This window comes from Pristiophorus japonicus, chromosome 1, assembly GCF_044704955.1.
Source record: "Pristiophorus japonicus isolate sPriJap1 chromosome 1, sPriJap1.hap1, whole genome shotgun sequence".
NCBI classification, from domain to species: Eukaryota; Metazoa; Chordata; class Chondrichthyes; family Pristiophoridae; genus Pristiophorus; species Pristiophorus japonicus.
Genome location: NC_091977.1, coordinates 409202482 through 409346660, shown reverse-complemented (window position 1 = coordinate 409346660; position 144179 = coordinate 409202482).

Here is a 144179-nt window from a genome sequence, read left to right as displayed (position 1 = left end):
CGGGGCGAAGGAGCGGCGAGGTCGGGGCGAGGTCGGGGCGAAGGAGCGGTGAGGTCGGGGCGAAGGAGCAGAGAGGTCGGGGAGAAGGAGCGGTGAGGTCGGGGCGAAGGAGCGGTGAGGTCGGGGAGAAGGAGCAGAGAGGTTGGGGAGAAGGAGCGGTGAGGTCGGGGAGAAGGAGCGGTGAGGTCGGGGCGAAGGAGCAGAGAGGTCGGGGAGAAGGAGCGGTGAGGTTGGGCGACGGAGCGGCGATGTCGGGGCGAGGTCGGGGCGAAGGACCGGCGAGGTCGGGGCGAAGGAGCGGTGAGGTCGGAGCGAGGTTGGGGCGAAGGAACGGCGATGTCGGGGCGAAGGAGCGGTGAGGTCGGAGCGAGGTCGGGGCGAAGGAGCAGCGAGGTCGGGGCGAGGTCGGGGCGAAGGAACGGCGATGTCGGGGCGAAGGAGCGGTGAGGTCGGAGCGAGGTCGGGGCGAAGGAGCGGCGAGGTCGGGGCGAGGTCGGGGCGAAGGAACGGCGAGGTCGGGGCGAAGGACCGGCGAGGTCGGGGCGAAGGAGCAGAGAGGTCGGGAAGAAGGAGCGGTGAGGTCGGGGCGAAGGACCGGCGAGGTCGGGGCGAAGGAGCGGTGAGGTCGGGGCGATGTCGGGGCGAAGGAGCGGTGAGGTCGGGGCGAAGGAGCGGTGAGGTCGGAGCGAGGTCGGGGCGAAGGAGCGGCGAGGTCGGGGCGAGGTCGGGGCGAAGGAACGGCGAGGTCGGGGCGAAGGACCGGCGAGGTCGGGGCGAAGGAGCAGAGAGGTCGGGAAGAAGGAGCGGTGAGGTCGGGGCGAAGGACCGGCGAGGTCGGGGCGAAGGAGCGGTGAGGTCGGGGCGATGTCGGGGCGAAGGAGCGGTGAGGTCGGAGCGAGGTCGGGGCGAAGGAGCGGCGAGGTCGGGGCGAAGGAGCGGTGAGGTCGGGGCGAGGTCGGGGCGAAGGAGCGGTGAGGTCGGAGCGAGGTCGGGGCAAAGGAGCGGTGAGGTCGGGGCGAGGTCGGGGCGAAGGAGCGGTGAGGTCGGAGCGAGGTCGGGGCGAAGGAGCGGCGAGGTCGGGGCGAGGTCGGGGCGAAGGAACGGCGAGGTCGGGGCGAAGGAGCAGAGAGGTCGGGGAGAAGGAGCAGAGAGGTCGGGAAGAAGGAGCGGTGAGGTCGGGCGAAGGAGCGGCGAGGTCGGGGTGAGGTCGGGGCGAAGGAACGGCGAGGTCGGGGCGAAGGAGCAGAGAGGTCGGGGAGAAGGAGCAGAGAGGTCGGGAAGAAGGAGCGGTGAGGTCGGGCGAAGGAGCGGCGAGGTCGGGGTGAGGTCGGGGCGAAGGAGCGGCGAGATCCGGGCGAAGGAGCGGTGAGGTCGGAGCGAGGTCGGGGCGAAGGATTGGCGAGGTCGGGGCGAGGTCGGGGCGAAGGAGCGGCGAGATCCGGGCGAAGGAGCGGTGAGGTCGGAGCGAGGTCGGGGCGAAGGAACGGCGAGGTCGGGGTGAGTTCGGGGCGAAGGAGCGGCGAGATCCGGGCGAAGGAGCGGCGAGAGATTGTAGAACGATGCGATCGGGGCTCAGGATAGGTGTGAGTTCATGGCCCAGAATAGGCGAGGGCCCAGGGGCAGCACGGGCTAGCTCACACTGCGATATGTGTGTGCACTAGATCCGTGCAGCAGAGCTGGTCTCCAGTCGTCTTGGTTAATCCTTGCCACTGGACCAAGACCTAGCTCTGTCAAGCCCGTGTGCAACGGCCATCACACGTTAAAAAAGTTCATGCACAGGCATCTTCCACCCTTCAATATGTAGTTCAGGATCTGGAATATTAGGTCCTCATTGAAACACCTGTGAACTTTTTGGCATGGAAGCAAGTTGTTATGTATGAATAAAGAGTCTGACGAGATACTGTGAGCTCAAAGTAAAGTCTGACAGTCTTTTATTGCAGGTCTCCTGAGTGCCTCTCCAGCCTATGAGGCCTCCTTAAGTACATGTGCTCCCAAGGGATTGAGGAATCCCTTGGGACTCCATGGGATGAGCCCTCTGGTGGCTACACAAGATATTTACAGGTTTACATACATAACAACACCACCCCCCCCACCCCAAGTCAACAGTGTAACTATTTACAAGGTGAGTCGATCTGGGGCCTTTCTTTCCCTGGTTGATCGTCTCGGTGCAAATGCCGCTTTTGGTGAATTGTTTTTTGGGCCCTCGCTGGGCTGCTGTGCAGCTGGCCTTTCTGGGCTGCTTGGTGTGGCAAGTCCTGCTGGGCTGCTGGTGATGAGTTCTGTTTCGTGGTCAACCACGGTGTCGGTTGCCACTGGTGTGTATGTTGGGGGATCAAAAAAGGTAGGGTCCAATGTGAGTTGCTCTGGATAGTCTGTGAATCTGAGTTTGATTTGGTCCAAGTGTTTCCAGTGAATGAGACCATTTGAAAATTTGACCCGAAACACCCTGCTCTCCTCTTTGGCCACAACAGAGCCGGGAAGCCACTTGGGACCTTGTCCATAGATCAATACAAATACAGGATCATTGATGTCAATTTCATGTGACACATTTGCTCTATCATGATATAACATAAGAATATAAGAATTAGGAACAGGAGTAGGTCATCTAGCCCCCCGAGCCTGCTCCGCATTTCAACAAGATTATGGTTGATCTGGCCGTGGACTCAGCTCCACTTACCCACCCGCTCCCCGTAACCCTTAATTCCCTTATTGGTTAAAAATCTATCGATCTGTGACTTGAATATATTCAATGAGCTAGCCTCAACTGCTTCCTTGGGCAGAGAATTCCACAGATTCACAACGCTCTGGGAGAAGAAATTACTTCTCAACTCGGTTTTAAATTGGCTCCCCCGTATTTTGAGGCTGTGCCCCCTAGTTCTAGTCTCCCCTACCAGTGGAAACAACCTCTCTGCCTCCATCTTGTCTATCCCTTTCATTATTTTAAATGTTTCTATAAGATCACCCTTCAGCCTTCTGAACTCCAACGAGTAAAGACCCAGTCTACTCAATCTATCATCATAAGGTAACCCCCTCATCTCCGGAATCAGCCGAGTGAATCGTCTCTGTACCCTCTCCAAAGCCAGTATATCCTTCCTTAAGTAAGGTGACCAAAACTGCACGCAGTACTCCAGGTGCGGCCTCACCAATACCCTATACAGTTGCAGCAGGACCTCCCTGCTTTTGTACCCCATCCCTCTCGCAATGTAGGGCAACATTCCATTCGCCTTCCTGATTACCTGCTGCACCTGCAAACTAACTTTTTGGGATTCATGCACAAGGACCCCCAGGTCCCTCTGCACCGCAGCATGTTGTAATTTCTCCCCATTCAAATAATATTCCCTTTTACTGTTTTTTTTCCCAAGGTGGATGACCTCATACTTTCCGACATTGTATTCCATCTGCCAAACCTTAGCCCATTCGCTTAACCTATCCAAATCTCTTTGCAGCCTCTCTGTGTCCTCTACACAACCCGCTTTCCCACTAATCTTTGTGTCATCTGCAAATTTTGTTACACTACACTCTGTCCCCTCTTCCAGGTCATCTATGTATATTGTAAACAGTTGTGATCCCAGCACCGATCCCTGTGGCACACCACTAACCACTGATTTCTAACTGGAAAAGGACCCATTTATCCCGACTCTCTGCTTTCTGTTCGCCAGCCAATTCTCTATCCATGCTAATACATTTCCTCTGACTCCGCGTACCTTTATCTTCTGCAGTTACCTTTTGTGTGACACCTTATCGAATGCCTTTTGGAAATCTAAATACACCACATCCATCGGTACACCTCTATCCACCATGCTCGTTATATCCTCAAAGAATTCCAGTAAATTAATTAAACATGATTTCCCCTTCATGAATCCATGCTGCGTCTGCTTTATTGCACTATTCTTATCTAGATGTCCCGCTATTTCTTCCTTAATGATAGTTTTAAGCATTTTCCCCACTACAGATGTTAAACTAACCGGCCTATAGTTACCTGCCTTTTGTCTGCCCCCTTTTTTAAACAGAGGCGTTAAATTAGCTGCTTTCCAATCCACTGGTACCTCCCCAGAGTCCAGAGAATTTTGGTAGATTATAACGAATGCATCTGCTATAACTTCCGCCATCTCTTTTAATACCCTGGGATGCATTTCATCAGGACCAGGGGACTTGTCTACCTTGAGTCCCATTAGCCTGTCCAGCACTACCTCGCTAGTGATAGTGATTGTCTCATGGTCCTCCCTTCCCACATTCCCGTGACCAGCAAATTTTGGACTCACGCCTCAGCGACCAACAACTGGCTGTTCACCCTCCCTTTTCAGAATGTCCTGCACCCGCTCCGAGACATCCTTGACCCTTGCATCAGGGAGGCAACATACCATCCTGGAGTCTCGGTTGCGGCCGCAGAAACACCTATCTATTCCCCTTACAATCGAATCCCCTATCACTATCGCTCTCCCACTCTTTTTCCTGCCCTCCTGTGCAGCAGAGCCAGCCACGGTGCCATAAACTTGGCTGCTGCTGCCCTCCCTTGATGAGTCATCCCCCTCAACAGTACTCAAAGCAGTGTATCTGTTTTGCAGGGGGATGACCGCAGGGGACTCCCGCACTACCTTCCTTGCACTGCTCTTCCTGCTGGTCTTCCATTCCCTAACTGGCTGTGGAACCTTCACCTGCGGTAAGGCCAACTTGCTACACGTGCTACTCACGCCATTCTCAGCATCGTGGATGCTCCAGAGTGAATCCACCCTCAGCTCCAATTCCGCAACGCGGACCGTCAGGAGCTGGAGACGGATACACTTCCCGCACACGTAGTCGTCAGGGACACCGGAAGTGTCCCTGAGTTCCCACATGGTACAGCAGGAGCATATCACGTGCCCGAGCTCTCCTGCCATGACTTAACCCTTAGATACACTTAAATTGGCAACAACAATGTTAACAGGTTAGTCACTGTTATAGAAGAGAAAAAAGAAAAACTACTCACCAATCACCAGCCAATCACTTACCCCCTTGGCTGTGACGTCACCTTCCTATTTCTTTCTACTTCTTTTTTGCCTTCTCCCTGTAGCTGCACAAGCTACCCGTCTCGCCGATCCCCAGACTCACGCCTCAGCGAACACGAACTCCCGCTGCCTCTTGCGGCCTTTTGTAGGCTTCTCGCCGATCCCCGGACTCACGCCTCAGCGACCACGAACTCCCGCCGCCTCTGTACTTTGTTGAAGTCGCCTGCTCTCTACCTGTTCATGTAGATCAGGGTGAACCAACGAGAGCCTTGTCTGAAGTGCCCTTTTCATGAGCAGTTCAGCGGGTGGAATCCCAGTGAGCGAGTGGTATCTCATGCGGTAGCTAAGCAGGACTCGGGATAGGTGCATCTGCAGTGAGCCTTCAGTTACCCTCTTCAAGCTCTGCTTGATGGTTTGCACTGCTCCGTCTTTGAATTGGTGGGCCTGATGCCGTCCGCCGCGATTCTTCTCCCCAAGAACTCCACTTCAGGCGCCAGGAAAACGCACTTCCAGTGTTTTAACCTGAGCCCCACGCGGTTGAGTTGACTCAATACCTCATCCCCAGGTTCTGCAGATGTTCGACTGTGTCCCGACCTGTAACCAAGATGTCGTCCTGGAAGACCACCGTGCGTGGGACTGACTTCAGTAAGCTTTTCATGTTTCTCTGGAATATCGCTGCGGCTGATTGAATCTCAAATGGGCATCTGTTGTAAATGAAGAGACCTTTGTGCGTGTTGATGCAGGTGAGGCCCTTCGATGATTCCTCTAGCTCCTGCGTCATGTAGGCCGAGGTCAAGTCCAGCTTCGTGAATGTCTTTCCTCCCGCCAGCATCGCAAAATGTTCGTCTGCCTTTGGTAGTGGCTATTGATCCTGCAGGGAGAAATGATTGATCGTTACTTTGTAATCACCACAGATTCTGACGGTGCTGTCTCCCTTGAGGAATGGGACAATCGGACTGGCCCACTCGTTGAATTCGATCGGCGAAATGATGCCCTCTCGTTGCAGCCGGTCTAGCTCGATCTCCACCCTTTTTCTCATCATGTACGGTACTGCTCTCGCCTTGTGATGGATGGGTCGCGCCCCCGGAATCAAATGGATCTGCGCCTTTGCTCCTTGGAACTTTCTGATGCCTGGTTCAAACTTGTTTAAGACCTGGGCACACGAAGTGTCGTCAATGGACCAGTGCGCTTGGACATCGTCCCAGTTCCAGCGTATCTTTCCCAGCCAGCTCCTGCCGAGCAGCATGGGTCCATCGTCCGGTACCACCCAGAGTGGTAGCTTGTGCACCGCTCCATTGTCGGAGACCTTTACAGTAGCACTGCCGATTACGGGAATCAGTTCCTTTGTGTAAGTTATCAGTTTAGTGCGAATGGGAGTCAGGGCTAGTCTTGAGGCCTTGCTGCACCACAATTTATTGAAAGTCTTTTTGCTCATAATGGACTTTCTCGCACCCATGCCCAGCTCCACTGACACCAGGAGTCCATTGAATTCAACCTTCAGTATTATCGGGGGACGCTTTGGGGTAAATGTGTGCACCCCATATACCTCTGCCTCCTTGGTCTTAGGCTCTGGTTTGTCGTAATCCGCCGTGGATCTGTCCTCCTCTGCAACATGGTCATTTGCAGAATTAACAGGGTTTGCAGCTTGCCTGCACATACATTAGAGGTGTCCCATTGTTCCACAGCCCTTGTAAACGTACCCTTTGAAGCGGCATGAATGGAAACGATGATCACCTCCGTTGCGCCAACAAGGTTAATGGCCTTGCATTCATCACCCTTGATGGTGGTCTCTGAGACATCTGCGGACGTGCAGCTGCAGGTATGTGGGGCCTGCCCTGTACGTTGCAAGTCAAAAATAACATCATTTTGTTCACAGTACTTTTAGCAGCCCTCGTGTGCTGAGAGATTTGCTTAGTATTGCCACTGGTGGCAATGAAAACCTGGGCTATCACTATGGCTTGACTCAAGTTTGGGGACTCTACAGTCATGACCAATGCCAAGTACGAAGAAGTCCCTGAGCATGTGCTCCAAATGTCCTTCAAATTCGCAATGTCCTGCAAAGCATCTCAGCTCGGCGACATAGCTTGCCACTTCCTGGCCTTCAGACCTTTTGTAGGTGTAGAACTGGTACATTGCCATCAGAACGCTTTCCTTTGGTTTCAAATGCTCCTGGACCAGTGTGCACAAATCATCGTACGATTTCTCTTTGGGTTTCGCTGGATCAAGCAGATTTTTCATGAGGCCATACGTTGGTGCCCCACACACGGTGAGGAGAATCACCCTTCGTTTGGCAGCATTTGCTTCTCCGTCCAGCTCGTTAGCCACGAAGTATTAGTTGAGTCGCACCACGAAGGTTTCCCAATCATCTCCCTCCGAAAATTTCTCCAGGATGCCCACTCGTCATCTGTATCTCGTCGCCAGTTGTTATATATGAATAAAGAGTCTAACTAGATACTGTGAGCTCAAAGTAAAGTGTGACCTCAGTATTTTATTGCAGGTCTTTAGAGTGCCTCTCCAGCCTGTGAGGCCTCCTTAAGTACAGGTGCTCCCAAGGGATTGTGGGATGCCTTAGGACTCTGGTGGCTACACAAGATATTTACAAGATATTTACAAGATATTTACAGGTTTACATATATAACACAAGTCATCCTCGATTCGAGGGACTGCCTATGATGATGATGATGCTTTCCTCTGGTGTGTGACTGTATTCTGGATAAAATTGTCCAAAAATTACTCACCCTCATTTATGTGTCGGAGTGTCTCCAACTCATACTTCAGCTCAATGACTCTGAGCCGGAGAGATTTGAAATAGAGACATCTCCTGCAGGCATGTTTGCTTAGGACAGTCTCGCTATCCACAAACTCCCATATACTGCAGTCCAGACGCCTAACTTGCTCTGACATATCTTAGTCTGCCTTATTTTATTTATTTAATTAGTTAATGTCTTTATTCAATGATTTTTTGAAATTATATTAAATTATTTTAACTAGTTAAGCTGCAAGTTTAATGCAGTACTTTATAGTTTCCTGTACCTTGTTTAAACCACCGTCTTCGGTTAGTGAGAAAAGAGGAAAAAAATCCTTAATACTCAACGACCAATCACCTACCTGCTGTCCTTGTTTTTTTTGTAAATCATCGAAGGTTCAGCCGTCATTGATCTCTCCTCCAATTAGGTCCTTCCCACTCTTCCAAGAATTCCCACTCTTTTGAAATTTTCAAATAAACCACTCTGTTTAAGTCTACTCAGTAAAGACACTCTGGGGCCGAAATTGCCCCTTTCTATAAGGCCCTGAAAGTGGCAGCCATGGGTCGGTGTGGAATGGTTGCAGAGTCTTCGCAGAGGGGGCCGCCATTTTAGAAATTGTCCTTCCTCTGTTTTGGAGTGGTGTAGGGGACCGCTCCGCCCGTTTTCCCGCTGCGGTGTGCATGCGCCGAACCTTAACCCACCGGCGGTGACCCCTTGCCAAAATTGCCCCGTGGTAAATGCCCCTTTTGAAAGTTGCCCTGCGGGAGCGGCACCGCCACTGGTCAGTGCCCCCGACAGCTTTTGCTTTCGGGAATCTTTTTGTGGCTTGGCGGCACAGCCATCCTTAAAGGGGAGGTGGCACTGCTGGCAACTCCATGTTTTTTTTTTGACGGCCGACTGCCAGATCATGCCGACAATTATGGCCGCGGGTTTGGCCGGGCCACCAACAGGCAGCCTGGCAGCCCCTCTTGGATGTCAGGCCGCTTGTTTGGCTGAAACCCTCCCTGGTGGCCAGTGTTTGCCACTAAAGTGGCTGCAGAGTTCGCAGCGGCCTTCCCCTTTAACTGATGGGGAGTGACGTTATGACGTGCCAGCGCGATGATGTCATCTGCCTAGCGCTGACGACTTGCAGCGTTGGCCACTCCGCCCCACTCCTACTTCCGCCCCGATGATGAGGCCACTTCCGCCCTGCTTCAAAAAAAAGCACAAAGTGCTGAATGTCTCCAGTTCGGCCGCCCCATGCATTGGGGCAACTGGAACACTTCCAGAGCGGTAGGTGCGACTCGTTTCAGGTGGTGGGCAATTTCGGCCCTCTGTGCTTCTGCTATTTACTATTAGCAGCCTCATCCAAGTTACAAGTGATGACTCAGCTTCCCTTCTCCTGGTGAGAAGCACCTATTCAGGACAAACACTTACAGCTGACTGACAGTTAACTGCGACCGGCAGGCAGCTTCTGTTAACTACAGTTTTAAAGTTCGAGGTTTAAATCAAAATGTTGAACTAAATTTCACTACCAGAAATTCCCACTCCTTACAAATTCCCAATTGAAAAGGACCAATGGGGCTGTGCATTGTTTACAGGATTGCTTAAGTTAATGGGATTTGGGCATGGGGGTGTGGCTGGTGCGGGGGCGGTGGGGGGGTTGTGCGGTGGTAGGGGAGTGTTCATTGGATGTGTTTGTTATATCAGTCCAGTGGTGGTGACTAATTGAACCTTACAGCTATAATGGAGTACCTGGCATTCCGGGCAACAACGTGAGTGGCAGATGCTACATTGAGGTCGCCATTTTCCACCTCCTCAGATTGATCTGCAGACGATACGCGTCCAGCACTTTATTCTTGCTGTGATTGCAATCCTCACTGCTGCACAATGTTGTGCAGAGTGCAGCACACCACAGTCATTCTTGAGAGCCTTGATGGTGAGTACTGAAGGGAACCTCCAGATTCGTCCAGGCACCTGAGGCTCATCTTGAGTATGCCGATAGCTTGCTCAGTGACACATCCGGTAATGCATGGCTACAAGGTCCAGAAGGGACCAGGTCTACTTCTAGAAGGCTTCAGATGTCTGCCACCACCTGATGTGACAATCTGAGTCTCGGAAGCACTGCTTAAGCAATACCACAATTTAAAAATTATCATCCTTGTTTTCAAATCATGGCCTCACCCCTTCCTACCTCTGTAATCTCCTCCAGCCCTCAATTACCAGAGATCTCTGCCCTTTGCCAATTCTGGCCTCTTGAACATTCCCATTTTTAATTGCTCCATCATTGGCGGCTGTGCCTTGAGCTGCCTAAGTCCTAAGTTCTGGAATTCCCTTCCTAAATCTCTCCGCCTCTCTACTTGTCCTTCCTACTTGAAAAGGCTCCTTAAAACCTACCTCTTTAACCAAGCTTTTGGCCATCTGCCTAGCAGCTCCTTATATGGCTCAGTGTCAAAATTTTGCTTTTTTGATAGCGCCTTAGGATGTTTTATTACGATAAAGGCGCTATAAAATGTACGTTGTTGTGCTCTTCCGAGAAGTCAAGGAAGCTGATCTTAAGAACCATTGGTTAGGCCGTGGTACACCAGGGAAAAATGAGCAGAGCACACTCACCCAGTGGCAGCAGGGTATTAAATAGGCATTAGGCCCCTGATTAACATATTTAACAGAGTCTAACGCCAGTTTCAGGCAGGCGCCCCGGACACTCGGAAAGTACCATCTGTCAATTCGGCAGCTGATGTACCTCCGGAGTGAATTGGGCACAAGCAAACATCCCTGGAAATTTGCACCATTACATGCATTTTGCACCCAAAAATAGGTGCGACAGGGACCAATTTCTCTTTGCTTGACATTGGATGGCAGATCATAGACAGGAGGTGTTGGCCAGTGGCGTTACATATAGAAAGGTTGATGCTAGTCTGTAATGTTCAATAAAAACCTCACTGTATTGGACAGGGGTGAAGAAATTAGATAGTGTTAGTAAGGAAGTGACACCAGGTAATTCATAGAGCACGAGAGAGCTGGAGGATTGGGGAATGGTGAGGACGTGTCACCCAGAAGTTATGGGTACTCACCTGAAAAGAAGTCTGTTCAAGAAAGATCTTACGTACCTACTTCAAGGAGAAGCTAAGAAAGGAGAATCATAGCACCATACAGCACAGAAGGAGGACATTTGCATATCATGCCTGTGCCAGCTCTTTGAAAGAGCGATCCAATTAGCCCGACTCCGTTCCTCATAGCCCTGTGAATTTTTTCCCTTCATTGTTCATTGTTTTCCTTTTCTTTCTCCTCCTCATCATCTTCCTCCTGTAACAAGCTTAAGTAAATCAGCATCGTTAAAAAACAGATTATCTAGTCATTATCACATTGCTGTGTCTAGGAGCTTGGTTTGCACAAATTGGATGCCGCGTTTGCTACCTTAAACAGTGAGTACACTTCAAAGTACTTCATTGGCTGTAAAGCACTTTGGGATGTCACCATCATCATCATAGGCAGTCCCTCGGAATCGAGGAAGACTTGCTTCCGCTCTTAAAATGAGTCTTTAGGTTGCTGAACAGTCCAATAAGAGAACCACAGTCCCTGTCACGTCACAGGTGGGACAGATAGTCGTTGAGGGTAAGGGAGGGTGAGACAGATTTGCCGCATGCTCCTTCCGCTGCCTGCGTTTGATTTCTACATGCTCTCGGCGATGACACTCAAGGTGCTCAGCGCCCTCCTGGATGCACTTCCTCCACTTTGGGCAGTCTTTGACCAGGGACTCCCAGGTGTCGGTGAGGATGTTGCACTTTATCAGGGAGGCTTTGAGGGTGTCCTTGTAATGTTTCCTCTGCCCACCTTTGGCTCGTTTGCCATGAAGGAGTTCCAAGTAGAGCGCTTGCTTTGAGAGTCTCGTGTCTGGCATGCGGAGCTGATCAAGTGTGGTCAATGCTTCAATGCTGGGGATGTTGGCCTGGTCGAGGACGCTAATGTTGGTGCACCTGTCCTCCCAGGGGATTTGTAGGATCTTGTGGAGACATCGTTGGTGGTATTTCTCCAGCGACTTGAGGTGTCTACTGTACATGGTCCAGAGGTTGTGAAAGGGATTATATAAATACTTTGTCCAAGTATTTATCTAATTGCCTTCTAAAAGTTACTATTGAATCTGCTTTTACTATGCTTTCAGGCAGTATATTCCTGATCATAACAATTCGCTGCATAAAAACATATTTCCTCATTTCCTTATATCAAAAAAAGCAGTGGTCCTAATACCGATTATTGGGAAACACCACTGTATACTTCCCTCCCATCTGAAAAATTGACCATTCATCACTACTCTCTGCTTTCTGTTCCTTAGCCAATTTTGTATCCATGTTGCCACTGTCCCCTCAATCCCATTGGCTTTAATTTTGCTGATATGTCTAATGGCCCAGAAATCCCGGCCTCCCCAGGTCCGTACGAAGTTGCTACGGACCCGGGAAGGCATCGCAAAAGCCAGTTTTCAGCGCACAATGCGCATGCGCTGAAAACCGGCTTTTCTGATCTGTCAAGCTGGAGCTTGACAGATCCTTCACATCTCGGGAGCGAGGACATTTGCATGGGAAAAATTGCGATATTTACCCAAATCTTGCCCAGCAAATGTCCTCAAACCTCTTGCCCCTGATAAAAGCAGGAACATAGCCCACTTTTACAGGCGTAAGTATTTTAAAACACACAAAAATATTGTAAAATAAAATTTAAAAAACACATGTTGTTAAAAACTCTCCCCACTATGTTAAGTTTATTTTAAACCATAATTAAAAAAACTTTTTAAAAAATTGGAAAAATATATATTTTTTAAATACATAGATTACTTAAATTTAAATTACTAAAAATATGTTGTGCATTTTTTCTGTCTTTTATATTGTGTGTGTTTTGGGGGCTGTTTCTCATTCATAATAATGGGAACTCCAACTTACGGAGTTCCCATTATTATGAATGAGAATATACTATACCTGATTGGCTGCCCAGAGCCAAGTGACTCCAGCTTCAGGCCAGTGCACATCCCAGCGTGCACGCGCTGCGACACGCAGTCAAGAGAGGCCTCCAGACCTGGATCTCGCGTGGCCGCAGCAGCTTCAGGTCGGTGCGCTTCTTTTTTCTGGAATCCAGTCGGATCCCCACGCGAAGGAGAAACTGGGATTTCTGGGCCATTATGTGGTACTTTACCAAATGCCTTTTGAAAGTTCATTTACACAACATCAACCCTCTCCGTTACTTTGCAGTCAAATTATAGAAAGATGCAAGTACTATAGAGTAGTGATAATGGGGGACTTCAATTATCCTAATATAGACTGGGATACTAACAGTGTCAAGGGCAAACATAAAAAATAGGAGCAGGTGTAGGCCATTTGGCACCTCAAGCCTGCTCTGTCATTCAATGAGATCATGGCTGATCTGATCTTGGCCTCAACTCCACTTCCCTGCCCGCTCCCCATAACCCTTAACTCCCTAATCATTCAAAAATGTGTCTATCTTCACTTTAAATATATTCAAAAATACAGCCTCCAAAACTCTCTGGGATAGAGAATTCCAAAGATTCACAACTCTCAGAGAAGAAATTCCTCCTCATTTCCGTTTTAAATGGGTGACCCCTTATTCTGAAACTATACCCTCTAGTTCTAGATTCCCCCAAGAGGGGAAACATCCTCTCTGCATCTACCCTGTCAAGCTCCCTCAGAATCTTGTATGTTTCAATAAGATCACCTCTCATTCTTCTAAACTACAATGAGTATAGGCCCAACCTGCTCATCATAAGTCAGCCCATTCATCTCAGGAATCAACCTCGTGAACCTTCTCTGAACTGCCTCCAATGCAAGTATATTCTTCCTTAAACAAGGGCAATTGGACATGCCCGAGCATGTAGTCGAACCCAAAGGGGGAATTCAACAGAGACAACGGCTAGCTGAACGGCGATTCATGCCATCGCAAGGGACAATGTGGCCAGTAATGGGACCATCAACACCTGTCAATGGTGCGTTTAAGGACAGTTACAGAGACAGTCAGAGACGATTGACTGGTAATGGACCTTTTGTTTCCAACAACGGCTCATGTTGGAGGTATGGAGGCAAACACACAGCCAGAGCTTGCAGGTATCAGCAATATACCTGCAGAAATTGCAACGTCAGCGGTCACTTGGCGCGTATGTACAGGAAGCCTGCAGCCAGGTTGATGTACGAGGAGGACGGGCCCGATGTAAGCCCTACGAGGCCAAATGGACACTGGGGGAAATCGCTGGAAGCTGAAGTTCAGCGAGTTCATGTGGAGCACATATACAGTTTATACACCAGGACGCCACCGATAATGATGAAAGTGCTCCTCAATGGCATCCCAGTATCAATGGAGCTAGACACGGGGGCCAGCCAGTCACTGATGAGTATCAAACAGTTCGACAAGTTGTGGGCGTCCAAGGCCAGGAGGCCAAAATTATTGCCGATTGACGCACAGCTACGGACATATACAAAGGAGATCATTCCGGTGCTAGGCAGCGCCACGGTAGTCATGACCCACAAAGATTCGGAGAACAGGTTACCACTCTGGATTGTCCCGGGGGAAGGTCCTGCACTGCTGGGGAGGAGTTGGCTTGCTGTCATGAACTGGAAATGGGGCGATGTCAATGCAATTTCTTCTGTGGAGCGAATATCATGCTCACAGGTCCTGGACAAATTTGACTCACTATTTCAACCTGGCATTGGCACTTTCATGGGGACCAAGGTAGTGATTCACATAAACCCGGATGCCAGGCCAGTACACCACAAGGCCAGAGCGGTGCCGTACGTGATGCGAGAAAAGATAGAAGGCGAATTGGACCGCCTGCTGAGGGAAGGCATCATCTCGCCAGTCGAATTCAGTGACTGGGCGAGCCCGATTGTGCCGGTGCTCAAGGCGGATGGGTCGGTCAGGATATGTGGTGATTACAAGGCCACCATCAATTGGGTGTCACTCCAAGACCAGTACTCGCTACCGAGAGCGGAGGACCTCTTTGCGACGCTATCCGGTGGCAAATCTTTTTCAAAATTGGACCTGACCTCAGCTTACATGACCCAGGAGCTGGCGAGTGAGTCGAAGAAGCTGATCACCATCATGACACACAAGGGGTTGTTTGAGTATAACAGATGTCCGTTCGGGATTCACTCGGCCGCCGCGATCTTTCAACGAAACATGGAAAGTCTGCTCAAGTCGATTCCAAGGACGGTGGTTTTTCAAGACGACATCCTCATCACGGGTTGCGATACTGAAGAACACCTCCACAACCTGGAGGAGGTGCGACTCAGATTGGACCGGGTAGGTCTGCGACTGAAAAAGGCGAAGTGCGTCTTCCCAGCTCCAGAGGTAGAATTCCTGGGGAGGAGGGTAGCAGCAGACGGGATCAGACCTACTGCGTCCAAAATGGAAGCGATCCAGAGAGCACACAGACCCCGTAACACGATGGAGCTGCGTTCGTTCCTGGGGCTCCTGAACTATTTTGGTAACTTTTTTCCCAAATTGAGCACGCTGTTAGAGACGCTACACGTGCTCCTATGCAAAGGTCGCGAATGGGTCTGGGGGGACAGCCAGGAAAGGGCTTTTGATAGAGCACGTAATTTGTTATGCTCCAACAATCTGTTAACGCTATATGACCCATGTAAGAAACTTGTTTTAAAGTGTGCTGCGTCATCCTATGGGGTCGGCTGTGTGTTGCAGCATGTTAATGCCAAGGGTCAGTTACAGCCGGTAGCTTATGCCTCTAGAAGTCTGTCCCAGGCAGAAAGGGGCTACGGGATGGTAGAAAAGGAAGCGCTTGCATGTGTATATGCAGTAAAAAAAATGCACCAGTACCTGTTTGGCAGGAAATTTGAGCTGGAGACAGATCACAAATCCCTTACGTGCCTTTTGGCCGACAACAAGGCCATAAATGCAAATGCGTTGGCCCACATACAGAGGTGGGCACTCACGTTAGCCGCCTATGACTATACAATTCGGCATAGACTGGGCACTGAAAACTGCGCCGATGCACTCAGCAGGCTCCCACTAGTCACCACCGAGGGGGCAACCGAGCATGCTGCTGAGATGATCATGGCTGTTGAAGCTTCTGAAAGCGAAGGCTCACCCGTGACAGCCCGTCGGATCAAAGTCTGAACTAATAGAGACCCGCTACTGTCTTTAGTCAAGAAATGTGTCCTGAATGGGGACTGGGCAGCCACGTACGGGGCATGCCCTGAGTAATTTAAACCATTTCACAGGTGCAAGGATAAACTCTCGATTCAGGCCGATTGCCCACTATGGAGGAACCGAATAGTCATGCCCCAGATGGGCAGAGAGGTGTTCATCCGAGAACTCCACAAGGAACACCCGGGCATTGTTATGATGAAGGCAATTGCCAGGTCACACATTTGGTGGCCAGGGATAAATGCAGACCTGGAACTTTGTGTTCGCAGGTGCAACATGTGTGCCCAGCTGGGCAATGCGCCCAGGGAAGCCCCCCTTATCCCCTGGTCCTGGCCTGCCAAGCCATGGTCACGCATCCATGTGGACTACGCAGGTCCCTTCATGGGAAAAATGTTTTGGTTGTAGTAGACGCCTACTCCAAATGGATCGAGTGTGACATTCTCAATTCAAGCACATCCTCTGCCACGGTAGAAAGTTACGGGCAACGTTCGCCGCCCATGGTCTACCGGACGTCTTGGTCAGCGACAATGGCCCGTGCTTTACAAGCATTGAGTTCCAAGACTTCATGGCAGGAAATGGTTTCAACCATGTCAGAACGGCACCATTCAAGCCGGTCTCAAACGGCCAGGCGGAACGAGCGGTGCAGATAATCAAACAGGGGATGCTCAGAATCCAAGGGGGTTCCCTACAAAGCCGCTTATCACACCTCCTGTTGGCCAATAGATCCCAACCACACTCGCTCACAGGAGTTCCACCCGCAGAGCTGCTAATGAAAAGGACGCTCAAAACCAGGTTATCCCTCATACACCCCACCATGAAAGAAATTGTTGAGAGCAGGCGCCGGTCACAATGTGACTACCATGACGGGAATGCGAGGGCGCGATGTATTGATGTCAATGACCCTGTCTTTGTTCTCAACTATGCCGCAGGGCCCAAATGGCTCACAGGCATTGTGATTGCCAAAGAGGGGAATAGGATTCTGGTAGTTAAACTTACCAATGGACAAATCTGCCGCAAACACGTGGATTAAACAAAAAGGAGGTTCAGCAACACCATAGAAGAAGCAGAGGAAGAACACGATGTAGAGTTCACTCCACCACAGGTGACCGAACACCAGAACCAAGTGGAGGAGAGCCCAGTCACTGTGGGCAGTCCGGACAGGCCTGAGGCACCGCAAACAGCAGACACTCAGGCCAGCGCCCAACAACCGGAGCCCCAACTCAGGCGCTCTACAAGGGAGCGTAAACCACCAGAGAGACTTAACCTGTGATCCCAGTAAGACTTTGGGGGGGAGGTGATGTCATGTATTCAACTGTCATTGTAATCTATGTATAAACTGACCGAAGTTGTACACCGTGAGAACACTGACCACTAGGTGGTGAACTTGTGGGAGACACTCCTAACCTGGACTTTCAGGTATAAAAGGGGAAGCTCCACCCACCTTCATCACTTCAGTGCTGACTAATAAAGGTTACTGGTCACAGAGTGACCTTCTCTCAAGTATGGGCCTCGTGTGCATTTGTACTGTATAGTAAGGACATATCAATCGTGAATGGTTTAAGTTCCCCCCTCCCAATAGCCCCTTGATTATCTATTATTGGGATGCTTTTGGTGTGTTCTACTGTGAAGATCGATACAAAATATTTGTTCAAAGTCTCTGCCATTTCCTTGTTTCCCATTATTAATTCCCAAGTCTCAACCTCTAAGGGACCAAAGTTTACTTTATCTACTCTCTTCCTTTTTATATGCCTGTAGAAGCTCTTACTCTCTGTCTTTGTATTTCTTGCTAGTTTACTCTCATAAACTATCTTCTCTCTCTTTATATTTTTTAGTCGTACTTTGCTGGTTTCTAAAAATGTCCCAATTCGGCCTTCCGCTGTTCTTCGCAACATTGTATGCCTTTGTTTACAATTTGATACCATCCTTTACTTTCTCAGTTAGCCACGGATCACTCATCCTTCTCTTAGAGTCTTTCTTTCTCACTGGAATATATCTTTGCTGAGAGTTATGAAATATCTCATAGAAACATCGAAAATAGAAGCAGTAATTGACCATTTGGCACTTCGAGCCTGCACTGCCATTCAATATGATCATGACTGATCCTCTTTCTCAACACCATATTCCTGCTTTCTCCCCATACCCCTTAATGCTTTTTGTGTCTAGAAATCTCTCTATCTCCTTCTTAAATATATTCAGTGACTTGGCCTCCACAGCCTTCTGTGGTAGAGAATTCCACAGGTTCACCACCCTCTGAGAGAAGAAGTTTCTCCTCATCTCAGTCCTAAATTTCTTACCCCGTATCCTGAGACTGTGACCCCGTGTTCTAGACTCCCTGCATCCATTCTGTCCAGCCCCAACAGAATTTTATGTTTCTATGAGATCCCCTCTCATTCTTATAAACTCTAGTGAATTCAGGCCTAGTTGACCCAATCTCTCCTTATACGTCAGTCCTGCCATCCCAGGAATCAGTCTAGTGAACCTTCATTGCACTCCTTCTTTGGCAAGTATATTCTTTCTTAGGTAAGGAGACCAAAACTGCACATAATACTCCAGGTGTGGTCTCACCAAGGCTCTGTATAACTATAGTAAGACATCCTTGCTCCTGTACTCAAATCCTCTTGCAATGAAGGCCAGCATACCATTTGCCTTCCGAACTGCTTGCTGCACCTGCATGTTTGCTTTCAATGACTGGTGTACAAGGACAACCAGGTCCCTCTGCACATCGACATTTCCCCAGCCATCACCATTTAAATAATACTTTGTCTTTATGTTTTTCTGACCAAAGTGGATAACTTCAGATTTATCCACGTTATACCGCATCTGCCATGTGTTTACTCACTCACTCAACCGATCTAAATCGCCTTGCAGCATCCTTGATTCCTCCTCACAACTCACAATCCCAGTTACATTTGTGTCGTCAGCAAACTTGGAAATATGACATTTGGTTCCCTCATCCAAACCATTTATATATATTTTGAATAGCTGATCCCTGTGGTACCCCACTAGTCACTACCCACCACCCCGAAAAACACCTGTTCATTCCAAATTTCTGTTTCCTGTCAATTAACCAATTTTCAATCCATGCCAGTATATTATCCCCAATCCTATGTGCTTTAATTTTAACACTGACCTCTTATGTGGGACTTTATCAAAGGCTTTCTGAAAATCCAAATACACTACATCCACTGGTTTCCCCTTATCTATTCTATCAGTTACATCCTCAAAAACCTCATGTAGGTTTGTAAAACATGATTTTCCTTTCATAAATCCATGTTGACTTTGATATTTTCCAAGTGTTCTGGTATCACATCCTTTATAATAGATGCTAGCATTTTTCCTATTACTGATGTCAGGCTAACCGGTCTGTAGTTCCCTGTTTTCTCTCTCCCTCTTTTTTTAAATAGTGGGGTTACATCTGTCACCCTCCAATCTGCAGGAACTGTTCCATAATCTACAGAATTTTGTTAGATGACAATCATTGCATCCACTATTTCCATGGCTACCTCTTTTTGTACTCTGGGATGCAGGTTATCAAGCCTTGGGGATTTATCGGCTTTCAGTCCCATTAGTTTCTCCAGCACTATTTTCTTACTAATCATTTCCTTTAATTCCTCTTGCTCACTAGACCCTTGGTTCCCTCGCATTTCTGGGACATTATTTGTGTCCTCTTCCATGAAGACAGAACCAAAGTATTTATTTAATTGTTCTGCTATTTCCTTGTTCCCCATTATAAATTCTCCCGTTTCTGACAGTAAAGGACCTACATATGTCTTCACTAATCTTTTTCTTTTTACATACTTGTGGAAATTTTTGCAGTCGGTATTTATGTTCCTTGCAACTTTACTCTCATGCTCTATTTTTCCCCTCTTAATCAATCTCTTGGTCCTTTTTTGCTGAATTCTAAACTGCTCTCAATCTTCAGATTTGCTATTTTTTCTGGCAACTTTGTATGACTCCTCTTTGGATCTAATACTATCCTAAATTATTTTATTAGCCATGGTGGGGCCACTTTTCCTTGTGTGTTTTTGTACCAGAATGGAATGTACCCCTGTTGCAATTCATGCATTCGTTCCTTAAATGTTAGCCATTGCCTATCCACTGTCCTGCCTTTTAATGAACTTTCCAATCTACTGTAGCCAATTCATTCCTCATACCTTCGTAGTTTCCTTTGTTTAGATTTAGGACCCTAATTTTGGATTGGACTACTTCACTTTCCAACTTAATGAAGAATTCAATCATGTTATGGTCACTCTTCCCTAAAGGGCCCCGCACAACAAGACTATTAATTAACCCCTTCTTATTGCACAATACCCAATTTAGGATAGCCTGTTCCCAAGTAGGCTCCTCAACGTATTGGTCTAAAAAACCATCTCGTACACACCCCAGGAATTCATCTTCCACAGTATTATTACTAATTTGATTTGGCCAGTCTATATATAGATTAAAATCACCTACGATTACTGTAGTACCCTTGTTACATGCCTCTCTAATTTCCTGTTTGATGCCATCCCCGACACTACCACTACTGTTCGGAGGCCTATAGACAACTTCCATCAATGTTTTCTGCTCCTTACCTTCACCCAGACTGATTCTGCATCTTGATTTTCTGAGCCAATATCCTTTCTCACTATTGCTCGGATTTCATCCTTTACTAACAATGCAACACCACCCCCTCTTCCTTTTTGCCTGTCCTTCCTAAATATCGAATATTCAGTTTCCAACCTTGGTCACCCTGCAACCATGTCTCCATAATTGCAACTATATCGTATCCGTTTACATGTATTTGTGCTGTAATTCGTCTCCCTTATTACGAATGCTTCGTGCATTCAGATACAGTGCTTTTAGATTTGTCTTTTTAACATTTTTAGACATCTTAACATTTTTTTGTACTATAGCCCTATTTGTCTTCGCTATTTTTTCTTACCTGGACTCTATTTGTTCGTGCACTCTTTTGTTTGTATGCTCTGTCCCTTCCTGACATAATCTGGTTATCCTTACCACAGTCACTTTCCTGCATTGGTTCCTTTTCTTTTCTCTTTAGCATTCTAGATTTCTCTGCACTGGGACCACCCCCCCCCCCACACCCCCACCCCCCCGTTGCCCACACCCCCGCCCTCCTTATTTAGTTTAAAGCCCTGTCTCCCTCCCTAGTTATTTGATTCGCTAGAACTCTGGTCCCAACATAGTTCAAGTGTAATCCGTCCCCACGGAACAGCTCTCTCCTGATTATTGGTGCCAGTGCCCCTTGAATTGAAACCCACTTCTCCCACACCAATCTTTGAGCCACGCATTCATCTCCCTGATTCTATTGACCCTATGCCAATTTGCTCGTGGCTTAGGTAATAATGCAGAGATGATTACCTTTGTGGTCCTGCTTTTCAATTTAGTCCCTAGCTGCTCAAACTCTTTCAGCAGACCTCTTTCTTAGTCCTACCTATGCCATTGGTACCTACGTGTACCATGATAACTGGATCCTCCCCCTCCCATTCCAAGTTCTTCTCCAGCCCGGAGGAGATGTCCTTTGCCCTTGCACTGGGTAGGCAATACAGCCATCGGGGTCCACGCTCTCGGCTGCAGAGAACCTTATCTATCCCCCTAACTATACTGTCCCCTACTACAACCACCTGCCTCTTTACTGCACCCACTTGAATGGCTTTCTGCGCCATGGTGCCTTGGTCAGTCTGCTCGTCCACCCCACAGTCTGCACATTTGTCCTCAAGGGTTGCGAGAACCTCAAATCTATTGGAAAATTGCAGGGACTGAGGCTCCTATAATACTACCTCCTGGATCCCCATACCTGCAGTGGCATAACTAGAGGATGTGGGCCCCAATGCTATAATTAAATGCAAAATAAAATAACTTTATTTAGATATAATTTAAATACAGATGTTTGAAATTATATTCTTATAAAAAAGATATACAGCATAGACTTTTATTAATTAACAACTGTTGCATTAAATATTCCATCTGAAAGAAAATAGATAAAACATTTTTTTACAAAAAAAATATTATCGGGTTTTCTGTCCTATTTCGCTTTTGTTTGGTTCAATTTTGCTGAAATATTACCTTATCTTAAAAACTAATTATTTAATTAAAAAAATTGTTTCAATTTTGTTTTTGTTCGGTTCAATTTCACTTATTCTAAAAATGAACACTGAAACAAATCAACATTCAACTCCAACAACTCGTCAAAATTACGCAAAAATAACTAATGAATGATGAGAAACAATAATAAAAAATCATAACGATGGAAAGAAAGTTTCTGAAATTGCAGCATACGAGTACAGTGAGAAGTATTATAAAAAGATACTTAACAACGGGAATAGTGGAAAAATCATCAAAGGGTACATGATAGCGAAGAGCCCCTCTTAACCAGGATGGAAGAAGGCCTTAGTGCTATAACATCAGGGGATTGTGGTGGATATTACTGCAACATGAAAAGATATATTAGGATGTCTTTAAACACATTAATTAAAATGTTACTTATTATATATCATATTGCCATTCGAATTATATAGTTATTTAAAATTTTAGCAAAATTGAATTGAAAACAATGATTAAATAATTCATTTTTAGAGGTTAGGGAATTTTTGCGGTTAAATTGAACTGAACAGAAGCGAAATAGGACAGAAAACCCTGTAAAATGAAAAGTTGAAAAAAAGAAATCCTCAGTTCAAGGGCCCCCTTCAGGCGAGGGCCCCAACACCACTGCATTGGCATAGTTATGCCACTGCGTACCTGCCTCGCTCACAGTCACATCCTCTTGTCCCTGACAATTCTAAAGTATTTAATCTAGAAGGTGTGGCTGCCTCCTGGAGCAAAAGGTCCAGGTAACTTTCTCCCTCCCTGATGTCTCGCAATGCCTCCAACTCCTCAACTTTGGAGCCGAAGATCGTCGAGCCGTAAACACTTACCGCAGATGTAGTCGCCCTGGACCAAAACATCCAGAAGCTCCCATATATTGCAGCAGCAACATATCTCCTGTTCTCCCATTCTTTTATTTAATTAATTAGTTTAGTGTTAATCAAAGTATTTACCTTATATAGTTTATTAAATTAGTTAAATAAATAAAGGTTAGTTTTTAGAATTTAATTATATGCTATATGTTAACTTAACAGTCACCACCAATCACTTACCTGCCTTACCTGTGATGTCACATTGCAGAGTTCTCCTCACCTGGAGCCGTGCGATCGCCTGGGAGAGGCAAAAAAACAAATAAAAACCCAGGCCAATTGGAGAAAAAAATCTGGGAAAATTCCTCTCCGACCCAATCAGGTGATCAAAACTAGTCCAGGAGATCACACTGGCCATAGTAGATTCCTTGAAGTTGCAGGTCTGCTGTGGCTTTTATCCCCACTCTCGGGCCTCGGTCGGCTCCCGCTCAGGTACACCGCCGCTCTGTGGAAGAAGTTAGGAAAAATAAGGCAAAGCAACGCCCCCACTTCACTGAACTCTCCCACTTACCAAACTCTCAAGTTTACCACTCTTTGCTACTGCAAAGAGGGTCATCATCAAGGCCCAGATCAGTGATTGGAGCGTGGACAGGTACACCAGGAGCGGTGAGGTCGGGGCGAAGGAGCGGCGAGAGAATGTAGAGGGATGTGATCGGGACCCGGGAGAGGCGTGGGTTCGAGGCCAGAAGAGGCGAGGGCCCAGGGGCAACACGGCCCAGCCCACATTGCGATATGTGTGTGCACTAGGCCTGTGCAGCAGAGCAGGTCTCCAGTCATCGTGGGTAATCCTTGCCACTGGACCAAGACCTAGCTCTGTCAGCCTGTGTGGTGGCTAGTGTGCAACGGCCACCACACGTTAAAAAAAATCCAAACACAGGCATCTTCCACCCTTCAAGATGTAGTTCAGGATCTGGAATATTAGGTCCTTCATTTGAAACACCTGTGAACTCAATCCTTTTTGGCGTGGAAGCAAGTCATCCTCGATGCGAGGGACTGCCTATGATGATGATGACTTTGTGCTCATAGCAGTCAGCCTCCCTCTTTTTTTATAAACTGCTTGTGGCTCAGATGTGAAAATAACCTCCCCCCCAGAAAAACAAGGGGGCACTTGAAACGTTTTTGGAGTGTGCCCCCCCTCTCCCCCTTTAATCAGGGGCACTTGATTAAAGTGCACAACTCAAAATAGTTGTGGCTCAGATGCGTCCCCGCTGGTCCGCTGTTTAAAGAACCAGTTTTAACTAGTTTTAACTAACTGGCTAATTAGCTAACTACTGGAGAGCTAGCTTGTTTATCTCTGCTTCAGCCAGAAAGAATCCTAAATATTTAACTGTTAATCTTACTTAGAAGCTACCAGCAAATGCCACTAGCAATTAACACCAGCCTGCAAATGGTTTAAAAGAGATTAATCCTTAAAACTCTCCCACTTATCAACCTCTTAAGTTTCCCACTCTGTGCTGCTGCACTTCTCCTTAAATGTTTGCCACTGCATATCTACTGTCCTACCCGATAATCTATTTTCCCAGTCCACTTGAGCCAACTCTGCTTTCATACCTTTGTAATTGCCTTTATTTAAGTTCAGGACACTAGTTTGAGACCTAGCTTTCTGACCCTCAAACTGAATTTCAAATTCTACCATGCAATTCCCAAGAGGATCCTTTACTATGAGATCAATAATTAATCCAGTCTCATTACACATTATCAGATCTAAAATAGTCTGCTCCCTGGTTGGTTCCACAACGTATTGTTCTAAGAAACCATCCCAAATACACTCTATGAACTCTTCCTCAAGATTACCTTTGCCAATTTGATTTGTCCAATCAATATGAAGATTAAAATTACCCATGATTATTGCCGTACCTTTCTTACAAGCCTCCATTATTTCTTACTTTATGCTCTGCCCTACTGTAGCTAATGTTCGCACCAATGACTTCTTTCCCTTATTATTTCTTAACACCATCTAAACTGATTCTACATCTTGATCTTCTGAGCCAATATCATTTTTCATTACTGCACTGATCTCATTCTTTATTAACAGAGCTACCCCACCTCCTTTTCCTTTTTGCCTATCCTTTCAAAATGGCAAATAACCCTGAATATTCAGTTCCCTGCCTTGGTCATCTTGCAACCACATCTCTGTAATGGCTATCAGATCATACCCATTTACTTCTATTTGTGCCGTCAACTCATCTATCTTGTTATGAATGCTGCGTACATTCAAATAAAGAGCTTTTAATTTTGTCTTTTAACAATTTTCCCTACTCTGACCCCACTTTCTGATGCACTCTTATGTTTATACACTTTGTCCCTTCCTGTCACGCTCTGGTTATCATTACCCCTATCGCTATCCTGCACTTTTACTTTCTCCTTTCTCTTTTACTTTTTAGCTTTCTGCTCACCTGATCCCTCTCCCCCAATATTTAAGGGGGTGTTAGAAATAAGGGATGCCTAAAAATGTATATGGTTATGCGATTAAAACTGTGACAGGAAAAAGCTGTGTTTAAATGGTTGTGTTCGAATTGCAGACGGAAAGTCTCTTTGGATCGGAGAAATGCTTCAAAATGCTAATGTGTTGGTTTCCTGTGTAGGGTATAGTTCTTTGTACTATATACAATGACCCTATTGCTAAGCGATTACCTGTTGTTTTCAAGTTAAGACTTCAGCTTTGTTTATGTATCTTTAAAACAATTTATTATAGAAAGACTTAGAATGGATGGAATTTGAAAGAGTTAACATAAACATTTGCTATGTTGTAAAGGATAAAATGCCTCGAAAACAAGCAGTTTTGTGGTTTGGCCTCATGGCATCAAAGGAGAGAACAGGGACAAGAGATAAGATACGAATTTCAAAGAATGAACTTTGGGAAAGTAAACAGAGAAAGACATGTAGCCAAGAAAATCAGGAGACATCTTTAGGGCAGGATCTTGAAACAAGAATCGGGACAAAGAACACGATAGCGTGCAAGTTTTTAGGGAAACCTCGATAGGTCTAAAGGTCTTGTTAATATCCCAGTTCAGGCCCACCCCTAAAAAGAGAATAAAAGTAGCCTAATCAAGATTGTACTCACAAACGGTGTGAGGAGAGAGTGAAACAGAAGTTGAGCTGGTCAAACACTCTTCAAGTGATCCCATGCTTTACCGAAGGAAGCTTTCGACAAATAGAAAGAGACTGCAAGCCAGAGCACTGCTCATGTGGATCAGCCGTTTGTCCGATTGGAATCGGTAGCAACTATCTGTTATGGTCATATGTTTTTGCGTATAATCAATGTGTTATGTTCCATCTTGAACTCTGATTAAACACAATATATCCACCCATTTGGTTTCAGTTGATCCTGATTATTAAAGTGACCATAGATAACCTTAAACTTGGTTATTTCCAACAGGGGAGAATTTCTTGAAATAGGTACGAGAACTTTGTGGATCAGTATGCTTTGAGCCCAATAGAGAAGGAAGCAATGCTGGATTTAGTTCTGGGGAATGAAGTGGGGCAAGTGGAGCATATTTCAGTTGGAAGCATTTGGGGAACAGTGATCATAATATCACTAGCTTTAGAATAGTTATGGAAAAGGACAAGGAACAATCATAAAAATAGTTAACTGGAGGAGGAATAATTTTAGCCAGTTAAACAGGTGGATTGGAATCAAAAATTGGTATTCAAAACAGTAATTGAACAATGGGAGGCCATTAAAGTGGAAATAGTTTGTATATAGAGTAGAGACGTTACCTTGAGGGGGAAAGGAAGGGCATTCAAAGATAGAGACTCCTGGATCACTAAAGATAAACGGGGCTATTTTCACCGCTGTAGATTAGGTGGTAAAGAGTCTCCAAGTTTGGCCAAGCTTTGGTCAAGCTGCAACTGGTTAGCCCGCCTTTAGTCTTTAGCGCAAGACGCCATCTTGGTAAAGGAATTTAATTGCGCATTAAGAATGGCTGCCTTGAGGATGATTAAGCCTCTGATGAACATTAGTAGCCCATTTAAATGGTTATGAAAGAGACTACACGCCAATTTTCTGGAAGGCAGTGCAATTACCAACTTCCCCTAACAGCGACCAGCTGAACAAGAATAAAGAGGTAGATGGTAAAGATTGTGAGCACTACTTAATGCCATTTTCATCTTTCACTGTTCGTTTGCTGATTGAGATCGACTGACTACACTGTGTATGAAGAGGACTTTTGATACAAATCGGGAGACTTGCTGAGACAATTTTGTAAGACTTCACCAATACTATCAACATTTGTTCTGGAAATTATCTGAGGACTTCACCTGAAGAGAGTGAATGCTGTACTATTGTACCCATTGGAGACCTTATAGGAGTCACCAGGAGAAAGGCAGTGGATGGTAATGGGGATAATATTAGGGGTTCCTCTAAGGAGGAGGAGGAGATAAGGCCAGGCAGAGCAGCACCAGCTGCTGGTGGAGAGAGGGAGAGCAGGGCAACAAGGGCTCCAGATTCATGGTGACTTGCCCCATGTGCCACAATCTGGCAATCATGAGACACCAGCAATTGTGCCAGAAGGTCAAGCTCAGGGGCCACAAGAGGAGAAGGCAGTTGAGGAGGAGGAACATATCATAAGAACATAAGAAATAGGAGCAGGAGTAGGCCACCTGGCCCCTCGAGCCTGCTCCGTCAATCAATAAGACCATGGCTGACCTGATCATGGACTCAGCTCCACTTCCCTGCCCGCTTCCCATAACCCTTATCACTCAAAAACCTGTCTATCTCACTGACCCAGCCTCCACAGCTCTGTGGGGAAAACAATTCCATAGATTTACAACCCTAGTTTTAGTTTCCCCTATGAGTGGAAATATCCTCTCTGCATCCACCTTGTCGAGCCCCCTCATTATCTTATATGTTTCAATAAGATCACCTCTCATTCTTCTGAGCTCCAATGAGTATAGGCCCAACCTACTCAACCTATCTTCTTCACAAGTCAATCCCCTCATCTCCGGAATCAACTTAGTGAACCTTCGCTGAACAGCCTCCATCACAAGTATATCCTTCATTAAATACGGAGACCAAAACTGTATGCAGTACTCCAGATGTGGCCTCACCAATACCCTGTACAGTTGTAGCAGGACTTCTCTGCTTTTATACTCAATCCTCCTTTCAATAAAGGCCAACATTCCATTTGCCTTCCTGATTACTTGCTGTACCTGCATACTAACTTTTTGTGTTTCATGCACAAGGACTCCCAGGTCCCTCTGTACTGAAGCACTTTGTAATTTTTCTCCATTTAAATTATAATTTGCTTTTATATTTTTTCTGCCAAAGTGGATAACCTCACATTTTCCCACATTATACTCCATCTGCCAAATTTTTGTCCACTCACTTAGCCGGTCTATAACCCTTTGCAGATTTTGTGTGTCCTCCTCACAATTTGCTTTCCCATACATCTTTGTATCATCAGCAAACTTGGCTACATTACACTTGATCCCTTCATCCAAGTCATTAATATAGATTGTAAATAGTTGAGGACCCAGCACTGATCCTTGCAGCACCCCACTAATCATTGTTTGCCAACCGGAAAATGACCCCTTTATTCCGACTCTCTGTTTTCTGTTAGTTAGCCAATCCTCTATCCATGCTAATATATTACCCCCAATCCCGTGAGCTTTTATCTTGTGCAGTAACCTTTTATGTGGCACCTTATCGAATGCCTTCTGGAAATCCAAATACACCACATCCACTGTTCTCCTTTATCCACCCTACTCATTACATCCTCAAAAAACTCCAGCAAATTTGTCAAACTTGATTTTCCTTCCATAAAACCTTGCTGACTCTGCTTGATTGAAACATGCTTTTCCAAATGTCCCGCTACTGCTTCCTTAATAATGGACTCCAGCATTTTCCCAATGACAGATGTTAGGCTAATTGGTCTATAGTTTCCTGTTTTTAGTCTGCCTCCTTTTTTAAATAGGGGCGTTACATTTACGATTTTCCAATCTGCTGGGACTGCTCCAGAATTCAGGGAATTTTGGTAGGTTACAACCAATGCATCCACTTTCTCTATAGCCACCTCTCTCAAGGAAGGAGTTAATGGGGACCAGGGGGAGCACTAGAGAATTCCAAGTAGACAGCCCGCACCTTGGGGATGCTCGCCGCCATCTAATTGATGACCAATTTTGAGAGACGACATTCACCATCAGACTTTGGAGCACTGTTGCCACATATCTTACCTTCTATGACTGAGGATCCATTAAGAAGTCCATCATCTGCACTCAATCCTTTCAACCCCTTCCACCTGAAGAACTCAATACAAAAGCCCACCAATTCCACCATGACACAATTACTATAATCATTTTTTATCAAGAGCAAAAACAATGAAAACATGACACAACCAACAGCACTTACAAATATAGAACTATTCACCCTGGTGCTTACCCTTCGTGGCTATCCTATAAATGCTCGTGTCTACTTTGATACTGCTACGAATTGCTACCTGAGCAAACGCAATATGCAAGGTGGTTGGCTGCTGAGGATCTGAAAAGGAAAGTTCAGATGTCCTCGAGAGGCGATAGGCAGTGAGAGCCCGGCCTCTGATTGCACCATCTCAACATGGGCTTGAGCAGTCTGGGCCGCCTAGCTGATAAGCAAGTGCAAAGGCAATGTTGGAGTGGAGGGGGAGGGAGCAGAAATGCTGCCACCAGGAGATATGCCAGTACGTTCTTGCACCATGATTGCCATGCCACTGCCTTGGACCCTCTGTTCCACCAGCCCACTGATCTGCTGGAAGACAGATCTTTGGGCAGCTGAACACTGCAAGCCCCTTTTAACCGAGGAGCTCAGAGCCACCAAGGAAACTACTTGACCTTCCATTGTAACACTTCGCCACTCCGTGGAAGCTGTTTGGCATTCAATAGAAGCTGCTATGATGCTATGATTGCATTGGAAGTTACGACTTCAGTCATCAGATGCTGCATGACCTTGGCCTCCATAGGTTGCTGGGTGGGATTGCCCAGCATCTCCTCGCTGGTGAGGATGGGGTCCAGGCTCTGTGTCAAACCATATGCCAAGCTGGAGGTGGACATCTCCATCACCCTAGCCACAACCTGTAAACTTTCAGGCAGGCTATCCTTTTTAACCAAGCATTTGGTTTGTCAAACCCATCAGCCTTCTTCTGAAGCTTGACCCTGCGAGGTCCTCATCTGATTCCTCGACAGCAGAATTAGTATGCGATGGAATGGTGCTACCTTGAGTTTCCCTACCAACTGGCATGGCTGCTGCCCACTAGTGCCTGTGCATGTAACTGTGAGGATCCCTGCTCGATCCTTGCCTCTAAGTTATATGGGTGCCGGTCTCGAAGCTGGTGCCTGGGACAGTGGTAGCGATTGATTTTGTGCTTTTCTCCTCCTCCTCATCTTCTCCTGGTGGCGAGTTGGCTCTTCCTCCTTTTTCAGTATGTCCAGGGAACAAGGTGGATATAAGGAAGCTGGAGTGGCCACCAATGTTCCCTCTAATTTTTATTTGAACTGAGCTGGTCACAAAGCAGGACATTTTAGCACATGGGCAAATTTTACAACAACAACTTTCATTCACCTGAACCAAATGAAATGATTCTGCACTGATAGAAACATAGAAACATACAAAATAGGTGCAGGAATAGGCCTTCGAGCCTGCACCACCATTCAATAAGATCATGGCTGATCATTCACCTCAGTACCCCTTTCCTGCTTTCTTCCATACCCCTTGATTCCTTTAGCCGTAAGGGCCATATCCAACTCCCTCTTGAATATATCCAACGAACTGGCATCAACAACTCTCTGCGGTAGAGAATTCCACAGGTTAACAACTCTCTGAGCGAAGAAGTTTCTCCTCATCTCAGTCCTAAATCGCTTACCCCTTATCCTTAGACTGTGTCCCCTGGTTCTGGACTTCCCCAACATCGGGAACATTATTCCTGCATCTATCCTGTCCGGTCCTGTCAGAATTTTATATGTTTCTATGAGATCCCTCTCATCCTTCTAAACTCCAGTGAATTCAGGCCCAGTCGATCTTGTCTCTTCTCATATGTCAGTCCTGCCATCCCGGGAATCAGTCTGGTGAACCTTCGCTGCACTCCCTCGATAGCAAGAATGTCCTTCTTCAGATTAGGAGAGCAAAATTGAACACAATATTCCAGGTGAGGCCTCACCAAGGCCCTGTACAACTGCAGTAAGACCTCCCTGCTCCTATACTCAAATCCCCCAGCTATGAAGGCCAACATACCATTTGCCTTCTTCACTGCCTACTGTACCTGCATGCCAACCTTCAATGACTGATGTACCATGACACCCAGGTCTCGTTGCACCTCCCCTTTTCCTAATCTGCCGCCATTCAGATAATATTCTGCCTTCGTGTTTTTGCCACCAAAGTGGATAACCTCACATTTATCCACATTATAATGCATCTGCCATGCATTTTCCCACTCACCTAACCTGTCCAAGTCACCCTGCAGCCTCTTTGCATCCTCCTCACAGCTCACACCGTCATCCAGCTTAGTGTCATTTGCAAACTTGGAGATATTACACTCAATTCCTTCATCTAAATCGTTGGTGTATATTGTAAATAGCTGGGGTCCCAGCACTGAGCCCTGCGACACCCCATTAGTCACTGCCTGCCATTCTGAAAAGGACCCGTTTATCCCGACTCTCTACTTCCTGTCTGCCAACAGTTCTCTATCCACATCAGTACATTACCCCCAATACCATGTGCTTTAATTTTGCACTCCAATCTCTTGTGTGAGACCTTGTCAAAAGCCTTTTGAAAGTCCAAATACACCACATCCACTGGTTCTCCCTTGTCCACCCTACTAGTTACATCCTCAAAAATTTCGAGATTTGTCAAGCATGATTTCCCTTTCATAAATCCTTGCTGACTTGGACCGATCCTGTCACTGCTTTCCAAATGCGCTGCTATTTCATCTTTAATAATTGATTCCAACATTTTCCCCACTACTGATATCAGGCTAATCGATCTATAATTCCCCTTTTTCTCTCTCCCTTCTTTTTTCAAAAGTGGTGTTACATTAGCTACCCTCCAGTCCATAGGAACTGATCCAGAGTTGATAGACTGTTGGAAAATGATCAACAATGCATCCATTATTTCTAGGGCCACTTTCTTAAATACTCTGGGATGCAGGCTATCAGGCCCCGGGGATTTATCGGCCTTCAATCCCATCAATTTCCCTAACACAATTTCCTGACTAATAAGGATTTCCTTCAGTTCCTCCTTCTCACTAGACCCTTGGTCCACTAGTATTTCCGGAATGTTATTTCTGTCTTCCTTCGTGAAGACAGAACCAAAGTATTTGTTCAACTGGTCTGCCAGTTCCCCATTTCTTTGTTCCCCATTATAAATTCACCTGGATCTGACTGCAAGAGACCTCCGTTCGTCTTCACTAATCTTTTACTCTTCACATATCTATCGACGCTTTTGCAGTCAGTTTTTATGTTCCCAGCAAGCTTCCTCTCATACTCTATTTCCCCCTCCTAATTTATACACTGGAGTTTAGAAGGATGAGAGGGGATCTCGTAGAAACTTATAAGATTCTGATGGGACTGGACAGGTTAGATGCGGGAAGAATGTTCCTGATGATGGGGAAGTCCAGAACGGGGGACACAGTCTTAGGATAAGGGGTAGGCCATTTAGGACTGAGATGGGGAGAAACCTCTTCACTCAGAGAGTTGTTAACCTGTGGAATTCCCGACCGCAGAGAGTTGTTGATGCCATTTCATTGGATATATTCAAGAAGGAGTTAGATATGGCCCTTATGGCTAAAGGGATCAAGGGGTATGGAAGAAAGCAGGAAAGGGGTACTGAGGTGAATGATCAGCCATGATCTTATTGAATGGTGGTGCAGGCTTGAAGGCCTACTCCTGCACCTATTTTGTATGTTTCTATAATCTCTTAAAGATTGGTTCTATTATACACATAATGTGTCTCCCTCATTAAAAACCAGTTGATTCTAATTTGCTGAAGTCAAAATTGGCACAAATCTCTTACACCTTTAGCCGCACATATGCTTTCCTTGCTGTTAGCTGCATTAACAGAAAGGAGATAGCAAAAACCCATTTTTCTCAACAATCAAGGTCGCTGCGAAGCGATCAGCAGCTCTACTTGTTAAGAAAGGACAGCAGGAATGGAATACCATACAGTTCTTCAAGTCAGACTCAAGTTTAGTAACTGTAATGTATTTGCTTCATGGGTTCTTTGGTTAAGAATTCATAGCAACACATTGTTCTTAAGAACCAGTTGGTTTATTCACAAAGGTTTAACAATCACACTACGGATTACCAGTTCATCCAACAGACTGGGGTTTTATTGAGTCTTGTGAACATCATGTGACTGGCTAAGCCACTCCCAATTCAACAGCTCTACCACTATTTTGTTGTGATCAATTAATTCAAATGCCCCCTGATTAAAGGGGTAGGGGGGAGACACCAAACACTTTCAAACAAGTGCTTCCTTGTTTTTTATTTTTTTTGCGGCGTCTTGGGGTGGGGTTTGAGGGCATTAAAAACATAAATTATACGTGCCCCCTGGCTAAAAGGGGGGGGGGGGGCACTAAAATCGACACAATAAACAAACTAACTTTTGGCAGTAAACTTAATTAAAATCAAAATTCAGCTGCCGGGAGTGATGATGCACTCTAGTCCCTCCGGCACCCACCTCTCGCAGAAGGCCGTGATTCCAGGTCGAGCACCTCCTTCTCCAGGCGCCCCACCCTGGCCTCCCGCCTCTTGGTCGACCCCTTTGTGTACTTTTGACAGAAGAGATGGACAGGAGTCTTGCCCACGTCCCACCATAACCTCAAGGAGGGGAAGCCCTCCTGCTTCCTTCTCTAGTCGGATCAGAACTGACGGAACGAATCCTGGAACCGCTCATCCTCCAGCAGCAGGTTGTTAAAATGCCAGTACGTGGACCCCACCTGTGCGCGGAGTGAAGCAAGCTCCGCCCATACCAGGTGGTGGTCCGAGCACCGCGCAGGCCGCATGGATGCCACCGGAAACCAGGAGATTAATGCCCACGGCAGGTAAAGGCAGTCGATTCTGGACTATCCTCTTCCAGGCCTCAACCAAGTAAAGGTGCTGGAGTCGGGATGGAGATTTCACCAGACGTCCACAAGTCGAAGGACCCGACCAGGCCCCTCAACTTCTCCATTGACGCCATGCTCTGCGGGACACCAGAGTGGTCCCTCGCCTCGAGAGTGCAGTTAAAATCCCCCCCGAGGACAATGCAGTCGCCGACATCGACAGAGCGTAGAAGAGTGGACACTTCTTCGAAGAAGCGCACTTGCTGCGGGCCGGGCTGGGGGGCGTACCCGTTCACTAAATGGAGCGGCATGTCCCCCAGGCGAACCGTGACATGGAGCAAGTGGCCTGGCACAGGCTCCTCGACTCCCAAGATCTCCGGCTGAAAATGTGGGGCCAGCAAGATAGCCACCCCACAAGAAGTGGCAGTGAGGTAGCTCATTCGGACCACTCCTTGGCATTCCAGGAGCCACATGGCCTCGTCTTCAGGAACGATGTGGGTTTCTTGCAGGAAGCACACCGCATATTTCCCCTCCCGTAGGAGTGAAAAATTGTTAAGTCTATGGCATGCCTCTCTGCCGCCATTGATGTTGATGCTGGTTATGGTTATCTTCATGACAAGAGCATAGTGCAACCTCTAACTTAAACTACTGTGCGGGGGGGGGGGGTGGGGGGAGCGGAGTCGTTTGATGGCGTCCACACCCTCAGCAACCCAGAGAGCAACGTTTTGAGCCGGTGCAGCTCAAAGTTTCCTTGTTTTGATAAGACCCCGCCCGCGTCCATGGTTTTGACGGCGGCACGGATGGACCTGATGAGCAGCGCCGGCTTGGACCATTTATCCAGGGCTAGATGGGCTCTATTGCGGCGACCCTGGCATTCCGCCAAAAAGTCCCGAGGTTCCTTGGCAGGAATGAGGGGGGACTCAGCGGCGGGCATGAGGAGATCCATCGCCTCACTGGCGATGGACATTAAATCCTCTCCCGCGCTTACCACCGAATCCCCGTCCTCTTCTGGGAGGTCGCCATTAGCGGCCGGTGTGTCGACCGCACGGGGTACGGTGAATGGCCCGGCCGCACCATCCGGCCCGACCTCTGCCCCGATCCCACCTCCAGGATTGGCGGCAGAGGAATCCCCCCTGGGCTCCTCCAAGGATGCCGGGTCGGGAAGCAGCAGCGGGCGGGGGGTCCCCCTTGGCTTCAGGCACCAGGGAGCATGGAGAAACCGGGCCGAAAAACTGCTCCAGGTCCTCCAATTCCCCGGCTCCAACATTAGGGACAAAGATTGGGGTTCCTCACCCTCCGCGCCACCAACCCCCGACCCAGCTGGTGGGGGTTCTTGAAAAACATGTTCTTTCCCTTTTTCTTTTTCTGCCAGGTGGAGCAGATCCCTGGGGATGTCAAAGGTTGATTGGGTGGGCTTGGACTTGGCCTCTTCGGCCCCGCTCGCTTCAGTCCCCGGGACGTTCGACCCGGCGGCGATACATTCAATTTGCAGCCCCCCCCGCCCCCAGCAACAGGCAGTTCTTCATCTCCATCCCCAGGAGGCTCAATCTGGGCAGCCTTGGCTGTCTCACTCTCCCAAGGGACAGACCCCCCCCCCGGCCTTAGGCGTGCACTTGGAGCGCTGGTGGGGGACGCGGGACACCAGCCGGGCACCAACTCCTCCACGGAGAGACCTTGGTCATTCTCCGCTTCCCTGGAGCGGTGCCTCCTTTCTTGTCTGGAGGGACACGGAGTCAGGGAGACTCCCATGTCTGCCGCGGCTCCTGCCTTTGCTCCCTCCTTCCGGTTATCTTGCCCGTGTCCGAGCCCGACCGCGGGTGTCAAACTCTCCACGGAAAGAGTTGTGGTCAAGGGCTCAGGATGCACCGCGCTCACCGGAGATAGTAAGTGGACGAGCGCATTGATTGGGCAGTTCTTGCGGAAGTGTCCCAGCAACTTTCAGGCATGGCACCGCATGCTGTCCGACGTCCAGAAGACGCGGTAGGCTGTCCCCTCGTGGACCACGCTGAATACTCCGTCCGTTACCTCCTCCAGCGCCAGCTGGATGAAAAGCTGGCGGCGGAAGGAGAACACATGTCGGAGGCTGGCCTCCCTGAAGCCGAGCGGTATGGGGTTTATCCCTGACGTTACCTGGGGGGCCTGGAGGCTCTGTGCCTCGGTGCGGGGAGTGTTCAGAGTGGGGTGGATGGGTTGACTGTGCAGATGGCGGTTGGTGGATGTGGTGTGGTTGGCGTCGCGGGGGCGTGGCTCCGGGTTGGCCGGGGCTGGGGGCTCGACATCCGGGGGTGTTCGGCATTTGGGAAGGATTCTGACGGGACGGGTCGGGTTGGGTGCGGGGGGAGAGTGTTCCCGGTGTTGGGTGGGTCCGGAGCCGGGGGGGGGGGGGGGCGCGGGGGCATGCTCTTGGGATAGGGGATGGGCTGTTTGGGGCTGGGTTGGGAGAGACTTCTTCACTCGGGGAGTTGTTGGCCTGTGGGGTTCCCTGCCGCGGAGAGTTGTTGATGCCAGTTCATTGGATGTGTTCGGGAGGGAGTTGGATGTGGTTCTTGTGGCTGGGGGGGTCGGGGGGTGTGGATGGGGCGTGGGTGGGGAGGTGCTGGGGTGGGTGATCAGCCATGATCTTGTTGAATGGCGGTGCAGGCTCGAAGAGCCGAATGGCCTACTGCTGCACCTATTTTCTATGTTTCTATGTTTCTATGTTTCTATCTCCCCCGTTTGACGTAGATGGGGGAGGAGGAGTTCACCGGTAATAAAGGTGGCAGGACAGCAGGAGCAGCAGGAGCCGCCATGGCCGTGGATACCACGCGTGCATAAGCTTGCGCTGGCCCTGCCACTGGCGAAGATGGATTCGCCATGTCAGGGTCCCTTTAAGAGGGAGAGAGAAAGAGAGAGACTGTGAGATCAAGTCAACCCTCGCAGCGTTGGGTGGGTGCTTGCATGCTGCACTCCCCGGATGGCAAACAAACATAGAAACATAGAAAACAGGTGCAGGAGTAGGCCATTCGGCCCTTTGAGCCAGCACCACCATTCAATAAGATCATGGCTGATTATTCCCTCAGTACCCCTTTCCTGCTTTCTCTCCATAGCCCCCTTAGCCGTAAGGGCCATATCTAACTCCCTCTTGAATATATCCAATAAACTGGCATCAACAACTTTCTGCGGTAGGGAATTCCACAGGTTAACAACTCTCTGAGTGAAGAAGTTTCTCCTCATCTCAGTCCTAAATGGCTTACTCCTTATCCTCAGTCTCTGTCACCTGGTTCAGGACTTCCCCAACATCGGGAACATTCTTCCTGCATCTAACCTGTCCAGTCCCGTCAGAATTTTATATGTTTCTATGAGATCCCCTCTCATCCTTCTAAACTCCAGTGAATACAGGCCCAGTCGATCCAGTCTCTCCTCATATGTCAGTCCTGCCATCCCGGGAATCAATCTGGTGAACCTTCGTTGCACTCCCTCAATAACAAGAACATCTTTCCTCAGATTAGGAGACCAAAACTGAACACAATATTCCAGGTAAGGCCTCATTAAGGCCCTGTACAACTGCATTTAGACTTCCCTGCTCCTATACTCAAATCCCCTAGCTATGAAGGCCAACATATCATTTGCCTTCATCACCACCTGCTGAACCTGCATGCCAACTTTCAATGACTGATATACCATGACACCCAGGTCTCGCTGCACCTCCCCTTTTCCTAATCTGCCGCCATACAGATAATATTCTGCCTTCGTGTTTTTGCCACCAAAGTGAATAACCTCACATTTATCCACATTATATTGCATCTGCCACGCGTATGGCCACTCACCTAACCTGTCCAAGTCACCCTGCAGCCTCTTGGAGTCCTCCTCATAGCTCACACTGCCACACAGCTTAGTGTCATCTGCAAACTTGGAGAGATTACATTCATTTCCCTCATCCAAATCATGAATATATATTGTAAATAGCTGGGATCCCAGCACCTAGCGCTGCAGCACTCCACTAGTCACTGCCTGCCATTCTGAAAAGGACCCGTTTATCCCGACTCTCTGCTTCCTGTCTGCCAACCAGTTCTCTATCCATGTCAGTACATTAACCCCAATACCATGTGCTTTAATTTTGCACACCAATCTCTTGTGTGGGACCTTGTCAAAAGCCTTTTGAAAGTCCAAATACACCACATCCACTGGTTCATCCCGGTCCACTCCATCAGTTACATCATCAAAAAATTCCAGAAGATTTGTCAAGCAGGATTTCCCTTTCATAAATCCATGCTGACTTGGACCAATTCCGTCACTGCTTTCCAAATGTGCTGCTATTTCATCTTTAATAATTGATTCCAACATTTTCCTCACTACTGATGTCAGGCTAATCGGTCTATAATTATCCGTTTTCTCTCTCCCTCCTTTCTTAAAAAGTGGTGTTACATTAGCTACCCTCCAGTCCATAGGAACCGATCCAGAGTCGATAGACTGTTGGAAAATGATCATCAATGCATCCACTATTTCTGGGGCCACTTCCTTAAATCCTCTGGGATGCAGACTATCAGGCATCAGGGATTTATCAGCCTTCAATCCCATCAATTTCTCGAACACAATTTCCTGCCTAATAAGGATTTCCTTCAGTTCCTCCTTCTCAATAGACCCTCGGTCTCCTAGTATTTCTGGAAGGTTATTTGTGTCTTCCTTCGTGAAGACAGAACCAAAGTATTTGTTCAATTGGTCTGCCATTTCTTGTTCCCCATTATAAATTCACCTGAATCTGACTGCAAGTTCTTTTCACTAATCTTTTTCTCTTCACATATCTATAGAAGCTTTTGCAGTCAGTTTTTATGTTCCCAGCAAGCTTCCTCTCATACTCTATTTTCCTCCTCCTAATTAAACCCTTTGTCCTCCTCTGCTGTAATACAAAATTCTCCCAGTCCTCAGGTTTGCTGCTTTTTCTGGCCAATTTATATGCCTCTTCCTTGGATTTAATACTATCCTTAATTTCCCTTGTTAGTCACGGATGAGCCGCCTTCCCCGTTTTATTTTTACTCCAGACAGGGATGTACAATTGTTGAAATTCATCCATGTGATCTTTAAATGTTTGCCATTGCCTATCCACCATCAACCCTTTAAATATCACTCGCCAGTCTATTCTAGCCAATTCACGTCTCACACCATCGAAGTTACCTTTCCTTAAGTTCAGGACCCTAGTCTCTGAATTAACTGTGTCACTGTCCATCTTAATAAAGAATTCTACTATATTATGGTCACTCTTCCCCAAGTGGCCTCGCACAACAAGATTGCTAATTAGTCCTTTCTCATTACACATCACCCAGTCTAAATGGCCAGCCCTCTAGTTGGTTCCTCGACATATTGGTCTAGAAAATCATCCCTAATACACTTCAGGAAATCCTTCTCCACTATATTGCTACCAGTTTGGTTAGCCCAATCTATATGTAGATTAAAGTCGCCCATGATAACTGCTGTACCTTTATTGCACGCATCCCTAATTTCTTGTTTGATGCTGTCCCCAACCTCACTACTACTGTTTGGTGGTCTGTACACAACTCCCACTAGCGTTTTCTGCCCTTTGGTATTCTGTAACTCCACCCATACAGATTCCACATCATCCAAGCTAATGTCCTTCCTTACTATTGCATTAATTTCCTCTTTAACCAGCAACGCCATCCCCACCTCCTCTTCCTTTCTGTCTATCCTTCCTGAATGTTGAATACCCCTGGATGTTGAGTTCCTAGCCTTGGTCACCATGGAGCCATGTCTCCGTGATGCCAATTACATCATATCCAAAGTCTTGTAACGGTGGTTTTCTGGTGGGGGGAGCTGTACCAGGCCAGGCAATGGGGGAGGGGTGCTTTTAATTGTGTGTGGGGCCTAATTGGTGGCAAGAACCCCACACACACTTAGACACACACACACACACACCCCACGATATTCCGGCCTGCTCTAATCTTCTTTCCTCTCCCCACTGATAAAACAAAGTCTTTTTGCAGGGTGCACCAATACACCCATCTGTAGATAGTTGTAAATAGCTGTTCCTCTTTACACACGGATGATGTTATTTTTTCAGGTTGATGTTGATTTTTTTTCCTGTTCCCCTCTCTCCAACTCCTTGGCAACAGTGGTGTTAAAGCTCTTGCTCTGCGCCTCTCCCTTGAAGTGTTGATTCAGTTGGCCTCTTCCTCCTCTCCTGCATTTTCAGGTTGGCTGCAGGCTTACAGAGAGAGTTGCAGGAGCTGCTTCCTCCACACTCACAGCTCCCAAGTGAATAGGCCACTCCCACAACAGCTCTACAACTATTTTTAGTTGCAAACAATTAAATAAAGTGCCCCCTGCTTAAAGGGGGCTGGGGGGGGGGGGGTTGGGGGGACGACACACACCAAACACTTTCAAACAAGTGCCCCCTTGTTTTTTTGGTTGTTGTTTTTTTGGGGCTTTTTTGAGGGCATTAAAACACAAATTATACAAGTGCCCCCTGGCTAAAAGTGGGTGGCGGGGGGGAGTGGGGTGGCACTAAAACTGGCACAATAAACAAATTAAACTTCAGACATTTAAAATCAAATGAAAATTTTGTTGCCGGAGGTGATGATGCACTCCAGTCCCTCCGGCGCCCACCTCTTGCGGAAGGCCGCGAGCGTACCGGTGAACACCGCGTGCTCCATCTCCAGGGACACCCTGGCTCGGATGTAACCACGGAAGAGAGGCAGGCAGTCGGGCTGAACAACCCACTCGACCGCCCGCTGCCTGAGTCGGCTGATGGCCTCTTTGGCCATGCCCAGGAGCAGTCCTATGAGGAGGCCTTCCGACCTGCCCGCTCCCCTCTGCACAGGGTGCCTAAAGATCAGGAGTGTGGGACTGAAGTCCAACCAGAATTTGAGGAGCAGCCCCTTCAAATAATGGAACAGGGGCTGCAACCTCGCACATTCCATAAAAACATGGAACACACACTCCTCCAGACCGCAGAAATTGTTGTAATCCGTGCTGAGGAGGGAGACCAAATGGCAGTTCTTTAATAGGCAGAGATCGCCCTTCTTCACGACAATGACTGCCCTGCGCCAAGAGAGGGGCATCTCCCCGGTCGTCAGACTTTCCCCCAGGGCCCGTGCGTAGTCGCCTCCCAAGACGTCCCAGAACGCCCTGTGGAATTCCACCGTCAGCCCGTCAAAGCTCTGGGGACTTTCCCCTCTAGAGCTGGTCGAGGGCACCGATCAGCTCCGCGAGGCTTAGCGGAGCATCCATATTTTCGGTGCCCTCCGAGCCGACCTTTGGCAGGTCCTCCCACAAAACTCTACGCGCTTCCTCGCTGGATGGATCCGGAGAGAACAGAGCCATGTAATAGTCTCGGGCCCTGTTGCTGATACCCTCCAGATCCGAGACCAGAGATCCATTGTCGGCCAGCAGCGTCAAGAGCTACTTACGGACCCAGCGGAAGCAGTTGTGGTCAAGGGCTCGGGATGCACCGCGCTCACCGGCGATAGTAAGGGGTTGAGCACATTGATTAGGCAGTTATTAAGGACATGCCCCACCTCCTTACAGGCATGGCACCGCATGCTGTCCGACATCCAGAAGACGCGGTAGGCTATCTCCTCGTAGACCACGCTGAATGCTTCTTCCGTTACCTTCTCCTGCGTCAGCTGGATGAAAAGCTGGCGGCGGAAGGAGAACACATGACAGAGGCTGGCCTCCCTGAAGCCGAGCGGTATGGGGTTTATCCCTGACCTTACCTCCCCCAGTTGACGTAGGTGGGGGAGGAGGAGCTCACCGATAACAAAGGTGGCAGGGCAGCAAGAGCCATCAGGGCCGTGGGCACTACGCACGCATAAGTTGTGCTGGCCCTGCCCCGGTGAAGATGGACTCGCCATGTCAGGGTCCCTTTGAGAGAGAGAGAGAGAGAGGGACTGTGAAAGAGAGAGAGGGAGAGAGAGAGACTGTGAGATCGGGGCAACCCTCACAGCATTAGGTGGGTGCTTGCAGGGGTGCACTCCCCAGATGGCAAACAAAGTCTTATAACGGTGGTCTTCTGGTGGGGGGAGCTGTCCCGGGCCAGGCAATGGGAGAGGGGTGCTTTTAATGGTGTGTGGGGCCTAGTTGGTGGCAAGAACCCGACACACACTTAGGCACACACACACTCCCCACGATATTCCGGTCTTCTGTAATCTTCTTTCCTCCCCCCACTGATAAAAACAAAATCTTTTTGTAGAATTCACCCAATACACTCACCTGTAGATAGTTGTAAATGGCTCTCCCTCTTTCCACACGGATGATGTTATTTTTTCAGTTTGATGTTTTTTTTTCCTTTTCCCCTCTCTCCAACTCCTTGGCAGCAGTGGTGTTAAAGCTCATGCTCTCCTCCTCTCACTTGAAGTGTTGATTCAGTAGGCCTCTTCCTCCTCTCCTGGGTACACAGGTTGGCTGCAGGCTTACAGAGAGAGTTGCAGGAGCTGCTTCCTTCACACTCACAGCTCCCAAGTGAATAGGCCACTCCCACAACAGCTCTACAAACCTGTGAGCATACTCACAGTTGCATACATTGCATTGCTTCCCCTTTTTTTAGAAGCAAGGTATTTATACAATATTTCAAAAGATTACTTAACATGATTACTGTTATGTCTGTAATGTACTTCTGAATGACTCCATGAGGCAATGTGATGTACTCAAACTGTAGTGACCTTGGTTCTTTATTCGCACCTCCAGAGTGAGCCAGCCGCATGGTGGCTCCCCTTTTATACCGCCCCTGCCACCAGGGCAGGAAACCCCGGTCTCCACCAGTTGCACCCTCTAGTGGTGCCAGCATGGTATATACTCAACATAAACCTTATTGAAAGTACATCAGGTAAACAAGTCTCTGTCTTATGCAACTATACAGTGATTACACAGAGAGTATATCTATAGTCTACATATATAACAATTACAATTTTACAAATTTGACTGCTGAGCCTGAGTATCTTGTTGTAAGCTTTTAGTTTCCTCCTGCTCCGACCTCCATTTCTTTGCAGTTGGCTGGCTATACCCATTTTCTATATTCTTATTTGACTCAGGAGACCGTCTTGGGGAATTTCTGTTTTCAGGGTGTGTAGCCCACGACTCCTGGCCTCTAGCTTCCTGTGTCCTCTTGGGTTTCCTTGGAACCCTTACATCTGACCTAGTGTTAGCTTTCTTCCTACGATCTTGATATTCCCAGTTATCAATATCTTATCTAGTTGGTTTGCGTTTCCTCATTGATCTTCTCAACTGAACCCCAACTCCACCTCCCCCCTCGAAAGATACAGAGTGTCTGCGAGATTGTCCCATACCTGCAGAACCACCTTCAGTCGGCTTCAACTGAGTTGGTGGGGATATGGACGTTGTGACCATTGTGTCTGTTGAAGCACTTGGACCTGCCAACTCACTCTGATCATCATCCAAGTCAGGCTCGTAATCATCTACTCGTGGTATCGAAGGTGCATCACTCGTTGGATTGTCAGATTGCTTATCAAACGGTCTCTAAATTATCAGACTGCTTGTGCGACATCCAGTTCTGGATGAGCAGAAATTTTCTCCAGTTGAACATTGGGAAGACTGAAGCCATTGTTTTCAGTCTCCACCACAAACTCCATTTCCTAGCCATTGACTCCATCCCTCTCCCCAACTCCTGTCTGAGGCTGAACCACACTGTTCGCAACCTTGGTGTCATATTTGATCCTGAAATGAACTTTCGACCACATATCTGCAGCGTAATTAAGACCACCTATTTCCATCTCTGTCTCCACCCTTGCCTCATCTCATTCGCATGAAGCTCTCATCCATGCCTTTGTTAGCTCTAGACTTGACTATTCCAATTGGCAGACCTCCCACATTCTACCCTACGTAAACTAGAGGTGATCCAAAACTCAGCTGCCCATGTCCTAACTTGCACCAAGTTCCGCTCACCCATCACCCCTGTGCTCGCTGACCTACATTGGTTTCCTGTTAAACAATGCCTCGATTTCAAAATTCTCATCCGTATTTTCAAATCCCTCCATGGCCTCACCCCTCCCTATCTCTGTAATCTCCTCCAGCCCCACAACCCCCCCGAGATGTCTGCGCTCCTCTAATTCTGCCCTCCTGAGCAACCCTGATTGTAATTGCTCAACATTTGGTGGCCGTGCCTTCTGTTGCCTAGGTCCTGGAACTCCCTGCCTAAACCTCTCCGCCTCTCTACCTCTCTTTCCTCCTTCAAGGTGCTCTTTAAAACATACCTCTTTGACCAAGCTTTTGGTCACCTGCGCTAATTTCTATTTAAGCGGTTCGGTGTCAAATCTTTATCGCATAATACTCCTGTGAAGCGCCTTGGGACGTTTCACTATATTAAGGGCGCTATATAAATACAAGTTGTTGTTGTTGTAGAAACATTTGATCCACATGAATCTTCCTGATATATTCACCAATTTTTGACCAAGTACTGCTTGGTGCCACATATTCGAATAATTGTACCAATGTTCAATTTGCGTGGCCTTACCCTTTTTGACAGGTTGAGAACTCTGACCTGATCACCCTTTGAAAAGCACCACTATTTAATACCAGAATGATAATGATGTTTCTGCACTGATTGTGCCTTCTCTATCTTATCAAACAAGTTCAGTTGCAATAAACTGAGAGGCGTCCTCAGCCTACGTGTCATCAATAATTCAGCAGGTGTGTACCCTGCTGTAGAATGTGGCGTAGTTCTATATTTGAAAAGAAAATTTGTTAACCTATGCTTTATGCTCACCGATGATCCAGTCTGTAGAACTTGTTTCCATAAAGCCTCTTTGACTATCCTGACCGACCTTTCAGGTGCACCATTCAAAACAGGATGATATGGTGCTACCAACTTGTGTTTGATACCATTGTATCTGGCAAAATTCGCAAATTGCGTAGACCGAAATTGCATCCCATTATCTGACACCATTTCTTCGGACAGGCCGTGGCACGCAAAAATGTCCTGTAATTCATCCAATGTATGCTCTGTAGTCGTAGATGACACCCATATGGCGTATCTCCAGCCATTTCAAATGGTTATCGATTAGAACCAAAAAATTATCACTGCCCCTCTTGCAAAAATCAATTTGTCTTCGTTGGCCAAGTCCATGTTTGCAGCGGCGTTTTAGCTGGCATGGCCCTGCAGTCTTGACAGATAATTCACTTGCTTACTAATACTTTTAAATGACTTTCCACAAGCTCGTTTTGTCAGTTCAACATTGTTTAGTACTCACCCCCAAAAAATGGTACTACCAGACTCCCATTCGGGAATCAAACTGCTGGTATATCTTCTTGCTGTGCTCCACTTGCATTTGCCTTCTCATAAAAGGAAATTCCATCAAAACTTCCATCATGTAGAAAATCCCATCCTCACTGCCATTTTGTAATTTATTTGCTTCATGGGTTCTTTGCTTAAGAATTCATAGCAACACATTGCTCTTAAGAACTAGTTGGTTTATTAGCAAAGGTTTAACAATCATACTATACATTACCAGTTCATCCACCAGGCTTACAACCACCTGCCTCATCGTGGATCCCCTGAATCCAACTGGCTGGGGTTTTATTGAGTCTTGTGAACATTAGGTGACTGGCTAAGCTACTCCAAACTCAGCAGTTCTACAAATCTGTGAGCATACTCAAAAGGTGCATACATTAGAGTAACAATTTTTGAGATTCATGAGAAAGCTTGCTTCTTGGTTTCAGGGTGGGTTTAGGATGCATTCTGTGCAATAGGTATGTGCAAATTAATTTTACTATTTTAAAAATGTGTTTCCCCAGAAGATTTGGCACACACTCAGTTTTTAAATGTACAATGTCATTTTATTTACCGTGTTTGGATTCTATGCAAATCATTTCAACTCCCCCATTTCTTTTTTTGACCAAAAAAGGAAATAGATTCAAGGTATTCAAGGAGGAGATCCTGAGGGTACAGAGCAAGTATCTACCCTTAAAAAAAAGGGTGAGGCTAACAAATCTAGAGCCCCCTGGATGTCAAGGGACATACAGGGCAAGATAAAGAAAAAAAGGGAGGCTTATGACAGAAACCGAGAACTCAATACTGCGGAAACTCTAGCAGAGTATAAGAAGTGCAGGGGTGCAATTAAAAACGATATCAGGAAAGAAAAGAGAGAGCATGAAGGAATGTTGGCAGGAAAAATCAGGGAAAACCCAAAGATGTTTTATAAATACATTAAGAGCAAGAGGATAATTAGAAAAAGAGTGAGGCCTATTAGGGACCATAAAGGAAATCTGTGTGTGGAGGCAGAAGATGTGAATATGATTCTTAATGAATACTTTGCATCTGTTTTCACAAAAGAGAGGGGTGATGCAGACTTTGCAATGAGGGAGGAGGAGTGTGAAATATTAGACGAGATAAACATAGTGAGAGAGGACGTATTAAGGGGTTTAACAGCTTTGAAAGTGGATAAATCCCCAGGCCCAGATGAAATGTATCCCAGGCTGATAAGAGAAGCAAAAGAGGAAATGGCAGAGGTTCTGACCATCATTTTCCAATCCTCTCTGGCTACAGGTTTGGTGCCAGAGGACTGGAGGACTGTAATGTTATACCTTTGTTTAAAAAGGGAGAAAGGGATAGACTGAATAATTACAGGCTAGTCAGCCTAATCTCAGTAATGGGAAAATTATTGGAAAAAATCCTGAGGGACAGGATAAATCTTCATTTGGAAAGACATGGATTAATCAAGCTCAGTCAGCGTGGATTTGTTAAGGGAAGGTCGTGACTGACTAAGTTGATTTAATTTTTCGATGAGGTAACCAGGAGGGTTGATGAGGGCAGTGTATATGATGTAGTGTATATGGATTTTAGCAAAGCTTTTGATAAGGTCTCACATGGCAGACTGGCCACGAAAGTAATAGCGCATGGGATCCAGGGCAAAGTGGCAAGTTGGATCCAAAATTGGCTCAGAGGCAGGAAGCAAAGGGTAATGGTTGATGGATGTTTTTGTGACTGGAAGGCTGTATCCAGTGGGGTTCCGCAGGGCCCAATGGTGGGTCTCTTGCTTTTTGTGATATATATCAATGACTTGGACTTGAATGTTGGGGGTATGATTAAGAAGTTTGCAGATGGCACTAAAATAGGCTGTGTGGTTGATAATGAAGAAGAAAGCTGTGGATTGCAGGAAGATATCAATGTACTGGTCAGATGGACAGAAGAATGGCAAATGGAATTCAATCTGGATAAGTGTGAGGTAATGCATTTGGGAAGGTCTAACAAGGCAAGAGAATATACATTAAATGGTATGACACTGAAAAATGTAGAGGAACAAAGGGACCTTGGAGTGCAGGTCCACAGATCCCTGAAGGTAGCAGGACAGGTAGATAAGGTGGTTGAGAAGGCAAATGGAATACTTGCCTTTATTCGTTGAGGCATGGAATACAAGAGCAAGGAGGTTATGCTTGAACTGTATAAAACACTGGTTAGGGCATAGCTGGAATAATTCTACACATTACAGGAAATATATGATTGCACTGGAAGTGATGCAGAGGAGATTTACAATAATTTTGGCTATGAGGAAAGATTGGAGATGCTGGGCCAGTTTTCTTTGGAACAGAGGAGACTAAGGGGTGACCTGATTAAGGTGTATAAAATTATGAGGGGCCTGGATCGAATGGATAGGAAGGCCCTGTTTCCCTTGGCAAAGGGGTCAACAACCAGGGGGCATAGATTTAAAGTAATTGGGGAAAGGTTCAGAGGAGATATGAGGGGAAATTTCTTCACCCTGATGGTGGTGAGGGTCTTGAACTCACTGCCAGAAAGGATGGTAGAGGCAGAAACCCTTACCACATTTAAAAAATACTTGGATGTGCACTTAGGGGGTTGGATTTTCGGCTTTGCCGTTTATGGGGCGAAAATGGAGGTGGGATGGGAAATTTACCACCCAATTAAGGTTAGCAATGAATTGGTTAACTTGTGTCATTTGGGCTCCGCGCCAGGGGCGCAGCGCAACAGGAGGCATTGAACGATTTTTGCGACACACGAACAGGAACCTCGCCAACTTTAGTGCGGCGCTGGGAGCGCTCCGAGAGCGGCCTTGGGAGGGGGAAACCCCCCCCACAAAATTCAAACAAACATTCAAAAAACATTGCCAACATCCTTACCTCAGAAATTGCTGCAACAATATAAAAAAATAAAAACTTTAACTGACCTTATTTGCAGTTTATCCAAGTCACTGCCGCTGGCAGGGCTGCACCGCAGTGTTTTCCCTGGCTAGTCATTGCGGGGGGCACGTTTCGCGGCATACAGTCGGGTGAGACTTGAAACGGGCAGCGGTGTCACAATGCAAGAGATTGTACACCTGGCTCAGCTTTTCCCGTCGGTGCTTCTAAGTGCCGCTGCAAAAACCGTCCCAAGGATTGCGACCGGGCGGAAAATAGCTGACCACACAATCTTTCGCTGCGGAGGGTCAAAACGCGGTGAAAACCGGGTCACAAATGACCCGAAGATCCCGCCCCAAGTGTCGTAACATAGAGGGCTGGAAAGTGGGATTAGGCTGGATAGCTCTTGGTCGGCCAGCGCAAACATGATCGGCCGAAATGACTTCCTTCCGTGCTGTAAATTTCTATGATTCTTTGTTTGAAAGGGGTGAAGTGCTTGTGGAAAGCTGCTAAGTGCAGGTTGGGGTGGGTTGAAGTTGTCTGCCTCTTTGCATGTGCATTACCCCATGCAGGACAGCCAAGGGATCGAATCTGGGATTGTTTAAACTGTGTCCTAGCCATCATGCACACCCTTAGCAAGCCGGGATGGGACCCGTGTCCTAGCGCAAAGGGTAAATAGGGAGGTGGCAAAGTCTTTAAACTAGTTAGATGGTGGGGGGGGAGGGATCTACAAGAAACGTAACCAGCTTAAAATATTGGCCTGGAAATTCCGGCCTCCCTGGGTCCGTCTTGAGTGTCTACGGACCCGGGAAGGCATTGCAAAAGCCGATTTTCAGCGCTCAATGCGCATGCGATGAAAACCGGCTTTTCCGATCTGTGATATCTTGTAGATACGGAGTTCTCATTGCTATTAATGAAAAAGCTGTGGAATACTGTACCTGATTGGCTGTGCAATCACACGTGACTGCACCTTTAGTGTGGGAACCTTGACCACTGATTTGAGGTTATGAAGCTTCTTTGGGTACTGGAGCCAGGGGATGGGGCAACACTGCTGGCAGCGATGGTCCCAAATCTTTCTTTCTGGAGGGCCTCCCTAGCCCCTGTTGGTAGGGGACCTCTCTTACAGTGTCGATTCCATGCACAAAGCTGGAGTGCAGCGTGTGATATCCTGGGTGCCCCTTCCCTGCCTTGCTGAGCCATTTGTGTTAACACTGAAGCAGTTTTCCCATTTTTTCCAATTTGGCAATTCTTTATAATGTTATTTTTTTTTCAGAAGGCAATTGAGCTATAAGGGCTAAAAACTGCCTATTTTTACAAGATTTTTATTTTATTCATTTCAGAAAGCAGTTCCCCCCCATTGGGGAATTTGTAAAAACAAAATATTAAAAATAAAGCTTGTATAACCATGCAGCTATTACAAGTTATTCTGACTGGATCAGAACAATGCTTAATGCTGGAAACCATAGCTCAATGTCACGTGTATTGGCTTTATTTAGCAGCCTCAATAAATATTCAGGAAGCAACTCCAAACTCTGTACAAATTCCCCTTTTGGCTTGGTAGATAGGTGCTCCACATGATGTGGCAGTGAGCTATATGGATCAGGTTCAATCCTTGGTCTGTGCTGAGTGAACTGATCTCACAGCAATGGTGGCACTACAATTGATCTCAATATCCTCATGCTAAGGAATAGAAGGATGGTAGAAATTTGGAACTCTCTGCTGCAAACAGCAATTGATGCTAGATCATTGTTAATTTTAAATCTGAGATTGATAGATTTTTGTTAACCAAAGGTACTAAGGGATATGGGGCAAAGGAGTTAGGTCACAGATCAGCCATGATCTCATTAAATACTGGAACAGGCTCGAGGGCTAATTGGCCTACTCCTGTTCCTATGTTCCTAGAAAACTCCAGCCAGTTAACCTACTTCTGAATGCTATCCAGTCTCTCTTTCTGAAATGTACAGGCACTGGGTGAAGCCAAACATTGGGCTGGCTCCCCTATCTACTCTGTCAAATAATCTGCTGATAAATATGAAAAACAGCCACTTGGCAAGATACTACTAGGCTGTAAGTGCTCACGGAACTGTGCCCTAGCTTTCAACAGAAGAGGAGAGAAAAAGTGACCCAGAAATTGTGGTAGGAGGCGTTCTGCGGGCGGATGCCTCCGACCTGAAAAATTTCTACGAATTTACCTGGTGGTCCCAGAGGAGCGTGGGATTCCGTTGGGGAGGCTTTCTCTTCCCAAGCTGCGCAGCGCGCTCCCGTCCTCCAGGTTCCCACGCAGACGATGCAGTCACATGTGACTGCACAACCAATCAGGTACAGTATTCCACAGCATTCTCATTAATAGCAATGTCTACGAGTTCTCATTGCTATTAATGAAAAAAAAAACAAACATACTAAACATCCAAATAAAAATTAAAAAACACACCTCACATAATTAAAATTAATTGAAATTAAAGTTAATAAATGCCTTAGAAAAAAATATATTTTTCCAATTTTTATAAACGTTTTGTAATTAGGATTAAAAATAAACTTATCTTAGTGGGAAGGGTTTTTAACATGACGTGTTTTTTAAATTTAATTTAATTATATTTTTGTATGTTTTTAAATTCTTACGCCTGTAAAAGTAGGCTACGTGCCTGCTTTGATCAAGCGCAAGAATTTTGAGGACATTTGCGGGGCAAGATATGGGTAAATCCTGCAATCTTGTCCTTGCAAATGTCCAGCTTGTCAGATTGGAAAAGTCGGTTTTCAGCGCATGCACATTATGTGCTGAAAACTGGCTTTTGCGATGCCTTCCTGGGTCCGTAGACACTCAGAACAAACCCGGGGAGGCTGGAATTTCCAGGCCAATACTTTTATTAAACTGACATCACTATGTTGGCATGAGATAAAAAAAAGAAATCCTTGCAGTTAAATAGAGCATTTAACAACCTCAGGATGTCCCAAAGTACTTTACAACCAACTAAATACTTTTTGAAGTGTAGTCACTGTTTTAATGTAGGAAACTTCACAGCCAATATTGCGCACGATGAGGTCCCACAAATAGCAATATGATAATAGAAACATAGAAAATAGGTGCAGGAGTAGGCCATTTAGCCCTTCTAGCCTGCACCGCCATTCAATGAGTTCATGGCTGAACATGCAACTTCAGTACCCCCTTCCTGCTTTCTTGCCATACCCCTTGATCCCCCGAGTAGTAAGGACTTCATCTAACTCCCTTTTGAATATATTTAGTGAATTGGCCTCAACTACTTTCTGTGATAGAGAATTCCACAGGTTCACCACTCTCTGGGTGAAGAAGTTTCTCCCCATCTCGGTCCTAAATGGCTTACCCTTTATCCTTAGACTGTGACCCCTGGTTCTGGACTTCCCCAACATTGGGAACATTCTTCCTGCATCTAACCTGTCTAAACCCGTCAGAATTTTAAACGTTTCTATGAGGTCCCCTCTCATTCTTCTGAACTCCAGTGAATACAAGCCCAGTTGATCCACCAGATCATCTGTTGGTTCAGGGATAAATATTAGCCAGGATACCAGGGAGAACTCCCCTGCTTCCAAATAGTGCCCTGGGATATTTTACATCCACCTGAGAGGACAGATAGGGCCTCAGTTTAATGTCTCATCCATAAGACAGCACCTCTGACAGTGTAGCATTTCCTCAGTACTTTCCTGGAGTGGGACTTGAATCTACAACCTTCTCACTCAGAGGCAGGAGTGCTACCACAGAGCCACAGTTGATGAGTGAAAATAACTTATATAGAACTAGAGGTAACTGCGTGTTTCAGAACTTATAGTTATTTACAGAGGTTGAGGATTCATAAACCCGACAGAACTCTTTTCGCATATGCTCAAATCTAGGAGGTCTGTGCTTGAAAGATGGAAATATGAGCCCCGATTTTAACTCTGGGTGGGAATCGGGGGTCAAAGTGGGCAGCAATCCATCTAACTTCCCGGAGTGTGAAGCCGAGGAGATTTTGGGGCCGATTTTGATCAAGGCTTCCACTCGCCCAAGTGCCGCCGAGGTACCAGATGGTCCTTTGGCCGGGATATTCATCACCGAGGTCCCTTGATGGTCGTCAGGTGGCAAATGGATGACGTGTGCCGCCAATCTGGGCGGCAGAGACGCTTGCCGCCCAAGTGCCGGCGAGAATGGAGTCGGGTCCACGGAGGGTCGAACAGCTGGAAAAAAAAATCATCAGTAAAAAATAAAAAAACTATCGGAAGACCTTCAGGGGACCCCATCCAGGTAAGTCGCTGTGGAAAAAAAACATATAAAATGTTTACTAACCTTTTTTCATGATCTTCATACTTACCGTTGGGGACAGACCAGCCTCCAGCCAGCGGTCCAACCCCATTCTGGCACTGACTCCCGCCCGCATCAATATGGGAGCTCGGCGGGTGGAAGGTCAGTTGCGCCACTCGGCCTTCCGCTGACGTCAGTGGGCAGTTCCCGGTGGCTCTCCCTTCCCGCCTGCTCCAGGCCACGTCGAAAGTGGCACTGGGCGGATCTTCCAGAGGAATGTCAGCGGCAGTGGGCGGCAGTCGGCGGCAGTGGGCGGTGAATTGATCAATTTCGGCCCCTAAAATTCCTAGGCCTCATTAACATGCCCCACATTTGAAAAAAAACACTTGGCTGACTCCCATCGGAGCGCGATAGTGATAGGGGATTCGATGGTGAGGGGAATAGATAGGCGTTTCTGCGGACGCAACCGAGACTCCAGGATGGTATGTTGCCTCCCTGGTGCAAGGGTCAAGGATGTCTCGGAGCGGGTGCAGGACATTCTGAAATGGGAGGGAGAACAGCCAGTTGTCGTGGTGCACATTGGTACCAACGACATAGGTAAAAAAAGGGATGAGGTCCTACGAAAAGAATTTAAGGAGCTAGGAGCTAAATTAAAAAGTAGGACCTCAAAAGTAGTAATCTCGGGATTGCTACCAGTGCCACGTGCTAGTCAGAGTAGGAATCGCAGGATAGCGCAGATGAATACATGGCTTGAGCAGTGGTGCAGCAGGGAGGGATTCAAATTCTTGGGGCATTGGAACCGGTTCTGGGGGAGGTGGGACCAGTACAAACCGGACGGTCTGCACCTGGGCAGGTCCGGAACCAATGTCCTAGGGGGAGTGTTTGCTAGTGCTGTTGGGGAGGAGTTAAACTAATATGGCAGGGGGATGGGAACCTATACAGGGAGACAGAGGGAGACAAAAAGGAGGCAAAAGCAAAAGACAGAAAGGAGATGAGGAAAAGTGGAGGGCAGAGAAACCCAAGGCAAAGAACAAAAAGGGCCACTGTACAGCAAAATTCTAAAAGGACAAAGGGTGTTAAAAAAACAAGCCTGAAGGCTTTGTGTCTTAATGCAAGGAGTATCCGCAATAAGGTGGATGAATTAATTGTGCAAATAGATGTTAACAAATATGATGTGATTGGGATTACGGAGACGTGGCTCCAGGATGATCAGGGCTGGGAACTCAACATCCAGGGGTATTCAACATTCAGGAAGGATAGAATAAAAGGAAAAGGAGGTGGGGTAGCATTGCTGGTTAAAGAGGAGATTAATGCAATAGTTAGGAAAGACATTAGCTTGGATGATGTGGAATCTATATGGGTAGAGCTGCAGAACACTAAAGGGCAAAAATCGTTAGTGGGAGTTGTGTACAGACCTCCAAACAGTAGTAGTGATGTTGGGGAGGGCATCAAACAGGAAATTAGGAGTGCATGCCATAAAGGTGCAGCAGTTATAATGGGTGACTTTAATATGCACATAGATTGGGCTAGCCAAACTGGAAGCAATACGGTGGAGGAGGATTTCCTGGAATGCATAAGGGATGGTTTTCTAGACCAATATGTCGAGGAACCAACTAGGGGGGAGGCCATCTTAGACTGGGTGTTGTGTAATGAGAGAGGATTAATTAGCAATCTCATTGTGCGAGGCCCCTTGGGGAAGAGTGACCATAATATGGTGGAATTCTGCATTAGGATGGAGAATGAAACAGTTAATTCAGAGACCATGGTCCAGAACTTAAAGAAGGGTAACTTTGAAGGTATGAGGCATGAATTGGCTAAGATAGATTGGCTAATGATACTTAAGGGGTTGACTGTGGATGGGCAATGGCAGACATTTAGAGAACGCATGGATGAATTACAACAATTGTACATTCCTGTCTGGCGTAAAAATAAAAAAGGGAAGGTGGCTCAACCGTGGCTATCTAGGGAAATCAGGGATAGTATTAAAGCCAAGGAAGTGGCATACAAATTGGCCAGAAATAGCAGCGAACCTGGGGACTGGGAGAAATTTAGAACTCAGCAGAGGAGGACAAAGGGTTTGATTAGGGTAGGGAAAATGGAGTACGAGAAGAAGCTTGCAGGGAACATTAAGGCGGATTGCAAAAGTTTCTATAGGTATGTAAAGAGAAAGAGGTTAGTAAAGACAAACGTAGGTCCCCTGCAGTCAGAATCAGGGGAAGTCATAACGGGGAACAAAGAAATGGCAGACCAATTGAACAAATACTTTGGTTCAGTATTCACTAAGGAGGACACAAACAACCTTCCGGATATAAAAGTGGTCAGAGGGTCTATTAAGGAGGAGGAACTGAGGGAAATCTTTATTAGTCGGGAAATTGTGTTGGGGAAATTGATGGGATTGAAGGCCGATAAATCCCCAGGGCCTGATGGACTGCATCCCAGAGTACTTAAGGAGGTGGCCTTGGAAATAGCGGATGCATTGACAGTCATTTTCCAACATTCCATTGACTCTGGATCAGTTCCTATCGAGTGGAGGGTAGCCAATGTAACCCCACTTTTTAAAAAAGGAGGGAGAGAGAAAGCAGGGAATTATAGACCGGTCAGCCTGACCTCAGTAGTGGGTAAAATGATGGAATCAATTATTAAGGATGTCATAGCAGCGCATTTGGAAAATGGTGACATGATAGGTCCAAGTCAGCATGGATTTGTAAAAGGGAAATCATGCTTGACAAATCTTCTGGAATTTTTTGAGGATGTTTCCAATAAAGTGGACAAAGGAGTACCAGTTGATGTGGTATATTTGGACTTTCAGAAGGCTTTCGACAAGGTCCCACACAGGAGATTAATGTGCAAAGTTAAAGCACATGGGATTGGGGGTAGTGTGCTGACGTGGATTGAGAACTGGTTGTCAGACAGGAAGCAAAGAGTAGGAGTAAATGGGTACTTTTCGGAATGGCAGGCAGTGACTAGTGGGGTACCGCAGGGTTCTGTGCTGGGGCCCCAGCTGTTTACATTATACATTAATGATTTAGACGAAGGGATTAAATGTAGTATCTCCAAATTTGCGGATGACACTAAGTTGGGTGGCAGTGTGAGCTGCGAGGAGGATGCTATGAGGCTACAGAGTGACTTGGATAGGTTAGGTGAGTGGGCAAATGCGTGGCAGATGAAGTATAATGTGGATAAATGTGAGGTTATCCACTTTGGTGGTAAAAACAGAGAGACAGACTATTATCTGAATGGTGACAGATTAGGAAAAGGGAAGGTGCAACGAGACCTGGGTGTCATGGTACATCAGTCATTGAAGGTTGGCATGCAGGTACAGCAGGCGGTTAAGAAAGCAAATGGCATGTTGGCCTTCATAGCGAGGGGATTTGAGTACAGGGGCAGGGAGGTGTTGCTACAGTTGTACAGGGCCTTGGTGAGGCCACACCTGGAGTATTGTGTACAGTTTTGGTCTCCTAACTTGAGGAAGGACATACTTGCTGTTGAGGGAGTGCAGCGAAGATTCACCAGACTGATTCCCGGGATGGTGGGACTGACCTATCAAGAAAGACTGAATCAACTGGGCTTGTATTCACTGGAGTTCAGAAGAGTGAGAGGGGACCTCATAGAAAATTTTAAAATTCTGACGGGTTTGGACAGGTTGGATGCAGGAAGAATGTTCCCAATGTTGGGGAAGTCCAGAACCAGGGGTCACAGTCTAAGGATAAGGGGTAAGCCATTTAGGACCGAGATAAGGAGAAACTTCTTCACCCAGAGAGTGGTGAACCTGTGGAATTCTCTACCACAGGAAGTAGTTGAGGCCAATTCACTAAATATATTCAAAAGGGAGTTAGATGAAGTCCTTACTACTCGGGGGATCAAGGGGTATGGCGTGAAAGCAGGAAGTGGGTACTGAAGTTTCATGTTCAGCCATGAACTCGTTGAATGGCGGTGCAGGCTAGAAGGGCTGAATGGCCTGCTCCTGCACCTATTTTCTATGTTTCTATGTTTCTATCCAAAGCCGGCAAGGATGATTTCACTACTGGTGGGCAGGAGTCGAAATTTGTGGGGGTTAGGCTGCTGCTGGGGACTTATGGAAACAGGCTTCAGCAAGGTAAGTCAGGAATGGGGATGGAGGGAATCAAAAAAGTCTGCAATTGTGGGGGGAGGGGGAAGCTTGGGGCTCACAAGGATTCTTGGCAGGTTTAAAACTGTGCTGGCTTAGTCAGTGGAATTAACGCAGTTAAAATGGGGTGCGTGTCCAAAATATGTCACGAGGATGCGACTTCACCATTTAGGTGCGCACTCCTCTGGGGCGGACAGCTTTCTCATGCCTGAATTCAGCCAAGTTAACATGGAGGGGGTGCGAGAACACAATGCAAACTCTGACCACCTCATTAATCCTTGCCTGCACCATGCCCGCTAGGTTAAAATCAGACCTATGATTTCAAATTAATTACCTGACTTGATTAATTCAATATTATTCATGACAATTACATTCTACCGTGACAAGTTATAAAAGCATCACCAGCATTATTACTGTCTGTAAAACTTTCTATGGTATATGCATAAATATTGTAGTTCCTTTATGCAAATGTTTGTTGCAGCATGTTCGCAAGCTTGTTAGTTTGAGGATGAAAATCTGTGATGAATATATGAGACAATGAGAAAATACAAATACGAAGAAGGACTTGTAAAGTTGTTTTTTTTTTCATTTAAACAACGCAGAGCATGGGCCGATATAACAGAAGTGTTTAAAGTTATGAAAGGATGGGAGAGGGTAGATGGAAGCAGATTAGTTCCAGTAGTTGAGTTTAGAATGAGGAGCCATAGATACAAGGTTAAATATAAGAGATTTAAAACCAAGAACAGGAGAACCATCTTCACAGTGTTGGGAGACTGTGGAATTCGGTTGTGTGCAAAATTGGCGAAAGTGTTTCCTACATTACAATAGTGACTACACTTCAAAAGTACTTCATTGGCTGTAAAGCGCTTGGGCAACTCCTGAGGCCATGAAATACAAGTCTTTCTTTCCTGATATTCACTTCAAGGGTTAGTAGTTGAGGCAGAAACTATGTCAACTTCAAGATTAGATTGGATAGATGGATAAAAGTAAAGGAGTTGAAGAGATCTAGGAACAGGATGGGTAAATGTGATTAGAACTATTTGCTCACAGGGTGGGTAAATGCAAACACGGACTGGTTGGGCCGAATGGACAGTTTCCGTGTCGTAACTTCTATGAATTCTATGTATTAACTTTAGATTTACTGGGTTGGTAAAGAGCACTTTATTTTCATTTGCTGCCATTACAGCAATACATAAGAGGTTGTATTACCCGAAAGGTTAATGTTTAATCATGCTGTCTTCAGTAGTATGTTGACACAATTTGCTCTCAGTGCAAATACTTTTTCAGCATTAAGTGTATATAGCACATTGTTTTTTATGTTTTAAGCATCGGCATGAAGCTTTTCCACCCTAATAGCAAATCAATTAAACAAATAATTATGAAGCAAAGCAATTAATTAAGTCCAGTACAGATTTTGTATAATTTTTAAGCACTAAACATATACAAATAGTGCACATTTAACCCAGGTTTAATACTTGATTTCAATAAAATCTTTCCTCTGTATTTTTGTCAAGGCATTTTGACGCCTGCAGGCATGTGGGCTTTTGAATAAGAACTGCCTTTTTTCTGTTTATAAATTCATAAATTAAAATATGGAGCTCATATTTATTAGAGCATTGCTCACACGTTGGTGGGATTTTGAATGCCGCTTTGCAATCAGAAATAACTTCTGACTCATCACCAAAGGTCAAATTGTTCATTTCCTGTAGTTATGTAGCTTGATTTGCATGATTACATCTAATGTTCCACTGGATCGAACCACCAGTTGTAAATACGATGGGGAAAGAAAAAATCAATAAATTGTGTGGTAGAATTTGGGCAGCAACTGAGATAATAACCTGAGATACTTACCATTGAAATACCCTATAAAGCTGTATAAAGGACAAGCCCTCGTGCCTGGAAATTACTGAGTGATGTTATCTAACAAACATATGAAGCATCACATTCACCTCTGTGTTGTTTTAATGTCAGCCCTAACCTATTTAAAATAAACTGATTAATTCCTCCCTTAAAATAGTAGGGTGATACAGTGACTCTGAAAATTTGCAATTGGATGCATCCCAGTATAAATGCTGAGATGCGTTAAGCTGGGAATTTTTGCTGGGAACTTCTTGGGGTTGGGAGAGCTTAACCTCATTTTTCTGCTAACGGTGGGCATCCACATAATAGGGGCACAATTGGGGGACCTGATCGTCTGGCCAACACTGTCTGGCCACATGTCAGGTTCTAGTGAAGACCTGGGGCATGAGAACTCCCAAATTAGGTTAACCCTCCTCCTTGCCCCACCCGCTTTAGGTGATGATCATGTTTGATCTGGTAGCTTCACCCCAGCAAACCAAAGAGGAAATTTCAGAATGCCAGGTCCTGGACTAGTTTCTATCTGTTCCAGTAAACTCCCACTGAAGTACCGTAGAGCAATATTCCAGGCCAAGCACTTTAGGGGTTAGAAATTCCATAATTAGCGCTATGACCAGTCTTTGGGCCATAATCGTAGCTTTTTATTTTTTTTAGCGCTGGAATACCACTATGGCTGGAGGCCGCATAATTCTGCAAATGGTGACCGCCGATAGCCGTAGCTGTAAATTCTGGCCTTGTATGACTGTATTTGTGCGCCGGAGCCAAATTCAATGATCTGAAAAAACCCGGAACTTCTGCGCATGCGCAATTTTTTTTTTCCGACGATATTTTTCTTCGATTTTTTTCCCCCCGTGATTCTGGTCAGGTGTCAGGGTGTGCACAGTACACCCAGGTCTCAATCTGCCATTGTTCACAGACAAGAGAAGATGCAGCAGGGTGATCATAGTAGGCAGAGGGCCAGGAAATTTAGTTCTGATGCCACTGTGACACTGATAACAGCAATTGAGAGTAGATGGGGGGCGTGTAATAGGAGGGGTCGAAATAAACCTCCCCCCCAGCTGTTGTAAGGAGATTTTGGACCTGTGTTGCTGAGGAGATCTCCTCAGTTGATGACATGCTGTAGGGTTATAGAATTGTAGTAGGCAAAGAGCAGACAAATAGGTGGTCACTACAGGTATGTTGAAGGAAGTGAACTAATCTGAGGAGGGTCTGAGGAATCGGTGAAGTTCCTCTACCTTACGGTATGGATTGTCATTGCCTATTGACAAACTGTATGAGGCATTTGCTTATGTATGTACAGCACACTTATAACACTTAAGCCTGATGGTTAATGAACCATCCTTAACTTTAGTAACACATAACAAAGACAGTAGAGGTCAGCAGTTAAGATACATAACATTTTGACGAGCGTCTCTCGGGGAAGAGATAAGAAAGCCAGTGTTTGGGAACAGAGTTACTTCACACGTCATGGGGACTAAGGCAAAGTTCACATCACTGAACAAATATAATGAACATATGATGGGAGATGGACAGTTGGGAAACACCACTCAGAGCCAGTCTGATAAGAGACAACAAATCAATGTAACTTCGCTGATAAGCAGTAGGGAGAGGCACACACTTCGGTTTGTTGCATAAACTGTGGGTGAGAACTTTTCCCTTGCACCTGCTCGAATATATCAGTTGAACCGAAGGTTTAGTCTGATTGATTCCGTGGTTGTTATTCGAACGGCGGGGGTGTCGATTCCTTATATCAGGGAGTCCATCTTGAAGGAGAGACATCTTCTTTTAACCCCTACACATGCCCAGGGACCACCACCAATGCAGGAAAAGGTGGAATGACCATTGCAGGGTTGTGAGAGTAAGTAATATTTTTATTCATGCACTCTTTGATTACTTAAATTGTAAATCTGTTGCTGTAGGTAGGCTTAGTGTTGCACCTTATTTGCCATGAATGATCGTTACACATTATTAAGATTGCATTTTGACATCTTAAAACATGTTTCTACATGTCGATGTCGTCCTCATGAACCACGTGCAACTATATAGGCCATTGAACAGATGACTTATTAAATGCACACAGTATGGTAGAAGTGCTTTGATGGCTATCTGGGTGTGCCACAAGAGCAGAAGGGCCCTCTGGTAACCATTCCTAGTGTAATTTTTGCAGGGAAAGTTGTCCCACAATCGCCGCGAGCAGCGATGCATAGGCGGCAGTCCGCCCCAAACACATCCATTAACAGACCTGGAGGGGAGAGCGGTTGGTTTAATTGGTGCCTCCAGCATGTTAATCACCCATGCGGATGCTGAACCCATGTTCTGAACTGATGGTAAGTCCTGCAAAATCCCTGGGCTGAGTTGGGACAATGTGATGCAGTGTCTGTGGACTAGGGTTGGGATAATGTGATTCAGTGTCTGTGCACTAGGATTGGGGTAATGTGATGCAGTGTCTGTGGACTAGGGTTGGGATAATGTGATTCAGTGTCTGTGCACTAGGATTGGGGTAATGTGATTCAGTGTCTGTGCATTAGGATTGGGGTAATGTGATGCAGTGTCTGTGGACTCGGGTTCAGCTAATGTGATGTAGTGTCTCTCAATGACATATAATGCAGTAGTGGTGGTCCTTCAAATAAGCCTGCGCTTTGTGACCTTACTCATGTCACCCTGCCCCCTCCCCTGCTGCTGACCACTCAACTTGTCATGTATCTTACATTATTATATATAACTGTATTCTAACATGTTATACATGACTGTAATAAGATATGACCTGTAACCACCAGCATACCTTACCACCAGGGGTGCACTTGCAAGAGACAGGTATATAAGGACAGGTCTCAGGCAAGTGCAGCATTCCAGAGCTGTGAAATAAAGGTGCAGGTCCAGAGTGACCTTGACTTCACTACATGCCTCGTGTGAATCTGTACTGAGGGGACAGGACTTTACAGTGGCGACGGGTTATGGGATTACAGAATCCACAGAATGGCGAACAACGGGTCAGATGAAAAGTACAATGCGGGAGACAATTGGGAGGACTTTATAGAAAGGCTCCAGCAAAGCTTTGTAACCAAAGACTGGTTAGGCGACGATAAGGCAGACAAGAGAAGAGCCCATCTCTTGACCAGCTGTGGCTCGAAAACATACGCTTTAATGAAGGATCTGTTGGCACCCGAGAAACCAGCAAGCAAGTTGTTTGAAGAATTGAGCACACTGGTAAGAGACCACCTGAAGCCAGCGAGCAGCCGACACATGGCCAGACACAGGTTCTACAACTACAGACGCTGTGTGGGCCAGAGCATACCCGACTTTGTGACGGAACTTCGGAGGTTGGCTAGTTTATGTAAGTTCTCCAATGAACTGAGGAGAGAAATGCTGAGAGACTTTTTCATTGAAGGAATAGGCCACGCAGGCATATTCCGAAAGCTCATAGAGACCATGAACCTGACCTTAGAGGCAGCAGCACTGGTTGCACAGACATTCTTGGTAGGGGAAGAAGAAACGAGGTTGATTTACAATGCAGGTACGACAACTAACGAAGTATCGGAAGAAGTTCACAGCACTAAACAAGCTGCTACCCTCACACACAGACAAAACCGGGAGAACAGACTCTCGACAGCAGGCAGAAGCCATCAAGGGCCACAGGAATGGCCGTTCACACCTCATCAACCCACAATGCGATCAATCAACTACAAACTGAGAGAAGCTCAAAAGAGATCAGCCAGACGCAGCTCATTCTTTGGGAACACTTTAAACAATAGAACAGGTCTGTGCTGGAGGTGTGGGGGTGGGCACTCGTCAAGGGGATGTCGATTTCAGCAGGCAGAAATTGTGAATATACAGGGCATTTGGCCCACATGTGCAAAAAACGGCAGCTCGGCTGGTATACGAATCGGATGGGTCGGAAAGCGGACCAGAAGATGGTGGGGACAGTACCCGGGACACCGATGTACAGCGGGTCAACACGATCAATGGCCGCTGCTCCTACAACAGGACACCTCCTATAATGATGAGGGTCCTACTCAATGGGATATCTGCCAACATGGAGCTGGATACGGGAGTGAGTCAATCTCTCATGGGCGCTCAACAATTTGAACAACTGTGGCCGCATAAAAGAGACAGATTGAAACTCACAAGGGTTGACACCACACTAAGGACCTATACCAAAGAAATCGTACCAGTCCTCGGCAGCGCCATGCTCTCTGTCACACACAAAGGGACAGTGAACCGACTTCCCCTGTGGATTGTCCCCGGAGACCCCCCAGCACTGCTGGGGAGAAGCTGGCTGGCAAAACTAAACTGGAAATGGGATGATGTCCATGCCATGTCATTAGAGGAACGGACCTCCTGCTCAACAGTTATAAAGCGATTTGAACATCTCTTTCAGCCAGGTGTGGGCACTGTCAAAGGGGCCAAAGTCAAAATCTACATCACACAGGATGCTAGACCGGTCCATCACAAGGCCAAAGCTGTACCTATGTGATGAGGGAAAAGATTGAACACGAACTAGACAGGCTTCTGCGGGAAGGCATTATATCACCTGTGGAATTTAGCGACTGGGCAAGTCCCACCATCCCAGTCATGAAGCCTGATGGATCCGTACGAATCTGTGGGGACTACAAATCTACCATGAACAGAGTCTCCCTACAGGACCAGTACCCGCTGCCCAGAGCGGAGGACTTATTTGCCACATTGGCTGGAGGTAAACTTTTCTCAAAATTAGACCTCACATCTGTGTATATGACGCAAGAATTGACTGAGGAATCCAAGCTACTCACCACCATCAACACACATCGAGGCCTTTTCATCTACAATCGATGCCCATTCGGCATCAGGTCGGCAGCTGCCATATTCCAGCGCAATATGGAGAGTCTGCTCAAGTCCATCCCGGGGACGGTTGTATTTCAAGACGACATACTTATCACGGGCAGGGACACCGACTCCCATCTCCGTAATTTGGAGGAAGTACTAAAGCGGTTGGATCGGGTAGGCCTACAAGTCAAGAAATCCAAGTGCCTGTTTCTCGCACCCAAGGTTGAATTTTTGGGCAGAAGGATTGCCGCTGATGGAATCCGCCCAACAGAGTCCAAAACAGAAGCAATTCGCCTGGCACCCAGGCTCCGGAATGTCTCAGAACTGCACGCCTTTCTCGGGCTACTCAATTACTTTGGGAACTTTATGCAGAACTTAAGCACGCTGCTGGAGCCTCTCCACGTGCTACTCAGAAAGGGGTGCGATTGGTTTTGGGGGGGACGCCCAGGAACGCGCCTTCAATAAGGCACACAACCTTCTGTGTTCCAACAGTGTTTTGACTTTCTTTGACCCAGGTAAAAAGCTAGTTCTCACATGCGATGTGTCAGCGTATGGGGTCGGGTGCGTTTTGCAACATGTCAATAGTGCGGGCATAGCTTATGCCTCCAGGTCACTTTCGCGGGCGGAGCGCGGGTACGGAATGGTAGAGAAGGAGACGCTCGCGTGCGTGTATGGTGTCAAAAAGATGCACCAATACCTTTTAGGGGCCAAGTTCGCGTTAGAAACCGACCACAAGCCTCTCACGTCCCTCCTATCCGAGAGCAAGGCAATAAACGCCAACGCCTCGGCGCGAATTCAACGGTGGGCACTCATGCTGGCGTCCTATGACTACACAATAAGGTACACACCAGGCACAGACAACTGTGCCGACACGCTCAGCAGGCTACCCCTGGCGACCACGGAAGGGTCTGACGAACAGGATTGTGAGATAGTCATGGCAATCAATGCCTTTGAGTCCACAGGTTCGCCCATGACGGCTCGTCAATCAGAGCCTGGACAGCCAGCAACCGCACGTTATCTTTAGTAAAAAGATGTGTCCTAACCAGAACTGGGCAGAGGCTCGTGATGCCTGCCCCGAGGAATTAAAACCCTTTCACAGGCGCATGCATGAGCTATCACTACAAGCAGACTGCCTGATGTGGGGCAGCCGAGTAGTCATGCCTCTGCGAGGCAGAGAGGCATTTGTCCGGGAGCTCCACCGCAAGCGCCCGGGGATCGTTCTCATGAAGGACATAGCCAGATCCCACGTCTGGTGGCCTGGTATTGACGCGGACTTGGAGCTCTGCGTCCGAAGGTGCAGCATTTGTGCCCAACTCAGCAATGCCCCCAGGGAGGCTCCACTGAGCCCCTGGCCCTGCCCTACCAAACCGTGGTCGCGGGTGCACGTAGACTATGCGGGCCCATTGATGGGCAAAATGTTCCTCGTAGTTGTAGATGCATTTTCAAAGTGGATCGAATGCACCATTTTAAACTCGAGCACAACCTCCACCACTGTGGAGAGCCTCGCAACCATGTTTGCAACGCACGGAATCCCTGACATATTGGTCAGTGACAATGGTCCGTGCTTCACCAGCGCAGAATTCCAAGACTTTATAACTGACCACGGCATAAATCACGTCAAGACGGCACCGTTCAAACCTGCCTCCAACGGCCAGGCGGAGAGAGCAGTGCAAATCATTAAACAAGGCATGCTTAAAATCTAAGGTCCCACGCTGCAGGGTCGCCTGTCGCGACTGCTGTTGGCATACAGATCTCGTCCGCACTCACTGACTGGGATCCCCCCGCGCAACTGTTGATGAAAAGGACTTTAAAAACAAGGCTCTCTTTAATCCTCCCAGACATGCACGAAATCGTTGAGGCAAAGCACCGTAAGCTGACTGAGTACCATGACAGAAATTTGAGGGAGAGATGGCGTGAGATAGGGGACAAAGTGTTTGTACTAAACTATGGCAGGGGTCCCAAATGGCTTGCAGGGACAGTAATGGGCAAGGAAGGAAACAGGCTACTGGTAGTACAAATGGACAATGGCAAAACCTGCCGGAGGCATGTAGACCAAGTCAAAAGCAGATTTACCAACAACACTGCGGAACCAGAGGCAGACTACAATGTGGAACTCGCACCACACCTGGTGGACAGACAGAGGGAACAACCTGAGGAAAGGGCAATCCCAACAGACAGCCCAGGCGAGTCAACAACAATCACACCAATCGAAACAGACAGCCCAGGCAAGATACCAGCAACCACACCCAAAGAAAAACAGACACCAAGGCAAACAACTGAACCACAACTCAGGCGCTCCACGCGAGAGTGTAGACCACCTAAGAGACTGAACCTATAAAGACAATAAGACCTTGGGGGAGGGTGATGTCATGTATCTTACATTATTATATATAACTGTATCCTAACACGCTATACATGACTGTAATAAGATATGACCCGTAACCACCAGCATACCTTACCACCAGAGGTGCACTTGCAAGAGACAGGTATATGAGGGCAGGTCTCAGGCAAGTGCAGCATCCCAGAGCTGTGAAATAAAGGTGCAGGTCCAGAGTGACCTTGACTTCACTACATGCCTCGTGTGAATCTGTACTGAGGGGACAGGACTTTACACATCTGTTGTTTTCTAATTTGCAGATGAGGATTCTGAGGCACCACATTGTCCGCTGCAAGCCTCCACCTCAGCCCATCATGTGTGGGTCTAGGAGCAGGATGAGGGCTGCGCTGAGGACCCTCTACATGAGGAACAACATCATGAAGCTGTTGTGGCGGGGTGGGGAGCTGGTGGGGGTGGACGGGGTGCTGGGGGTGGAGGGGGTGGTGGAGGGGATGGTGGGGGTGGTGGGGGTGCTGGGGGTGGAGGGGGTGTTGGGGGTGGTGGGGGTGGACGGGGTGCTGGGGGTGGTGGAGGGGATGGTGGGGGTGGTGGGGGTGCTGGGGGTGGAGTGGGTGCTGGGGGTGGAGGGGGTGCTAGGTGTGGAGGGGGTGGTGGGGGTGGACGGGGTGCTGGGGGTGGAGGGGGTGGTGGAGGGGATGGTGGGGGTGCTGGGGGTGGAGGGGGTGCTAGGTGTGGAGGGGGTGGTGGGGGTGGACGGGGTGCTGGGGGTGGAGGGGGTGGTGGAGGGGATGGTGGGGGTGGTGGGGGTGCTGGGGGTGGAGGGGGTGCTAGGTGTGGAGGGGGTGGTGGGGATGGACGGGGTGCTGGGGGTGGAGGGGGTGGTGGAGGGGATGGTGGGGGTGGTGGGGGTGCTGGGGGTGGAGGGGGTGGTGGGGGTGGTGGGGGTGGAGGGGGTGGTGGGGGTGGTGGGGGTGGTGGAGGGGATGGTGGGGGTGGTGGGGGTGCTGGGGGTGGAGGGGGTGGTGGGAGTGGTGGGGTTGGAGGGGTTTTTGGGGATGGAGGGGGTGGTGGAGGGGGCGGTAGAGGAGGTGGTGGGGGTGGTGGGCTTGGAGGGGGTGGAGGGGGTGCTAGGTGTGGAGGGGTGGTGGGGGTGGAGGAGGTGGTGGAGGGGGTGATGGAGGTAGAGGGTGTGGAGGGAGAGGAGGGGGCGATGCAGTCAGCACGTCTTTTAGCTGCGGCCACAAGTTCCTCGGAGGAAGCCACATTCACAGTTTTGTCCCATCCGAGGCAGCGGGTCCAAGTCGTGTGCAGCAATGCACCCCCAGGGTTGAACCCCGTATGCTGTCTCTTTGGAGGTTGAGTCTGCAAAGTCGGTCTGCTGAAAGACTGGCAGACGCACACCTGGATATGGTGGGACTGTCAAGGGAGAGTCGCGAGCCCCTCCAGGCCCTGGGTGGTATTTCCGGCAACATCGCCGCACAATCTGCGACACAATCTGTGGACATGAGGGAGGGCATGTTGCAGATTGCTGCTGCGATCCAGGAGAACACCGAGGCTGTCAATGTCCTGCGGCAATTGATGGTCTCGACTTTTGGCACTGCAGTACCCAGTGTCATACCACCCAGACCGATAGCACCTGTGAGTGGTGAGGCCGAGCAAGAGCCTACACACTCAGAAGCTAGGCCTTCCATACCCTGAGCTTCTCCAGATCTAATGGTGTCTCCATTGTGTCTCCCCCACCAACAGCAGTGCTCTGCGTGCCTTGCTGCACACTGTCTTGGTCCCTACGCAGGTAGGGGTAGGGCCAAGAAGTGAGGGGTGGGTGGGGTTTCGATCAGGGTGGGGAAAGGTGGCCGCAGTTAAAAGATGTTTGGTGCAGGGGTTGTTGTTGTTTTGTTGCTGGTTTGCTGTAGTTTTCCTGTTTCCGTTATTTTATAAAAAATTTTCAAGTTTTACAAATTGGGTTCAAGTTAAAAATTTATTTAAGTTTCAAAGTTAAAGTTTACAAAGTTTCAAGAATGTACAAATATTTCATAAATTTACAAATGTTTTATAAATTCTATTGTTCACCTTAACCATTCTTGTGCAGTGTCTCATTTGTAGAATAAGAGGGGGAATAGTCAACATGGTGGGATAGAGTGGGCAGGCAACAGTGAAACGTGTCGTTCACTGTTCAAGCAAAGCATTGATTTTTGAACTGCTGAAGTAAGACTTTTGCAGTGGCGTAAGCTCCACGAGCCATCCCCTGTGGTGGTGGTAGGGGTGTTGGCATGGGTTCATCGCCAGACTTCTCCTCCTCCTCCTCCTCGTCTTCCTCATCTTCCTCCTCCTCCTCTTGAGGTGGTCCTGCAGTCCCTAGTGGCAAATCCTGTCCCATCATGATGGCTAAGTTGTGTAGCATGCAGCACACTACAATGAACTAGAGACCTGCTGAGGGGAGTATTGCAGGTAGCTTCCAGAGTGGTCCAGGCATCGAAAGCGCTGCATGAACACTCCAGTTGTCTTTTCGACGATGTTGCATGTGGCTTTTTGGCTGTCATTATAGCGATGCTCAGCTTCTGTCTGAGGGTACCGGAGGCGGGGTGATGAGCCAGCTGGCAAGGCCGTAACCTTTGTCCCCCCAGCTTTGGCCTTGTGGCTGACACTCAAACAGGTATGAGACTCTGCTCTCACACAAGATTTATGAAGGGGTTTTCTTGCTTGACAAATTTGTTTTCATTCTTTGAGGATGTAACGAACAGGGTGGTTAAAGGGGAACCAGTGGATGTGGTGTATTTGGACTTCCAGAAGGCATTTGACAAGATGCCACATAAAAGGTTACTGCACAAAATAAATGTTCACGGGGTTGGGGATAATATATTAGCATGGATAGAGGATTGGCTAACTAACAGAAAACAGAGAGTCAGGATAAATGGTTCATTCTCGGGTTGGCAATCAGTAACTAGTGGGGTGCCGCAGGGATCAGTGCTGGGACCCCAACTATTTACAATCTATATTAACGACTTGGAAGAAGGGACCGAGTGTAACATAGCAAAGTTTGCTGCCGATACAAAGATGGGAGGAAAAGCAATGTGCAAGGAGGACACAAAAATTCTGCCAGAGGACATAGACAGGCTAAGTGAGTGGGCAAAAATTTGGCAGATGGAGTATAATGTTGTAAAGTGTGAGGTCAGAAAAAAATCAAAGAGCAAGTTGTTATTTAAATGGAGAAAGATTGCAAAGTGCTGCAGTACAGCGGGACCTGGGGGTACTTGTGCATGAAACACAAAAGGAGAATGTGCAGGTACAGCAAGTGATCAGGAAGGCCAATGGAATCTTGGCCTTTATTGCAAAGGGGATGGAGTATAAAAGCAGGGAGGACTTGCTATAGTTGTACAGGATATTGGTGAGGCCACACCTAGAATACTATGTGCAGTTTTGGTTTCCACATTTACAAAAGGATATACTTGGTTTGGAGGCAGTTCAGAGAAGGTTCACTCGGTTGATTCTGGAGATGAGAGGATTAGAAACATAGAAACCTAGAAAATAGATGCAGGGGTAGGCTATTCGGCCCTTTGAGCCTGCATCACCATTCAATAAGATCATGGCTGATCATTCACCTCAGTAACCCTTTCCTGCTTTCTCTCCATACCCCTTGATCCCTTTAGTCGTAAGGGCCATATCTAACTCCCTCTTGAATATATCCAATGAACTGGCATCAACATCTCTCTGTGGTAGGGAATTCCACAGGTTAACAACACTCTGAGTGAATAATTTTCTCCTCATCTCAGTCCTAAATGGCTTACCCCTTATCCTTAGACTGTGTCCCCTGGTTCTGGACTTCCCCAACATTTTTCCTGCATCTAACCTATCCAATCCTGTCAGAATGTTATATTTCTATGAGATCCCCCCTCATCCTTCTAAACTCCAGTGAATACAGGCCCAGTCGATCCAGTCTCTCCTCATATGTCAGTCCAGCCATCCTGGGAATCAGTCTGGTGAACCTTTGCTGCACTTCTTCAATAGCAAGAATGTCCTTCCTCAGATTAGGAGACCAAAACTGAACACAATATTCCAGGTGAGGTCTCACCAAGGCCCTGTACAACTGCAGTAAGACTTCCCTGCTCCTATACTCAAATCACCTAGCTATGGAGGCCAACATACCATTTGCCTTTTTCACCGCCTGCTGTACCTGTATGCCAACTTTCAATGACTGATGTACCATGACACCCAGGTCTCGTTGCACCTCCCCTTTTCCTAAAGATAAGGGGTAAGCCATTTAGAACTGAGATGAGGAGAAACTTCTTCACTCAGAGAGTTGTTAACCTGTGGAATTCCTTGCCGCAGAGAGTTGTTGATGCCAGTTCATTGGATATATTCAAGAGGGAGTTAGATATGGCCCATACGGTTAAGGGGATCAAGGGGTATGGAGAGAAAGCAGGAAAGGGGTATTGAGGGAATGATCAGCCATGATCTTATTGAATGGCGGTGCAGGCTCGAAGGGCCGAAAAACCTACTCCTGCACCTATTTTCTATGTTTCTATGTTTTAACCTGTTGCCATTCAGATAATATTCTGCCTTTGTGATTTTGCCCCTAAAATGGGTAACCTCACATTTATCCACATTATACTGCATCTGCCATGCATTTGCCCATTCACCTAACCTATCCAAGTCACTCTGCAGCCTTTTAGCGTCCTCCTCACAGCTCACACCGCCACCCAGTTTAGTGTCATCTGCAAATTTGGAGATATTACACTCAATTCCTTCATCCAAATCATTGATGTACATTGTTAATATCTGGGGTCCCAGCACTGAGCCCTAGGGGGTTGACCTATGAGAAAAGATTGAGAAGGTTGGGACGCTACTCATTGGAATTCAGAAGACTGAGAGGTGATCTTATCGAAACGTATAAGATTATGAGGGGGCTTAACAAGGTGGATGTAGGGAGAATGTTTCCACTCATGGGAGAGACTACAACAAGAGGGCATAATCTTAGAATAAGGGGCCGCCCATTTAAAACAGAGATGAGGAGAAATTTATTTTCTCAGAAGGCTGTAAATCTGTGGAATTCGCTGCCTCAGAGAGCTGTGGAACCTGGGACAGTGAATAAATTTAAGACAGAGATAGACAGTTTATTAACCAATAGGGGAATAAGGAGTTATGGGGAGCGGGCAGGGAAGTGGCCCTGAATCTATGATCAGATCAGCCAAGATCGTATTAAATGGCGGAGCAGGCTCGAGGGACGGTATGGCCTACTCCTGCTCCTGTTTCTTATGTTTTTATGTTCTTATGAAAGCATCATGGATGCTCCTTGGAAACTGAGCATTTACTGCCATGATGGACTGAGTATGATCGCAAACGATCTGTACGTTCAGGGAGTGGAATCCATTTCGGTTTCGGTAAACCTCTGACTCCTCCAAAGGTGCTTGCAGGGCGATGTGCATATAGTCAATAGCACCCCAATCTTGGAAAAGCCAGCAATTCATGCAAAACCCACGACCCTCTCATTCTTTGCCTCCATGGTCATTGTGAAGTTTATAAAGTCCATCCTGCATGCGTAAAGTGCAATAGTCACCTGGCGAATGCAGCTATGTGTAGCGAACTGCAAGATACAGCATATGTCCCCGGCTGATGCCTGAAAGGAGCCGGAGGCATAGAAGGCATGTGCCACAGTCACCTTTGTTATGTGTGTAAACCTGTAAATACCATGTCTAATCACCCAGAGGGCTTATCCCCTGGCGTCCCAAGGGATCCCACAATCCCTTGGGAGCACCTGTATATAAGGAGGCCTCACAGGCTGGAGAGGCACTCTGAGATCTGTAATAAAGGACTACAGTCACACCTTACTTTGAGCTTGCAGTATTTGGTCTGGTTCTTTACTCAAGACATAACAACTGGCGATGAGATACAAATGATGAACCCCACCGCAACAATATAGAGAACCGTGGACATCCTGGAGAAATTTTCGGAGGGAGATGATTGGGAAACCTTCGTGGAGCGATTTGACCAATACTTCATGGCCAACGAGCTGGAAGGAGAAGTGAACGCTGCCAAACACAAGGCGATCCTCCTCACCGTTTGTGAGGCACCAACGTATGGTCTCATGAAAAATCTGCTCGCTCCAGCAAAACCCATAAACATGTCATATGATGAGTTGTGCACGCTGGTCCAGGAGCATCTAAACCCGAAGGAAAGCGTTCTGATGGCGAGGTATCAGTTCTACACGTACAATAGGTCTGAAGGCCAGGAAGTGGCGAGCTACGTTGCTGAGCTAAGACGCCTTGCAGGACATTGCGAATTTGAAGGACACTTGGAAAGCATACTCAGGGACCTCTTTGTACTTGGCATTGGCCATGAAGTAATACTTCGCAAACTTTTGAATGTAGAAACCCCAACCTTAAGTAAAGCCATAGCGATAGCCCAGGCGTTTTTTCGCCACACAAGTGCTGCTGCAAGTACTGTGAACAAAGTAACATTGTTTTCGAATCGAAAGGTACAGGGCAGGACTTACACGCCTGCAGCTGCACGTCCGCAGATGATTCAGAGTCCACCATCAAGGGTGGTGAATACAAGGCCATTAACACCTTGTTGGCACTGCGGGATAGATCATCGTTTCCATTCATGCCGCTTCAAAGGATACGTTTGCAAGGGCTGTGGAACAATGGGACAACTCCAACATATGTGCAGGCGAGCTGCAAACCCTGCTAATCCTGCAAACCACCATGTTGCAGAGGAGGACAGATCCACGGAGGATCACGATGAATCAGAGCCTCAGACTGAGGAGGCAGAGGTATATGGAGTGCACAAATTTATCACAAAGCATCCCCCGATAATGCTGAAGGTTGAATTAAATGGACTCCTGGTGTCCATGGAGCTGGACACAGGTGCGAGCCAGTCCATAATGAGCAAAAAGACTTTTGATAAATTGTGGTGCAGCAAGGCCTCAAGGCCAGTCCTGATTCCCATTCGTACTAAACTGAGAACGTACACAAAGGAACTGATTCCCGTAATCGGCAGTGCTACCGTAAAGGTCTCCTACGATGGAGTGATGCACGAGTTACCACTCTGGGTGGTACCGGCCGATGGCCCCATGCTGTTTGGCAGGAGCTGGCTTGGAAAGATACGCTGGAACTGGGACATCAACGAAACCTCATGTGCCCAAGTCCTAAACAAGTTCCCCTCGCTGTTCGCAACAGGCATTTGGAAGTTCCAAGGAGCAAAAGTGCAGATCCATTTGATTCCGGGGGCGCGACCCATTCATCACAAGGCGAGAGCGGTACCTTACATGATGAGAGAGAGTGTGGAGATCGAACTGGATAGGCTGCAACGAGAAGGCATCATTTCACCGATCGAATTCAATGAGTGGGCCAGTCCGATTGTTCCAGTCCTCAAGGGAGACAGCACCGTCAGAATCTGTGGTGATTATAAAGTAACTATCAATCGTTTCTCACTGCAGGATCAATACCCGCCACCGAAGGCAGACAACCTATTTGTGACGCTGGCGGGAGGGAAAACGTTCACGAAGCTGAACTTGACCTCGGCCGACATGACGCAGGAGCTGGAGGAATCTTCGAAAGGCCTCATCTGCATCAACACGCACAAAGCTCTCTTCATTTACAACAGATGCCCGTTTGGGATTCAATCAGTCGCGGCGATATTCCAGAGGAACATGGAAAGCTTGCTGAAGTCGGTCCCGCGCACCGTGGTCTTCCAGGACGACATCTTGGTTACAGGTCGGGACACCGTTGAGCATCTGGAGGAGGTTCTTAGTCGGCTTAATCGTGTGGGGCTCAGGCTAAAACGCTCGAAGTGCGTTTTCCTAGCACCTGAAGTGGAGTTCCTGGGGAGAAGAATCGCGGCAGACGGCATCAGACCCACCGATTCGAAGACGGAGACAATCAAGAACGCACAGAGACCACAGACATGACGGAGCTGCGGTCGTTTCTAGGACTCCTGAACTATTTTGGTAACTTGTTACCGGGTTTTAGCACATTGTTAGAACCCCTGCACTCTTTACTGCGTAAAGGAGATGAATGGGTATGCGGTAACAGCCAAGAAAATGCCTTTGAGAAAGCTAGGAAGCTGTTATGTTCAAACAAATTGCTTGTGTTGTACAATCCATGTAAACGTTTGGTACTAGCATGTGATGTGTCATCGTATGGGGTCAGGTGTGTATTGCAACAAGCTAATGAATTTGGGAAATTGCAACCGGTTGCTTATGCATCCAGAAGTCTGTCTAAGGCTGAGCGGGCCTACAGTATGATCGAAAAAGAAGCGTTCGTGTGTGTTTATGGGGTAAAGAAAATGCATCAATATCTGGTCAGGCTCAAATTTGAATTGGAAACCAACCATAAGCCGCTTATATCCCTCTTTTCGGAAAGCAAGGGGATAAATATGAATGCTTCGGCCCGCATCCAGAGATGGGCACTCATGTTGTCCGCATACAACTACGCCATCCGCCACAGGCCAGGCACAGAAAACTGTGACGATGCTCTCAGTAGGCCGCCATTGCCCACCACAGGGGTGGAGATGGCACAGCCTGCAGATTTAGTCATGGTAATGGAAGCATTCGAGAGTGAGCAATCACCTGTTACCGCCCGACAGATTAGAATTTGGACGAGCCAGGACCCCTTACTGTCCTTAGTAAAAAACTGTGTGCTCCACGGGAGTTGGTCTAGTGTCCCGTTAGAGATGCAGTAGGAAATAAAGCCGTACCAGCAGCACAAAGATGAAATGTCTATACAGGCAGACTGCCTCCTATGGGGTAATCGGGTAGTGGTGCCAAAAAAGGGCAGGGACACTTTCATCAGTGATCTCCACAGTACCCACACAGGAATCGTAATGATGAAAGCGATAGCCAGATTCCATGTGTGGTGGCCCGGTAGGGATGCAGACTTAGAGTCCTGTGTGCACAAATGTAATATATGTTCACAGTTAAGCAATGCACCCAGGGAGCCATCACTAAGTTTATGGTCCTGGCCCTTCAAACCGTGGTCCAGGGTCCAAGTCGACTATGCAGGCCCATTCTTGGGAAAAATGTTCTTCATGGTTGTAGATGCGTGCTCCAAATGGATTGAATGTGTACAGCAAAATTCTAAAGGGTCAAAGTGCAATAAAAAGGCAAGCATTAAAGCTTGGTGCCTCAATGCAAGGAGTATTCGGAACCCAGGAGAGGGCTCTGAGCTAGTTAAAGTGGGTGAGAACTCAGATGAACAGGACCCCAAGAAAGAATGCAAAAGGCAGGAGGCAACAGAGCAGAGTAGCACTGGGGTAAACCACAAGGTGACAGGAAGGGACAATATGTATGAATATAAAAAGGCTGCAGGAGGGGTCAAAACTAAAAATCATGGTTTAAAAACTAGTATTAAAACACTCTACCTAAACGCACGCAGCATTCGAAATAAAGTAAATGAGTTGATGGCACAAATCATTACAAATGGATATGATTTGGTGGCCGTTACAGAAACGTGGTTACAGGGGGGCCAAGACTGGGAATTAAACATACAGGGGTATCTGACAATTCGGAAAGATAGACAAGAAGGGAAAGGAGGTGGGGTAGCTCTGTTAATAAAGGATGATATCAGGGCAGTTGTGATAGACGATATTGGCTCGAATGAACAAAATGTTGAATCATTGTGGGTGGAGATTAGAGATAGTAAGGGGGAAAAGTCACTGGTGGGCGGAGTTTATAGGCCCCCAAATAATAACTTCACGGTGGGGTGGGCAATAATCAAGGGAATAATGGAGGCATGTGAAAAAGGAACGGCAGTAATCATGGGGGATTTTAATCTACATGTCGATTGGTCAAATCAAATCGCACGGGGTAGCCTGGAGGAGGAATTCATAGAATGCATACAGGATTGTTTCTTAGAACAGTATGTTACAGAACCTATAAGGGAGCAAGCGATCTTAGATCTGATCCTGTGTAATGAGACAGGAATAATAAACGATCTCCGAGTAAAAGATCCTCTCGGAATGAGTGATCACAGTATGTTTGAATTTGTAATACAGATTGAGGGTGAGGAAGTAGTGTCTCAAACGAGCGTACTTTGCTTAAACAAAGGGGACTACAGTGGGATGAGGGCAGAGTTGGCTAAAGTAGACTGGAAACACAGACTAAACGGTGGCACAATTGAGGAACAGTGGAGGACTTTTAAGGAGCTCTTTCATAGTGCTCAACAAAAATATATTCCAGTGAAAAAGAAGGGCAGTAAGAGAAGGGATAACCAGCCGTGGATAACCAAGGAAATAAAGGAGAGTATCAAATTAAAAACCAATGCGTATAAGGTGGCCAAGGTTAGTGGGAAACTAGAAGATTGGGAAAATTTTAAACGGCAGCAAAGAATGACTAACAATGCAATAAAGAAAGGAAAGATAGATTATGAAAGTAAACTTGCGCAAAACATAAAAACAGATAGTAAAAGCTTTTACCGATATATAAAACGGAAAAAAGTGACTAAAGTAAATGTTGGTCCCTTAGAAGATGAGAAGGGGGATTTAATAATGGGAAATGTGGAAATGGCTGAGACCTTAAACAATTATTTTGCTTCGGTCTTCACAGTGGAAGACACAAAAACCATGCCAAAAATTGCTGGTCATGGGAATGTGGGAAGGGAGGACCTTAAGATAATCACTATCACTAGGGGGGTAGTGCTGGATAGGCTAATGGGACTCAAGGTAGACAAGTCCCCTGGTCCTGATGAAATGCATCCCAGGGTATTAAAAGAGATGGTGGAAGTTATAGCAGATGCATTCGTTATAATCTACCAAAATTCTCTGGACTCTGGGGAGGTACCAGCGGATTGGAAAGCAGCTAATGTAACGCCTCTGTTTAAAAAAGGGGTAGACAAAAGGCAGGTAACTATTGGCCGGTTAGTTTAACATCTGTAGTGGGGAAAATGCTTGAAGCTATCATTAAGGAAAAAATAGCGGGACATCTAGATCGGAATAGTGAAATCAAGCAGACGCAACATGGATTCATGAAGGGGAAATCATGTTTAACTAATTTACTGGAATTCTTTGAGGATATAACGAGCATGGTGGATAGAGGTGTACCGATGGATGTGGTGTATTTAGATTTCCAAAAGGCATTCGATAAGGTGCCACACAAAAGGTTACTGCAGAAGATAAAGGTACACAGAGTCAGAGGAAATGTATTAGCATGGATTGAGAATTGGCTGGCTAACAGAAAGCAGAGAGTCGGGATAAATGGGTCCTTTTCGGATTGGAAATCGGTGGTTAGTGGTGTGCCACAGGGATCGGTGCTGGGACCACAACTGTTTACAATATACATCAATGACCTGGAAGAGCAGACAAAGTGTAGTGTAACAAAATTTGCAGATGACACAAAGATTAGTGGGAAAGCGGGTTGTGTAGAGGACACCAGAGAGGCTGCAAAGAGGTTAAGCGAATGGGCTAAGGTTTGGCAGATGGAATACAATGTCGGAAAATGTGAGGTCATCCACCTTGGAAAAAAAAACAGTAAAAGGGAATATTATTTGAATGGGGAGAAATTACAACATGCTGCGGTGCAGAGGGACCTGGGGGTCCTTGTGCATGAATCCCAAAAAGTTAGTTTGCAGGTGCAGCAGGTAATCAGGAAGGCGAATGGAATGTTGGCCTTCATTGCGAGAGGGATGGAGTACAAAAGCAGGGAGGTCCTGCTGCAACTGTATAGGGTATTGGTGAGGCCACACCTGGAGTACTGCGTGCAGTTTTGGTCACCTTACTTAAGGAATGATATACTAGCTTTGGAGGGGGTATAGAGACGATTCACGAGGCTGATTCCGGAGATGAGAGGGTTACCTTATGATGATAGATTGAGCAGACTGGGTCTTTACTTGTTGGAGTACAGAAGGATGAGGGGTGATCTTATAGAAACATTTAAAATAATGAAAGGGATAGACAAGATAGAGGCAGAGAGGTTGTTTCCACTTGTCGGGGAGACTAGAACTAGGGGGCACAGCCTCAAAATACGGGGGAGCCAATTTAAAACCGAGTTGAGAAGGAATTTCTTCTCCCAGAGGGTTGTGAATCTGTGGAATTCTCTGCCCAAGGAAGCAGTTGAGGCTAGCTCATTGAATGTATTCAAATCACAGATAGATAGATTTTTAACCAATAAGGGAATTAAGGGTTATGGGGAGCGGGCGGGTCAGTGGAGCTGAGTCCACGACCAGATCAGCCATGATTTTGTTGAATGGCGGAGCAGGCTCGAGGGGCTAGATGGCCTACTCCTGTTCTTAATTCTTATGTTCTTATGTTCTTCTGTTCTAATGTCGGCAAGCATGTCCGCTGCCACCATTGAAAGCCTACAGGCCATGTTTGCCACACACGGCCTGCCTGATGTCCTTGTGAGTGACAATGGGCCTTGCTTTATCAATGCCGAGTTCAAGGAATTCATGACCCGCAATGGGATCAAACATGTCACATCTGCCCCGTTTAAACGTGGTTTCCAACAGTCAGGCAGAACGAGCAGTTCAAACAATCAAGCAGCGCTTGAAAAGGATAAATGAAGGCTCACTGCAGACTCGCTTATCCCTAGTCCTGCTTAGTTACCGCACAAAACCCTACTCGCTCACTGGGGTCGCTCCCGCTGATCTGCTCATGAAAAGCGTACTTAAGATAAGGCTCTCGTTAGTACACCCTGATCTACACGAACAGGTAGAGAGCAGGCGGCTTCAACAGAATACATATCATGATCGCGCAAATCTGTCACGTGAAATTGAGATAAATGATCCTGTATTTGTGTTGAAATATGGACAAGGTCCCAAGTAGATTCCTGGCATTGTGTTGGCCAAAGAGGGGAGTAGGGTGTTTGTGGTCAAACTCTCAAATGGACTCACTTACAGGAAACACTTGGACCAAACCAAACTCAGATTCACAGACTATCCAGAACAACCCACAATAGACTCCACCTTTTTCAACCCTCCAACACACACACAAGTGGCAACCGAATCAGCGGTTGACCACGAAGCAGAACCCATCACCTGCAGCAGCCCAGCAGGACTCACCACCCCCAGCAGCCCAGCAAGGCCAGCTGCGCAGCAGCCCAGCGAGGGCCCAACAAACGACTCACCAAAACCAGCATTTGCACCGAGACGATCAATCAGGGAAAGGAAGGCCCCAGATCGACTCACTTTATAAATAGTTACACTATTGACGTTGGTGGGGGGGGGGGGGGGGGGGCGGCGGGGATGGAGGGGAGAGTATTGTTATGTATATAAACCTTTAAATATCATATCTGACCACCAGAGGTCTTATCCCCTGGAGTCCCAAGGGATCCAACAATCCCTCGAGAGCACCTGTATATAAGGAGAGACACTCTGAGATCTATAATAAAGGACTACGATCACACCTTACTTTGAGCTTGCAGTATCTCGTCTGATCCTTTACTCAAGACATAACAACCTTCACTTCGACGGGCAGTACAATTCTGATGCTGCTGGTAGGCTGTAGGTCTGCCTTTATCAGCTGGTATATCTCTGTGACCACCTCTTTTCGGAAGTGCAGCCTTCTAACGCACTGTGCCTCAGATAGATGCAAGTATGAGTGCTGTTTCCTGCAAACTCGTGGGGGCTAAGGCCTCCTCCCCATACATCAGCGAGCTCTTTGATTATGCTCAAAATGCTCTTGAATAAGCCTTCTTCCAGCTCGACGCTGCATAGAAAAATCAGCCAGCAATAATGGCAGAGATATTAGAGCCCCCATTCTTTTAAATGTCCTCAAATATCCTCAAATAGCCCTAAAAACAAACTATAAACTCACAAAAACCTCAATGTGTAAAACGTAGCCTTTCCTCCAAATCCTTTTATGCACTGAACATCTGCGCCGTTTTTCAAGATGGCGTCGTTAGCGCCGGGTGCATCGTGGGTCCGAGCAGGTAAGGTTTGATTTTTTTCCGCCGTGTTTTTGGGCAGACAGTATCGACGAATTTCTCGCCCATGGTGATAGTGGAGCATTGCATGCTGATTGACATCATAAAAACAGTGAAAAAAATGGGCGGGCGATAATTTTTACCGCCGGCGCAAAATCACTGCTGAATTTTCCACCCTGGCACTAAATTTTGTGTACTGCATTTACTGCCCCCCCCCAAAAAATCAGCTTTTCCGCCCCGCCATAGCAGTAAAATGGGCACAAACCTGCTGAATTTCTAGCCCTAGGTGTTCTTAAAATGACATCTCGGACAGTGATTTCCAGGTTTATATATTTAATTGAAGCTTGTTGGGACATTTTTCATTGTACTGTATTTTGTTATTGTTGCAGTTATTTCAGATATGTGCTTGCAGTTATTATTTAATGAAAAACACTGAGGAGAATTTGATATTGACAGATACTTTAGATAACATCAATTGTTCCAGATTACACCAAACTGTTAACATATTTTTGGCTTTCTGAGGTTTTGTCATGCTGTTGATTGAAATTTAAACCATCTAATCAAAGGTTGTAAGCATTATTGGCACTTCATGTATTTATACCTGCAAATGAGTCATTAGATCTGTACAACTAACATAACTTATTTAATTAACAACAACAACAACTTTTATTTATATACCACCTTTAACATAGTAAAACATCCCAAGGCGCTTCACAGGAGTATTATAAGACACAAAATTTGACACTGAGCCACATAAGTTAGGGCAGATGACCAAAAGCTTGGTCAAAGAGGTAGGTTTTAAGGAGCGTCTTAAAGGATGAAGGAAAGGCAGAGAGGCGGAGAGGTTTAGGCATGGAATTTCAGAGCTTAGGGCCTCGGCAACAGAAGGCACATCCACCAATATTTGAATGATTTTAACCAGGGATGCCAAAGAGGGCAGAATTAGAGGAGCGCAGATATCTCGGGGGTTGTGGGGCTGGAGGGATTTAAAAACAAGGGTGAGAATTTTGAAATCGAGGTGCTGTTTAACTGGGGCCGATGTAGATCAGTGAGCACAGGAGTGATGGGTGAATGGGAGTTGGTGCGAGTTAGCAAATGGGCAGCCCAGTTTTGGATGCCCTCAAGCTTACATAGGGTAGAACGCGGGAGGCTAGCCAGGAGTGCGTTGGAGTAGTCAAGTCTAGAGGTAACAAAGACGATTAATTAATTAATGGCGATAAATGTGAAAATGGCATTTGGAAAACGGCATAAGGAGGGTGAAAATCAGCTTTTTTCCTGTAGTGATACTGAAAATGGAATGGATAATTATTTGGAATAAAGACAAATTTTGGAAATCACAATAATGAACTCATACACAGGCCACCACTGCTCAAAAAGCTAAGAGATATTCAAAAATACATAAAAATCTATTAGATTGTTGAAAATACATTAAGAATTTCAAATAGTTAGACAATACAAATTAAAACATAATAGAAACAAAATTATAGTACCTCAGTAATACTGCTATTTTAACAGTAGTTTTTTGTTTGCAAGTATACGATCAAAATTTGACAATTATACAAATGAGAACACATGCTTTTGCTGTGTGTGAAAGACACTTAGTGTATTAATTAATATATAGCTGAAGTAAACATTTTTATACATTTCTGTGTCCAGTCCTTGTTCCCTACTGCAGTTCTACACTCCAGTGTCATCTACAATTTCTGTATGATGGCTGTCCTGTTTCAGATCAAAGCAGAATTTCTCAGAGATTCACCCATGTCCATCCAGTGCCCTTCTATCTGGGGAGAATCTGTTCCTGCCCTTGTGAATATGCTCTTACATTAGGAGGGGGGAAATTGCCCATTTGTCCCATTTGATAATTTGAATTAAATGGAGAAGTACCACCAGGATAGATGGAGTGGAGAATGGAGCGAAACTCGACACTTTTGTGGAAAGAAAATGAATGGGGCGGAAATGGCTTCCACAGGATGCTGCAGGGCGGGAGCAACGACTAAGGACCCAACTTCACCTGACTCTCAATAAATCAGAACGAGGCATCTGGTCCTTGCCCTTCTTAAAGAAGAGGTCTTTCAGGTAGGTACTGCTCATTCTCATCAATTACATTGTTGCATTTGTTGTGTACTGTGTGCAAAAATGGCAAATCTGAGAGGCAGCACGAGGGCAACCAGATTTAGAGATGCCCAAATTGAGACGCTGGTGCAAGCTGTGGAGGGCAGGAGGCACCTCCTATTTCCAGAGTCTGGCAGGCCCTCTCGGCAGGTCTTCCGCAAAGCTTGGGCAGAGGTGACTGTCGAGGTGTCGGACACCTCAATAATGGACCGGACGACGACTCAGTGCCAAAAGAAGTTCAACGACATCACTCTATTGGTGAAAGTGAATACATGCTTCCCTTACTATTGACCTGCAGCCTCTGAGCCTCTCCTTCCCCAACTCTTACTTATCTGTGTCTGTTTGTAGTCAGCAAACCACCATTTCACTGATGAGTCAACCATATGTCATGTGTGCATACACACAGTTGATGGCCCCTTTCATTTGCTGCTCAAGGTTGCAGCTCATGAAGCTGCACATCCATTAGTTCCACATGCCTAACTGGACTGCTACTCAACAACCTTTCTTTGCTTTGTAGGTTGAGATGGCACATAACTGTCGGGAGCAACAGAGAATGAGAGATGGAAAGGCGCAACTGCGGCAGCTCAGCAATGTGGAGGAAAGCGTGCTGCGGCTAATGAGGCTGCAGGTTGCCTGCCCAGTGGCCGTCGGCACCGTCAATCCTGCTGGGGGCAGCATTGGTAAATGAAGCCCTTCCTTTGATGCCATCTGACTGGAATTCAAGAATCACCTATCAATAACGTGGTCAACAATGTGTCCACCTTGGTTGCTGCATGGTGAACCCCCCCTCCCTCACCTTTACACCACTTTCGTCCCATTTATGCTTGCAGTTAATGCCCTGGAGACAGACCACCCTGTGCCTGAGCCCCCAGAGCCAAGTGAGGTAAGCGAGCAAATATGGAAGGAGGAGGATGTCGAGGAAGAGGCCGATCCAATCATGGCATCACTGCTTCGCACCCTCGCATACATCAGCTCAGATACTGGGAGCACCCATTCTTTACATCTTGGCTTAGGAGAGAGGTCAGCACTGGATGATGCACTGGAGCCTAGCGGGCTGCAGCTTGGTCAAGGGCAAAGGGAATCTTGGGAGCCAGCTCCCTGGAGGGTGAGTTCACGAATGAGTTCTGCTGCACAGGATTCAGATGAGGATCTCGATGTGGAGGCATTTGCACAAAGGGTGATGGCCACACACTCCGACATGCTAGGGTAATAACAGTGGTGCCCGAGAGCCTGTCTCAAGTGGTAAGGAGCATGGAGGAGTCCGCCTTCCGCATTGCAGACAGCTCTGCGCACACCATGGAGCCCATCATTGCCAGTGTGCAGATGATGGTGGACTCCCAGAAAGAACGTGCAACTCCAGACTTCATGACACGTGTCATGAGCATTGTAGCAGCTGCCACTACAGCATAGATGGTGGAAGCGACCCAACATCTTCTTGCTGTAATGGAGAGGATGGCTGGTGGCATGGAAGCTCAGACTGCTCTCACGCAGTCTCAGCAAGATGCCATGCAGCGTCTTACTGCTGTCATGCAGCCAGTGGCTGGTGGCATCGAGTCTGTGACTGCTCTCTTGCAGTCTCAGCTGATGCCACATTAGCTCTGGGTCCACCACAGCCATTGGGTCCACCACAGTCCAACGGGGATCTCATGGTGTCGCAGCAGCCCACCTAACTGTGCTGGAGCACATTGGTGGGGGTGCTGAGCTGCTGCCCAGGGAGGTGGCGCATTGGAACAGTAGTTCTAAAGTAGGTCAATGTAAAAGGGGCTATAAGGAAATGTACAAGGGTGAATGAAAATGTTTATGTTGTTGATGCACGTTTTAGTTCTATCAATGTTGATTTGAAACTTTAATATCTGTTTCTGTGTCTCATTTCAGTGTGGGGAATGATGTGTGGAAGGGCTCATTGGTGTGGGCATGGGTATGCACAGAAGAAGCTGGAAGTGGTGACCAACTTATTGGAAACGAGCTGCAATGAGACAATCCTGGATGTGCCTTGCAGGATCGGGATGATGAGGCTGCCTCCTGTGTGGGGCCTGAACCTCCTCCTGCACCTCCATCTCCTGCAGCATGTCCTCCTCCTCCTGCTGCTGCTCCTCCTCCTCCTGTGCCTCCTCCTCAGGTGCTATGGCTATGTCGTCAGCCAATGGCTGTGCCCATATGATTGCCAGGTTGTGAAGCATGCAGCAGACGATGATGAATAGGGACACCCAGTCAGGCGAATACTGCAGGACTCCTTCTGAGCGATCAAGGCAGCAGAACCGCTGTTTCATGATTCTGATGGTCTGCTCAATGATGCTCCTGGTGGCCGAATGACACTCATTGTAAGATTGCTGCACAGGATTGCGAAGGAAAGTCAGGAGCCAGTTTCATAGTGGGTATCCCTTGTATCCCCGGAGCCACCCGTGACCTCCGAGGTGGATGCAGAGAGAATGTTTCCACTGATGGAGGAGACTAGAACTAGAGGGCATGATTTTAGAATAAGGGGCCGGCCATTTAAAATAGAGGAGGAGAAATTTCTTCTCTCAGAGGGTTGTAAATCTGTAGAATTCGCTGCCTCAGAGAGCTGTGGAAGCTGAGACATTGAATAAATTTAAGGCAGAAATAGACAGTTTCTTAAATGATAAGGGGATAAGGGCTTAAGGGGAGTGGGCAGGGAAGTGGAGCTAAGTCCATGATCAGATCAGCCATGATCTTATTGAATGGCGGAGCGGGCTTGAGGGACCATGTGACCTACTCCTGCTCCTATTTCTTATGTTCTTTATCTTCTTATGTTCATTTGGCAGCTGAAACTGACCCGGCACACCGGTCTGCCGCAGGATGAAGGTATCATGGCTGCTGCCAGGATAGCGGACATCAACGGCCATGATTTGGCCTTTGTGGCCGCACACCAATTGCATATTGAGAGAGTGGTATTCCTTCCAGTTTTGGAAGGTCTCCAGATTGTTCAGCGGCGCCCTCAATGCAATGTGGGTGCAGTCGATGGCAGCCTGAACCCTGGGGAAGCCCGCAATCCTGAAGAAGCCAGTTGACTGCTCCAACTGCTTCTCTCTGGTCATTGGAAATTAGATGTAGTCCCTCCTCCTCTTGTACAGAGTGTCTGTGACCTGACAGATGGAGCAATGCGTGGCAAACTGGGATATGTTGGAAATGTCTGCTGTGGCTCCTTGGAAAGATCCAGTGGCATAGAAATTTAGGGCGATGGTGGCCTTGGATGCCACTGTGAGAGCCGTTCTCAACCTTGTTTGAGGCTTCAGGTCTGGCTGCAGGAGATGGCAGAGTTCCATGACCAATTTCCTGAATCACAGTCTCCGGAGACACTGGTCATCATTGAGATCGATGTAAGAAAACTGTTGTCGGAAGACCCTTGCAGCATAGGGCCTTCCGCCACCACATCTGTGTCTACGTCTTACTCTGCCACATTCCTCATCCCCTTGTGCCTCCTGGTCATGCCGCTCCTGACCCTCTGCATCCTGCTGCTGTTGCTTTCTCCTCTCCATGTCCCTCTCTCTTTGGCTCTGGGTGTCCCCGTTCCTGCCCCTCCTGCTCGTTGCATGTCCTTCTTCAGGCCCTTCTCCACATCCTTCTCCATGTATAGCTAGATGGCCATCTCCATCTGGCTGTGTCATCCTATCTGTGTCCCTCTCCCGCTACCTCTGCATCTATATTTGCCGGTGCCGCTCTCTTCTGTGAACCATCCTGTGGTACAGAATATAGAGGATGCAGTCCACTGCCAAAACTGGGCACATTACTCACAAGCAGTGGGCTACTCTGCTAATGCCAGCTAATGGAACAAGGTTGGGTATTGAAGGCTGCACAAACTGAGGCCCAGTAATCGATGAAGGCGGAATCAGACTCAAAAAATAGAAGGCCTCATCCCGGAAGCAAATTTTGGCCGACAACAATGGTGGCAGCCACATCATGCCTTTAAATACTGCTGGCGGTTCAGACTGCCGATTTAACAGCGACAGAAAAAGCTGTCGCTGGCACCGACAAGCGTTCGGTAGACAATTTCGGGGCAATGTCTTTTCCAGGGCGGTGACCAGGTGGTGCGCACGCTGATGACGTCTTCATCACCGTTCGCAGACAAGTGGGACAGATGTCGGTGGAATGGGGCAGTAACCTTTTGTACCTGAAGAAATTAGGAGGGCAATGTTCTGATCATTGTTGAGGCCGCCCCGACCGGGTGGTAACTCATTTCCACCCTGTTACCTCCTCAGTAACGGACCTTAAAAGAAGTTGCAATTTCGGCCCCTAGCATAGTGCTCTAGTGAATTTTCAGAATTGCCATGTTACAAATGTTAAATGTTCCTTAATGTACATTATGCCCATTATAGATATGGATTCATCTAAATGGTTCATTGGACTTACTGTAAAAAAAATCTGCGATGCAGTTGAAACACCGTGATATATCTGAACAATGATAAAGGGGAATGCTTTGAAAATTTCAAGAAATTAACATTATACAACTTAACTAATGTTGTTATTAAATCTAGTCCCAATTGGACTGTTTGCACAGGTCATTAGGCTTTTGTAACATCAGAACTGTTACAGTACTACACTTCAGCAGATAGGATCTGGTTCCTAATAATTAGGTCAGTTGTGCTTGTCTGCTCATAAAAAACATCTAATTCTATTTTAAACCCATATCAGAAAATGAAAATAACCATTAACAATGTATAGGCAACCTACATCTAAAAGCTACAGCTACTCTTCTGAAATGTTAACACAACTGGGCAGCACAAATTCAGATGACAGTATAATAGCATGAACTAACAGCTTATCATACTAGCTACCCATCCTATATCTGAACAATTGAAGTATCTCCTCCCCATCTGGTATTATTCCATCATTCTAAGTTTACTCAACAATTAGGGAAAGATATACGTTACTCTTTCATGTACTTTATGGGACCGAGGGTGGGGTGTGGGGGGGTGGCGTGGCTGTTAGTGGTATCATCTATATATTAAGTCTTCTACCCTCCCTCAGCTTAACCTTGGGGAGTAGGGGCAAGTTCTGGAGAAAGACTATCAAAAAAGCCTTCACAGCTTAACGACAATGGAGCCATCAAATCTTTCTAAACTCTCCAAGCCAAACACCAACTCAGACATGATGATGCCTTTATTTTAATAAAAGCACTTTCAATCTAACTGCTTAACTGGGCTAGAGTCACTTAGCAACTCACATTACTAGAGACCTCTCCTCCCTCCCTATAAGACAAAAACAAACGATTCCCATGTGCTCAGAAACTACAAATGCAGCATTAAAGTGTAGCTGGCAGTGATCTGGATCGAACGGAAGAGCTGATTTCATGGTTTTGTGCATTGGTAGAGCAGGTTACCAACTAGCACAGTGGAAGTGTTAAACTGGAAGAGGAGGCCCGTGCCAATTTCTTTCCAGCCTGTAATTTGCCACTCTTCTAGTTTTTGTGAACTAAAGTGCTTTCACCCATTTCCTGTGTAAGCCTCATGAAGGCCCCAGATTTAATGCAAAATTATTTAAATGAACCTAGCATAACTCTCTGGTATTTGTGGCAGCTTTTCTCTTTTTCCGTTGTGTGCCCATTTAGAATGGTAGCAGCAGCTTTGGAAGAGGTTTTTGTAATGGTTACAGTACCTTTATAGTGCAGTGTTTCTTCTTGGACATTTTTTTCATCATTCTGAAACATAGAAACATAGGAGCATAGAAAATAGGTGTAGGAGTAGGCCATTCAGCCCTTCAAGCCTGCATCACCATTCAATATGGTCATGGCTGATCATGCAACTTCAGTACCCCAATCCCGCTTTCTCTCCATATCCCCAATCCCCTTAGCCGTAAGGGCCACATGTAACTCCCTCTTGAATATATCCAATGAACTGGACTCAACAACTTTCTGTGGTAGAGAATTCCACAGGTTCACAATTCTCTGGGTGAAAAAGTTTCTCCTCATCTCGGTCCTATATGGCTTACCCCTTATCCTTAGACTGTGACCCCTGTTCTGGACTTCCCCAACATCGGGAACATTCTTCCTGCATCTAACCTGTCCAGTCGCATCATAATTTTATATGTTTCTACGAGATCCCCTCTCATTCTTCTAAATTACAGTGAGTATAAACCTAGCCGATCCAGTCTTTCTTTATATGTCGTCCTGCCATCCCAGGAATTAGTCTGGTGAACCTTCGCTGCACTCCCTCAATAGCAAGCACGTCCTTCTTCAGATTAGGAGACCAAAACTGCACACAATACTCAAGGTGTGGTCTTACCAAGGCCCTGTACAACTGCAGTAACACCTCCCTGCTCCTATACTCAAATCCTCTCGCTATGAAGGCCAACATGCCATTTGCTTTCTTTACTGCCTGCTGTATCTGCATGCCTACCTTCAGTGACTGATGTACCATGACACCCAGGTCTCGCTGCACCTCCCCTTTTCCTAATCTGTCGCCATTCAGATAATAATCTGCCTCCCTGTTTTTGCCACCAAAGTGGATAACCTCACATTTATCCACATTATACTGCATCTGCCACTCATTTGCCGACTCACCTAAGCTGTCCAAGTCATCCTGCAGCCTCTGAGCATCCTCCTCACAGCTCACACTGCCACCCAGCTTAGTGTCATCTGCAAACTTGTAGATATTACATTCATTTCCTTCATCTAAATCATTAATGTATATTGTAAATAGCTGGGGTCCCAGCACTGAACCTTGCGGTACCCCATTAGTCACTGCCTGCTATTCTGAAAAGGACCCGTTTATTCCCACTCTTTGCTTCCTGTCTGCCAACCAGTTCTCTATCCACGTCAATACAATGTCCCCAATAGCATGTGCCTTAATTTTGTACACCAATCTCTTGTGTGGGACCATGTCAAAAGCCTTTTGAAAGTCCAAATACACCACATCCACTGGTTCTCCCTTGTCCAGTCTACTAGTTACATCCTCAAAAAACTCGAGAAGATTTGTCAAGCATGATTTCCCTTTCATAAATCCATGCTGACTTGGACCGATCCTGTCACTGCTTTCCAAATGCGCTGCTATTACATCTTTAATAATTGATTCCAGCATTTTCTCCACAACCAATGTAAGCCTAACCGGTCTATAATTCCCTGTTTTCTCTCTCCCTCCTTTTTTAAAAAGTGGAGTTTATTATTTACATATTTATTTTTTGAAAAATAGAATTGGTGGCCATATTTTTACTTCTTCAGATATGTTTGCTTGTCAAACACCTCAAATAGAACATTTCACGGTTGAGGTGGTGCAAGATGAAAGAAGACGTGCCATGAATATCACAGGTTGGCACATCCATCTGCCAGTGACCCAAGACAACTGCTTCAGCTTGCTACAGGTCAGCAGGTCAGAGCTTCGTCAACTGCAGCAAGAGCATCGGCCGCATCCATGCAACTTAGGGATGACGTTGGCTGTATTTGGTATCTGGTAAGATCACTATGTCCTCAGTTGTACTGCCTATGGCCCATTCTTGATAAGCACTGCAATATCAGATACTGTATGGATCAAGAAGGAGATTGCAGCATTTGTCACTGTGGCAGACTGTTATCTTTTTTCCCACTGAACACTATGAAATGCATACTAAAGCAAAATACTGCGGATGCTGGAATCTGAAATAAAAACATAAAATGCTGGAAATCTCAGCAGGTCAGGCGGCATCTGTGGCGAGAACCAGAGTTAACATTTTGGGTTGTCAGAATAAGGGTCATAGACCTGAAATGTTAACTCTGATTCTCTCCACAGATGCTGCCTCACCTGCTGAGATTTCCAGCATTTTATGTTTTTATACGATGAAATGTATGCCCAATATACTACATTGATACACTTCCCAAAGTGCAGGAAGTCACTGATTGCTGTCATGTATTTAGCTGAAGAATTTGGGATATGTGACTATGGCAAGGCTTTGAATTCTAATTTGCATCTTGCCTGTGGATCCTGTTGAGGTATGGGTATGCATGAGGTGCAATGAAAGAACTATAAGATTGTATGAAGGCTTGGCATGGGTAAGCATTAACCTTAGGACAGGTTGACAGGTTACATTTTGTGACATATGCCAGTGACGTGGTATATGATATGGCTTATCTTGCTAGATTCCTTTAAGTGTGCTGTCTTCCCAGCAGTTACCATATATGCGTTCAGTCTATCCACCATCTCCTGCCAGGTATGGTGGACTGTCATCTTCTGGGAAGGGTGCCAAACAGACAAGCCTCCTGTCACCCATGTTATGCAACAGTGTCCACTTCACTTCATCAAATAGGAAATAGCAGAGAGCTACTCTGTCATATGCCCAGACTACATTTTACACGTTCACATTGCATTGTCTATCCTAACAGTTCTCCCCCCCCTCTCCCCAATACAGGCTGGAAACTACTGTGACAAATTGTGAGGCTTGAAAAAGGCTTCAACATTTTTATCCCCTACATGTGGCAACTTACCTGTAAGTGGCCTCACCCCTTTCATTTTCAGCAGCAGCTCTTTAAAGAGTATATGCTCTGGATTCAATGCATCTCCCTTCAATGCGCTTTCTGTGCAAGCTCAAACTGTGAAGAGAGCATGTGTTAAAATAACATTGCCAAAGCTAGTGAATCGCCTTCTCACTCTAGTGGCAAGTGTGCTAACCCAGACTGTAATACCTGGTTAATTTTTCACAACACCATGGAATCAGTCATTTAATCTCAAGATAAATGGAAATCCATTTGTGAAGCAGTACACAAAGTCTCATCTTGCAAAAAACTAAAGGGTACATTAAGATTAACGTTTGGACATACCCCTCCCTTCCTCCTCCCTTCTGCAAAAGCCCAGAGTCACAGCAGAAAGCTTGTCAGGCTATGACAAGCGAGACACAATCCAGTGCATTTTCTGGGCATGTCCAAAAAAGGAGCAAAATGTGCTGTATGAAATGAAAAATTAAGGACTTGCTGCCTCTTGTGCCTCCCCATAGTAATCCCTCCAGACATAAGTACAAGCAAATTACTGGGCATCGTCCTAGCTAAAATCTGGCAATGCATCGCATCGCGAAGGTTCTGGTTAGAATGTTCCCATAGTCACTACAGATGGGCAGTTCTATCTTAAACGTTTTCAATGGAATGCAATGCCAGATTCATTGTGGGAAAAAAAGCATGCATGCACTGAGGTTAAGTGAAGAAAAATCTCTAAAACTGGTTGCCATTTCTAGTCTACTCTTCTTCTTAGACAGTCACTCAGAGTTGAGGATGCCTTGCTTCCACACTAAAAGTGAGTTCTTAGGTGACTGATGAGTCCAATGCGGGTCCTACAGTCTCTGTCACAGGTGAGGCAGGTGATGGTTGAAGGAATGGGTGGGTGGGGTGCTTGGGTTCTCGTGTGCTCCTTCCGCTGTTTGCACTTGGCTTCAGCTTGCTCTCAGCGTAGAGACTCGAGGTGTTTGGCGCCTTCTGGATGCTTTTCCTCTACTTTGGCCGTCTTGGGCCAGGGATTCCCAGGTGCCGGTGGGGATGTTGCACTTTTTCAAGGAGGCTTTGAGGGTGTCCGTAAAGTGTTTCCTCTTCCCACTTGGGATTTGCTTGCCATGTCAGAGCTCCGAGTAGAGCGCTTGTTTTGGGAGTCTCGTGTCGGGCATGCGAACACCCAACGGAGCTGATCAAGTGTGGTCAGTGCTTCGATGCTGGGGATGTTGGCCTGAGCAAGAACGCTGATGTTGGTGCGCCTATTCTGCCAATGGATTTGCAGGATCTTGTGGAGGCAGCATTGGTGGTACTTCTCCAAAGCTTTGAGGTGCCTGCTGTACATGGTCCATGTCTCTGAACCATATAGGAGGGATGGTATTACTACTGCTCTGTAGATCATGAGCTTGGTGCTGGGTTTGAGGTCCTGGTCTTCAAACACTCTCTTCCTCAGATGACCAAAGGCTGCACTAGCACACTGAAGGTGGTGCTGGACTTCATCATCGATGTCTGCCCTTGTTGACAGTAGGCTCCCAAGGTGTGGAAAATGGTCCACGTTGTCCAAGGCCTTGTCATGGATTTTGATAATCGGGGAGCAGTGCTGCATGGCGGGGGAAAGGTTGGTAGAGGACCTGTGTCTTACGGATGTTTAATGTGAGGCCCATGCTCTCGTACACTTCGGCGAAGGTGTTGACGATGACTTGGAGTTCGGCCTCCGAATGTGTGCAGACGCAGGCATCGTCTGTATACTGTAATAGATGACAGAGGATGGGACGATCTTGGATCTGGCCTGGAGGTGGTGGTGGTTGAATAGTTTCCCGTTTGTTCTGTAGATTAGCTTCACTCCAGCAGGGAGCTTTCTGAGGATGAGATGGAGCATTGCAGCAAAGAAGATTGAGAAGAGTGTTGGTGCAATGACACAGCCTTGCTTGACCCCAGTTCGAACTTGAATTGGGTCTGTGGTGGATCCGTTGGTCAGGATCATGGCTTGTATGTTGTTGTGAAGCAGGCAAAGGATGGTGACAAACTTTTGACGGCAGCCGAATTTGAGGAGGACGCGTCATAATCCCTTGTGGTTGACAGTGTCGAAAGCCTTTGTGAGGTCAAAGAAGGCCATGTACAGGGGTTGGTGCTTGTGATATATTCACAGAACACAGCACACACAGCTTCCTACATGGCAGGCAGCTCTTTCGGAAGCCTCCGGAATCTGCCTGGTTCTGTTTAATTATTAACTCTGCAGTTGCAGTATACAATACGTCCACATCCATAGTGTGGAGCTACAAACATTGCAAGCTTACAGACATTACACCTCTCCCTCCTTAATGAAGAAGTTATTATAACAAACATCATACCTAACTTTCATGTTTATACATAACACAGGATATAAACTTAATTTTTTTCCATGTTTACAAATTTAACTTTACCACTTGTTTTCTGTTTCAAAGAGGATACCTTCGCTCTCGAACAGAACCTTCCAAACCTGGTGTCGATTTCACACTCATTCGAGGCTCATTCTGAGGAACGTTTTCCTCCACAGAATTTCCTTGATTTTCATTTGAACTCACTCTAACTTCAGGCTCTTTGTTTCCCTGACTTGGACTCAGACTTTCATTCTGATTCTCTCATGGATTTGTTTCTAGTACGTTGGATTTAGGATTTGCTACTGGTATATCAAAACTATCAGGAGTCAGAAATAATTGAATCATTCCCAACTTCAACTCCTTCCATGTCTGTAGGTAAAATATGATCAATATGAACAAACCTAACCTGTCCATTATCAAACATCTTTACCTAATATGTGCGAGGACCACATATCGTCACCACTCTCCCTGGTAACCACTTTAACCATTTATGGTGATGGTTCTTCACTCTCACCTTCTGGTTTAATTTCACACTTCTCTCTTTTACTCTACCTCTATCATGATTCTCTTTCTATCTTAATTGTGTCTCTTCTACGGACTGTGCCAAATTTGACTTTAACAACGAGAATCTGGTTCATGACTGTCGTTTGAGAAACAACTCTGCTGGTGTTCTACCAGTAGTTGTATGAGGAGTATTTCGATATGTAATCAAAAAATTAGCCAATTTGTGATCCAATGACAACTGTCATTTCCTTGGATTTGGATCTAATATTTGTTTTATGAGGGCACATTTTACAATTTGTATAGTGCGCTCTGCTGCACCATTCGAAACAGGATAGTATGGTGGAACCTTGGTATGTTTCACACCATTTTTGCTCGTGAATTGTGCAAATTCTTCTGAACGAAATTGTGGTCCATTATCCAAAACAATCTCTTCAGGGAGGCCAAATGAAGAAAATAATTTTCGCAAAATGTCCAATGTTTTACTTGTTGTTATTTTCCACATTGGAAACACATCAACCCATTTCGAATGGCTATCAATCACAATGAACAATTGTTGTCCTTCTAACTCAGCAAAATCAATATGTAGCCTTTGCCACACTCTGAAGGCCATTTCCATGGCTGTAATGGTACTGGTGGTGGTTGCTTGCTTACCAATTGACATGTCGTACACTGACTCATGATGCACTCTATATCTTTATCAAGACCTGGCCACCATAAATAACTGCGTGCAAAACTCTTGGTCAAGCTCATTACCAGGTGCTGGTCATGGAGGTCTCCTAATAATTTGGACCTGAATTTATTTGGTATAACCACTCTTGCACCCCACATGATACAATCTTTATCGACTGATAATTCATTCCTACGAATGAAGAATGGATGTGTATCTTTGTCTGTTACCTGGTTTGGCCATCCATTTGCAATATACTCATACACCTTTGACATCACTGGGTCACGCTTGGTTGCTCCAGCAATCTCTTCAGCCATGACTGGCAGTTCATCAATGTATGAAAAATAAAACTTCTTCCCTATCGGGTGTAACTTGTGATGGGGAAGGCAATCTAGACATTGCATCAGCATTACTGTGATCAGCTGATTGTCTGTATTCAATATCATATGTATATGCTGACAAAATCAAAGCCCATCTCTGCATTTGGGCTGCAGCTAATGTTGGAACTGGGGACTTTAGATGGAGGATTGCTGTTAGGGGCTTATGGTCCATAACGATGGTAAACTTACGATCATACAAGTATTTGTGAAACTTCTTGACCCCAAAAATTAATGCCAAAGCTTCCCTTTCAATTTGCACATAATTACTCTCACTGGCACTGAGAGTGAGTGAAGCAAAAGCAATTGGTCTCTCCTCCCCACTATGTGATACATGAGAGATCACTGCCCCAAATCCATACTGAGAGGCATCATATGCTAGCTTAATCTCCTTAGATATGTCATAGTGAACTAACATGGTGCTCTCTACCAATTTGCTTTTACACTCCTTGAATGCTGTATCGCATTCTTTTGATCACTTCCAATGGACCTGTTTTTTCAAAAGTTCATTCAGTGGATGTAGTACTGTAGCCAAATTTGGTAGGAACTTCCCATAATAGTTCAAAAGACCCAAGAATGAACGAAGTTCAGTGACATTCCTGGGAGTGGGTGCATTTCTAATTGCATCCAATTTTTCCATGGTAGGATGTAAACCATCTTTGTCTACTCTGTACCCTAAGTACTCCACTGAGTTTTTAAATAACTCACACTTACGAGCAGACACTCGTATTCTGTGCTTCTCTAGCCGTTTGAGGACTTAATTCAATATGTTATTATGAATTTGCCTATTTGGTGCTGAAATTAGCATGTCATCCAAATAACATACTACCCCTTCAATACCTTGCAAAATCTGGTTCATCACCTCTTGGAATATGGCAGGGCTGGAAGACACTCCAAACGGTAGCCTATTAAATTGATATGGGCCTAGATGAGTATTTATAGTCAAACATGACTTGGACTCCTCATCTAGTTGAAGCTGTAAGTAATCTTCTATATTCAGCAATGTATTGGGGACATTACCCTCTAGAACCTGGTTTACGGTTACTTTATAATCACCACACAATCTTACCTTACCATCGGACTTAAGTACAACAACAATGGGTGTAGCCCAATTACATCGATCTATCTTACAAATAATGTTGTCAGTCTCTAGTCTTTTGAGTTCTTGCTCAACTTTCTCCTTGAGTGCATATGGTATGGAACGTGGCTTGTAGTAAACCGATCTAGCATCCTTTTGTACCCTGACACTCGCCTTGAAGCCTTGGATCGGACTGCCCGATTCGCAGAACACCTTCGGATACTTCTTGATAACCTCATCCGTTGATGAAAATCTCACTTCCACACAGAAAATCTTACGTAAATCCAGCTTCAGTGAGCTCAACCAATTTCTTCCTAGTAAGGCAGACTTGTCTCCTTTCACTACTATTAGAGGCAAGTTCTGAAATTGATCTTTATATTTCACCGGTACGGTGATACGACCTGCCACTGGAATTTTCTCTCCCGAATAGCCTCGCAGCTCTATCTTGGATTTCTCCAGTTGAAAATCACACAATTTGTCGCAATGTAGTGACTCTGGTATTACACTCATGGATGCACCTGTGTCAATTTCCATTGGTATCTTGAATCCCGCAACATCTATGTGGATTTTGATGCTTTCCGAATTGCTGTCTATTAACCTCGTGCTCCTGATGACGTTTAACTCTAACATCTCCTCATCCTGTGGTTGTTCTTCAATGCTATGTAGTTTCTTGGGATTTTTACTCATAACTTTGAATGCTGGGCTCATAGCTTTGGAAGCTGGTTTACCCTTCAGTTGGCATGCCTTCGCAAGATGCCCAGTCTTTCTGCAGAAGAAACACTCTGCCTTCACGTGTGGACAACTTTGAGCAATGTGCTGTCCCAGTAGAATTTCCAGTTTCTGAGACTTTCGGCCATGCCCGTCTTTTACTTTGAACCTGCAGGTGATTTACCTCGGTTGACTGACGACCGTAATCATTACTTAATTCTCGGGAATATTGTTCGGCCATGCTCATCGACCTCGCTGTCTGACAAGCAATCTCAAAAGTCAAGTCATCCGTCGTCAATAACTTCCTTCTGATCACATCATTTTTCACCCCACAAACAAAACGATCCCGTAATGCTCGGTTTTGAAAGTTTCCAAAATTACAGTGCATCGACAGCTTTTTTAATGCCATGATGTAATCACTGATACTTTCATCAGCCTTTTGATTCTGAATCCCGAAACGATAGCTTTCAGCAATTTCTAATGGTTTGGGGTTATAGTGCTGCTCCAGCTTCATTAAAAATCTCTTTAAGCATTGTGTCCTTTGGCTCGTCAGGCACAAGCAGATTTACAAGGGTTTCGTACAATGCCGGACCCGCCTCCGATAAGAAGATCGCTTTCTTATGTTCCAACGCATCCCGGTTCTGGACTGCATTGTCTGGAACTTCGATTGTGTTATTTGCAGTGAAATACATTTCTAGCTGATCCACATACGCTTTAAAACGTTCCCGGTCATGTCTATATTCCCCCAAATGTCCGATTACACCTGCCATTTTAATCTCTAGCTGTCCACACCATGTGTTGTATTTTACCTTGGATTTTTGTAGCTTTTTCCAAGGACAGAAACTTCCAAAGTCTCTCTGTCGGCTGGCTGAATCTTTACCAACAAAATTTAAGCTTTAATTCATCCGAAAAATTACATCTCATCGCCAAATGTGATATATTCACAGAGCACAGCACACACAGCTTCCTACATGGCAGGCAGCTCTCTCGGAAGCATCTGGAATCTGCCTGGTTCTGTTTAATTATTAATTCTGCCGTTGCAGTACACAATACGTCCACATCCACAGTGTGGAGCTACAAACATTACAAGCTTACAGACATTACAATGCTGTTCCATGCATTTCTCTTGGATTTGCTGTGTGGTGAGGATTATGTCCATTGTGCCCCTTAGTGGGCGGAATCTATTTGAAAATCTAGTTTACTGCCAACAAGCTGGCACTTCAAGAGCACCTGCTACATTGCACAGGCACTAGCTGGAAGAATGTATATCAAGCCACCTGACTGTTTGGGCTGGAATTTTGGGTGGTTTGCGATTGGGTTTTTGCGCATTTTGAACCTCCACGGCGAAAACCTGGTCGCAAAACCCAGGCGGGTTCCTCGGCACGTTTGTGACGGCAATGGTAAGTACCAGCGGGGAGAGCTGCGCCGGACATGTAACAACGTGGATTGCGCTACTGTCCAAGTTTCAGCACTCTCCCGACTTGTAGGCCATGTCCAGAACAGCAGTAAGTTAGAAAACCTGCAAAAAAGGTAAGTTAAAATTTTAATTTTTTAACTTTTTTTGCAGCGATTTGTTAGCTAAGGGTCTTGGTAATGTTGTTTAAATGTTTTTTTCCCCCCTCCCAAGGCTTCTCTTTCAACGCAAGCGATCCCACACTAAAGTTGGCGAAACTCGCGTTTTGCGACGCGAATAATTGTGCAATGCCTCCCTTTGCGATGACTCCAAAGGCCGAAAGTTTGGCCTAAAATCGGTCACACAGCAGAAACAGTAATTTTCATGTATCGCTACTGTTTTCGCCCAAAAACCCCAGAACCTGAAAATCCAGCCCCTTAAGAAGTTCAGAGTAGTAATAGTTAGTCCAAGATAGCAACAACGTTGATACCATAGTTATCTGCAGCAGGACATCCATTTGCAACCATCAACTGTACAACAGTGACTACATTCCAAAAGTACTTCATTGGCTGTAAAATGCTTTGAAACGTCCAGTGGTCGTGAAAGGCACTATATAGCTATTTGCCAGGTTTGTTCACAAGCCACTCTTAAATGTGGGTTACCTGTCACATTGTATCATGCATGTTTGTATGCTATGGGAACAATGCAGGATAACATACTTTAACTGAAAAACATTTGCAAATAAAAGAACAGCAATCGGGCTCAATTTCTTTTGAGTTTCTCCCACTCTGCGGTCATAACTTTGGCGCAAATGCAACAGCAAGCTCATTTATGCTATTTTCCAAGTGGCACTAATTGGCATTGAATCACCATTAATTCCATTCAGGTTTTATTCGGTACAGAATGATTAATATCTGAGACATTTTGATGAATCTTCTTGCTTATATGGGTGAGGTTGCTAGGTTATTTCGGTTGGATCATGGCATATTGAAACAATTATTTATCACGATACTTGAAAATGAAACCATTGGTATGTTATAAATCCTTTTTGCTCACAATGTACTTAAACTTATTTTCAATATAAACAGCCTATATCATATAAATGCATGGGTTGCACCAGGTCAGAATTAACTTTGTCACTGTAGTCATGATATACTGTCTAAAAATGGGAAGATCTTTTTTGCTAAAACATGCAAGCTTACATTTGAGATATTTGAGGTGATGGTGTGCATTACTTACAGATAGTGCATATCTTTCATTTATTATTGGTTAGGGAAAAGAAGTCATCGGCAAGAAGTGGCTGCATAAAAAGCTACCCCAGGCCAAAATAATTCTGTTAAGTGAGATTTATTTTATCACTTCTGAAGCAACAAAGTCCACTTAAAATGTTCTAGTATTCATAGTCACCAAGGTTAATTAATGTTTCAAAACTATGAGATTACATTTTTAAAATCTGAAAATGAAAGAGGCTATACCTTCATTATAAAACGTGTTTAAGTATTATTAAGCACAGATTTATAAGGTTCACATGTGACTGACATATTTGAAATTGTAGTGGAAAAATATGCAAATCAGAGGCTAGCAACAATTCATCATCATGGTGAAGAATCTGACACCGCCTGTCATGAGGGAAGTTAATGCAGACAAGTACTTTCCATTGCCTACCAATAAAAGGACAAGAATTAATTTGCATATATCCATCAAGCAAATGATATTAAGTTAAATCAAAACTACTATTATTTTGAGCTATGTGAGGCAAAATGCCTTTCTGTTACACTAAACTTGCACCAAATAAAATATATTTTGCATGCAAAAGACATATATCCCTGGCTTGTAATTAATGTTTTGAATATGTAACATCCAACATAGTTTGAATTGTTGAATATATTTATATCCACTTGAGAGCAAGATTTCCCCTAAGATTCCATCTTCTGTTACTTGGTGTGTTGGCAAATGGTACACTTTTTATAATCACAGAATTAATTTGTTTTGATTTAAGATTTAATTTCATTTCTATGAATGTAATATCTATTAGATGTTATAAAATAATAAATTGATAAAATATTTGACACTGAAATTGAAACTTTTGTGTAATACCTTATGAATTACAGATGTATTCTAGAAATCAAGTTGAGCTGCACATCTATTATTTTATGATATATCTATGGAGGAAAAGTTGTATACCTTTTTGTGAATTTAACTAGCGCTATGCCTGTGTATGGACCCTCAGCATTGAATAATGATGTAATATACTATAGTCCTTCCACAGTATGAAGCTACTTCATTTCAATTACTTCAGCTTTTAAAGCAGCAGCAATGGGCTGGGCTAGGAGCAGCGATGGGACTTAGGTGGAAGACTGGGCAATAATCAGGTAGGATCCATGGCAGGACTTGGGTAGAGGTCTGGTGGGACTCACAAAGGAGCTGTGGCAGGGAAAAGGCGGTCAACAAATAGATGCTGCCACTTCCAGTTAAGCAGTTGCCTTGAAAATTTTACTTTAATATTAGTGGTAGGTTAAATGCCAATCTGTGACACTGTACAATTCAGTTTCTGTCCAATGTATATTAGTTACTTTTATTGTGACCATTGACACTGAATCTTATAATGGTGAGAATTGTATTTAAATGAAGTATTTGTTCATTGTACATTGAGTTTTGTACATTAAGTTTTGTGTAATGTCTTTGGATTTCTCCAAGTATGGTCAGGGATAAGAGTAAATATTTCCAGTAATGCATTCAATTCACACTAACCATTGGCTGTGAGAGTTTCTTTAAGTGACTTGCTTATGTAGGATGACTCCCTGGCCAAACAGTAACACATACACCCTAGGCATTGATAGTAAATTCTAATCCAGTTCTTCCTTTCATCATAATGTGAAGAATATTGTATGCTAATGAAATTCTATCACAGCAAGTGACAGAAGTACTGCAGAAATCAGCCATTACTTTTATTTACAGATATATAAATATTTACGATTGTAACTTTCAGACACATGTGTGGAATGTTTTTCACTAACTGTACTAAAGATATAAAGGTTTAACTAATGTAACTTTTGAATAACAGCTAGCGTAGTCAGAGAAATAGCACACTTTTTAAATTGTTCTTACACTGTTAGGATTTATAATTCTTGGAGAAATGATTAACATTCAAGGATAGATTTGTGTAATAAGTTTTCACACAATAATACACTGAACATGCTCGTTCGTAGAGGCAGTCAGTGAGGAATGTTTGTAATGCACAAATTATACAGTAAAACCATGAGATATGAGTGAAAAAAAGGTTTTATTTCAGACAGTGTAACAATTAATGGATAACAGCAATGCTGAAAGACTTAATGAGATACATGTAGAATTATAGATGGCTAGAAGCTACAATTTGGGAAAGATACACACTGCACAATAAAGCATGAGGAAGAAGCTTAGGAGGTTCGTTGAAGGCAGATAAATCTTAAGATTAAACTGCAGCCTTTTGACCATTCTCTGCCATCTATTTTTATAATATAATGCAGTGTCTATAAAATGAAAACAATGCTAATGATTACAGCTAAAAGTAGAGCTAAAATTATACTGACTGTGAGAGGATATACTGAGCTGTCATGTGCTTCACACTAAGATATGATAAGCGAAACAACAAGGGATTAAAATTGTAGTTTTGATTACGTAACAGGATTGCAATAATATAAATTTGTAAAATAACTATATTAGCTTAATATGTTTCATGTTATCTGGTATAATGCAGCTCATGTTTCCAAAATATGTAAAGGCCAGTATTCTTTTTACTTACATCATCTGCCTTCTCTTGAAAACTTGCTTCAACTATTGTTCAAAAATGAATGCATTTCTAGGTTTGTTAATTATTATGTGTCCTATTTGAATAATAATGGTTATTGAAACAATGATACTGTGCCGCTTTCTTTAACAGTGCATCAAAATAAAGCAGCATTCAGTGGGATCGAAATTGTGATGTATCTCGTACATTTTTGGGGCCCAAAATAAGCACCACAAAATCGAATTCAAGAGCGCGACGTTATGCGCCGGAAATGCATCAGACGCCAGCAGTCATCTGCAACAAATGTAGGCATCATTTAAATATTATAATTAAGGTCCTGTGCCTGAAGCAGGGCTCTTTTCTGGAATTGGAACGCCGTGCTGCCTGGTGGATAGAAGATGCCCCTCCTCCTGCCGACCTCCTCCACTAAAACTTTCAAAGCAGTGTCCGAAAACCGGCGGGTTCTTGCAGCTTCTCCTGTGCCTGCTGATGTCCACGGATAGATGGATGTAGCCTTTAAGAGGTGCAGGCTGCCTTTAATGCCTGAAACTTCACTTGCTTAACCCACCCAGCACGTCATCATCAACATCATAGGCAGTCCCTCGGAATTGAGGAAGACTTGCTTCCACTCTTAAAAATGAGTCCTTAGGTGGCTGAACAGTCCAATATGAGAACCACAGTCCCTGTCACAGGTGGGACAAATAGTTGTTGAGGGAAAGGGTAGGTGGGACAGGTTTGGCTTTCTGTTGCCTGTGCTTGATTTCTGCATACTCTCGGCGATGAGACTCGAGGTGCTCGGTGCCCTCCCAGATGCACTTCCTCCACTTAGGGCGGTCTTTCGCCAGGCACTCCCAGGTGTCAGTGGGGATGTTGCACTTTTTCAGGGAGGTTTTCAGGGTGTCCCTGTAACGTTTCCTCTGCCCCCCCTTTGGCTCATTTGCTGTGAAGGAGTTTTATGTAGAGTGCTTGTTTTGAGGGTCTCGTGTCTGGCATGCGAACGATGTGGCCTGCCCAGCGGAACTGATCAAGTGTGGTCAGTGCTTCAATGCTGGGGATGTTGGCCTGGTCGAGGTCATTAATGTTGGTGCGTCTGTCCTCCCAGGGGATTTGTAGGATCTTGTGGAGGCATTGCTGGTGGTATTTCTCCACGGACTTGAGGTGTCTACTGTACATGGTCCATGTCTCTGAGCCATACAAGGAGGGTGGGTATTACTACAGCCCTGTAGACCATGAGCTTGGTGGCAGCTTTGAGGGCCTGGTCTTCAAACACTCTTTTCCTCAGGCGGCCGAAGGCTGCACTGGCGCACTGGAGGTGGTATTGAATCTCGTTGCCGATGTCTGCACTTGTTGATAAGAGGCTCCTGAGGTATGAGAAATGGTCCATGTTGTCCAGGGCCATGCCGTGGATTGATGACTGGGGGGCAGTGCTGTGCAGTGAGGACAGGCTGGTGGAGAACCTTTGTCTTACGGATGTTTAGCGTAAGGCCCATGCTTTTGTACGCCTCAGTAAATACGTCGACTATGTCTTGGAGTTCAGCCTCTGTATGCACAGACACAGGCGTCGTCCACATACTGTAGCTCGGCAACAGAGTTTGGGGTGGTCTTGAACCTGGCCTGGAGACGGCGAAGGTTGAACAGGTTCCCACTGGTTCTGTAGTTTAGTTCCACTCCAGCGGGGAGCTTGTTGACTGTGAGGTGGAGCATGGCAGCGAGGAAGATTGAGAAGAGGGTTGGGGCGATGATGCAGCCCTGTTTGACCCCGGTCCGGACGTGGATTGGGTCTGTGATGAATCCGTTGGTAAGGATCACGGCCTGCATGTTGTCGTGCAGCAGGCGGAGGATGGTGGCAACTTTTTGGGGACATCCGAAATGGAGGATGATGCTCCCTAAACCCTCACAGTTGACAGTGTCAAAGACCTTTGTAAGGCCGAAGAAGGCCATGTATAAGGGCTGGTGCTGTTCCCTGCATTTTTCCTGCAGCTGTCGCGCTGCAAAAATCATATCCGTTGTGCCCCGTAAGGAACGAAATCCGCACTGCGACTCCGGGAGGAGCTCCTCGACCACAGGGAGAAGACGGTTGAGGAGGACTTTAGCGACGACTTTCCCAGTGGCTGATAACAGGGAGATTCTTCTTTCGTTGCCGCAGTCGGACTTGTCCCCCTTTTTAAAGATGGTCATGCAGGAATAGTAGATAAGCAGCTCTCAGAAGCGGTATTTAACGAGATCCTCACCTCTTATTAAGATAAGTCATTGGTTAGTGATTTTAGACTGCTCGGGTGCTTTTGGGTCAAATTATTTTCTGCTTTGGTTACTGTTTGGCTGTTAAATAATTTTGCAGAATCCATTTGTGGAGGGCTACCACTGTTTCCCTGAACATTCTTGCTCAGAATTGCTGAATATGGGAATGCTGCTGGGCTTATTATTGATGCTCCCAAATGCCAGGAGGAGCAGCAGCAAGGAAGACAGCAAAGACCTGCACAGGTTTCAAGAAGAGGGCGCAGGAAGCCATACAGCATGCGGGATATCAGGAACAGACAGCTGCAGTTAATCAGGGAGACAGTCATTTACCTGTGCCACCTATTGTAGCAAGAGTTGGAGCCCAGCACCAGGGCATGCACTGCACTGCCTGTGCCAGTGAAGGTTATCGTGGCTTTAAACTTTTATGGCTCTGGCTACTTCCAAACTGCTTCTGGGGGCATTAACCAGCAGGTTACTGATGCACAGTTTGCAAGGAGACAGCAGTTAATTCTTTCCCCATGGAAGCAGGAAGCAAGAGTGTTCACATTGATGGATTCTCGCAGCTGGAGGCTATCATAGACTGCATGCACGTTCTCCCAATCAGGAATCTACGCCGTTTCTGAACAGGAAGGGTTTCAAGTTGCTTAATTTTCAACTTGTTTGTGACCACAGGCAGTGGGTCATTCAGGTTGGTGCCTGCTTTCTTGACTGTAGTCATGTTGCTTTCATACTGCGCCAGTCCTTAATACCCTCTTTGTTCTATCCAAACCATCGTGTGGAAGGCTGACTTCTGGGGGACAGAAGTTATCTCTTCAGCAACTGGCTCATGACTCCTGTCAGGAACCCAAGCAAAGACGCTGAGTTCCAATATAATGACTGCCATGCATGAACAGGATTCTCATTGTGAAAACTATTGGAATCCTAATGGCTCTGTGTCCGGACAGATTTGGAGGTGTCCTTCAGTACAACCCAGTAAGTACTGAAGTGCAGGGGCAACAGGAAGTGCCAGGCTAATCATGGAGCAATGGTAGATATGAGTTGCGAAGCTTACCTTAACTATTCTCTTGAGGTCATTGAACTTCCTGTATTGCAGCCACATCCTGGGGATGATACATTGTGCACATCTGCCCATTGGTGCTTAGAAACCTTCCTGCCACCTAGTGGATAGAAGATGCAGTCTTTGAAAAGCAGGAGGTCCTTGCAGCTTCCCCTGTGCCTGCCGTTGTCCATGGATAGTTGGCTGCAGCCAAAGCGCATCTCTCTTTTTGGAGGTGGAGGGTGCCTTTAAATCGCATCAGGAACATGAGGAATTGATACCCCCCCAACCCCCCCAATCAGGCGAGCTGCCAATCAACAGCGCGAGTAGCGTTGGTAGTCCACCGATATTATTTTAATTAATGAGTTGCTTGAATTTGGGACCTTCTTTTGGGTCATGTGATCAGGCTCAGCATCGAGTGCAAGGTCGATTGTGAGCCCGAAAATGCAATCAATGCAATTTCTACCTATCATATATTACTGTACACACAGACGTGAATATATTCAACCTGCTCCACTCATAAAAACAACGACATTTATTTTTCTGTATATTATATAAAACAAGTACAAACCGGTACAACAACCGGTAATTTCTAGCCTCATGACATTTATTTTTGTTTACCTGGAGAAGGCCACTGATGACATTCATACTTCTTTGGAATCACATGATCAGCATATGTAGTTGATTGGAGAATAGTTTATTTAATATTTCCTGAAAACAAAGCCCACCAGGAAAGAAAGGTTAAACTTTGAAGAAAATGCAACACAGGGACATTTGTTTCTGTAAAAAATGCTATGGTATCAAGGCAATAATAAATCAAACTTACATCAGTATCATGACACCTTACATTTTGTCATCAACAAAAATAACATTCCTTTAAAATGTTTCAAACAAGACTATGGGCCAGAACCTCCACTTTTGAGCTTCGTGCCCAAAAATGAGTGTTATTTCCAGCTTGGGCATTAAAAAAGGATTTTCAGATCGCTGGCTTCTCACCCATTCTCAAAACACCTAGTTTACATTTTTGAAAATGGGCGGTACCGCGAGCGATATCAAATGGGCGGTAGCGTAAAATTTTTCTGACCTTCTACCGTAAAGTGTGGCCGTCCTTAGCAATGGCAAGGCAACGCTCCATTCCTCCGATTCTGGAGGCCAATGGTCACCATGACATGCGCAGAAGAGGAGACAGAGCGGGAGCTCAGAGGCACTGAAAGCGTATGTGGCTGTGCTGTGTGCTTGTTTGGCTGTTGTGGGAGGAACGACAGATATTAGCCAGCAGCAAAATACTCACTAAGCACCAAGAACATAGTTGGCACCGAGTTTTTGTCCAACAAATAACATAAAATGGAAGGGATGGAGGAGGCCCTGGAGCTGGTAGCCAGGAAGACTGGTGGCAGAGGGCTCCCAGTAGTCCCGGAGCACCGCACTGCACCCCCATTGCCAACCACACGAGAGCCAGCAGCAACATCTTGCTTATGGCTCGGAGCACGCTCCCACCTCGGGACCATCGTCTCCCGTATCCATCCAAGCAGCGCTTCGGCCGTGACTCCGCCCCCCCCCAAATGAAGCATCGCCTGAGGACCTCTTCGGCCAGGTGGCTTGGAGTCAGGAGGGGAAGGGGAAGGGATAGAGGTGGGGAGGAGAAGCCGAGGGGGTGGCGGGGGGGGAAGGGTTGGTTTGTACAAAAACACTGATGATTTCAGACTAATGTTTGGTTTAAATGTTTTTTATTTAACAAAACCTTGCAACACATTGGCTCAGATAGCTGCACCATTACACGCTGGTGATTCCTTAACATCAAAGGGTATAACCACACCTAACTTCAATCAACTTAAACTTTAACTGTCACCAAGGTGATGTCCACCATTGATGTATGACCTGCATACCCAGCAGTGTGTCAGCCTTGTAAATAACACCAACGTTCTTTCAGGCAAAGTGATCATTGATGAGCTCCTGATGTAAGGCTCTTGCAGCTATCATGCCACCATGGGCCCTTTCATGTGGTCTACAGGGAGGCGGGGGCATGGCTTCAGCATCAGCCTGATTGTCTGGCCCGATGTCAGCGACCGTCTCCTCATCCTCCTCTTCCTCTCTCTGGTGAAGTCAGATAGTGCTCTCACGCAGGATGTGAGCATCATGGATGCTGCCCCGAAATTGAACATTCACTGCCAGTATAATTTGCTGGTGGTCAACATCTAGCTGGACATTCAGGGAGTGGAATCCATTGTGGTTCCTGAAAATTTCAGCATCCTGAAAAGGTGTCCGCATTGTGATGTGCGTATAGTCAATTGCTCCCTGCACCTTGGGGAAGTTTGCAATTCTGGAGAAACCTAGAGTCCTCTCACTCTGTGCCTCCCTGGTCATAGGGAAGCTGATCAAGTCCCTCCTGCATGCATACAGGGCTTCAGTGACCTGTCTAATGCAACGATGTGTGGCATGCTGAGAAAGTCTGCAAGCTGTGGCCTGAAAAGAACCCGAGGCATAGAACAACAGTGCCGCGGTGACTTTGACCTCGACGGACAGTGCAGTTCTGATGGTGCTGGCAGGCTGCAGATCTTCCCTTATCAGCTGGCATACCTCAGTGATAACCTCTTTGTGGAAGCGCAGTCTCTGAAGGCAGGTGGTGTCGGGCAAGTCGAGGTAAGAATGCTTCTCCTTGTACTTGTGGGGGGTATAACGTCTGGTCCTCCTCATTTGTCTGTCACTTCATTCATTGGGCACGTAATGCAGTGCAGTGTTCTTTCCATGATGTCAAGTCTGCTGCATTTATTTGGTCACCAAGAGAGGGTGAGAACGGACAGGCCCCATTGCAGTAGTTTTCCACCGATTGCACACAAACAAGGAATATACCGATGAACAGAACTCTTTAACTCCAATCGGTCACAGTGTGGTCAAGATGTTTTTAGAGATGTTCACATCAACTCCAATGACCTGTAGAGTACATCTGAACTCCGCCGAGGTTGAAGCACAGCAGCCTTTTAAAGGACGCGACATGTGATCTACAACATGGCGTCCAAAACGCTGTGATTCATCCCGGTTAGTTCCACTTTTTGTGGGCAGATTTTTGAGTGAGCGATATTGTGGCCGATATGTGTGTGAGGTGGTGAAATTGACGATGGGTGATCTCCATGGCCGCTAGTTTGGATAAATATGCTCTTTACGACAAAAAACAGTCGCCGGGCGTTAATATTGAATCTCAACGTTAATTCCGTGCAGAAAGTAATGTTGGACGTTATTATGGGCATTGAAGTTGCCCATCCTGCTGATTCCGCCCCAAAAACGTGGATGGGCGGTAATTTTTTTTCAGCGCTTAGCACATGAGGAAAGTAACGCTCGGCGATCAGTTTCCGAAAAATGCCCGCCAGTTTCCAAAATGGCCGATATATGGATGTTATACATCATTTCAGCGGTAAAATGGCCATGAAGTGGGTGTTCAGCAGGCAAAAAAAGTGAAGGTTCTAGCCCAATAATTTTTTCATAGTCTAAATTATTGCAATTTTTTGTGGAATTTATTGAATTCATTCATAATTGTCTGTGTTGTAATACATGATAAATGCTGTATTTTGATGCAATATTGGAGAAAAGGGTTCTCCAATACGAGAGTATCTGATAACTGGAGAGGATATCTATTATCTTGAAATATCCTGATAACAGCTTTGTTATTACTTTTTATTATTTGTTCACTAGATTGGGCATATTGCAAGGTGGCATTGATTGCCCATTCCTAGTTAACTTGGGAAGGTGGTAGTAGGCCTTCTCCATGGCTCCTGCAGTCATTGTAGTGATGGTACCCCCACAATGGTGTTTACTAGGAAATTTGAGTATTTTGACCTAGCAATGTTGAAGGATAGCAATACATGGCCAAGTCAGGATGGTGTGTGACTTGGCGGGAAACTTACAGATGATGATGTTTCCATGATATTGTTACTATTGTCCTTTATGGTAGGGTTCACCGGCTGGGAGGTGCTGTCAAAGTTAGCTTGGTGAGTTGTTGCACTGTACGTTGCACATACTATAGTCAGAGGAATATACAAACAGGAGGAGATCATCAGCCCCTCAAGCCAGTTCTGCCATTCAATTAGACCATGGCTGGCCTGTATCTTAACTCCAAATATCCTCCTTGTTTCCATAACCCTTAATACCCATTACCAATCAAGCAGACTGCTATGTCTTGCACGCTGCTGAGATTCATGGGTATTGTGCCTCCACGTGGTCCGATACCAATATGGCATTTGACGAATTTCAGGCATCCTTTTGCGTGGGACATAGGTCCTGAAAACTGGTTATTTTCTACCTTGTTTTACGCCTGATAAATGGCTGAAACAAGGTCCAATTTCACCTCCCTCAAACCAATTAACTTTATTATGGCATTTTACAAAATGTATCTATAACAGTGCAGGGCTTAATTATGGCTTCCAATTACAACATTTGTAAGACCTTAAGATATCAGATTGAAAATTGTGCATGCAATCTGAAGTAAAAGTTGTGGCATTTGCAGCTCTATTTCCACATTACCTTTGTGGCTATCCTTTCAAGTCATGTTACTTCTTCATCACATCCATTCATGCCCTTTGGGTTTCTCAGCGAGCCAATATGCTCAATAATTCAGTCCAGGAAGCTTGGATCCAAAATTGCTGAATGGGACACCCTCTTGTCCTGGAAAGGTTACCTTGTTTCTCAAGCATATCCTCAAGAATGATTGTGAGATTTCAGTCGGAAAACTGAGGCCTAAAAAAAATTTGCAGGTTTAGCGCTGGCCGTTAATGTCCATTTTGTAGAAACAATGGCGGCCGCCTAACTTCGGCCCACTTCTGGCGGGTCCTACGGCTGCCGCCATTTTGGGCAGGTCAGCATCGCTGCCGATGCCTGCACTCGCTGTAGATATTTAGATTAGGCAGATCGTGATGTCAGTGAGTGTGCAACGCTCACTTAATGCCTGATCTGTAAGTTTTGTCGTCTTTGTTCCACTTACCGGCCTTTGTTAATTACGACCAGCTGACCAAGCATTCAACAGCAGGAGGAGCCTCGAGAAGCGCTATCTAAAAGGATCATTATCAACAACTTGCAGCTGACATGGTTTTTGACTGGCTCTGTATAACTTTCCGCAACTCTTTAAGCTTTCTAAACTTGTTTAAGTTCCTGAGGTGGCGGGGAGTGTTGGTAGAAGTTGGGTCGCTCCTGCCTGTGCTGCAATAGAAGCGACATCGCCCATCACACGCAGTATCATGGTTGGGTCATTAATTATAGGAAAGGATTACACGTGATGCAAAATTTAGGCTTAACCCAATTGTCTGTTATTACGCAAAAACTAACTAAAAACTACTGAACAAGCCGGAACACCATTTGGTGGGCGTGGGCCGGAATTCCGCTGTCTCAAGGGACACATCGGTTTTGGGGGTCCCGGTGTCTCGGGAACCGGCCGATACTCGCTATACTCGGGCCCATCGTCTGACTCTTTCCCCTCTGGATCCCAACCTTCCTCTCCTCCACCTGGTGCCATGAGATAAACCATCCCTTTGGCCCCATCTAACTCTGCCGTTAACTGGTGGATCTTTTCTTTACAAAGTCCGTGATCCGCCCTCTTGTAACCCTGTTTCTGCGCTACCTGATATGCTAGCTTTATCTTTCTTAGCTGTTCTTCTGCCTCTTTGGCTCTCTCTACTTGCCTTTCACTTTGTTCGATGTATGTCTGCTGCTGCTTTTTGCACTTGGTCACCGGGCATTGAAAATATTCTAGGTGATTATGTGTCATTTCTTCCTTAATACCTTGGTCCTGCTTTTCTTTCTCGAAACTGCTTATCTCACCTTTTAATTTCTTCTTCTCCTCCTCCAGCTGTCCTACCTTTTCTCTTAACGGTTGTGTCTGTTTCTGCAGGCACATGAGCCAAATCACCTTCTATTTGACCCTTTGTGGTTACTACTAACTGTCCACTCTGCCACTTTTTCCTGCGGATCCCCAACGTGTAGCATTTCTTGTGTCCATGGCTCTGAAATGTCCAATTTGTTGCATATATATGCAGCTACCTCAGCCTTCATGGATTTCCTATGACTGCTCATAGACACGGGCTCTACCGCGTTTTGGTGCGGTGAGTCCATTTCCATTGCCTCTGGCTGAGAAATTTTCCCTGACTACCTTGATGACCTGCGATTAACATAGAAACATAGAAAATAGGTGCAGGAGTAGGCTATTCGGCCCTTCGAGCCTGCACCATCATTCAATATGATCATGGCTGATCTTACAACTTCAGGACCCCATTCATGCTTTCACTCCATACCCCTCGATCCCTTTAGCCATAAGGGCCACATCTAACTCCCTTTTGACTATATCTAACAAACTGGCTCAACAACTTTCTGTGGTAGAGAATTCCACAGGTTCACAATTCTCTGAGTGAAGAAGTTTCTCCTCATCTCGGTCCTAAATGGCTTACCCCTTATCCTTAGACTGTGACCCCTGGTTGTGGACTTCCCCAACATCGGAAACATTCTTCCTGCATCTAACCTGTCCAATCCCGTCAGAATTTTATATGTTTCTATGAGATCCCATCTCATTCTTCTAAATTCCAGTGAATATAAGCCTAGTTGATTCAGTCTTTCTTCATATGTCAGTCCTGCCATCCTGGGAATCAGTCTGATGAACCTTTGCTGCACTCCCTCAATAGCAAGAATGTCCTTCCTCAGATTAGGAGACCAAAACTGTACACAATATTCAAGGTGTGGCCTCACCAAGGCCCCGTACAACTGCAGTAAGACCTCCCTGCTCCTATATTCAAATCCTTTCGCTATGACGGTCAACATGCCATTTGCCTTCTTCACCGCCTGCTGTACTTGCATGCCAACTTTCAATGACTGATGCACCATGACACCTAAGTCTCGTTGCACCTCCCCTTTTCCTAATCTGTCACCATTCAGATAATATTCTGCCTTCCTGTTTTTGCCACCAAAGTGGATAACCTCACATTTATCTAGGTTATACTGCATCTGCCATGCATTTGCCCACTCACCTAACCTGCCCAAGTCACCCTGCAGCCTCTTAGCATCCTCCTCACAGCTCACACTGCCACCCAGTTTAGTGTCATCTGCAAACTTGGAGATATTACATTCAATTCCTTCATCCAAATCATTAAAGTATATTGTAAATAGCTGGGGTCTCAGCACTGAGCCTTGCGGCACCCCACTAGTCACTGCCTGCCATTCTGAAAAGGACCCGTTTATTCCTACTCTTTGCTTCCTGTCTGCTAACAAGTTCTCTATCCATGACAGTATATTACCCCCAATACCATGTGCTTTAATTTTGCACACTAATCTCTTGTGTGGGACCTTGTCAAAAGCCTTGTGAAAGTCCAAATACACCACATCCACTGGTTCTCCCTTGTCCACTCTACGAGTTACATCCTCAAAAAATTCCAGAAGATTTGTCAATCATGATTTTCCTTTCATAAATCCATGCTGACTTGAACCGATCCTGTCATTGCTTTCCAAATGTGCTGCTATTTCATCTTTAATAATTGATTCCAACATTTTCTCCACTACTGATGTCAGGCTAACTGGTCTATAATTCTCTGTTCACTCTCTCTATGACCTTTGCTCAAAGCTGCCATTGCTGGTGACAAGGCTTTTGCATTTTCGGCCTCACTGCAGCTTCCATAGAGGACTTTATGCACTTCATGGTAGACTCCAGAGAAGTCGTGCCTTGCATCACAATGTGGCAAGTGCTACAGATGGACTCCTCCATACTCTCAGCCATGAAATTGCAGCTGCGCGGCAGATTGTCCAGTGCAATGCTATTGGCTAGTGCACATCCAAGTTCCTTGTTTTGAAGGCTCGGGAGTGGAAGTCTTCACCACTGTGCTCTTCAGCAGTGCTTGGACACAACTGGCCTGGACCCAACTGGCCCTTCTACAAGCTGTCCTCTGCAGTCCTTTCTCCAACTGCCATCTGCTGCTCACTTGTGATGTCAACTTCAATCTGTGCAGACCCCTGTAACTCACTATCTATCCCACCTGGATGCTGATTTCTGAGCTGGTGCTTTTTAAAGATGGAGCAGGTAGTGAAGCTGGCTTGGCTCGCTAACTTCTTCAGGAGGGACTGATTTTAGGAACATAGGAACTTAAGAACAGGAATAGGCCATTCAGCCCCTCGAGCCTGTTCTGTCATTCAATGAGATCATGACTGATGTGCGACCTGACTCCTTGGAGTGGAAATTTGGTTGTCTAGTACTTCAGTTAGCGTCCAGGAGGGGCATTAATGTGAGCATAATACCTTACCAACCAAGCGCGCAGCTTGTAGCGCTCTTCCGGAAAATTTATTTGAGGTTTACTGGCGGTGCACACTCTAGCGCCTGGCTGCTGACTATCAGTCCGATCATAATAACATAAGAACATAAGAAATAGGAGCAGGAGTAGGCCATACGGCCCCTCGAGCCTGCTCCGCCATTTAATACGATCATGGCTGACCCGATCATGGACTCAGGTCCACTTCCCTGCCCACTCTCCATAACCCCTTATTCCCTTATCGTTTAAGAAACTGTCTATTTCTGTCTTAAATTTATTCAATGTCACAGCCAAGACAGCTCTCTGAGGCAGCAAATTCCACAGATCCACAATCCTCAGGGAAGAAATTTCACCTCATCTCAGTTTTAAATGGGCGGCCCCTTATTCTAAGAATATGCCATCTAGTTCTAGTCTCCCCTATCAGTCAAAACATCCTCCCTGAATTCACCTTGTCAAGCCCCCTCATAATCTTATACGTTTCGATAAAATCACCTCTCATTCTTCTGAATTCCAATGAGTAGAGGCCCAACCTACTCAACCTTTCCTCAAAAGTCAACCCCCTCATCCCCGGAATCAACCTAGTGAACCTTCTCTGAACTGCCTCCAAAGCAAGAATATCCTTTCGTAAATATGGAAACCAAAACTGCACGCAGTATTCCAGGTGTGGCCTCACCAATATCCTGTATAACTTTAGCAAAACTTCCCTGCTTTTATACTCCATTCCCTTTGCAATAAAGGGCAAGATTCCATTGGGCTTCCTGATCACTTGCTGTACCTGCATACTATCCTTTAGTGTTTCATGCACAAGTACCCCCAAGTCCTGCTGTACTGCAGCACTTTGCAATCTTTCTCCATTTAAATAATAACTTGCTCTTTGATTTTTTTCTGCCAAAGTGCATGACCTCACACTGTCCAACATTATTCTCCATCTGCCAAATTTTTGCCCTCCGCTTAGCCTGTCTATGTCCTTTTGCAGATTTTGTGTGTCCTCCTCACACATTTCTTTTCCTCCCATCTTTGTATCATCAGCAAACTTGGCTACGTTACACTCAGTACCTTCCTCCAAGTCATTAATATAGATGCCGTCAGTCCTGGTGCAATGAGCTCGCTTGCGCCCCGCTCGCTAAATTAGGTACTGTCGCCTCATTTAGTGACTGCCACTAATCACGTCTGAAAAAAGTTGGTACAACCATCCACAGTCATTACCTGGTGGCTACTTAAAGGGATGAGGAAGCGCTTCCCTTGGTGGTCACAGTCAGTGCAACATTTAATCAGAGCACGGTGCGTGATCTCCGAGTTTGCAGCGGCAGACAAACACAATAGTACAGCATGACAACAAATGAATTTGAAATCTTTAATGGGTGCATTGCTATGCCACCAGTGTTGCATTCGACATGCTCTCGGAAGGCGGAATCAACAGAGAAGGGCTGTTGGCCATGTCGGCGGCCAAAGGAGGAGAGCTTCTAGACGTCGGGGCAGGAGGTCTTATACCCCACGGCTTTACCGGCGGCAATGCTCATACCTGGACCTGTCCAAGGAGCAGTGTGTCAGAAGGCTGTGCTTCTGAAAGGAGGTCGTTACAGAGATAAAGAAACATAGAAACATAGAAAATAGGTGCAGGAGTAGGCCATTCCGGCCCTTCTAGCCTGCACCACCATTCGATGAGTTCATGGCTGAACATGCAACTTCAGTACCCCATTCCTGCTTTCTCGCCATACCCCTTGATCCCCCGAGTAGTAAGGAATTCATCAAATTCCTTTTTGAATATATTTAGTGAATTGGCCTCAACAACTTCCTGTGGTAGAGAATTCCACAGGTTCATCACTCTCTCGATGAAGAAGTTTCTCCTCATCTCGGTCCTAAATGGCTTACCCCTTATCCTTAGACTGTGACCCCTGGTTCTGGACTTCCCCAACATTGGGAACATTCTTCCTGCATCAAACCTGTCGAAACCCATCAGAATTTTAAACGTTTCTATGAGGTCCCCTCTCATTCTTCTGAACTCCAGTGGATACAAGCCCAGTTGATCCAGTCTTTCTTGATAGGTCAGTCCCGCCATCCCGGGAATCAGTCTGGTGAACCTTTGCTGCACTCCTCAATAGCAAGAATGTCCTTCCTCAGGTTAGGAGACCAAAACTGTACACAATACTCCAGGTGTGGCCTCACCAAGGCCCTGTACAACTGTAGCAACACCTCCCTGGCCCTGTACTCAAATCCCCTCGCTATGAAGGCCAACATGCCATTTGCTTTCCTAACCGCCTGCTGTACCTGCATGCCAACCTTCAATGACTGATGCACCATGACACCCAGGTCTCGTTGCACCTCCCCTTTTCCTAATCTGTCACCATTCAGATAATAATCTGTCTCTCTGTTTTTACCACCAAAGTGGATAACCTCACATTTATCCACATTATACTTCATCTTCCATGCATTTGCCCACTCACTTAACCTATCCAAGTCGCTCTGCAGCCTCATAGCATCCTCCTCGCAGCTCACACTGCCACCCAACTTAGTGTCATCCGCAAATTTGGAGATACTACATTTAATCCCCTCATCTAAATCATTAATGTACAGTGTAAACTCAGCACAGAACCTTGCGGTACCCCACTAGTCACTGCCTGCCATTCTGAAAAGTCCCCATTTACTCCTACTCTTTGCTTCCTGTCTGACAACCAGTTCTCAATCCATGTCAGCACACTACCCCCAATCCCATGTGCTTTAACTTTGCACATTAATCTCTTGTGTGTGACCTTGTCGAAAGCCTTCTGAAAGTCCAAATATACCACATCAACTGGTTCTCCCTTGTCCACTCTAATGGAAACATCCTCAAAAAATTCCAGAAGATTTGTCAAGCATGATTTCCCTTTCACAAATCCATGCTGACTTGGACCTATCATGTCACCTCTTTCCAAATGCGCTGCTATGACATCCTTAATAATTGATTCCATCATTTTACCCACTACTGAGGTCAGGCTGACCGGTCTTCTCTCTCCGGTGTTTTCTCTCTCCCTCCTTTTTTAAAAAGTGGGGTTACATTGGCTACCCTCCACTCAATAGGAACTGATCCAGAGTCAATGGAATGTTGGAAAATGACTGTCAATGCATCCGCTATTTCCAAGGCCACCTCCTTAATACTCTGGGATGCAGTCCATCAGGCCCTGGGGATTTATCAGCCTTCAATCCCATCAATTTCCCCAACACAATTTCCCGACTAATAAGGATTTCCCTCAGTTCCTCCTCCTTACTAGACCCTCTGACCACTTTTATATCCGGAAGGTTGTTTGTGTCCTCTTTAGTGAATACCGAACCGAAGTACTTGTTCAATTGGTCTGCCATTTCTTTGTTCCCCGTTATGACTTACCCTGATTCTGACTGCAGGGGACCTACGTTTGTCTTTACCAACCTTTTTCTCTTCACATATCTATAGAAACTTTTGCAATCCGTCTTAATGTTCCCTGCAAGCTTCTTTTCGTACTCCATCTTCCCTGCCCTAATCAAACCCTTTGTCCTCCTCTGCTGAGTTCTAAATTTCTCCCAGTCCCCGGGTTCGCTGCTATTTCTGGCCAATTTGTATGCCACTTCCTTGGCTTTAATACTATCCCTGATTTCCCTTGATAGCCATGGTTGAGCCATCTTCCCTTTTTTATTTTTACGCCAGACAGGAATGTACAATTGTTGTAGTTCATCCATGCGGTCTCTAAATGTCTGCCATTGCCCATCCACAGTCAACCCCTTAAGTATCATTCGCCAATCTATCCTAGCCAATTCACGCTTCATACCTTCAAAGTTACCCTTCTTTAAGTTCTGGACCATGGTCTCTGAATTAACTGTTTCATTCTCCATCCTAATGCAGAATTCCACCATATTATGGTCACTCTTCCCCAAGGGGCCTCGTACAACGAGATTGCTAATTAATTCTCTCTCATTACACAACACCCAGTCTAAGCTGGCCTCCCCCCTAGTTGGTTCCTCGACATATTGGTCTTGAAAACCATCCCTTATGCACTCCAGGAAATCCTCCTCCACCGTATTGCTTCTAGTTTGGCTAGCCCAATCTATGTGCATATTAAAGTCACCCATTATAACTGCTGCACCTTTATTGCATGCACCCCTAATTTCCTGTTTGATGCCCTCCCCAACATCACTACTACTGTTTGGAAGTCTGTACACAACTCCCACTAACGTTTTTTGCCCTTTGGTGTTCTGCAGCTCTACCCATATAGATTCCACATCATCCAAGCTAATGTCCTTCCTAACTACTGCATTAATCTCCTCTTTAACCAGCAATGCTACCCCACTTCCTTTTCCTTTTATTCAATCCTTCCTGAATGTTGAATACCCCTGGATGTTGAGTTCCCAGCCCTGATCATCCTGGAGCCACGTCTCTGTAATCCCAATCACATCATATTTGTTAACATCTATTTGCACAGTTAATTCATCCACCTTATTACGGATACTCTTTGCATTAAGACACAAAGCCTTCAGGCTTGTTTTTTTAACACCCTTTGTCCTTTTAGAATTTTGCTGTACAGTGGCCCTTTTTGTTCTTTGCCTTGGGTTTCTCTGCCCTCCACTTTTCCTCATCTCCTTTCTGTCTTTTGCTTTTGTCTCCTTTTTGATTCCCTCTGTCTCCCTGCATTGGTTCCCATCCCCCTGCCATATTAGTTTAACTCCTCCCCAACAGCACGAGCAAACACTCCCCCTAGGACATTGGTTCCGGTCCTGCCCAGGTGCAGACCGTCCGGTTTGTACTGGTCCCACCTCCCCCAGAACCGGTTCCAATGACCCAGGAATTTGAATCCCTCCCTGCTGCACCACTGCTCAAGCCACGTATTCATCTGCGCTATCCTGCGCTTCCTACTCTGACTAGCACGTGGCACTGGTAGCAATCCCGAGATTACTACTTTTGAGGTCCGACTTTTTATATTAGCTCCTAGCTCCTTAAATTCGTTTCGTAGGACCTCATTCCCTTTTTTTACCTATGTCGTTGGTACCAATGTGCACCATGACAACTGGCTGTTCGCCCTCCCTTTTTAGAATGTCCTGCACCATCTGCCATCTCCTGCAGAGCAGACCTGCAGCCTCACATCGGCAATAGGACATAGAAACATAGAAATATAGAAAATAGGTGCAGGAGTAGGCCATTCAGCCCTTCGAGCCTGCACCACCATTCAATAAGATCATGGCTGATCATTCACCTCAGTACCCCTTTCCTGCTTTCTCTCCATACCTCTTGATCCCTTTAGCCGTAACGGCCATATCTAACTCCCTTTTGAATATATCCAACAAACTGGCATCAACAACTTTCTGCGGTAGAGAATTCCACAGGTAAACAACTTTCTGAGTGAAGAAGTTTCTCCTCATCTTGGTCCTAATTGGCTCACCCCTTTTCCTTAGACTGTGACCCCTGGTTCTGGACTTCCCCAACATCGGGAATATTCTTCCTGCATCTAGCCTGTCCAGTCCCTCAGAATGTTACATGTTTCTATGAGATCCACTCTCATCCTTCTAAACTCCAGTGAATACAGGCCCAGTCGATCCAGTCTCTCCTCATATGTCAGTCCTGCTATCCCGGGAATCAGTCTGGTGAACCTTCGCTGCACTCCCTCAATAGCAAGAACGTCCTTCCTCAGATTAGGAGACAAAAACTGAACACAATATTCTCACCAAGGCCCTGTACAACTGCAGTAAGACCTCATTGCTCCTATACTCAAATCCCCTAGTTATGAAGGCCAACATGCCATTTGCCTTCTTCACCGCCTGTTGTACCTGCATGCCAACTTTCAATGACTGATGTACCATGACACCCAGGTCTCGTTGCACCTCCCCTTTTCCTAATCTGCCGCCATTCAGACAATATTCTGCCTTCGTATTTTTGCCACCAAAGTGGATAACCTCACATTTATCCACATTATACTGCATCTGCCATGCATTTGCCCACTCACCTAACATGTCCAAGTCACCCTGCAGCCTCTTCGCATCCTCCTCACAGCTCACACTGTCACCCAGCTTAGTGTCATCTGCAAACTTGGAGATATTACACTCAATTCCTTCATTTAATTCATTGATGTATATTGTAAATAGCTGGGGTCCCAGCAGTGAACCTTGTGGCACCCCACTAGTCACTGCCTGCCATTCTGAAAAGGACCCATTTATTCCTACTCTTTGCTTCCTGTCTGCCAACCAGTTCTCTATCCATGACAATATATTACCCCAAATACCATGTGCTTTAATTTTGCACACTAACCTCTTGTGTGGGACCTTGTCAAAAGCCTTTTGAAAGTCCAAATACACCACATCCACTGGTTCTCCCTTGTCCACTCAACTAGTTACATCCTCAAAAAATTCTAGAAGATTTGTCAAGCAGGATTTCCCTTTCATAACTCCATGCTGACTTGGACCGGTCCTGTCACTGCTTTCCAAATGTGCTGCTATTTCATCTTTAATAATTGATTCCAACATTTTCCCCACTACTGATGTCAGGCTAACGGTTCTATAATTACCCGTTTTCTCTCTCCCACCTTTTTTAAAAAGTGGTGTTACATTACCTACACTCCAGTCCATAGGAACTGATCCAGAGTCGATAGACTGTTGGAAAATGATCACCAATGCATCCACTATTTCTAGGGCCACCTCCTTAAGTACTCTGGGATGCAGACCCTGGGGATTTATCGGCCTTCAATCCCATCAATTTCCCTAATACAATTTCCTGAATAATAAGGATTTCCTTCAGTTCCTCCTTCTCACTAGACTCTCGGTCCCCTCGTATTTCTGTAAGGTTATTTGTGTCTTCCTTCGTGAAGACAAAACTGAAGTATTTGTTCAATTGGTCTGCCATTTCTTTGTTCCCCATTATAAATTCACCTGATTCTGACTGGAAGGGACCTACATTTGTCTTCACTAATCTTTTTCTCTTCACATATCTGTAGAATATTTTGCAGTCAGTTTTTATGTTCCCGACAAGCTTCCTCTCATACTCTATTTCCCCCCTCCTAATTAAACCCTTTGTCATTCCTGCTGAATTCTAAATTTCTCCCAGTCTTCAGCTTTGTTGCTTTTTCTGGCCAATTTATATGCCTCTTCCTTGGATTTAATGCTATCCTTAATTTCCCTTGTTAGCCACGGTTGAGCTACCTTCCCGGTTTTAATTTTACTCCAGACAGGGATGTACAATTGTTGAAATTCATCAATGTGATCTTTAAATGTTTGCCATTGCCTATCCACCCGTCAACCCTTTAAGTATCATTCGCCAATCTATTCTAGCCAATTCACGTCTCATATCATCGAAGTTACCTTTCCTTAAGTTCAGGACCCTAGTCTCTGAATTAACTGGCATTCTCTATTTTAATAAAGAATTCTACCATATTATGGTCACTCTTCCCCAAGGGGCCTCACACAACAAGATTGATAATTAGTCCTTTCCCATTACACATCACCCCGTCTAGGCTGGCCAGCCCTCTAGTTGGTTCCTCGACATATTGGTCTAGAAAACCATTCCTAATACATCAGGAAATCCTTCTCCACCATATTGGTACCAGTTTGGTTAGCCCAATCATTATGTAGATTAAAGTCGCCCATGATAACTGCTGTACCTTTATTGCACGCATCGCTAATTTCTTGTTTGATACTGTCCCCAACCTCACTACTACTGTTTGGTGGTCTGTACACAACTCCCACTAGTGTTTTCTGCCCTTTGGTATTCCGCAGCTCTACCCATACAGATTGCACATCATCCAAGCTAATGTCCTTCCTTACTATTGCATTAATTTCCTTTTTAACCAGCAACGTTACCCCACCTCCTTTTCCTTTCTGTCGATCCTTCCTGAATGTTGAATACCCTTGGATGTTGAGTTCCCAGCCTTGGTCACTCTGGAGCCATCTCTCCGTAATGCCCATTATATCATATTCATTAATTGCTACTTGCGCAGTTAATTCACCCACCTTATTATGAATACTCCTTGCATTGAGGCCTTCAGACTTGTCTTTTTAACACACTTTGCCCCTTTAGAATTTTGCTGTAATGTGCCTGTCGCAGTGAAGGTCACGGTGGCACTCACCTTCTATGCCTCTGGCTCCTTCCAGGCTACATCAGGGGACATCTGCAGCATCTCACAATTTGAAGCACATCGCTGTATCCGTGACGTCACACAGGCTCTCTTCACACACAGAATAGGCTGCATTAACTTCCCGATGACCAGAGAGAAACAGAATCAGTGCGCATGTGAGTTTGCCAGGATAGAGGGCATCCCGAGGGTTCAAGGAGCAATTGACTGCACATACATGGCCTTGCGAGCCCCATTTGAGAATGTAGAGGGATTCAGAAACAGAAAGGGATACCACTCCCTAAATGTGCAGCTGGTGTGTGACCACACGCAGCACACACTAGCAGTCAATGCTCGGTATCTTGGAAGCGCACATGATGCTTTTATCCTGTGGGAGAGCACTGAGCCACGACTGTTTCAGCCACCATGGGAAGGCCAAGGCTGGCTGACTCGGGGACAAGGGATACAGCCTGGCCACCTGGATAATGACTTCCTCTGCAACCTCAGAACACAGCCGGAGGAACACTACAATGAGAGCCATGCTGCCTCCCGCAACATCATCGAGCAGAAAATAGGGCTGCTGAAGCAACAATTCCGATGCCTGGACCGCTCTGGAGGCAGCCTTCAATATTCCCCTCACCAGGTCTCGCTATTCATTGTGGTGTGCTGCATGCTGCACAAATTGGCCATCATGAGGCCCAGACCTTGCCAGTGGGGATCGCAGGCCCACCTCAGGAGGAGGAGGTGGAAGAGGAACAGGAGCCTGGCGAGACCCTGAATGTCCAGCAAGACGACCAGGACTAGCAGCAGCCATGGAGGAGGCAGCGTGCCAATGTTGCCAACGCAAATGTTATTCTTCAGCGACACATAAAGCATCAGCTTGCTTAAATGGTGGGAGCTGAGGAATGCAGCCAATAATAACTGCGCTTTGTGCAACGATAATGCCACATCTCTGTCACAAGTCCACAGTCACACACCAGGAGTTGAAGGAAACGGTCAAAGTAACATTTGATTTATTTACATCCCACAAACAACTCCAAAAACCCCACACCCGCAAATAATAAAAACTGGAGCTACCGCCCCTTCAAAGACCAGAATACATAATGATCATCAACAACATATGTACAAGCGCTCCGTTGGGACACATGTCATTAGTACGTCTTGCGCAGGCGTTTGCCACCCATCTGCCTCACCCCTCCAATACCTACTGCTCCTCCTCAGTGTGGCCTCAGTGCCTGCAGCAAGGCTACTTGAGGGCTACTCTTTGTCTGAGGGAGGCAGGACAGACATGAGGAAGCCCTGGACCAGCTGGGGGCCTGGAAGGCCCGGCTGCAGACTGCACTACCTCAGAATGGGCAGCAGCAGTCTCGGATGGCTGGGGTGCAGGCCATGGTGGCTGCAAAGCTGGACTGGCAGTGGTGGGAGCTGGAATGCTCTTATCATGAAGAAGGACAGCACTTTCCATTTCCAGCGGCCCACTGCCACTCCTACAGGGCGGAGCTAGAGCATCAGGAGCAATATGTACAAGCAAAGGTTGCTGCCCTGCTGCGGCTCCGTCTAGTCCCCAGCGAAATGTGGCGATGGCAGAGAGGATGGCGCAGTCACTGCTTGCATGGCATGACTCTGAGACTGCATCAGAGCAGACTGAGCTTGAAACGCATCAGTCTGAGAGTGCATGCCAACAACCAGTGACTGCATAACACCACGAGGATCTTGCGTATCTTCGGCCTGTAATGTCATGGCTGCTGCCATGTCAACATGGCACACGCCATCACCTCTGGGAATCCACTGTCGCTCGTTGAGCCTACTTCCCGGTTTAGCCAGGCAAGGATGGGCTCAGTAGACTGCTGAGAGGCATGGGCAATGCTTGAGGCAGCCTTTGCCACACTCACAGGAAGTGCATCCATGTTCTGTGGTACATTCCCCAATGCACCCATAAGCTCACACTATGTCTAGGGAGTCCATGCAGATGCAGACTCCCTCGACATAGTCTCCAAAGCTAGGTCCTCATCTGCCTGTCTCTGAGCAGGACTCCTGGGCTGACTTACCCTCCGACGAGCTGGTCCCTGAGCCTCCCCGGGCACTAGGGCCAGGAGCATCTGGATCTGGAAACCCCAGGAAGGTTGGCTCCTCCCCACTCGCTGGCACTGAGGGTGGGTCCCGCTCTGTGGCCACACGTCTCCAGTTCCTCCTAATTTTCCCTGTTGTGTGACGAAGCCATCTGACGGGCAGGCTGCGGCTCATCTGGCTCATCATCTGTAAGCACAAAACAACAGAAGTGTGGGTAGCCGTTGGGGAGGGGGCAGACAGGCAAGAAGGAGGGGGCATCGTTATTTTGGAGCTACGTGTTGTAAGGCATGCGTGCTCAAGGGTCAGGGATCTCACAAAAAATTCCCATCTCATTCCCAAACCGTCACTGTTGCGTGGGGGCTCAGCCTAGCCAACCACTACCGCCCCGACTCGTGCGCCCATGACGGCGGACATTCGCTCCTCCACCTCAGTGAGGTCCTGGATGTCAGGCTCCCCTCTTCCCATCCGCTGCTGCTCTCGACTATTGTGGGCGAGTTTGGCCTGCAATGACCAAAACAAGAAGTTGTCAGTAGCTACTCGTGTGACATATATGTCTGAAGTAAATGACTCGCTACTAATGTCCCAAGATGTGCATCTCTGCATCTCAGCCTGCATGGCAGCGCACAGTGGATGTGTCAACAGTGGGATTTTGGGACAAAGAGCTATAAGTAAGTATGAGGCTAAAGGCCTGTGACCACATATGAAGGGTTAAAAGGTGTTGTTGGTATGTGTCCTCAGGCTGAGTTGGGATCTAGAAGGTGAGAGACTGATGGATGGGCGGGGTATGTCTGGCGAGGCGATAGAGAGCTTTTAGCATGTCTCCAGCAATGAGGAGCATGGCCTGGTACACATAGAGAAGAGATGGGCAGTGTAAAGCCTTTACACTGTGTAAGACAATGAGGCTCCCATGAATGCATTGCAAGGTTGATGGAAAGGGTACTCACCCTGACAACCTAGCGAGGTAGTTGAACTTTTTGCGACATTGTGTCGCTGTTCTGGCCACACAGAGACGTGCTAGGTCATCTCCCTCCACAGCCTTCTGAAGACCCTTGGTGGTGGCCTTCATCCCCCTGCAGACTGTAGCACATTGCCCTCTCCACAGCCTCAAGCAAGGCCTCAAGGGCCATGGCTAAGAAGCGATGTACTCTCTGCCTTCCTCCTTGCTCCTCCATTTTCCTGCTCTCAAGACACTGAGGTGGTGGAGCTGCACATGCGCATACTTACCTTGCCATGCTTTTAAGACTTGGCTTTTCCAGGATGTGAATCGGACTTCGGAGCATGCTCAATGGTTGACAAAATTTAGCGCCAAGATTTTTGTTAGTGCCCCCTCCCCCCCAGGTCAGGTGTATAATGGCTGATTTAGCGCCCCATTCAGATCTTGGTCCGATTCCAGCAAATCTCTCAGCGGGAAGCACAAACTTTTTCAAGGTGCAAAACTTACCGTTCCGCCTGGATTAATGCCCCAAAATAGGTGGTACCGAATTTCCACCCTCGAGCCTGTTCCGCCATTCAATGAGATCATGACTGATCTGCGACCTTACTCGATATACCTGCCTTTGGCCCATATCCCTTAATACCTTTGGTTAACAGAAAGCTATCAATCTCCTATTTAAAATTAACAATTAATCTCGCATCAATTGCCATTTGTGGAAGAGAGTTCCAAGCTTCTAACACCCTGTGTGTTGAAGTCTTCCCTAATTTCACTCTTGAAAGGTCTGGCTCTAATTTTTAGATGATGCCCCCTAGTCCTAGAATAGCCAACAAGTGGAAATAATTTCTCTTTATCGACTCTATCTCTTCCCCTTAATATCTTGAAAACTTCAATCAGATCACCCCTTAATCTTCTATGTTCGAGGGAATACAACCCTAATTTGTGTAATCTCGCCCCATAATCTAATCCTCAAAGTCTGGGTATTATTCTGGTAAACCTGGTAAGGTGTGGTGCCCAGAACTGCTCAAAGTACTCCAGGTGTGGTCCAACCAGGGTTTTGTATAGCTGCAGCATAACATAGAAACATACAAAATAGGTGCAGGAGTAGGCCATTCGGCCCTTCAAGCCTGCACCGCCATTCAATGAGTTCATGGCTGAACATGCAACTTCAGTACCCCATTCCTGCTTTCTCGCCATACCCCTTGATCCCTCTAGTAGTAAGGACTACATCTAACTCCTTTTTGAATATATTTAGTGAATTGGTCTCAACAACTTTCTGTGGTAGAGAATTCCACAGGTTCACCACTCTCTGGGTGAAGAAGTTTCTCCTCATCTCGGTCCTAAATGGCTTACCCCTTATCCTTAGACTGTGACCCCTGGTTCTGGACTTCCCCAACATTGGGAACATTCTTCCTGCATCTAACCTGTCTAAACCCTCAGAATTTTAAACGTTTCTATGAGATCCCCTCTCATTCTTCTGAACTGCAGTGAATACAAACCCAGTTGATCCAGTCTTTCTTGATATGTCAGTCCCGCCATCCCGGGAATCAGTCTGGTGAACCTTCGCTGCACTCTCTCAATAGCAAGAATGTCCTTCCTCAAGTTAGGAGACCAAAACTGGACACAATACTCCAGGTGTGGCCTCACCAAGGCCCTGTACAATGGTAGTAACACCTCCCTGGCCCTGTACTCAAATCCCCTCGCTAGGAAGGCCAACATGCCATTTGCTTTCTTAAGCGCCTGCTGTACCTGCATGCCAACCTTCAATGACTGATGTACCATGACACCCAGGTCTCGTTGCACCTCCCCTTTTCCTAATGTGTCACCATTCAGATAATAGTCTATCTCTCTGTTTTTACCACCAAAATGATAACCTCATATTTATCCACATTATACTTCATCTGCCATGCATTTGCCCACTCACCTAACCTATCCAAGTCACTCTGCAGCCTCATAGCATCCTCCTCGCAGCTCACACTGCCACCCAACTTAGTGTCATCCACAAATTTGGAGATACGACATTTAATCCCCTCGTCTAAATCACTTATGTACAATGTAAACAGCTGGGGCCCCAGCACAGAACCTTGTGGTACCCCACTAGTCACTGCCTGCCATTCTGAAAAGTACCCATTTACTCCTACTCTTTGCTTCCTGTCTGCCAACCAGTTCTCAATCCACATCAGCACACTACCCCCAATCCCATGTGCTTTAACTTTGCACATTAATCTCTTGTGTGGGACCTTGTCGAAAGCCTTCTGAAAGTCCAAATACACCACATCAACTGGTTCTCCCTTGTCCACTCTACTGGAAACATCCTCAAAAAGTTCCAGAAGATTTGTCAAGCATGATTTCCCTTTCACAAATCCATGCTGACTTGGACCTATCGTGTCACCTCTTTCCAAATATGCTGCTATGACATCCTTAATAATTGATTCAATCATTTTACCCACTACCGATGTCAGGCAGACCGGTCTATAATTCCCTGTTTTCTCTCTCCCTCCTTTTTTAAAAAGTGGGGTTACATTGGCTACCCTCCACTCGATAGGAACTGATCCAGAGTCTATGGAATGTTGGAAAATGACTGTCAATGCATCCGCTATTTCCAAGGTCATCTTCTTAAGTACTCTGGGATGCAGTCCATCAGGCCCTGGGGATTTATCGGCCTTCAATCCCATCAATTTCCCCAAACCTAATCTCCCGACTAAGAAGGATTTCCCTCAGTTCCTCCTTCTTACTAGACCCTCTGACCCCTTTTACATCTGGAAGGTTGTTTGTGTCCTCCTCAGTGAATACCGAACCAAAGTACTTGTTCACTTCAAACCCCTTGTAACTTCAAACCCCTTGTATTCTGGTCCTCTAGATATAAAGGCAAGCATTCCAATAGTATTTTGATTATTTTCTCTACCTGTTCATGACTTTTTAATGATCTGTGTAACTGGACCCCCAAGTCTCTTTTTGTTGTATTTTAGGCTTTTCTGTTTGTGGAACGAAAATGGATGTGGGGTGGGAAAGGTACCAGCCAGGAATAGTTTGCGCTTTGGTAAGGAAGTTTCGGCATCTGGGCCCTGCATCAGAGGGTGCAGCGCTAAGCGAGGCTTTGTACACTTTTTGTGGCGCAAAGATGGAAAATTTGCGATTTTAAGTGCTGGGCCGCGTGCGCTCCGAGAGAGTCCGGAGCCACCACAACACAAATCGCTAAAACAATTTAAAGAACAAACACTCGCACTTATCTTTGGAGTACTTGACCTTCCTCTGCACTGCCAGCTATGCTGGACCACACTGATTTCCTGGGCAATCCTTGCGGGCATACCTCTGGGCGGACGATCGAGCAAAAGTCCAAACTACTGCCAGTGTCGCAGCTCTTCGCGGCGGTGCTGCATAGCGCCACCGCAAAACGGGACCGGAGGACCACGACGGGGTGCTGGAGACCTGAACACCACCTTTCACGCCACTCCGGGGCGGAACCCAATGCGCAAAGGACAGAAAAATCCAGCGAATCCATTGTTTTTAGCTTTTCACCATTTAGAAAGTACCATGTTCTATCCTTTTTAGGGCCAAAGTGGATGACCTCACATTTACTTACATTGAAATCCATTTAAACATAGAAAATAGGTGCAGGAGTAGGCCATTCGGCCCTTCGAGCCTGCACCACCATTCAATAAGATCATTCACCTCAGTACCCTTTCCTGCTTTCTCTCCATACCCCTTGGTCCCTTTAGCCGTAAGGGCCATATCTAACTCCCTCTTGAATAGATCCAACAAACTGGCATCAACAACTCTCTGCGGTAGAGAATTCCACAGGTTAACCACTCTCTGAGTGAAGCAGTTTCTCCTCATCTTAGTCCTAAATGGCTTATCCCTTATCCTTAGACTGTGTCACCTGGTTCTGGACTTCACCAACATCGGGAACATTCTTCCTACATCTAACCTGTCCAGTTCCTCAGAATTTTATATGCTTCTATGAGATCCCCTCTCATCATTCTAAACTCCAGTGAATACAGGCCCAGTCGATCCAGTCTCTCCTCATATGTCAGCCCTGCCATCCCGGGAATCAGTCTGGTGAACCTTCGCTGCACTCCCTCAATAGCAAGAACATCTTTCCTCAGATTAGAAGACCAAAACTGAACACAATATTCCAGGTGAGGCCTCACCAAGGCCCTGTACAACTAAAGTAACACCTCCCTGCTCCTAAACTCAAATCCCCTAGCTATGAAGGCCGACATACCATTTGCCTTCTTCACCGCCTGCTGTACCTGCATGCCAACTTTCAATGACTGATGCACCATGACACCCAGGTCTCGTTGCACATATCCTTTTCCTAATCTGCCGCCATTCACATAATATTCTGCCTTCGCGTTTTTGCCACCAAAGTGGATAACCTCACATTTATCCACATTATACTGCATCTGCCATGCATTTGCCCACTCACCAAGTCACCCTGCAGCCTCTTAGTATTCTGCTCACAGCTCACTCCGCCACCCAGCCTACTGTCATCTGCAAACTTAGAGATATTACACTCAATTCCTTCATCTAAATCATTCATGTATATTGTGAAAAGCTGGGTTCCCAGCACTGAGCCTGCGGCACCCCATTAGTCACTGCCTGCCATTCTTAAAAGGACCTGCTTATCCCGACTCTCTGCTTCCTGTCTGCCAACCAGTTCTCTATCCACTTCAGTACATTATCCCCAATAGAAACATAGAAACATAGAAAATAGGTGCAGGAGTAGGCCAGTCGGCCCTTCTAGCCTGCACCGCCATTCAATGAGTTCATGGCTGAACATGCAACTTCAGTACCCCATTCCTGCTTTCTCGCCATACCCCTTGATCCCCCTAGTAGTGAGGACCTCATCTAACTCCTTTTTGAATATATTTAGTGAATTGGCCTCAACAACTTTCTGTGGTAGAGAATTCCACAGGTTCACCATCTCTGGGTGAAGAAGTTTCTCCTCATCTCGGTCCTAAATGGCTTACCCCTTATCCTTAGACTGTGACCCCTAGTTCTTGACTTCCCCAACATTGGGAACATTCTTCCTGCATCTAACCTGTCTAAACCCGTCAGAATATTAAACGTTTCTATGAGATCCCCTCTCATTCTTCTGAACTCCAGTGAATACAAGCCCAGTTGATCCAGTCTTTCTTGATAGGTCAGTCCCGCCATCCCGGGAATCAGTCTGGTGAACCTTCGCTGCACTCCCTCAATAGCAAGAATGTCCTGCCTCAAGTTAGGAGACCGTGTGTTTTAATTTTGCACACCATTCTCTTTTGTGGGACCTTGTCAAAAGCCTTTTGAAAATCCAAATAGACCACATCCACTGGCTCTCCCTTGGTCCACTATACTAGTTACATCCTCAAAATATTCCAGAAGATTCATCAAGCATGATTTCCCTTTCATAAATCTATGCTGACTTGGACTGATCCTGTCACTGTTTTCCAAATGCGCTGCTATTTCATCTTTAATAATTGATTCCAACATTTTCCCCACTACTGATGTCAGGCTAACCGGTCTATAATTACCCATTTTCTCTCTCCGTCCTTTTTTAAAAAGTGGTGTTACATTTGCTACCCTCCAGTCCATAGGAACTGATCCAGAGTCGATAGACTGTTGGAAAATGATCACCAATGCATCCACTATTTCTAGGGCCACTTCCTTAAGTACTCTGGGATGCAGACTATCAGGCCCTGGGGATTTATCGGCCTTCAATCCCATCAATTTCCCTAACACAATTTCCCGACTAATAAGGATTTCCTTCAGTTCCTCCTTCTCAACAGACCCTCGGTCCCCTAGTATTTCCGGAAGGTTATTTGTGTCTTCCTTCGTGAAGACAGAACCAAAGTATTTGTTCAATTGGCCTGCCATTTCTTTGTTCCCCATTATAAATTCACCTGATTCTGACTGCAAGGGACCTACACTTGTCTTCCCTAATCTTTTTCTCTTCACATATCTATAGAAGCTTTTGCAATCAGTTTTTATGTTCCCAGCAAGCTTCCTCTCATATTCCATTTTCCCCCTCCTAATTAAACCCTTTGTCCTCCTCTGCTGAATTCTAAATTTCTCCCAGTCCTTGTGTTTGCTGCTTTTTCTGGCCAATTTATATGCCTCTTCCTTAGATTTAACACTATCCCTAATTTCCCTTGTTAGCCACGGTTGAGCCACCTTCCCGGTTTTATTTTTACTCCAGACAGGGATATACAATTATTGAAGTTCATCCATGTGATCTTTAAATGTTTGCCATTGCCTATCCACCGTCAACCCTTTAAGTATCATTCGCCAGTCTATTCTAGCCAATTCATGTCTCATACCATCAAAGTTACCTTTCCTTAATTTCAGGACCTAGTCTCTGAATTAACTGTGTCACTCTCCATTTAAAAAACAATTCTACCATATTATGGTCACTCTTCCCCAAGGGGCCTCGCACAAGATTGCTAATTAGTCCTTTCTCATTACACATCACCCAGTCTAGGATGGCCAGCCCTCTAGTTGGTTCCTCGACATATTGGTATTGAAAACCATCCTTAATACACTCCAGGAACTCCTCCTCCACTGTATTGCTACCAGTTTGGTTCGTGCAATCTATATGTAGATTAAAGTCACCCATGATAACTGCTGTACCTTTATTGCACGCATCCCTAATTTCTTGTTTGATGCTGTCCCCAACCTCACTACTACTGTTTGGTGGTCTGTACACAACTCCCACTAACGTTTTCTGTCCTTTGGTATTCCGCAGCTCCACCTATACAGATTCCACATCATCGAAGCTAATGTCCTTCCTTACTATTGCGTTAATTTCCTCTTTAACCAGCAACGCTACCCCACCTCCTTTTCCTTTCTGTCTATCTTTCTTGAATGTTGAATACCCCTGGATGTTGAATTCCCAGCCTTGGTCACCCTGGAGCCATGTCTCCGTGATGCCAATTGTATCATATTCGTTAATTGCTGCCTGCACAGTTAATTTGTCCACTTTATTACTCCTCGCATTGAGGCACAGAGCCTTCAGGCTTGTCCTTTTAACACACTTTGCCCCTTTAGAATTTTGCTGTAATGTGGCCCTTTTTGATTTTTGCCTTGGGTTTTTCTGCCCTCCACTTTTACTTTTCATCTTTCTATCTTTTGCTTCTGCCCCCATTTTACTTCCCTCTGTCTCCCTGCATAGGTTCCCATCCCCCTGCCATATTAGTTTAATCCCTCCCCAACAGCACTAGAAAATACTCCCCCAAGGACATTGGTTCCGGTCTTGCCCAGGTGCAGAACGTCTGGTTTGTACTGGTCCCTCCTCTCCCAGAACCGGTTCCAATGTCTCAGGAATTTGAATCCCTCCCTCCTACACCACTCCTCAGGCCACGTATTCATCTTAGCTATCCTGCAATTCCTACTCTGACTAGCATGTGGCACTGGTAGCAATCCTGAGATTACTACCTCAGGATTTGCTACAGTTTTGCCCATTCACTTAATCTATCAATATCCCTTTGTAATTGTATGCTTTCATCTACACTGCCTAGGATGCTGCCTATCTTTGTGTCATCGTCAAATTTCGATATATGACTTTCTATGCCATCACCTAAGTCATTAATACATATGGTAAATAGTTGAGGTCCCAACACAGATTCCTGCAGGACACCATGAGTCACATCCTGCCAATTTGAGTACCTATCCATTATCCCTACTGCCCGTCTCCAGCAATTCCGTGGGCTTCTACCTTAGTTAACAGTCTCTTATGTGGGACTTTATCAAATGCCTTCGGGAAGTTCATATAAAAAATATCCAGAGACATTCCCCTGTCCACTACTTTAGTCACCACTTCAAAACTGCTCTAAAATTCACTGGTTCCCCTCTCTCGTCTTTCTTAAATAGCAGTGTGACATACGCAATTTTCCAATCTAAAGGAACAGTTCCTGAACTAAGAGAACTTTGGAAGATTATAGTTAGGGCATCTTCAATGTGCTCACCTACTTCCTTTAAAACCCTGCGATGGAAACCATCTGGTCCTGGGTGTTTGTCACTCTTTAGTGCCATTATTTTTTTCATTACTGTTATTTTACTTACGTTAATTTCATTATTGAGTCCCTGTCTCCGATTCAATATTATTCTCCTTGGGATTTCCAGTATGCTATCCTCTTCCTCTACTGTAAATATTTACACAAAGTGATTATTCAACATGTCTGCTCTTTCCTTATTATCATTGACAATATCATTTCAGTTTTTAAGGGACCAATCTTGCTGCTGGCTATCCTCTTTTTCCTAATGTAATTGGAAAATCTCATTGCACTGATTTTAATATCCCTTGCAAGTTTCTTTTCATACTCATTTTTGCAGCTCTTACTATCTGTTTTGTGACCCTTTTCTGTTCTTTGTATCTACCCATCCACCAGGATCTGTGCAATTTTTTGCATTTTTGTATGCTTTTTCTTTTAGTTTTATGCTGTCCTTCACCTCTTTAGTCGCCCATGGCTTTTTTTCTGGCAAGTAGAGCTCTTGCCCCTCAGGGGTATAAACTGGTCTGTATCTCATTAAATTATTTTTTGAACTTCTCCCACTGATCTTCTGTCATTTTAACCATTAACAGATTTGCCCAGTTTACTGTGGACAGTCTACCACATTCTGCAGAGGGACCTGCCAATAGAAGAAAGGAAGAACAATTAACGAATACTGGGCAGGTTAGGTAGGCTCAGTCATGTGGAGTGGTAAGTTTTGCTGCTCAATACAAGTCGAATGCATAGATTTCCCTATGCAACCAAGTGACAGCAATATGCTATATGTGCTTGCTGTGGGGGCAACAGAAACTGCTCACGGGGAGTGATCTTCTACCAGCAGGTGTGTACATTTGGAAAATAGGCCTGTTTGGGGAAACTGTACATTGTACAAGATGAGATAATGAAGACAAAAGTGCTTAAGTTTTTAAGTCTAAAATTAAATCTGGAAAGGGGTGTGCAATGGTTCCCCAAATGCAATAGTTGTTTGAAAATGCATTACGTAACTGTGTTTACTGATACTAATAAGTTGTGCGTTGTAATATTTAATGAGAACTGCAGCAATACAAAGTTAAAAATATACCATTTTCCAACAGTACAATTTGTTTCTCAAATAGGCTGGAATTCAACTACTTGAGAAAATTGGGATTTGTATCACTAATAAGTCCTCTTAATCTATAATGCTTTCAGGAAGCTGCACCACAGAATCATTACTCTATGCCAAGGTGCTTTTAATTAACACTAGAGCTCATTTTAGATAAAATTAACTTCTGTTTAAGAAATAGTTGCTGAAAAAAAAATTACAATTAAAATAGATCCATTAACATTTATTTTTTCGGGCTGTTCCTCAGCATATCAACTGATGGATTAGAAACCGGCCTGTGCAAAGAATGAGAGGGTTAGCAGTGCATCTGCACAGGGTGGCTGATTAAAGTTGATGGGTAGCAGTGTTTGTACAGGAACGTGTTGGTGCTGTAAATGATTAGTTGTTATCTGTGTAAGGCCTTTTACTAATTTTCTCACCTCTCTGGAGCCAGATTAAGGCAGTAAAATATTGTCACAATCAATCAGAACAATGGTGCAATGAGAATTATCAGTCATAATCCCTCAAACCAGTTTCGTGGATTGCCCTTAATACTGGGACTACTTCCCAGATCCTAGTGCCAAGTGCCGAGGACCTTCTACCATCCTTGTAGCATTCACCCATTGACTTATGGAAATGATATGGGACAATAGCCAACCATCATCATCATCGGCAGTCCCACAAAATTGAGGAAGACTTTTTTCCAAGCTAAAAGTGAGTTGTCAGGTCAGTCCAATATGTGAATTACAGTCTTTGTCACAGGTGGGACAGACAGTCATTGAAGGAAAAGGTGGGTGGGGAGTCTGGCTTGCCGCATGCTCTTTCTGCTGCCTGCGCTTGTTTTCTGCATGCTCTCGGCGACGAGACTCGAGGTGCTCAGCGCCCTCCCGGATGCTCTTCCTCCACTTAGGGTGATCTTTGGCCAGTGATTCCCAGGTGTCGGTTAGGATATTGCACTTTATCAAGGAGGCTTTGAGGGTGTCCTTGAAACATTTAATATAAGAACATAAGAAACAGGAGCAGGAGTAGGCCATTCGGCCCCTTGAGACTGCTCCACCATTCAATAAGATCATGGCTGATCTATCATGGACTCAGCTCCACTTCCACGCCCGCTCCCCATAACCCCTTATCGTTTAAGAAACTGTCTATTTCTGTCTTAAATTTATTCAATGTCCCAGCTTCCACAGCTCTCTGAGGCAGTGAATTCCACAGATTTACAACCCTCTGAGAGAAGAAATTTCTCCTCATCTCTGTTTTAAATGGGTAGCCCCTTATTCTAAGATCATTATTCTAGTCTCCCCCATCAGTGGAAACATCTGCATCCACCTTGTCAAGCCCTCTCATAATCTTGTACGTTTTGATAAGATCACCTCTCATTCTTCTGAATTCCAATGAGTAGAGGCCCAACCTACTCAACCTTTCCTCATAAGTCAACTCCCTCATCCCCAGAATCAACCTAGTGAACCTTCTCTGAACTGCCTGCAAAGCAAGTATATCCTTTTGTAAATATGGAAACCAAAACTGCACGCAGTATTCCAGGTGTGGCCTCACTAATACCTAATATAGCTGTAGCAAGACTTCCCTGCTTTTGTACTCCATCCCCTTTGCAATAAAGGCCAAGATTCCATTGGCCTTCCTGATCACTTGCTGTACCTGCATACTATCCTTTTGTGTTTCATGCACAAGTACCCCCAAGTCCCGCTGTAATGTGGCACTTTGCAATCTTTCTCCATTTAAATAATAACTTGCTCTTTGATTCTTTCTGCCAAAGTGCATGACCTCACACTTTCCAACATGATACTCCATCTGCCAAATTTTTGCCCACTCACTTAGCCTGTCTATGTTCTTTTGCGGATTTTTTGTGTCCTCCTCACACATTGCTTTTCCTCCCATCTTTGTATCGTCAGCAAACTTGGCTACGTTACACTCTGTATGACTCCTCTTTGGATCAAATAAAATCCTTAATTTCTTTTGTAAGCCATGGTTGGGCCACTTTTCCGTTTGTGTTTTTATGCCAGTAAAGAATATATATATGTTGCAATTCATGCATTTGTCCCTTAAATGTTAACCATTGCCTATCCACCGTAATGCCTTTTAATGAATCTTCCCAATCTATCATAGCCAATTCATTCCTCATACCTTTGTAGTTTCCTTTGTTTAGATTTAGTTTCAGATTGGACTACTTCACTTTCCATCTTAATAAAGAATTCAATCATGTTATGGTCACTCTTCCCTAAAGGACCCTGCACAACAAGACTGTTAATTAACCCCTTCTCATTGCACAATACCTAATCTAGGATAGCCTATTCCCGAGTAGGCTCCTCAACATACTGGTCTAAAAATACATCTCGTACACACTCCAGGAACTCATCTTCCACAGTATTATTAATAATTTGGTTTGGCCAGTCTATTTGTAGATTAAAGTCACCTACGATTACTGTAGTATCCTTGTTACATGCATCACTAATTTCCTGTTTGATGCTATCCCCTATAGTACCACTACTGTTTGGAGGCCTATAGACAACTCCCACCAATGTTTTCTGCCCCTTTGTGCTCCTTACCTCCACTCAGACTGATTCTGCATCTTGATTTTCTGAGCCAATATCCTCTCACTACTGCTCGGATTTCATCCTTTACTAACAATGCCACACCACCCCCTTTTCCTTTTTGGCTGTCCTTCCTAAATATCGAATATCCTTGGATATTCAGTTCCCAACCCTGATCACCCTGGTCACCCTGTAACCATGTCTCCGTAATTGCAGCTATATAATATCCATTTACATCAATTTGCGCTGTTAATTCGTCTACCTTATTACGGATGCTTCATGCATTCAGATACAGTGCTTTTAGATTTGTCTTTTTAACATTATGAGACACCTTAACATTATTTTGTACTATAGCCTTATTTGTCTTATCGCTATTTTTTCTTACCTGGACCCTATTTGTTAGTGCACTCTTTTGTTTGTATGCTCTGTCCCTTCCTGACATAATCTGGTTATCCATAATCACTTTCCTGCATTGCTTTATTTTCTTTTCTCTTTAGCATTCTAGATTTCTCTCCACTGCGACCGACCTCCCCCCATCCCTTATTTAGTTTAAAGCCCTGTCTACCTCACTAGTTAGTCGGTTCGCTGGTCCAGGCATAGTTCAAGTATAATCCGTCCCCACTGAACAGTTCTCTCTTTCCCGAGTATTGGTGCCAGTGCCCCACGAATCGAAACCTACTTCTCCCACACCAACTTCTGAGCCACGCATTCATCTCCCTGATTCTATTGACCCTATGCCAATTTGCTCGTGGCTTAGGTAATAATGCAGAGATTATTACCTTTGTGGTTCTGCTTTTTAATTTAGTCCCTAGCTGCCCAAACTATCTCAGCAGAACCTCTTTCTTAGTCCTACCTATGTCATTGGTACCTCATCATAGGCAGTCCCACGGAATCGAGGAAGACTTGCTTCCACTCTTAAAATGAGTCCTTAGGTGGCTGAATAGTCCAATACGAGAGCCACAGTCCCTGTCACATGTGGGACAGATAGTCGTTGAGCGTAAGGGAGGGTGGGATTGCTTTGCCGCACGCTCTTTCCGCTGCCTGCGCTTGATTTCTGCACGCTCTCGACGATGAGATTCGAGGTGCTCAGCGCCCTCCTGGATGCACTTCCTCCACTTAGGGCGCTCTTTGGCCAGGGACTCCCAGGTGTCGGTGGGCTTGTTGCACTTTATCAGGGAGGCTTTGAGGGTGTCCTTGTAACATTTCCTCTGCCCATCTTTGGCTCATTTGCCGTGAAGGAGTTCCGAATAGAGCGCTTGCTTTGGGAGTCTTGTGTTTGACATGTGGACAATGTGGCCTGCCCAGCGGAGCTGATTGAATGTGGTCAGTGCTTCAATGCTGGGGATGTTGGCCTGGTTGAGGACGCTAATGTTGATGCATCTGTCCTCCCAGGGGATTTGTAAGATCTTGCGGTGACATCATTGGTGGTATTTCTCCTGTGACTTGAGGTGTCTACTGTACATGGTCCATGTCTCTGAGCCATACAGGAGGGCAGGTATTACTACAGCCCTGTAGACCATGAGCTTGGTGGTAGATTTGAGGGCCTGGTCTTTGAACACTCTTTTCCTCAGGCGGCCGAAGGCTACACTGGAGGCAATGTTGAATCTCATCATCAATGTCTGCTCTTGTTGATAATAGGCTCCCGAGGTATGGAAAATGGTCCACGTTGTCCAGGGCCGCGCTGTGGATCTTGATGACTGGGGGGGCAGTGCTGTGCGGCGAGGACAGGCTGGTGGAGAACCTTTGTCTTACGGATGTTTAGCGTGAGGCCCATGCTATCATACGCCTCAGTAAATACGTCGACTATGTCCTGGAGTTTAGCCTCTGTATGTGCGCAGATGCAGGCGTCATCCGCGTACTGTAGCTCGACGACAGAGGTTGGGGTGGTCTTGGATCTGGCCTGGAGACGCCGAAGGTTGAACAGATTCCCACTAGTTTTGTAGTTTAGTTCCACTCCAGTGGGGAGCTTGTTGACTGTGAGGTGGAGCACGGCAGCGAGGAAGATTGAGAAAAGGGTTGGGGCAATGACGCAACCCTGATTGACCCCGGTCGGATGTGGATTGAGTCTGTACTGGATCCGTTGGTAAGGATCACGGCCTGCATGTCATCGTGGAGCAAGCAGAGGATGTTGACGAACTTTTGGAGGCATCCGAAATGGAGGAGGATGTTCCATAGACCCTCGCAGTTGACAGGGTTAAAGGCCTTTGTAAGGTCGAAGAAGGCCATGTATAAGGGCTGGCGCTATTCCCTGCATTTTTCCTGTAGCTGTCACACTGCAAAAATCATGTCTGTTGTGCCCCATAGGGGACGAAATCTGCACTGTGACTCTGGCAGGAGCTCATCGGCCACAGGGAAAAGACAGTTGAGGAGGACTCTCGCGACAACTTTCCCAGTGGCTAATAGCAGGGAGATTCCTCTGCCAATGGTATCTTGGCCTTTATTGCAAAGTGGATGGAGTATAAAAGCAGGGAAGTCTTGCTACAGCTATATAAGGTATTGGTGAGGCCACACCTAGAACTGCATGCAGTTTTGGTTTACATATTTAAGAAAGGATTTACTTGCTTTGGAGGCAGTTCAGATAAGGTTCACTAGGTTGATTCCGGGGATGAGGGGGTTGACTTATGAGGAAAGGTTGAGTAGGTTGGGTCTCTACTCATTGGAATTCAGAAGAATGAGAGGTGATCTTATCAAAACGTACAAGATTATGAAGGGGCTTGACAAGGTGGATGCAGAGAGGATGTTTTCACTGATGGGGGAGACTAGAACTAGAGGGCATGATCTTAGAATAAGGGGCCACCCATTTAAACAGAGATGAGGAGAAATTTATTCTCTGAGGGTTGTAAATCTGTGGAATTCGCTGCCTCAGGGAGCTGTGGAAGCTGGGACCTTGAATAAATTTAAGACAGAAATCGACAGTTTCTTAAATGATAAGGGGATAAGGGGTTATGGGGAGCGGGCGGGGAAGTGAAGTCGAGTCCATGATCAGATCAGCCATGATCTTATTGAATGGCGGAGCAGGCTCGAAGGGCCATATGGCCTACCCCTGTTCCTATTTCTTATGTTCTTATGTTCTTAAAGTTGCCAGAAAAAGTAGCAAGCCTGAAGATTGGGAGCAGTTTAGAATTCAGCAAAAAAGGACCACGAGATTGATTAAGAGGGGAAAAATAAGAGTATGAGAGTAAAGTTGAAGGAACATAAAAACCGACTGCAAAAGTTTCTACAAGTATGTAAAAAAAAGTGAATGCAAATGTAGGTTCTTTACAGTCAGAAACGGGAGAATTTATAATGGGGAACAAGGAAATGGCAGAACAATTAAATAGATACTTCCGTTCTGTCTTCATGGAAGAGGACACAAATAACATCCCAGAAATGCTAGGGAACCAAGGATCTATACTGCACTTTTTTTAGTCATAGAGGGTGAAACTCTATTTAGTCAGGGTAGATGTGTGCAAATCTACAATTTTCTTCAGCGCCCTGGTGATTTCATCCGTCTCTTGCTCTTAAATTGCTTTTGCGTGCAGACACAATCCTTACTTGATCTTTAAGCCAAGGCTCTAGTGAGCAAGAGGAATTAAAGGAAATGATTATTAGTCAGATAATAGTGCTGGAGAAACTAATGGGACTGAAAGATGATAAATCCCCAGGGCCTGATAATCTGCAACGCAGGGTACTCCGGGTTAGACTTTCGGCTTCATTGTCAGCAATTTTCTCAGCGACACAGCTGTTTTTCCGCCCAGCGAAAGTTTCCACTCAAATTTCTTCATGGTATCGCCTACATCTGAAGACGTCTGCCGGGACCAAACCGCCCATGTGCAATGCCAAGAACAACCGCCTGGGCGATAGTTTGACCTCAACCGCCGACGTCCAGATCGCCGAGAGAACCGCCCTGTAAAAGCTGCTTAAACAGGGCGGTAGGTGAGCATTCTGCAAAGAAAGGTAAGTTAAAGGTTCTTTCTTTACTTCTTTAAACATCTTAAAATGGCAATTAGGTTTAAAACTTTCTTGGGAATAGTTTGTACGTTTTTTTTAATTTAAATTTTAAAAAAAGTTTTCCACCCTCCCTGGGTCCACCCGCAGCCTCGGACTAAATTTTAGCATTTACCGTCCATTCCGGTAACGACCGCCCATGTTGCTAACTTTCCACTTACCCTTTACAGTCAGAAACGGGAGAAAACCGCCGACAATGAGTGTGCAGCGCCCATTCCCATTTTTTCGCCGCGCGATTAGTTTTAATAACTTTAAATGTAAAAATGGAAATTCTCGCCAGCTTTTCTCACCGAATGTTAGTGGTTCTTCTCAGTGGGCAATCGGGTGTTGAGGGCCTTTAGGGAAAGTCTAGCCTCAAAAGAGGTAGCCATGGAAATAGCGCATCCATTGATTGTCATCTTCCAAAATTCTTTAGATTATGGAACAGTTCCTGAAGATTGTAGGGTGGCAAATGTAACCACACTATTTAAAAAAAGGAGGGAGAGAGAAAACAGGGAACTACAGTCCAGTTAGCCTAACATCAGTCGTAAGGAAAATGCTAGAGTCTATTACAAAGGATGCGATAACGGGACACTTAGAAAATATCAACAGGATTAGACAAAGTCAACATGGATTTATGAAAGGAAAATCATATTTGACAAACCTACTGGAGTTTTTTGAGGATGTAACTGATAGAATAGATAAGGGAAAACCAGTGGATGTAGTGTATTTAGATTTTCAGAAGGCCTTTGATAAAGTCCCACATAAGAGGTTAGTGTGCAAAATTAAAGCACATAGGATTGGGGGTAATATACTGGCATGGATTGAAAATTGGTTAACTGACGGGAAACAGAGAGTAGGAATAAACGGGTTTTTTTCGGGGATGGTGGGCAGTGACTAGTGGGATACCACAGGAATCAGTGCTTGGGCCCCAGCTATTCAAAATATATATAAATGATTTAGATGAGAGAACCAAATGTAATATTTCCAAGTTTGCTGATGACAAAAAACTAGATGGGATTGTGAGTTGTGAGGAGGATGCAAAGATGCTGCAAGACGATGTAGATAGGTTGAGTGAGTGGGCAAACACATGGATAAATGTGAGGTTATCCACTTTGGTAGGAAAAACATAAAGATAAAGTATTATTTAAATGGTGATAGCTTGGGAAATGTCGATGTACAAAGGGACCTGGGTGTCCTTGTGCACCAGTCATTGAAAGCAAACATGCAGGTGCAGCAAGCAGTTAGGAAGGCAAATGGTATGTTGGCCTTCAGTGCAAGAGGATTTGAGTACAAGAGCAAGGATCTCTTACTACAGTTATACAGGGCTTTGGTGAGACCACATCTGGAGTATTGTGTGCAGTGTTGGTCTCTTTACCTAGCGATATATTTGCCATAGAGGGAGTGCAGCGAATCACAATCACTAAGGAGGTGGTACTCAGTAAGATAATGGGACTAAAGGCAGATAAATCCCCTGGATCTGATGGCTTGCATCCTAGGGTCTGAAGAGAAGTAGCAGCAGGGATTGTGGATGCATTGGCTGTAATTTACCAAAATTTCCTGGATTCTGGGGAGGTCCCAGCAGATTGGAAAACTGCAAATGTAACACCACTATTCAAAAAAGGAGGCAGCCAAAAAGCAGGAAACCATAGACCAGTTAGCTTAACATCTGTCGTTGGGAAAATGTTGGAGTCCATTATTAAAGAAGTAGTAACAGGACATTTGGAAAAGCAAAATTTAGTTCGGCAGAGTCAGCATAGATTTATGAAGGGGAAGTCATGTTTGACAAATTGCTGGAATTTTTTGAGGATGTAACGAACAGGGTGGTTAAAGGGGAACCGGTGGATGTGGTGCATTTGGACTTCCAGAAGGCATTTGACAAGGTGCCACACAAAAGTTTACTGCACAAGATAAAAGTTCACGGGGTTGGGGGTAATATATTAGCATGGATAGAAGGTTGGCTAACAAACAGACAACAGAGAGTCAGGATAAATAGTTCATTCTCTGGTTGGCAATCAGTAACGAATGGGGTGCCACAGGGTTGAGTGCTGGGACCTTAACTATTTACAACCTATATTAACGATTTAGAAGAAGGGACCGAGTGTATCGTAGCCAAGTTTGCTGACGATACAAAGATGGAAGGAAAAGCAATGTGTGAGGAGGACACACAAAATCTGCAAAAGGACATAGACAAACTAAGTGAGTGGGCAAAAATTTGGCAGATGGAGTATAATGTTGGAAAGTATGAGGTCATGCACTATGGCAGAAAAAATCAAAGAGCAAGTTATTATTTAAATGGAGAAAGATTGCAAAGTGCTGCAGTACAGTGGGACCTGGGGGTACTTGTATATAAAACACAGAAGGATAGTATGCAGGTACAGCAAGTGATCAGGAAGGCAAATGGAATCTTGGCTTTTATTGCAAAGGGGATGGAGTATAAAAGCAGGGAAGTCTTGTTACAGCTATAAAAGGTATTGGTGAGGCCACACCTGGAATACTGCATGCAGTTTTGGTTTCCATATTTACGAAGGGATATGCTTGCTTTGGAGGCAGTTCAGAGAAGGTTCACTAGGTTGATTCCGGGATGAGAGGGTTGACTTATGAGGAAAGGTTGAGTAGGTTGGGCCTCTACTCATTGGAATTCAGAAGAATGAGAGGCGATCTTATCGAAACATATCAGATTATGAGGGGCTTGACAAGGTGGATGCAGAGAGGATGGTGGGGGAGACTAGAACTAGAGGGCATGATCTTAGAATAAGGGGCCACCCATTTAGAACTGAGATGAGGAGAAATTTCTTCTCTCAGAGGGTTGTGAATCTGTGGAACTCACTGCCTCAGACAGCCGTGGAAGCTGGGACATTAAATAAATTTAAGACAGAAATAGACAGTTTCTTAAACGATAAGGGGATAAGGGGTTATAGAAACATAGAAACATAGAAAATAGGTGCAGGAGTAGGCCATTCAGCCCTTCTAGCCTGCACCGCCATTCAATGAGTTCATGGCTGAACATTCAACTTCAGTACCCCATTCCTGCTTTCTCGCCATACCCCTTGATCCCCCTAGTAGTAAGGACCTCATCTAACTCCTTTTTGAATATATTTAGTGAATTGGCCTCAACAACTTTCTGTGGTAGAGAATTCCACAGGTTCACCACTCTCTGGGTGAAGAAGTTCCTCCGCATCTCGGTCCTAAATGGCTTACCCCTTATCCTTAGACTGTGACCTCTGGTTCTGGACTTCCCCAACATTGGGAACATTCTTCCTGCATCTAACCTGTCTAACCCCGTCAGAATTTTAAATGTTTCTATGAGGTCCCCTCTCATTCTTCTGAACTCCAGTGAATACAAGCCCAGTTGATCCAGTCTTTCTTGATAGGTCAGTCCCGCCATCCCGGGAATCAGTCTGGTGAACCTTCGCTGCACTCCCTCAATAGCAAGAATGTCCTTCCTCAGGTTAGGAGACCAAAACTGTACACAATACTCCAGGTGTGGCCTCACCAATGCCCTGTACAACTGTAGCAACACCTCCCTGCCCTGTACTCAAATCCCCTTGCTATGAAGGCCAACATGCCATTTGCTTTCTTAACCGCTTGCTGCACCTGCATGCCAACCTTCAATGACTGATGTACCATGACACCCAGGTCTCTTTGCACCTCCCCTTTTCCTAATCTGTCACCATTCAGATAATAGTCTGTCTCTCTGTTTTTACCACCAAAGTGGATAACCTCACATTTATCCACATTATACTTCATCTGCCATGCATTTGCCCACTCACCTAACCTATCCAAGTCGCTCTGCAGCCTCACAGCATCCTCCTCGCAGCTCACACTGCCACCCAACTTAGTGTCATCCGCAAATTTGGAGATACTACATTTAATCCCCTCATCTAAATCATTAATGTACAATGTAAACAGCTGGGGCCCCAGCACAGAACCTTGCGGTACCCCACTAGTCACTGCCTGCCATTCTGAAAAGTACCCATTTACTCCTACTCTTTGCTTCCTGTCTGACAACCAGTTCTCAATCCATGTCAGTACACTACCCCCAATCCCATGTGCTCTAACTTTACACATCAATCTCTTGTGTGGGACCTTGTCGAACGCCTTCTGAAAGTCCAAATATACCACATCAACTGGTTCTCCCTTATTCACTCTACTGGAAACATCGTCAAAAAATTCCAGAAGATTTGTCAAGCATGATTTCCCTTTCACAAATCCATGCTGACTTGGACCTATCATGTCACCTCTTTCCAAATGCACTGCTATGACATCCTTAATAATTGATTCCATCATTTTACCCACTACCGATGTCAGGCTGACCGGTCTATAATTCCCTGTTTTCTCTCTCCCTCCTTTTTTAAAAAGTGGGGTTACATTGGCTACCCTCCACTCCATAGGAACTGATCCAGAGTCAATGGAATGTTGGAAAATGACTGTCAACGCATCCACTATTTCCAAGGCCACCTCCTTAAGTACTCTGGGATGCAGTCCATCAAATCCTGGGGATTTATCGGCCTTCAATCCCATCAATTTCCCCAACACAATTTCCCGGCTAATAAGGATTTCCCTCAGTTCCTCCTCCTTACTAGACCCCCCGACCCCTTTTATAACCGGAAGGTTGTTCGTGTCCTCCTTCGTGAATACCGAACCAAAGTACGTGTTCAATTGGTCCGCCATTTCTTTGTTCCCCGTTATGACTTCCCCTGATTCTGACTGCAGGGGACCTACGTTTGTCTTTACTAACCTTTTTCTCTTTACATGGGGAGCAGGCAGGGAAGTGGAGCTGAGTCCATGATCAGATCAGCCATGATCTTATTGAATGGCGGAGCAGGCACGCGGGGCTGTATGGCCTACTCCTGCTCCTATTTCTTATGTTTTTATGTAAGGTTCACTAGACTGATTCCTGGGATGGCAGGACTGTCGTATGAGGAGAGATTGGGTCGACTCGGCCTGTATTCACTAGTTTAGAAGAATGAGAGGGGATCTCATTAAAACATATAAAATTCTGACTGGATTGGACAGACTGGATGTTTCCTCTGGCTGGGAAGTCTAGAACAAGGGGTCACAGTCTCAGGATATGGTGTAGGAAATTTACAACTGAGATGAGGAGAAATGTCTTCACTCAGAGGGTGGTGAACTTGTGGAATTCTCTACCACAGAAGGCTGTGGAGCCCAAGTCACTGAATATATTTCAGAAGGAGATAGATAGGTTTCTCGACACAGAAGGCATCAAGGAGTAAGGAGAAGAAGTGGGAATATGGTGTTGAGATAGAGGATCAGCCATGATCATATTGAGTGGCGGTGCAGGCTCGAAGGGCCAAATGGCCTACTACTGCTCCTATTTTCTATGTTTCTATGTCTCTATCAAGGGAGAGGATGCAGTGAGGAGAGGCCACTCTGTGATGAAGCGAAGAATCTGAAAAAAATTCTATTTCTGAAAAAGTGATGTCAGAGGAGTGGTGGAACCTGAGCAACTACAGCCAAGTGATTAATTTATTTTATAACTAAGTAAAGTGTATCAATTATTATGTAATTAAGTTTACTGTT